The following is a 142,889-nucleotide window of genomic DNA, read 5'->3' as shown; positions in this document are numbered from 1 at the left end:
ACCACGTGTACTCAGGGTACCACTGCAGACCACATCAATACAATTCTGTCATACATGTACCTCATCAGATGCCCCCACAATGATCCAGATGAAGAGATCAAGGGAGCAGCCTTTCAAGTAAACTTAAATCCTTTAGTGTTCTGTCCTAGTACAGCCATGCAGTTGCACTGTTTGCTCTTCAATCAACAACGTATTAAAACCAACCATCCTGGATCTGAAAAATACTATTACCTGACCGAGGAAAGAAGGGTCAGTTGTCAGAGACACTCACTATTGCTACATATTCAAATTACATTCCCATTCTGTATCCTACTCCAAAGATATGGAGTAGAACACCTATACGTACTGTTTGAAAGTTTCCTGTGCTGCCTCCCCTACATACACCGTAAACATGCTGTCTCAGTCATGTGAAGAGATGATCCTAGGACCTCTGCAAGTCTGCGGTCTACCTCCCAGGAGGATCATAAAAGATCGTTAAGTAGGTAGCCTGTTGGTAGGCCTGCCTTCTACATTTTAATGGGTAGGAAAAGACAAGGGATCTGTAAGCCAAGCAAACAGAAGCCCCCGCTCCAAGAAAGCAATACAAAAAGGTGGAAATAGTTCTGCCTCAGCTGAGAGGTCTGAACTGCCAGAACACAGTGAAAGACAACACAAATAAAGAGCAAATAATATAATTTGTTTCTTCATCACGTCATAGAAGTCTCCTTGGGAAGAAATTCTTTCCTGTGAGGGTGGTGAGGCACTGGCACGGGTTGCCCAGAGAAGCTGTGGGTGCCCCATCCCTGGCGGTGCTCAAGGCCAGGCTGGATGGGGCTTTGAGCAACCTGGTCTGGTGGAAGGTGTCCCTGCCCATGGCAGATGGGGGTGGAACTAGATGGTCTTTAAGGTCTCTTCCAACCCAAACCATCCCATGATTCTATGATACGTATTCACTCATAGCAGGCCTCAGTCTTAAGATACAGAGCATCTTAACACATGACAGGAGAACACTTCACTTAATGCCACTTTTAAATACCTGTCTTGCACTTAGGTGGCTACCCAAGCCATGTCAGAGATCTCAAATGCAGAATCATGGCCTCCCCAGATACTTCCATTTGGAGACAGATGTGACAGAGGCAGAACAAAGCTATTAATAAAAAGCTAAGTGTGGTTAAACCTTGCATCACTATGAATGAATGGACTTCAGACAGTGTGAGAAGTTGTTTACATACTGTGGGGCAGCACAAGGATGGAGAAGGTGCAGCTGCTCCCAGTGCTGCACAGAAGACATGCCTTGAGAAATGTGTAACAATAAGGCACACAGACCTGGAGAAGAGCTGTCCTAGCTAGAAAGGGATTATGATCATTATGCCAGTGCATAAATCCATGACTTGTTCATAGCCTGAATACTTTGCACAGCTCTGGTCTCATAAGCTAAGAGCCCAAACGCATTAGAACTACAACAGTTTCAGAGAAAGACAGTGACAGATAAAGGAACAGCTTCAGAGTGCTCATTGACTAGGAGGACTGGGATCCTTCCATCTAGGAAAAGACTCAGGTGGGGAAGAGGGGCATGGAGCAATGGATACAGGTCTACAAAATCCCAGATAGCATGGAGACAGTGGCTAAGAATCAACAATTACAGAACTAATGACTATCACCTGCAGAACTCCCTGTCAAAGTGTACTGCACATGTAAGGAACTTACAAGAATTTGAGAGGAGACTGGACAAGTGCTTCAAAAAGAGATCCAAAGTCACACCAGGATCAAGAAATCCTCTGAACTAAGAAAGCAGCCTGGCAGAGGACTCAAAAGTATTAAACACTTCCTTCTCTTCTTTCTCATTCTTTAGGCAACCACTTACTGCCAGTGCAGTAGATTGTGTTAGACCTTTGGTCTAAAAACCATTATATTCAAGCTTTTGAAACAATTTTTTAAAAGCAAGGCAATATTAGAAAAGTGTCCTTTCCCCTTAGTATGCCTCCCTCTAAGAACAAATACCTCCCTTGCAAAATCAGAACCACCTAGAGATCAAGGGAATACTAACTTTCAGCTGTGGCAATGCTCAGTCTCTTTGGCAAAAATGTTCCAGGTCTTGAATATTCCATTAAGTTGTGATTATCTAAACCAGCTACCTGTAGTAACAAGTAGATGGCTCTGTTTTAGTTAGACACCGTATCCTAACGCAAAGGTCTATATTCCAAAACCTATTACACTGCATACTGACCGAGGGGGGCCCAGGACATCAGCTGCACCCTGACAATACAGTATTTGCAAGTAGCATCTGCATGACTTTTTATTTATTTATTTTAGATTATGAACCAGACTTCTATTACTAACCTGAGCTTTGTTTTCCTGTCTACTCCAACAATTCTTCTCACAATTTGCTGGCAAAATCCATAGCACATGAACAGAACTGAGTTCTCCGCAATGTTGGCTACAAGTGCTGGTGTGGTTCCCTTGTAGAAGCCTCGAAACCCCACTTGCTTATAGGTTTTCACAAAACAGTCAATAAGTCCTTTGTACATGTTGGGGAACGTCTGCATCTTCACCTTCGCAGTGTCAAAGGGCTGGCCAGTCACCACGCATGCTGTCCCACCTAAGTGGAAGTTAGAGAGGGTGGCTGAAGATTATCACAGCTGAAACACCTATACACAAACACCACTATTAGGAAAATCACGCAGAAAGCAAAGATGGAATTATAATTCTCCACAGGAAAAGACAACTGTGCTGATTTTAGAACAATAGCATCAATTGTCAGTGGTGAATTTAGTTACTGAAGAAAAAAAAAAATCAGGCATAACAGCAGTAACAGTTTTATTCTCATTAAACATTTATTTACCTTATTAAAAGCAAGTATAAATGAATTTGTTCATCTTACATAAACGGGTACTAAATTAGAAGTATTGTTCTGCAATCAAGTCACTTGTGTTAATGAGTTAAGCAACATTTTCCCTTGCTCATTAATGCAGTGGTTCTGAAGCTGATTTTATGTTCCAGTAATAATAAAACCTGAAATATTTGTAATCAAGCAAGACAAAGATTCCTCCAGCACAAGAGGAACACTGCTGAGAGTGCGCTAAAACTGATGATACATTGTAAGTTGATAATCAAAGACTCAAGCTCTTTACTTCAAAAATCTAGATGATTGTTACGTACATTTATTCCCACATACTGGAACAAAGTGTCCAGTATAAGCTGAAAAAGGGCAAAAGGGCAAAGTTTCTCAACATGTTATCTTTTCCAAAGAGCACTGCAAGGTCAATACGCTGAAAACTTGTGAGGTATTTCCATCGTTGTCATCAATAACCACTTTGCCCATAGTGCAGTGTTCTTCCACAAGAACTAACTCAATTAAGTAGTCTGCAGAAAGAGCCGACGTTACACTTTTTCAGTAAAAACCACCAGCGTATGTTGACAGCAATCTATTAGATGCCAATACCTAACAGGACGCATATGATAGGTGTACCTTATATAGGCTTTACGGTTTTGCTTTTTCAGCAAGAGAGAAGAACCACCCTAAAACAGAAGCTGATCTTTAACCAAAGCACAGTTAACCCAGAAATATCTTAAAGAGGGTCAGTTAACAAGATGTTTTTTCAGCTATGAAACAGAAATAATTATCTGTAAATGCAGATAATGTAGAGAAACTGAAATAGAATTAAGGTTAGTTATTTTTCTTCTAAGTGAAAGAAGAAAAGTGAGCAAGCATTTGTTTAACCCGGGTTATTTTCAATTAATTTTACTCTTTGCAAACACATTTGTGTTACATTGTTGTTGCTCCTCTGCAAAGAGCTACTTCAGGAACTGGAGATCTAGCTGCCATAAAACCTCATGCTCAACCAGATGGATTATGAAAAGCTTCAGAGTAAGACATGCAAGGAAGCATGATGAGCTTCTTGCTCTGGGAGCGATAACCAAGGAGAGAAGTAGCTGGCTCAGACCAGTAACATCCATGTAAACCTCAGATGAAAAGCAGAGCTGGAAAGGCTCAGCCAATGCTACCTGCAGGCAAGCCAGGTAGATATTAATCTACAGGACAAACGCTAGGACTTCCTTTACACAGGAGCCTAACACATCCATATATAATAAAATAATGGCTGTTGGAAGAAGCCCAAGAAAACCAGGAATGGTCTTGGAAATGTAAAGCTGAAAAATTGGGAGTGGACTGTGAATGGATGTTCCAAAAAGAGAAAGGGCTCTCCTTACACTGTCATTGAAGGTGGCACAAGAAGCCCAGTAAACTACAGCAAGGAACTTTGTAAGCCTCAAGGTAAAGACCAAGAGTCCCAGTTAATATCTAAAATATTAAAGAAAAACATAATTATTCCAGTCAGCAGTAATGGGTCTGAAAAAATACACAACAAAACCAAAACAAACCTGAAAAGCAAAAAAAAGTCAACCCTGCTTGAACATTTAGACAAATGTGGTCCTAATAATAACATGGGAATAGTGGGGGGGAAAAAAAAAAAAGTGTCCTACTTAATCAAAGATTTGAGCAGAGGTTGATCAATTCCTAGGCAAAGGACTATGACCCACAGGCAGCTAAATGACTTGTTTATTCTTTGTTCCAGAACTTACTTGCCCCGAAATGTCATTACTTATCAGCTAGCCAAGACTATATCTGGAGAGGAAGGTAAAATCAGGTTATGCACTTGCTGGAGGAACTAGTCATTTGCCTAGTTAAGCACACTTTCTAAAGGGTGTAGAAACATAATGTAACACAGAAAAAAGCACTGCCAATGAACACAGGCAATATAAAGCAAGTATGTGGAAAAAATGTGGAATATAAATACTAGAGGAACAGTAAAACTATCTACTACAACAGAAGTATCAAAGAAAAAAACCAAGAAACAGTGATTTAGGATTACTGAAGTTATATTGAAAGAAGTCTAAATTTCTTCATCTGAAGGCAGGAGAACTATACCAGAGAAGAAAACACCATAATTAATTCTAAGATCCTCTAAGCTCTACTGCTAAAACCCAGGCAAACCTCAAGTGCATACCCTGTCAGCCTGAAGGCGGGCATGGAACAGTATCACCAAGCAATGGGCTTCTAGGCTAATGCCAGTTTCCAGCCCTTGTAGTAGCCAAGATGAGACATACCAGGCTTCAACTCATAAAATTAACAGTAGCATTCCTAGGCTGAAGCACCAGGAAGGAAAGTAATCACACCTCCCATTTGAGCACTTGGGAACACCTGCAAAACCATCAAGAACCACACAGATATTAAGTTGCTACTTTGGGAAACAGAGCAGATACAATAGCTTTTCTTTACTGAGGAGCCCAAAACCAAGGTGAGTGCATAGGCTAACAGAAACTTTTTTTTTTTTTTTTAAAGCAATGAAGGAGTAATAGCAGAAACATTTCTCTTCCCTTGCAGGAAAAGAGGGTCTTACCTGGTCACTTACGTATTTTGCAAAGGCTAACAAAGCAGGTATTCACCAGGAAAAAATGTGGCAGCAGGAGAAATGCTTTATGAAGGTGCCACACCGGTCTCATGTGACTTGTCACCACTTGCCTTCTCACTGTAGTAAGGTTAACTCCGTTCTGACAAATGACCTCAAACAACTACCTTTGAATGCACTTAACACCATGAATACTGTCATACAGCATTAACATAACCATCATAAAAGGACTGACTGCAATAGCTATTGTATGGGAAAGAAAACCCATGAAACTATCTAAATTGGTTACAACAGTACATTAGAAAAATCTTTCCTTCCATCTTTTCTATATAAACATTGCCACCTTAGTTAGCAATGTCAAAAAGACCCCTTTTCCGTGGTAGAGCTAAAAACAAATTCATCCCTCAGCCACAGACACTTCCAATGTGGTAACACCAGCAAGACAATGCCACTGTTTCCACATTTGCAACTGTCACAACTGGTCCAGCAAAACTATAGCACAGACTAGACCAAAGTGGAAGTTAGTTATGTGAATTCATCATCATCAGTCGCACTGCTGAGCTTCCCAGCTTTTAAAGATTCACACTGGGATGTTGTCGGAGTCAATAACCTTTTGGCTAGCCTCTTGCCCATTTCAATAACAGAGGGTTCCTGTGAGAAAAGCAGCACCTCAATCACTTGCGCATTTTTGGAGTTCATTCCAATGCTTTAATTGTGAATGATTCTTAAACTCCTATAAGCATGAGAACCAACACTAACTTAAACCTCCTTCTGGAAAATTATTAGTCTGAAATAAGGGTTACACCTTCCCTGTACGGCAGGGGTTTCAGCAGGGAGGAGTGAGAGTGATGTAGTTACAACACTCGCTGAGGTCAGCTGCTTCAACTCCGTATCCTTAAAATACAGAAGGCGAGGCTTTTTATAGCAATGGGAAACTGCTTCTACATTTGTCAAAGGTATTAAAACTGTCCCTCAGAAGTTTTGTGCAATTAAATTCTCTCCAGCATTACCTGCAGCTCCTGCTGTGAGGTCAATAGCAGCCTGAATAGCAGAGTTGATCCTCATGCTTCACGCTTGTTTACCAGTTACTTCAGAGTGAAGTCTCCCGTTTCCTGCCAGGTATAGTGATACTGGTCTCCTGAGGGAAGAGAAAGATGAAGCATACCTGATTTACAACAGTAACTCTGACAGGCAAAAGCGTCACATGAATGCTTCTACTTCCACTCTTCCAGTTAGCTTGTTCTAAACCATTTAGAGACAGAAAATGCTTGTCCCCAGAACTGAGAATCGCATATTTGTATTTTGACTGACTAGTTTTATGCGTTACGCAAGTTCTCTGGAAGTATTGCTTCCTAGCTTCAGATCACTTGGGCTTTCTAGCTTCTAGTCTCCCTGGATCTCTCAAATGAATGCAAAGAGGACATCCAGGAACAGTGTTGAGCATTATTTTTCTATTGATTATAGAAGCATAGCCTCCATCAGGCTTCCAAGGCTAGCTGGCAGGAATATTACTCCCCATCTCAGCTCCCTGCCTATAAAGCAAAACAGAGAATTGCTCTCTCTCTCTCATGGTAAACAGCAGCTAAGAAAGCTGTATGCATGATGATACAGGCACATTAGGTATTTCTACATGGTTCTCAGAAAATATGAGTAGAAAGGGAATGAATATGAATCTAGAATGGTGTCTGGCTGTCATGTTTCCAGTGTAAATCCTCCACAGACTAGCACACTATAAATAAGAAATACAGCTCATCCCTCAGGAAGGCAGCTGGAAAGCAGAAATACAAAGGCAATACCTTCAAATAAAATATTCAAATTAATTCAGTTCTCAAGTTTGCAGCAAAATACTTCCGCTGGGCAAGCTTGCTTATCTAGAGTAAAATCACCGAGTTGATGAGCTCCCACTGGTTCAGAACCACATTGCTGAGCGAGACATTTGGCTGGGAATACTGTCAAGAAGTTGCATGAGTCTTAGAAAACACACAAACACACACATGAATCAGTCCCTCATTGACTTTTAAGCCTGGCTTCAAGCAAAGTGCATCAGTAAAAAGAACATTTTTCACTCTTCTACCTACTGTAGTGCTTCTTTTGAAGCTTTCTGACTCCCAAAATATATTTTGGAGTAATATGAATAGGAAAGATGATTTCCAGTAGGCTACATTGAAAGAATAATTAAAAAACCCCACACTGCATGAACCATGTCCTTTGTGCAGCTTTTACATTAAAAGCACAGATGCTTGCTTACAAGCAAGGCTTTAAGAAAGCCTGTCTCTAAACAGATTTATTATTCCTGAAGCTTAATAAAACCTATCCAGTAGGCCAAATACTGTCACTCAGTAACTTATGTCTGATCTGTTTAAGATGTGTTGATTGAATTTGAACATAATGGATTTTAAAAAAAAGATCACTACTCTTGGAATAAATGGCACCAACACATGCATTTTCTGAGTTGTGGTTTCAGATCTGAACAGTTTCACTACTGACAACATAGTACACTAGGTGTTGTTTCAAATCAGAGGCTCCAAGACCAAGTGACGCTTCATTAGCCTATATACCTCATTAGTGTTCACACAGCACTGCAGAGTTTTGCTTCTCACTTAGGGGAAGAAAAGAACAACAGGTCAGTGAGACAGCCTCTGAATGAAGGGAATTACTAGAGAGCAACAGTGGCCTGCATTCACTAAAACGTACACTGCTTGCATCATGCTGAGTGCTTAGCAACTTGTGCTGATCCCCAAAGGGACACGCCAAATCACCCACAGACACCAATGGAAAGCTCGGCAGCAGAAGGAAAAACAGAGATGCCTATAAAAATATGGAAGATTTAAGAGCCAAGAAAGTTTAGTTCCCTGATCAATAAGAGCACATTGCCACTTTCAGAATATTTAAGACTTAGTCCAAACTACAGCAGTATTATATATGTACATACCTTCCCCGATTTTTTTCTTACTTGTGATCACACTAGCAGATTAAAAACTGTAGATACACGAAGCAACATCTGCTCTATTACTTCCAAACCACATCCAAGCCTCAAACCTAGAAACAAAGGTGCATCAGTTAGCATAGCAGGTCCCACAGAGCCCTTCGCCCGCAGCCCCAGGTGTTATTCTCTGCCGATTCATTCCGCAAACATTCTCCAAAGCCGATGAGCCCAGCAGGCAGCCCTGCTGCTCGCAAGACCCCGCACGGGCAGGCGGCAGCAGGTCGGCATCCGCAGCTGAGGCGGCGGGCGGGCGGGCAGCGCTCACACGTGCGCACGGCCGGGCCACGGCGGGACCCCACGGCCGGGCACCCCTGGCCGGCCCGGCTGCAGGGCGGGCGAAGCCGAGGGCAGGCCGCCGCGGGAGGGGAAGGCTCGGGCCGCCGCCGCGCTGCCCCCCGCCGCCAACAGGCCCACCCGCCCCGGGCGGGAAAGCCCCGGCCGCGCTCGGCGATGGCGGAGGCCCCGCCGGGGCAGGGCCCGCCGACCCCCGCACCGCGCCCGGCCCCACCCCGCAGCTTCCCGAGGGGCCGCTGAGCCCCGCGGCGCACCCCGGGCCGGCAGGCGCGCCAGGCCCACAGGCCAGCCCGGCTCCCGCCCGGGGACCCCGCCGCTCCGCGCCCGGCCCGGCCCGCTCCGCCCGCCCGCCGAGAGGGCAAAGCCACTGCCCCGCGCCCGGCGCCGCCACTCACCACAGCCCGCCCGGGCGGTCCCGCCACGGCCGCTGCCCCTATATAGGCGGCCGAGGGGGGCGGCGCGGCCCCGCCGCGGCCCGGGGAGGTGCTGGGCGGGCGGCGGGGCTGGGCCGGGCCGGGCGGCGGCCTGCGATGACCCCGGCGGCGAAAGGCGGTTCCGGGCGGGCGGGGACACGCCCGGCGGGGCTGCGCAGCGTGGGGTCGGGGACAGGGTGCGGGGTCCCCACAAGTGCTGGCGCCCCCCGCACCCACCCCCTCGGGGGCCTGCGCGCCGCGGGCGGCCGGGGCGGTGTGGTGGGGGGCGGAGGCGCCGTGAAGGTCAGGCCGCTGCTGCCCGGGCTCGGTGGCAGTTTCTCCCTGGAAAACCCCGGATCGGCGAGCGGTGTTCAAGCTTGCTGAGCGGGATTTCACTGAACTGATGAATTAGGACCACAACATCCTTTTGTTTTGGTCGGTTGGGTGGTTTGTTTGTAAAGAAGGATTAATTTAGGAATTATGCACCCTGAAATAAACAGCGTTTGTGGGTGAGGGGAAAGCAGCCACAGGACTGCTGTAGCCCCCAGACAGGTGGCCATCCAGCCATCACGGTCTGGCTGGGGGGGCGGGGAGGGTTTGCCCCCAGCTAGCTTGCAGTATCTGACATTTTAAAAATGTCATTCCAGCAATGACAGAGAAGGAAAATTAACCTGTGGCCATTTCTTTTTTTGTACTATGTTACTGAATAACAGTAATGCAAAACAAAAATTACTATTCCTGTTTTCCCAAAATACAAAATTCCCCATTAAATTTAACATGTGTTAGAGGACTAAACTGTACAAATCTGGAGCTATCTTATACTTAAAAGATACAGCAGTCTACAATTTTCTATCTAAAATTATAAAGCTATACCTGATGTCTTGGATACTGACTAACACAAAAGGGATTTTCTTGTGCCTCTTTAGTTGGATTGAATAGTCAAATAATTGTGGCAATACAAATAAAAAAAGGTGTTCCTGTTCTGACATCTGCTAAAACCTCTAGCTTTGATGGCGCATAAATAAGTTCTCCTAAGCAGAGATGCCCCTTTTATGCTCTTTGCTTTTTGGGAATAGGAAGTGGCATATAGTGGCTTAAACCACTGTGATGAGGCCTAATACCACTTTCCTCAGCTGCAACTGCACAAAACTCTTTTGTCGCAGCACTATCAAAACTAGCCAGCTGCAACAAGGCTTTTACCACCATGTACCAGGTTAACTTCAATAAGTATTGCCCACACCTCACCCTGGCACAGCCACCAATCCCCCACAAGGTTTCAACAGTTCATCCACTGCCTGTGCTGTTTCTTCATCCTCTTCAGGCCAGCCCACCCTGCTTCTTGCCTCTGCTGCATCCTTCTCTTTCCTACACTCAGGGTATTCTCTCTTCTGCTTCTTCCAGGCCTGGCTTCACTGACTGCTCTTCTTCCATACCCCTTAGAGCTATTTAACTACTTAGCAGGAACCAGCCACAGCTGCACAGCAGGAACCAGCCACAGCTGCACCTTATCCACATCAGCCAACCCACCGCCCCTGAAGCCAGCCCACAGCTGTATATTATCAATGTTAATTAACTCAGCTTCATTCCTCTATAATTCCTCTACATTCTTTCCTTTTTTTTTTGTCCTCTTTTGATTAACAATTAACTGAAGTGCTCACAATAAGGCTCATCAGAAGCAATGCCCAGTTGAAAGCAGTAGGACACCGTACAGACTGCGGAAAGGTAGATGAGCAGTAGCTACAATATATATCAGTGATCAGTACTACCACAGATGCTCTGCCAGACCAGGCAGTCAGTGTTCCTGGGAAGTGCTGTACACCTGCAATCCCTGCTGAGTTGCACATGTGTTTGCATGGATTGAGACACACAGACCTACATATCGGAGCTTAGATCCATGGTGTTTTCCCCTAGATAAAATGGACAGCTCGTACTTTCAAAGCCCAAACCCAGGAAAAAGCATTATAAATACCAGAAAGTTAAATGTACTTTTCCCCCATCACTTTTAAGTAATTGAAGGGTTCAGATATGATTTTTCTATATGGTTATTTTCTTGAAACGTTCCTTTTAAATGGTAAAGGAAAAGGAAAAACCTTTTAAATTGGTAAAGAAAAGAAAAATCCTTTTTTAATTGGGGCTATTCTTCAAAATATGGCAGTTGCTAAGGAAAAGCAGGCTAGATTAAAAATAGTTCTAGAAACAATACATCGGACTGTAAATTACTTTATTGCTTTAACATAGAAATAATTGCTGAGTCTGCGGTAACCAGTTAGTGACTGTTAGTTGTGCATATCAAATGACCTGAGATACTTAGAGATTACTATTTAGTCGCAAAGAATTTTGACCTGAGTGCTGACTTCTTTTTTAGCAGGACTGCAGCAGTGTTGGAAGATCCAGTTGGTGAAAAACATCTAACCCCTAATTTGGTAAAAATTGTGACTAATATGCCATTAAACCACATGCTGCCTGCCTTTGGCATTTGCCAGCTGAAACATCAGACCTTGAGTGTTTCAGGATGCTTCTTCATAACCGTGTTCCTCAGGCAGACCACCAGGCCTGATCTGCTCGATTGGACCCTGTACAAAAGAGGGAACTGGTGAGTGCTTGAAACGTTGCCTGGGAGATTTTATAGCCGTGAAATGCAGCATACAATGAGCATATTGCCACCACATGGCTATTCCTGCTTCCTGCACCCACGCCTACTAAGACTGCACGCCGTGTCCCTGCATGTCCCTGCACCGTGCTGGCATAGAGGTCCTAATGGACAGTTTGGAGCTTAACTTCAAGCTTCCTCTGAGGGGTTTTAGGTAGGACAGAAATGGGACATGTGTACAGAGACCGTGGCTTGCAAGTGCTTTGCAGGAACATGGAGGTGCTTTCTTGCACTGAAGGGGTATGGGTGATTGGCTTTGGGACATGATGGCCCATTGTGTGATGGGAGGGGCACAACCCCTCTTGAGCAGAGTGTTTCAGCACTGGAGGGATGGGTAACTTTTGGGAGTTGAAAAGCTGGTAGGGGAATGACATGAAAACTTGTGTGACACAGGAGAGGAAAGGGTTGCCTTACAACATGTATTCCTTTCTATCCTGCAGGATACCAGCAGTCCAAGCCGATCTCCTGGCCCACCATCTCCAGCCACCCAGAGGCAAACCATTTGCTCCCTGTAAGCCAGTCTGCCTTTCCTAATTCTTAGGGAAAGCCTCACTGCCAGGAGGGTGAACATCAGCTCTTTGCAAGTACTGTCCCAGAATAGCAGCCATTGCTGCAGAAATGACACCATCAAAACTTGCCCAGCATCTTGCCGTGGATGTTGTTCCCACTGTTTGGAGAACTGTGTCAAGCAGTACAGTACCACATGGGGGCTGTACATGGAGGAAAAGTAAGATGGCTTCTGCACGCAAGGCCTTACACAGGTGATAGTGATTTGGGTACTGATGTACTGCTGTCAACTGCAAGTGAGAGGACAGTGTTGGCCTTCCAAAGTAGGTTGCACTCAGAGAAGTGAAGATTTTGGGGGACAGCTTTTAACCACATATTTCAGAAAGATGTTTGGCCCTAACCTAATGCAAGATCGCCTCCCTAAGTCAGAGATGAGGAGCCTCAGCACTAGACATTTCAGTCTGCTGGTCTGTTTCTGTTGTTGTAGATAGTCACATCACCTTGGGAATTCCAGAACTTCCTGGACTGTGGCATCTTCTGAGTAAGCATAGAGATTGAAGACCTTACTACAAATCTATCTGGATGCATGGGCATGAGGGATAGTTCAAGTTGGAAAAAAAACAACAAAAGGTCATTCTGAGAGATAGAAGAGACTAGCTGCCACCATCACTTGGTATTTGTTTGCTGTGACTCTAAACTAGTGGAGAATGTGCAGGTAAATGGTGCAGCTGGGCAGTGCAGGATGCACTGTTGTTTGAAAAGGCAGCTGGAGAAAATAATTTGGAGCAGATCTGATGACACCATTACTGTGACTACTGATTCCAATAGGAGTGAAAACATCAGAGGTGTTCAAATGTGTTCAATGATTGCATTGACATGGTCTGATCTACAGCAGAGCAAACCACCTGCAGAGACAGGTCTTGGGAGGAATGTTTCTTTGCAGTGTAAGATTTGCACATCCAGGTTCTGTTTTCTATACTTCGACTGCACAATAAATCATTTTTCTTAGTTTGCTTAATAGTCTTGGTAACTACCAGATGCTATGAAGTTACAGAATCATAGAAAAGGCTGGAAAAGACCTTTAAGATCATCAAGCACAACGGTTAACGCAGCACTTTCAGGTACCGGAACGCTGGTGAGCGGAACGCTTGGCGCAGCTTCCGGCCGCGCCGGCGGGACCGAGCGGGGGACGGACCGCCCTGCCGGACCGCGCCGCCTGCCGCGCCGCACCCACGATGTGGAGCCGCGTCCGTGGCTGCGATGCGGCCGGCGGCCCCTGTCGCCTCGCCATGCGGCTGCTCGCCGGGCCAGCCAGCGGCCGGGAGGCGGCGGGGGCGGCGCGGCGGGAGGGGAGGCCTCACAGGTACCGTCGCCTCGCGCAAATCCCTTCCCCGGTGGAGAGGGCGCGGCCTTTGGCGGGACGGGGCTCCCCGGGAAAGGCTGCTCCTGTGCGCCGCGGGTGGGGCCGGTCCAGGCCGGGGCGCCGCGGCCTGCGCCTTGGCAGCGGGTTGCCGCCATTTGCCTTCATGTTACACGGGGGGGGTGTGTGTTTTAGCGACAGTCTCCCGTGACCGCGAGGCCTGCCCGGTGCCCGTGGTGCTGCGCTGTGCCCTGCCGCGGCCCGCCGCCCTGCCCGCCCCCGGGGTCTCGGGGTTTAAGCCCGCTTGGCGGCAGGCCCGTCCTGCCGGGGCTGGGCCCTGGTGCCACCCGCGGGCAGAGGGCATCGGGAGGGTGAGGCCAAGCCGAGGGGTGTGGGTTGTGTTTCTTGCGTGGCTCTCCTTGCAGTCCTTCTCATCTCTGGGCGCAGGGAAGGATGTGCACCTGTGACCCGGGCATCATTTTACCGCGTGTGTATCAGGAGAGCAGTACATGCCCAAAGCACTGGCTGAAAATAGCGTTTGGAAGTTCATTATTATTTTTACTATAAGCTTTTAACTACTTCTAATGAAAAGTCTGTTGTACCTTTGCTTTTTTTATTTCAAAGCTCCTCGACATTTTTGAACAAGTTCCGATACTGTGATAGCCTGATAAATAAAGCAGCTAGGTTTCTTTTGTGGCTGTGTTTGCTTTCTAGGGATAGGCTTCTGAGCAGAAGAGAAACCCGATGGTAGATGAACTAACAGTAGTGCAAACTGCAGTGTGCCACTGGCTTTACATGTTTAGGACTTGCAGCCTTGCTGTGTTTTTCTGCAAGGAAAGATCTCTGAATGGATAAATAGTTTAAGGAGCATGCTGCTTGAATTAATGAAGAACGTGTTTGAAAAAGATCTGCTGTTTTACACTGAATGGTTCCCCACAGGATTCCTACCATCTTCTCAATAATGCAGATGAAGCTTTCCTTAAATTTTCCTGTTGCTTTTCAACATTGAAACTTAGGGTTTAATGCTGACAATCTATTAAGTATGGAGTGACTGAGGCAGTAATGTGGTGTCTGCCTAGCAGATTTTTCTTTTTTAGCCAGAGGGGTGTGTGTGAGAGGGGAAAGTATATCAAGATTCCTTCAGATTTGTTGAAGTGTTTTAAGATCTGCTGAAATGTTCTATTTTGAATCAAAACACATACTTAATTGTAAGGGTTTTTTCTTTATTTTAGTAACTTTAAGGTGATTTTTAAACAAAAAAAGTATTTGTGAATTTAAAGACTTAAACATTTCATTTTAGTATGTTAAAGAGTTTAGAATGTTTAAAATTCTTTGAATTTTACAGTAGTTTTTATAGAGTATTTGTTGTGTCTGTGTTGCAGTAATACCCTGAGCAGCTCCCTGCTGTCCCTGGCTTTGCATCCTCATTGGCACCATGGCAGTTTTAGCTTCTTTGTGTTAAACTAGTGATGTGTTAAACTAGGTAGAAGAGCTGTTCCAGAGGGAAGAATAACCAAAATAACTTTTTTGTTTGTTACTGGGTTGTCTTGCAGCAGGATCCATTTTCCCACATGGCTGCAGAAATGCTTGGGTGCTATATTGCAGGGCATAGGGTGGGGGAATGCAATCTGTAGTAGTGCTACAAGTGTAAAATGATGTGAAGCTGAATGTGTGGGTGCAGTCTTTTTTTCAGGCAGCTAGGAGTGATCTCTTTGCCTCATTTTAAGAGTTCTGTTGAGTTTTCTATAGTACTAATGAATTTAAGTATCAGCTACCAGTAGATTCAAACTCTGTCTGCTACCTAATGCAGAAATACTTGAGAAGTTTTAAGTTAGTAGATTAAACACTGTTTATTTATGGAGGAAATAAATTTATTTGATTTTTGTGATGACAAACCCATAAATGATAAGGCACCTAAATGCTGCCTTAGTCCTTCTCAAAAGTCAAAATGTGCATATTGGACACGTACTTAACATACTCAGTTAGGCCTAGACACTTGTAACTGATGGTGTTTTTGTAGACTTAAATAATAAAGCCTTGGACCCTATTTGTAGCTTCTGGTTTTTATTTATTTTTTTAAACTTCTAGCAAAATACAGAAACTCTTCAGCACAAGCAACATAGTTTCTACTGAGAAAGATAAATCTACTACTTCCAAAGACAGCAGCACTGAAGTGTCATCAAAGAGTCAGGAAGGTACAGCAGAAACACCAAAGCAGAAGTTACTAGACATTATTGGTCATATGAAAGTAGAAGTGAGCTACAGGACAAAACTCCAACAGTTAAAAACACGTGAAATCAAAAAGCAAGCCACAAACAAGCTGGAAGGCCCGGACAGTGAAGGCGCTGTGCCTCGGAGAACTACAGAAGACATCCAGCGGTAAAGTATATATTTTTCTTAACTTGTTTTCTCCTTTCTTGCATATTTTTTTTTTATGATCTGGGACAAAATAAAGCATCAAATGCTGTTTCCGAGTATGGAAAAGAATCTTGTAAGGATATATGGTGTACAGATGTAGATTACAGTAAATCACAGGGGAGAATATGGACAAAAGATGTTGTAGGCTTTCTACTATGTGCTAACTTTCTGCACTGAGACTTTTGAAAGGTAACACTACCGTCTGCATGTATAAAGTGATTTGAATGTGAGGGCGGAAATACTGTTCAGGTAAAATACAATAAAACTGAGGAAAAAGGGAAAAAATAATGATTGTCAAGTCTTGCAAGTGGCTCCCCTCCATGGTGTGTTTATAATTTTTATAAACACGCAGATCTATGCTGCCTGTGGTCTTCAAGCTTCATGTCTGAGGGGCTATGCAGTGGCATAGGGCTGCCATTTTCCCAGGTTTGAGAACACGAGCTTGTCAGTGTCAATGAGATGATTTGTGCAACATAGGGCAAACCTGGCCATCCCCTGGCCACCCCCATTTGGGATAATAGGTAACTCTAACTTCTGAGTTAAGACATAAAATGACAGTATAGAAATGACAACTGAAAAATATTAAGGCTTTTAATTTTTTCTATTTCCATATCTGTTGTGTCTCTTACAGAGGCAAGCCTTTAAATCCAGAACTGGTGGAGGCTGTTTCTGCAGTTGCATCTTCCCTCCCACTCAACAAGAAACAGACGGAATCGGAACTACTTGCACAGCTAAGAAGACATGAAGAAACCACAGATAAACAGAAAAGGGGGGGAACTATTCACTTACGGTCTGTTTATTGAGTGTTATTTTCATTAGTGTTGAAATTCTGATTTTGCAATGTCATCATGAAGGTGACTGGGTTCTGTGTTGGAAAGATGGCCCTGAGAGATACATTTGGACAGGTTATCCTTGGAATTAGTGAATATTAGGAACATTATTAGTCTGGTTATACCAAACTCCCTAAATTTTGCCATCCTCATTATAAAATGGTTTTGCAGAAATGGAATTGTTTTCCTGCCCAGGATCATTACTTTTTTGGACAGGCTAGCATAGTAACAGATACTTTTTTTTCCCCAAGCTTCCAAAATCCTCACATAATGGATGGATTTGTAGATGTTTCAGACGTTCTGTCTGGACTGGTGAATTTTCATGACAGCTCTGCAGAACTGAACAAGAGTAGCTCTATTTATAGCCCCACCCTTCCTTTCAAAACTTTCCAGTCAACCCAAGAAACTCATCTCTTGGCTTAACTCAGTTTCCAATGTGGCTTTCAAAGAGATGAGAAACATTTGTGTGGAAACTGAAACAGTTGTGCATACTGCTTTTTGGATGATGGCTAGAGACAGATTTTTTCATTCTCTTTGCTTATTTTCAGCTAGTATTTGGATAACTACTCAGAAAATTAAGGCATTAAATCCAGGTGAAATGCTGAACTAAACAGAAAATTGGATCTTCAGCAAAATAGGAATGTGAAACCTTTATTTATGGCAGTTTGTGGTGTAAACTGCAAACTGCTTATCTTAGTTTCAGTTTATTCTGTGAAACTGAATTTTTCCCAAACCAGGATTTAAGTTTGACCCATATGTTATTATTTGTAGATTGCTATGGGGATCGGTAAATGATCACCTTTATCAATGTACTGCAAACAGAACAGCCAGCAAGCTAATGATGTTTGTGGCTGATGTCTGCCTTTTAAGTAAGTGAAAACTTAAGAACGTGACAGATGCTTGCAAATAGGTTGAGTTGGGTGTTTGCAAAGATATACAGTGCTCAATGAATAACTGTTAAACAAAATGCATATTCTTCAGAGGTTGTGAAGGGAGGAGGAAGAAACTGCATTTCACTTTTGGCCTGTATTTGTGATTCTCTACTGAGAGTGCTAGTGGTGGTTGTGGAGGGCAGAATGAAATTCTCTCTAAACTTGTGAGGTTTGTGCTATTTGAGGAGGAAGTATGGTTTTAGGTAGCATATGCAAGCATCTCCAAAGGCTGTATGTGCACTCTGTTTTCATGTCCTTTCAGCCTGAATATAGGAAATCTCAAGAACTTGACAGAAGCTTATCTCTCCACAGGCTCTTGGAGCTGAAATGAGTAGCCTTAAAGCTTAGAGGTCTGGCTGCTTTATGTAAAATTGATGTATTTCTGCATTTTGTGTGTGTGTGTGTGTGCAGTATTACCAAAAACTTAGAGACGCTTCCTAATGTAAGGAGAATAGATAAGGACTGTTTCATATAAAGCATGTGTTCATTAAGCTATTAATTTCCAGTGAGGTTGTTCCATCTCTGTCACTGGGGTTTTCAGAAGAGCAGAGTACACAAACATCTTGCAACTTAAACAAAATTAGAAGCTGCTTAATAGCTGATAACATGTTGGATGACTGTACTGATACTGACTGAGCTAATATGTGCAGTGGCTAACCTCATATGCACCTGCATCTGTTCCTTAAGGTACGTCTGCTCTGAATATCGTTGGTTTGCCTACTGGCATCGAGGGCTCCCTGTCCTTGCCACCCATTGCATCTCCCCCTCCCCTGAAGCACTTACCCAGCTGTAACTGCTGTGGAAGAAAGAAGGTGTCTTAAGGAAGTTCTAGTCTAAGCAAAAAGGGTGTTTTTGTTGGGAGAGTTTAAATTCTTCAGACATTTAAAAGCACCTGCAGCTATATAGTGGCTCTGTATAGTTGATTGATGGGTTAAGATGTGCTATTACAATATTTTATAACATCTTTGTGGGTGAGTTACTATAGTTAGAAAAATGGTTAGAAACATCCATTTTCCTCAACCAAAATGAGCCTTTTTGGTTGGTTAGGAATGTCATGGCTGGCTTGCTATGCTTTGAGTTGGCGAGTTCTGTTCTCTGAGGCAGCTTTGTGAACTAGCTTGTTTCCCCTGGGAATATGCCTTCCCCCCCCCCCCCCCCCCCCCCGCCCCATCTTTCCCCCACTATATGGTGAAAAGTTCTGTTTTCTTCCTTAATAGTTAGGAAACAGTTTGAAGCTCTTATCAGTAGATGAGTTTTCAGGAATGATCAGCAGCTCCTGCTGATTTTCATGACTGAAAACTTGGTTAATAGTAACTTTTCACAGTCAGACTCTGAGATAAATGTGGTACTTTCAGCTTCTTGATAAGTGTTTAAAAATGTTGATTTTGAAGAGCCCAGCAGCCCTCAGACTTGCTTGGGCATGACTTTATATTCCAGAATTTCTCAGTCCACACAAGGCACTAAAATGCTTCTACTATATTAGAAACCAATTACTTTTATTCATACGTGATTATTTTGTATTGATTTTTTTTTGACAACAAGAGAATATGGGCAATTTAGCTTTAATTTTTTTCTATAAAGATTTTATATTCGATATACTGGCACATTTTAGAAGCCAGTATATATTCCTCCATTATTTAACACTATTTAAAAATGAGACCCCTTCACAAACAGTAGAGCCATATAATGCTCGCCTGCAGAAGATTGGGATACTGCTATTGGGATTTATGATGTACAATACAATGTATGTTGTCCAGGTCTTTTGGTTTGTACCAATTTATTTTTTTCCCCAGGATTGTGGCATGACCTCCAGAGGTCACTGTTGTATGCAGTCGTCTCACTGCCTTGTTTTGTAGACGGCGCCAGGACAGTGTGTTCACTAGGAGAGGAAAATATTAACGATAGAGGAGTTTATTTTTCTCAGTGTGGGATGAAGTTTCACTCAGTGGAAATTACAACAGCACTGTACCAAAATAAAATCTGCAGCGCTACAGGTTGAAATTTCAGCTCCTGTTTTGGGTTAAGAAGAAAAGTAATTCAGAGCTAAGGCTGAAGTACATCCAGAGCTCCTTGGGTGTCCGTTTTTAGTATTATAATTATTAGTTACTAATCAGGAAAGACAGAGAATCTGTGGTTGTTACAAAAGCTCTACTGCTTCCCACCTCTGGAAGGCAGAAGTATCTAGGAACTTAGTTTTTTAACCTCGTGCTGGGACGTGAGGTAATGTCTAACCACTGTAGGTACACTGGGGTTGGAGAATGACTTCGTAATCTTATGTTTTTCATTACAAAAGGCATTTAAATCATCTTTGTAGTTTTATTTTTAGTTAATACAGGGGCACTTTCAATCTTGGGAGTGATGAATGTTGCTGCCAGAAATGTTCATATACCAATGACAGAGTGACGTTAAGGACTTCCCAGTGAGAAATAGGATACCATTGACTCTGTGTTCTGAGAGCTTGGTAGCGTAGTCTGTCCAAATCTACTGTGTAAAACCACAAATAAATCAAGGTCAGCTGTGAGGAGAGCTTATCTGAGCAAGCCTGATCCCCCTGAAGCATGGGAACACTCCAGCCTTTTAGGTTGCAGCCAGGTCAAGCAGTTGGGCTGGGCTGTGTGTGGCTGACCTTAGGAATTATGTCCCCTTAACCCTCAGAAGTGTGTCAAGCCCAACACCAGCTCACTGATGCCAGTAGGCACTTCACAGAGTAAATTCTAGTGTAAGATACGCAACTAATCTGAGATTGTTTTTTCTTCAAGATTAAAATGAAATTATTTAAAACTTGTTCTCAGGTGCCTTTCTTTCAGAGTAGTACTTGAAGAGCTGTGCTATTCTTATTCTGCCATTTGAAACCACATCTAACACCAAATATAAATCCTACTGTGTTGCTGTGGCAATTAAATTATAATTTTCCAGAAGTATTTCTTGTCAGTAAAATCTCTTTTGACTTAAATTGCCAAAACCATTGTTTGAATTTCATGCAGATTTTCATAAAATGGATATGCAGTGTTTTCAGCCTGGCCTATTTGTATTTTTTGAGACCATATTAATGGTTAAAACTTGAGTGCTGCAATTTTGGAGGACTGCATGTTACTGGAAGCAGTTGGATGGAGAGGACAGCTGTGAGGAAGAACTACCAGCTTGGTCTTTAACAACCAACAGACTTATCAGTTAAGGGAGCTAACTGGCAGAGGCAGAAAAGCAGTGTGTTTTGCCCTTTGCATTCAGAATGAGTAGCATACAGTGCTGGAAGAGATCAGAGCATTTGCTCTTCGCATATGATTTTGACTACAGAGTTATGAAGGAAGATTTGGCCTGTTAATGCTGTAATATGATTACACGATGCAACAGATTGCAGTGGATCAGGAAAGGTGACCTACTTATTAGGGTGGCATGATTGACCCATGTCAGCTGATATGTGAGGGCAAGCTTCCTTTTGGTCTGCAGCAGTACAGCTCTGTCCCGGGGCAGTGTTGGTCCGTGTCCAAAAAACTGGTGTGGTTTTTTTTTTTTTTTACCTCCCTATTTCAGCATATTCCTTGTATCCAGAGAAATTCCTCATTTACTTAAGGGAAACATACCAGGTGCACTCAGTATTGGTATGCAGATACATGAAATTCTTTTAGTTGGGAACTAAATAATTTCAAAGACGACATCTACTGTTGATTTAGTAGGCTAGAATGGCACTTTTCATTCAATCTATATAGCATGTAACAGCTGAGGCGTTTTAAATAAGACTTGAATGGTTGATGACTTAAAAGTGAGTGTATGTTGTGGAGTAATATATAATTCTGATTCATACAAGCTTATGTAGCGTTTCTGGTTAAGACATATGACAAATATCTTGATTTGTCAATTTTTTGACAAATTTTTTGAGTTTTTACATTCATGTTTTTAATTTCAGCAACGTTATTTCAGAAATGGCAATTAAAAGGCAGTCCCCAGCTCAGAGAGGTGTGATGCTATCCCGTCGCATTTCCTTGGAGTTCGATGAGGATGGTCGAAGAATCAAGCCTGAAAGATTGTCACCTCAGTCTTCTGACTCTAGAAGGTACTTCTGTTACGTTCCCTTCCAATAGGAGTGTGCAATCAATTACTAATGGCTAGTATTTTAAATGTAGTTGTACATTTTCATGTTACCATGATACTTCAGAGCTTAAAGAAATTAGTTGTGTTTTTCAAGAAAAGTACTGCTCATGTTGAAATACGCTGTGATAACACACTAATGTTAACTAGCTATTGAAATAATGTGCACTTTTTTAATATTAAATTTTAGATTATTAAAATACTAGGTGTTGAAACACAGTTGTATTTAAGTACTTACATTTTTCTGACTTACACAATACAATTTTATATCACAACTTTTTGGGAAATGGAGGTTTTGAAGGCTTACTTTCATGTAGGGGAAAACAGATAAATGCTCTACATTTAGAAAAGATTCATACATTCTGTTGGCGTTTTAAAGAGATTTTGAAGTTGTTTTGTTTTTTACCACCTTGTTGCAACTGATAAATCATTCTGTAATTGATTTTTCTATTGTCTGTGACTTTGTAATTGTCTATGGAATGAACGTAATTTACATGATTATTTCAGGGTACCTCTTAAATTTTATCTTGCTGCTGGTGTATGTGGCCATTCTACTACTTAATGAATTCATGAGTGGTCTTAAATTTTTGGTTTACTCCTGTAAGTTATGCTTTCTTGCCTGCAGTCTTTTCATTTGCCCATGGCAACTCATCATCACATTTCTTCTCAGTATATCCTTTCTCTGGCAGTTCTGGTTTTAGTAGAATTATCTTCTCTAATCATTAATTTATTTTGCAAATAAATCCCCTTGTCTTTGTGTTTACGGCTGGAATTTGAGGGATTCATTTGTGTTTAAATAGATAATACTGAAGACAAAATTTGGATAACTAAGAAAAAAAAAAGCATAAATTTATGGGTGAGTAGATGTACTATATTCTGCCCTCTTTGGCAGACACATCTATTTTGGTGTGTCATAAACAGAACTGTGACTTCCCATAAGGAACAGGTTGGAACATATGCATTGAGCCATGTAGATAACGCAAAAACCTCAAAGCAGCAGTTTATAGCCAGTCATTAGAAGAATTTAACCTGTTTGCTGAAATGTTTCTGAGTAACTTCCTTGTTCTTGAGCTACCAAACTGTTAAGGTGTACTAGGGAAATATCTCTTGGGCATCTTCGACGTTATAAGGCCAGCAAGCAGTGTTTTCTTGATTCCTGATGCAGAGCTTGTAGAATGTGCAAGAGGGGCTTCCTGTGGTGGAAGTAGAAAGGAAGAAGTAGAACAAGGTTCTTGACCAAGCTGTCCTGACTTAGATGTTTCTGTCCTGGCGTTTTCATTCAGCTGGTTTGAGGAGTAAGGGAGCTGATGTCATTATCAGCTGCTGAATAGCTCTATAGGTAGCTTTAATCTGGGGGTAATTGTCAGACAGAGTTGGTAGTCACATGGAAGTAATTTTGTTATGCTGTGATTCTTGACTGACTGTGAGAAATACTTTATTTAAGATGTTGGATTAAAAGTTTTTCAAAGTTTGAGAGACTAGAAGTAATATGATGAAATCTGAACTGAAAACCTGAGGTATTACATGCTGGTACGGTGTATATTATTTTATATCTTTGCTGAAATTTTCATTTATTAACATACTGCAAAGTAAAGTGAATTTCACTTATGTTTGAGAACGTTTATTACATTTATGATATCTGTGAAGCTGTCTCGCCCTCTTTGTGTGATGAAAGTGCACTTGGGATATAACTTCAGGAACAGTACCTTAAAATATTTTTAAAAATCCCTTTAATGAGAAAACTGTCTCCAGTTTTAGTCCTGAGTTTCCTTCTACGTTCCTGAAAATCTAATGCATATACTTACCTATTGATAATATGAAAAGAATGGGTTAGGAAGAGTATCTAAGTTTAAATGGAGTTAGTAGATTTCAATGAAATGGGTGATGGTGCTTTATAGTAATTTGAACTAGTAATTTTAAAATAAATGTTCTTCCAAGTCATGCCTGTATCTGATGATATTGAGAGTTACACACAAATATGAAAATATAATCCTAAACCAACATTCTTTTAGGGCTCTGTGCTGAAAGAGATCCAGGGTAGTTACATCAGTAAAATGTAATATGAAGAACAGGTATGCAGAAGTAGTTGTGTTTATCAGAAATCCACAGTAAACCCAGACAGGTGAAATTTTAAGGTCAGGAAGGGCAACTATTGCCAGAGTAGCAGTGAGTATGTAATATATAAAGTAGGAAATACTAGGATTTCAGTGGAAACCCAGAAGATTGTATGATTAAAAGAATCATTTGTTCTGAACTTCAATGTGTTGGAAAAACAATGCCTTTACTGTACTTTTTTCCTGTTTATAAGAAAATTTATTTTGATTACTTGTTGAACTCTTGGATTATTAAATTTTTTTGGTATACACTTACGCTGAAGATAAATATGATTAAGAATAGATGGTCAGAGTGAAATATTTTTATATTCAGAAGAGAGAGCATCAAGGTGATGCTGTTTAAAATATATCGTGCAGATATACTTTGAGTGTTTGCCATATGGCAGAGAAGGTAGCTGTGTAATCTTCCAAAAAGGCTATTTATGTCATAAAGCAGGAATTGTTTGATTTAGCTGGTGCCTTTTCTCTTCCTGAATTGTGCCATATTTTTTATGGGGGAAAAAATCTCCAAATCACCAGATTCACTTTTAAATTGCAACTTTGTAAAACTGTTCGAGTACTGTAGTTTGGTACTGTTTAGCTTTGTTCAGATTCCTAACTATTTCAGTTAAAAAATGACTGCAAACACAGTGTTTGATTTATGCTCATTCTTTCACATGGAAATGTTTTGGGAAGCTCTGTTACAGATGAATAATAAAGTCATGAACACTTTCTCTGGTTAAATGCCTGAGGATTTAGTGAGAGTCACTATCTCGTGTTTTTTTTTCTCCAGAGATATGTTAGTTCATGAGAATATTTTGTGCTTTTGAATTTGTTATCTGGCAGTGTTGTGAAGCGTTGTGAAATGCTAAATATCATTTGTCTTTTTTGTTATAGAAGTCTCAAAGGAGGAAGAAGGCTTAATATATTCACTAAGGCTTCTACAGAACCAGAAAATGCACTGAAAACAGGTTAGTGGAAATTCAATAATGAAAAACCCAGTGAGGCCAAATTCTGAATTTTTAGAACATCAAGAGATTCATTTTTGTGGGTCAGACTTGTGACCTGTTAGCTTCCTGCCTTCAGACCTATGAAAAAGTGAATACTTTAATGTAACTCTGATTTTTACTAAGCAAAACTTCCATGTGGCATAGTAGATTTTCTGTACTAATCAGGACATTCTGTTACTGAACTTGAAGGGGTAAAACCGACTTTTTGTCACCGAGGCTTGTCTGTCTTCTGTGAGTGGAAAACTAGCCTGGAGAATGGGTATGTTGGCTGCAGTAGCTTATTTGGTCACGTTGCAAACTTGCTGCATTTATCACAAGGCTGTGATCCCAGGGAAATGAGCTTGCTCTACAGGGGGCTAAGCATAAGCAAGGTAGAAAAAACCCAAGACTATGCATTCAGTTGCTTTGTAGCCTTCTCTTGTTTAGTGTTGTCTATGTAGCTTGAAAGATCCTGTAAGTGACTGACAAATGATGCCTTGTTTTACCTACTGTAAAGCTCGTCATGTATGTTTAGAAGCATAGAATGGTTTGAGTTGGAAGGGACCTTTAAAGGACAGGTGGTCCAACCCTCCTGCAATAAGCAGGAACATCTTCAGCTAGAACAGGTTGCTCGGAGTCCTGTCCAGCCTGACCTTGAATGTTTCCAGGGATGGGACATCTACAGCCTTTCTGGGCAGCCTGTTCCAGTGTTTCACCACCCTTGATCATAAAAAATTTCTTCCTTATCTAGTCTGAATCTGCCCTCTTTTAGTTTAAAACCATTACCCCTTGTCCTGTGACGACAGTCCCTACTAAAATGTCTGTTGTCATCTTCCTTATAAGCCCCCTTTAAGTATTGAAAGGCTGCAATAAGATCTCCCTTAAGCCTTCCGTTCTCCAGGCTGAACAACTCCAAATCTCTCAGCTTTTCCCCACAGGAGAGGTGTTCCATCCCTCTGATTATTTTTGTGGCCCTCCTCTGGACCTGATTCACAGGTCCATGTCTTTCCTGTGCTGAGGAACCCAGAGCTGGACACAGTACTGCAGGTGGGGGTCTCACCAGAGAGAGTGGAGGGGCAGAATTACCTCCCTTGACCTGCTGGCCACACTTCTTTCTATGAAGCCAGTTGGCCAGGGCTGCAAATTTACATTGCTGGCCCATGTCCAGTTTTACATCCACCAACACCTGCAAGTCCCTCTCAGCAGGGCTGCTCTCAGTCCCTTCATCCCCCAGCCTGTATTGATACCTGGGGTTGCCCCAACCCATGTGCAGGATCTTGCACTTGGCCTTGTTGAACCTCATGAGGTTCACACGGGCCCGCTTCTTGAGCTTGTCCGGATCCCTTTGGATGGCATCCTGTCCCTCAGGTGTGTCAACTGCACCATTCAGCTTGGTGTCATGTGCAAATATGTGGAGGATGCACTGAGTGCCACTGTTGGTGGTGTTGGTGAAGATACTAAACAGTACTGGTCCAAGTACAAACCCCTGAAGGATGCCACTCATCACTGATCTCCATCCAGACGTCGAGCTGTTGACCACTACTCTCTGGATGTGACCGTCCAGCCAATTCCTTATCCACCATGTACATATGCCGAAACCCATATAAATTAAACCCCAAAAGCAACAGCAAAATGTGTGTGATACCTGGCTATTCACTGAATGTCACAGCTCTGCAGGAGCAGTTGTAATGCCATGTAAGGGGGATAGCTTTTGCACAGGAAGACTTGGCTGTACTGCGAACGGGATTTTGGCTAAGAGCGTGTGAATATGGGCAAGTCATGTAAAAACTCCCTACTTCACTTTTCTTCCTGAACAATGAAATTGTGCATTCTTAGCACTGACCTTTAATATGCTGATTTCCCTAAGCTATTCTGAGGCCCTTTGGAGAAAAGACTTTATTTCAGTGTAGTGACTTACAACTATGTATAAAACCAGCAGCTGCAGAAGAAATAGTATTCCTCTCTTGATATCTCAGAAGATGACATGTATTTGTTTCCTTTTCAAGAGCAAGACTGTTAGTTTTTGCCAGATTCTTGCTGAGTAGTTTTCTCCTTTTTTTACACTTGAAACTGCAGGAAGAAATTAACATGTTTACTGAATTTCTTTAGTAAGATGTCAGTGCAATTTGCGTATTTTCAAGTATACTGCTGTGAGCTTTCTGGATGCAGCCACCTCTGTGGTGGACAATGAAGGCTGCTTATTAGAATGGAATTCAATTTACCGTTTTTAAGGTTGCCAGTTTCCTTAAAATTGGTCCATTTTACATAATGAATGATGCAGCATTTATTTTTAGCTATCTTGACAAATGTGATGTTCAAGTAACTGGCATTTGAGTTGAATCAGGTTTACTCAGGTAAGAGGGTGAGAATTTAACCTTTTTGGCACAAGCACAATACAGGCACAATGGCACTTAGTAGTCACCCTAGATAGAAAGTTGAGATACACTTTTTTTTTTAATAAACACAAAACTGTAATGTACACAAATTTTGTAAGAGAACAAGTGGACTTACTGGATTTGTAATGAGATACTAAAAAGTAAGCTTCTTTCAGCTTTTTATGTGGTGTTTCCTTGTTTTATTCCAGGTAGCCTTGAGGAAATGCACAACATATTCTAAACCAGGAAGCTTCTTACTTGGCTTACTGACTAAGCCTGATGACAAAAAATTTTTTTGTGTTACTCTCAGGAAGTACCACTGTGATACTTGATTGATTTGCCTTCACTGTCTGGGCTCATATTAGTGGAGATAATGAGTTAAAGTATTGTTTATACATGACAGAAAATAAATTTCTGTGTTATGTATTGAGCATTTATTGTGAAATGTAAATGGGAAAGTAAACTGGCATCCTGAAAAAAATATTTGTAACTGTTAACATAAAAGATCAGTACCTGTTAAAAAACACCACTGTCATTTTATTTTGTTTCACAGAGGTGAAAATATAATGTTTATCACCTTTACTGTAAGCTTGAAAAATTAGTTTCTGCTCTATTCTACTAGAAGATTTATTAGTAGCACATTATTAGAAGGTATTAAGATGTGGGTAATAATTTCATTCTGTTATGATTTCTTGTGTGGTCTTTTATCTGTATTTTATTCCTGCTTCCAGCCCTCAAATCAAGGTAGGCAGCTAGGGAATATAGTTTCAGCAATTTCCCTGCTAAGTAAGACCTAATTTGGAAAAGTGTCTTCTGATTTAACACAAAATGTGAAAATGCTTTTCAGTATTTCAGTATTTCAGAAATACTGTTTGCCCTTTCATTTTGTTTTTTTTTCTTAAGGGAGGGAGGAGGTTTTTTCTTTATTTTTAATCCAGTGGAGTTGTAAGCCAGTGAGTTGAAGATGAAATTATAGTATCTTGGTTTCAAATACTTAGACTTATTAGTAAAGTCTATTATTATTATTATTAGTAAAATAATAGCTGATTGGCCACGATCCACTTCAAATGGACTGTAGCATTTGTATTCAAGATCTCTGTTCCAAGGAGCTTAGGGTGAATTGGTAACAGGGGGAGACACGAAAATAAAGGGGAGCACAACTGTCATGAGGCAGCAGCCAAAGGCACTCCCAGTGGCTCCTCCCTGTCCTGTGGCAACAGCTTGTTCCCTTCACTTCAGCAGTGTGGTTCAGTCTGGGTTCATGACCAGTTCTCCTGGGTGGAGAGGCAAGAACTCCTTAAGAGTAACGCTGCTGCCAGATAAATCTTTTATTTTATTTTATTTTTTAATCAAAGTGTACTTATATGTATCAGGAAAGATGCGTCTTTAAAGGGACTGTTTGATTTTGGAAGAAGAATAGGAAATCAGGATTTCTCAAGCCCAAGAGACAAAAACTGGGACACTTATGAGTGGCGGGGAAGAAATTGCCATCATTTGGAGACTGAGTTGTTTCCCTGAAGGAGGAAAGTATAGTTGTGAAGTACCTGAAATCTCTTCTAGTAAGCAAGATTCCTTTGGCAGAGTGTACCAGTCAAGTTCAGAGTTTGTAGTATGTACGAGTTGTGAAAGACAAAAAGGAAAAAAAGATTGTGGAAAAATTAAATTCCCGCTCTGTGTGAAAGGCTTAAAAATAAATTGTCCCCTAGGAGTTCAGAATAGGTTTTCACCAGATATTTGAGAATTTAATGGACTTTCATGTCAACAAGAGATTCTCATTTGAGAAAGGTGATGCTGGCATCTAAGGCAGAAAAATTAGCACAGCTGAAAGTATTAGTCTCTGTAAAGGTTAAAGGACTTTGGTTTAGTTAGTGAGAAGTCTTTGGCATGCTGATAGATCTTTACAAAATTTCTTTTTTAGTATCTTCACCAACAATTTGGGATCTGGAATTTGCAAAGGAGATTGCAGCAGTAACTGCACAGCCTCCTCGAAATGGTTTTGAGGAGATGATCCAGTGGACAAAAGAAGGAATACTGTGGGAGTTCCCAATTGACAATGAAATTGGTACGTGCACTATTTTATTATTTGTCTCTTTGTATCTTTTCTGAGAATTAGAGCATATTATGACCTTTGACTCTCGTAACATCATGTTTCAGCTATGAGTCATGCATTTGATAGTAATAGCGTCCAAAATCAGAGATGCTTCAGATGAACTCATTCTGGCACTCTTCAGACGAGATTCTGCCAAAAAAGGGGAGAACTCCCTCCCTCCCTCAGCCCTGATGCTTTCAGCACCAAAAGGCCATTCAGGTCTATTACATAATACCTTTTACTATGCAGCTTCTTTAAAGAAGCTTCTAGCAGAGGATAGGAAATCTTAAAACTGCCATGTGTGTTTTATAATGCTGATTCTGTTCTTTGGTGTGGCTCTCAGACCAAGCGGCTAGCAGGATCCTAATCAGCTGTCTGCCAGTTCCATATCTGTGTTGGCTGAATGTTAAACAGTTGTTTGCTCCCTTTGTTCTATCTGTTTCATAAGAATAAACAGTCAGTGCTCACTCACTCTGGGCATCTATCTTAACTAGACATCTTTGTGCATGCTATTTACTTTTATTACTGTTGAAAAAAAAAAAAAGCAAGCATTTTGTGAAGTTAAGCCAGCAGAAAAGGAACAAATGTTAAGGAAGGGAAGGACAACTACACAAAGCAGGTGTACACTTTAGGAAAGGGAACTTCATAACTTCAGGGAGAGCTTGGCTGTGGGTTGGTGTGTTTTGGGGTTTTTTTTAAGACTTTAAAGACATCAAACAGGACTACTTTTAGAATGATTCAGTCACTGAAAGCAGAACAGGTTAGTATCTGAAGCAGGGAGTCTTTGAAAATCTGTCCTATACCGAGCTGCAAATTGCATAATGTGGTTCATTGTTTCTTAATGTTTATTCTCATCCTATTTTGGCAGTTTTTTCACAGAATATAATCACTGCTCCCAGAATTGATCTGTTCTATCATGTAGAAATCCGAGTATACTCTAGTCATGTTTTTGCAAGCTGAAAACCATTGCGGCCAATGGTTTTTCTGTTGTTGTAATGTGGCTGGAATCTTGCTGTCTGGGGTTGTAAGTGGACCAGGCGTCTTTGGTGGCCAGTGGTTTTTCTGTTGAAGCAACGTAGCTGGAACAGTGCTGTCTGGGATGGGGTGGCGAATGGACAGCATTACATACATCTTTACATGTAATTAAACAAGAACCTTTATTGATTTGTCCACAAAGACTAGTCATGTGGAAAATTCCAGTGGAGTGTTCCAAAATCTATCACCTCTCAGGTTGAAATATCAAATCAGTAAATTCCATCCTGTCAAACTGCCAGCCACAGACTGTTAATCGGATCAGGTATGTCAAAGCACAGTTAAAAGCTTGAAAACCTCTCTCCAATTATACCAACATAGTGTAATTGCAGTGGCTCTTCAAAAGAAATCAAAAGATGCCCATTCCTGCTATTAATTTGCAGTTTTGTAACAGTTGTCTCAATAGGAGGACATTACCTCAGCTTGTTCTGTATTAAGAAACGTGTGATTTTTCTTCTATGCCACAAGCACATGGCTTTAAAAACATAAGTGTAATGAAATTTACTGTTGAGGAAGGATGTATACTCAACATTTAGTATTATGAAAGCCTTTAAAGTTTTAAATGAAACATGAAAAAGAAAGAAGACAGCTTGTAACTGGTTTTCTTGTCTCCAGAGCATCTGCAGTGTTGTCGTTAGAGTGCTTTAACGAGGCACTGTGCTGTGCTTTGAGGCATCAGGACAAGGTCATGATTTTTAAAACCTCTGGCCTTGGTGTGAACATCTGAAGGTGTGGCTGGACGTACTGGCTTGCTGCAGTGGCCAGTAGTGGTCTTGCCCCCCAACCCTGCTGTCCTGTTGTCTGCTCTTGCCTGCGTGTCCTTTCCCTTATCTGATGCAGTTGAAGTCACTGTTAGGCAGAAAACTACCTTTTTTTTTCTCCATCTCTCTGACCTCTGATTAATTTTTACCAGGTTAGCAAACCATCAGTATACCTTGCGTAACATCATTCTCACTCCTCCTTTCTGCTTGCCTCTTCTGCTTCTAGTAGCTTTAGTTTTGCTCCATGATTTGCCATGGCAAAAAGTTGGGAAAAACGTTGATTTTTTCCCTTCTAAAAATTATTTCTGTGCATCTCACATCCTGAGGAGCACAGTGGTTAGAAAGGACAGTGCAGATTCTTGATGATACATTGTTTTAGCACCTCATTCTGAGGAGTAAATGCTTCTGGTGGGCCAGAGACTGTTAGGGCAGAAGTGATAGGCTTAATGGAAGTCTCGGAAAAGTAATGCCTCAGTTGCCCCTTGTTGACTTTTGTAGGCAAACATTCACCAAATCCTGTTTTGGCTGTTTTGCTAAGATGCTTTTCCCAACAGAGAAGCATTGAGTCAGCTTGCTAAGAGAGGTGGCAAATGTTACACAGTCATTTTTGGGGGGGGATTGCTTTACTGTAAATTCTGGGTCTGTTCTAGGCACCTACTGTAAAAGCATTATTTATCTCATTCTAAAAATCCTAGAATCATATAATGGTTTGGGTTGGAAGGTACCTTCAAGAATCATCTAGTCCATGGGCGGGGACATCTTTCACTAGATCAGGATACTTGGTCATCTTTATAGCATGTCAGCAACACTCCCTACAAGAATGGACATCTGCGTTTGAGATGTCATCTTTAAGGCAACATTGGCCATGTCTTGGAAGGGTTAGTGTTTTAGCTAGAGACATTCCCTAGACTTTCTGTTTTGCTGTATGTAGGGTATTGGAAATAGGATATTGAGAGTGGGTGACTTGGTGCTTTGAGGTCGATTAAGAAAATCCTCCCACCATGCATATTCTTTCAAACTAGGTTTCTGAGGACAGTGCAAGAGAGGCTAAGGGACAAGCTTGTTCTTCCCATGTAGGAAGTTACGGCTTGCTGGGGGTGAGGGGAATCATACAAGCATATCTCATCTAATCAGTTCCCACCAGAAGTCTCGGCCTCTGATGCTTTGGGCAATTGTGGTCTCTTTTTGTGATGCATGCTTTACTTCTTTGAGGACTGAAATATGTGGTCTAACTGAAATGTTTGGGCTAACACTTCATCCCCAAACTATGTATGATAGTCTTTGACAAATGGGAGATCAAAATACACGGTGTAATATTTCCTTCTGACTTGTGCTTTTGTGAGGCTATAAATTTTTTCATTTCTCTTGGGTTAGAGATGAAATCGGTGAAATTATTAATTAGATGTAATGTCTCCTGATACCCTGTATCTGTCCCCAAAAGAAGAGCATCAAGAAGGCCAAATTTTACTGTCAGCATTATTCAGATTCTTTTGGTAGTGGGCTCATTTGGTATAGTTCTCCTGGATTTTTGTGACCAGCAAAAGCCTGGAAATCTGGAAAGGATGCTAACTTGTGAAAGCAACCAGTAGCATCCAGGTACAGCAAGATTCCACCTTCCCTTGGTGGAGGAAAGTCAGTGTGGGTGACATGGTAATCTGTAAATGGACATTGGTCTCCAAGCACAGCAGAAATATACCTTTTGAAGCTGACGTGATTTTTTTTTAAACTTTTAACATAAAGGAAAAAAGAGTTTCTGAAGAAGGAAACATGCTTGCTTTTTCAAGGACAAACATTTTCTCACATTTGTGGGAAAAATAAGTGTATTTCCCAGCCTGTTCAGATTTTGCAGTTCCTAAAGTTTAAAACAAGAAAGAAAGAACTTAGCGAATACAAGCTGAGAGACTTCTCCATCCCAGAGCTGTGCATTATTTCTTCTGAAACTGTAGAAGCTCTACACAGGGGGAAGCCTAGGACTGACATGGCTTAATTGCCTTGATTTTAATACTCCTGATTTAATGTTGTCAAATAATATACCCTAGCTCGTGTAGAGAAACATGTACACTTAGTCTACAGAGTAGACTTCTTGTTTTTGTTGTCTGGAAATATAATACACAGTATTGTTCTGTAATGATATATTTTTGCTTAAAGGTGCAAATGTCATTTACAAAACTATAGCAGATCGGATAAATAAAATTTTTCACATATCCCTAACTGAAGAATAATCTTTCAATTGCAAATCCCAGCTTGCCTTGTTTTTTTTATCTGAGAATTGGAAACTGCAAAAGCAGCCTCTTTTCTGCATGTAGGAATTTGTGTTCTGAGTCTCTTGCGTGCACTAGCATCATAACACGAACAGCAAAGAAAATCCACAGGGCAGAGATCAAAAACTTACCATAGGATCTGAGCTGTGCGTGATTATATGATCTATAATAATAATCCCTTGTCCCGTGTTCCTGTGGATGCTTTTAAATGCCTTTGAATCATCTTTTGTACTGGTTACAACTTAAAAGTAGCAACTGGTGAGATACACAACATTTTTATGTTGGCATACACTCCCAGATTCAGAAAGCATTGGAAAACTGCTTTTCTATGCCCATTTGATAGCAATAGGATGTTAAAACCATGACTTGGAATGAACATGCGAGTGTATGTTAGCTGTTCATATGACATACTTTATGAGGTTGCCTCATTTGTTCAGGACTAGCTTGTGTTCTTTAATCCTCTGCAGAATTTAGGCAATCAAGTGTTTTCTTAAAGAATTTATGAAGAGAGTGTCCCCAGTCTAAAAGATGGTACCCATGGTAAATCAAAATTTTCATATCCTTAACATTTTTTTTTTTTTGCAAGAAGATTTATTTATTTTTTTTTATTATTCCCCCTACTTCCACCCTGGCATCAGCTTTCAGCCAGGTTACCAGCCAGAAAGTTGATTGAAATATTAGATATTCTTATAAATGAGAGTACGAAACTGAAGTAATAGGGTAGTCAGGAGTATGATATGTGCTGACATTTTTTGTGTAGAGGGAGAAATTAATGTGTTAAAATTCTACAGTTTCTTCCACTTCTGTGTGGTTGGCTTAACTGTGCAAAAGAATTCAAGGGCACAGAACCATTAATTTCACAAATTTAAGATTATTTGCAAACCATATCCTTTTTTACTTTAAATTTGCTGTTACGATAATAACTGTCGTTTTCTTGGATCCCTTCTGTTAGGGATGGACGATGGTGCTGAATTTCATGAACATATCTTTCTGGAGAAACACCTCGAAGGTTTTCCTAAGCAAGGACCTATTCGTCACTTCATGGAGCTGGTCATTTGTGGGCTTTCAAAAAACCCATACCTCAGTGTTAAACAGAAGATTGAACATATTGAGTGGTTTCAGAAGTATTTTGAGGAAAAGAAGGAATTTCTTCAAGAGATTTGAGACTTGGGAAAGTGCTTAACCTTGAAATGAGGAATCATTGCATCAAAATTGATGATTTCTTACAATGGAAGTACTGTCAGTGCATAGTAATCACGTGACCTGAAAATTGTAGTTTAAATAATAAACTGAAAGGTCATACTTTCATGTGTGTATGTCCATGTATATGTGGATATTTTTTGACAACAAAAGAAGGAACTGAAAAGTATGGCTTCTGTAGAATGTACATTTAAAATTTAGTTTATCAAAATTGTCATCTTTTAAATTTGAAACTAATCTTTTGACCATACAAAATACTAGGAGTAATGCCACTTCCTACACCCTTTACACTTGGTGTATATCTTGACAGGTTTCATCATCTTTCCCATTCTGGAAAACTTGAAATGCTTTTGTTTTTGAAAACTCCAGAAACAGCTGTAATGTTGAAGAGCTGTTACTGAGATATGAACAGTTCACTTTGCTAATTCATTAAATACAATGAATTTGGTATTGGTATTTGGATGGTGTTAATCCTTTCTTTCCTTCTTTCAGTAGTTATCTTCATTGGTTCATTTTAAAATTTTTTGTAATGACTAAGTCACTGGAATTGAATGCTTGTTTATCTGCTCAGTGAAGAGGTATTGTATTCATGAGATGTGTGCACAGCATAACACTGCTGAGTTATATAAAATTATATGGGAAGTCTCTCCTACCATCCATACATCCATTCTGAAGCTTTTGACCAACTTCCCATCGGTATTTGTTGTTTGAAAATGGATCTCGTTGTCAAGTAATCCATGAAGTTGTGTGTTGTTAGAGCAAGCAGTTTTATGATGAGGAAATGGCCTCAAATTGTGCTAGGGGAGGTTTAGATTGGATATTAGGAAAAATTTATTCACTGGAAGGGTGGTCAAGCATTGGAACAGGCTGCCCAGGGACACGGTGGAATTGCCATCCCTGGAAAGGTTCAAAAAATGTGTACATCTGGTGCTTAGGGACATGGTTTAGTGGTGGGCTTGGCAGTCCTGGGTTAACAGTTGAACTTGATATTAAAGGTCTTTTCCAACATAAATGATTCTATGCTTACTGCAGTGTTTGGAGCTGGGGCCTTATCTCCTGCATCTGTAGGTCTAGACGGGGGTCTTGACATTGCTGGCAAGGAGAGTTGTTGGCTACAGATTGCTGTCGCATAATGCCATCGCTGTTTTGTTTTTGGTCCTCTGATGATGCTGGTGAAGTATCTATATTTTCTAGATGATCCTTTATTCTAACTAAAGGCAAATGTTCTGTCGTATCTATTAAGCAATCGCAGTATATTTTACTTCAGTTACCTTTTGCTAAATTTTCATCCAGAGTTACTCAGTCGTTCAGAATCCTGGATTAAGTCTCGCTGCCTAACTTTCCAGAGCATTTCCAGCCTCAGATATTGTGTTCTTCCTTGTTCTCTCACATTTACTCCAACCTCTTTAACAGCTGTTGGCCCTATAAATATGATCCTATCTTTTTCTCGCATTTCCTCGTAACTGAGGCAGGAAGGAGAAAGTTACAGAATGAAGGTAAAACACTGGCTTCATATGCAAACTGATTTTTTAAATGAGAATTACAAGAAAGGAAAAGAAAATTAAGAGTTGGCTTTCTTCTGTGAGTTGGAATATTGTTGCTGTGTTCTGCTCATCTGCAGGATGTGGGTTTGCCTGTCTGGCAAAGGGCAGGACTCGGGCTGTGGAAAGGAAAAGCAGCTTTTTGACTTTCTAGCTGTAAGAACAGCAAGGTTCAAATGCAGAGATTTTCAGAGGCTTCCTGGCTTTGAAATGGAGCAAGTAAGAATTGTATCAAAGTATCTCCATTTAGTACTTGGATAGTTTTAATTTTCGGTTCAATGCCCAAATACGTTGTACTTCAAAGATACCATCTTCCCAAATTTCTACCAAACTATGATGCCTGCATTCTGCTGTATCTGAATGAGCCTTTTCTAAAACAAGGTACAGTGACTTTGAATTCACCACAGACTTTTAAGAAAAGTCTCCTCTGTGTATTTGCATCTGACCTCTGTTTCTGTAAGAAAGGCAGGACAGTCACAAGCTCGGCCCTTACTGGAGGAGGTTCGGGAGCATTAGCTGTGGATGGCAGTACTGAATTTCCCAGCATTGGGAGAGAGGTGAATGTTATCATTTGAACAGATTCATTAGGAGGTCAGTACTTCGACAAACTCTTAACAGAGTTGGTGCTTAGGATCTTTGGAAAGCTGTAGTAATTCCTACTTAGGTGCTTAAATATAGATTTGAGAGTTAATACTGGGCAACAAGATTTGATTGATCAGATGTAGCTGCACATATGTAAGGATGCTTACGGGGACTGCTCAAGGCACATTGAGAGCTGAAATGGCAGGGCTTTTGTGTGTGGGTTTTTGAGTTGTACACTTCCTGGCAGTCCCAAAGGAAGAGACTTGCAGGAATGTAAAGCATTACTTACACGTTAGTCACTTAGAAGCATAAAAATTGCTCCTTTTCTTTTGCAGCCCAAAGATTAAAGCTGTCAGCCGTTGTTCAGGGAGGAGCTAGTGCTGCAGCTAGTGATTCCCATGTTGGAGTCATTCAGACTTTTCTTCTGATGGTTGGTTTGTTCCCTCTTGTAACTGGTTGGGTGGTATTACATGTAACTTAATGGACTCAGCATTAGGATCTCTCCAAGGCAAAATAGTGTTTTTTGTGCTCTGTGGTCTTGCATTTCCTTCTTCGTGCATAAAGCTGAGGTCTTGTTAAATGTGCTGCTAATGCTGTACTTCCATGACACCCGCTTTGGACAGTTGTCTGGCTTTGAGGGGGGCTGTTAATGCTGCCCTGAGAAGAGCAAAAAGATGGAGCTGACTGACCCGGGGCCATAACTGGGAGGGGTGGTTTGATGTTGTCCATGTGTGATTTTTTTTTTTTTTTTTTTTATCTGGTGTGGATACGATGGGTACGTAGCAGGAGGAGAAGGTCTTGTTGAGTGGAGATGGCTGAGCTACTGCAAAGTTGCATGCAAAGGCATACAGGCTTGCTGTTGATGATGGTGGTAGCTGTTGGTAGCACTGTGAATGGTGGTCATGGCGTCCCCAGGTTGGCTGCTACACCATGAAGAAGTCCAGGCTCCTTTTTCCCCCCATTCCATCATAGCTGGGTAGTGTCTATTTCCACCCGCCTGGTGCTACCGCAGTGGTTCCAGAGGGTCTCTGGCCATCTCAGAGGAGACAGGCACTGGCACAGGTAGAAGACCTGGCAGAGGGCAGCGACAGAGTTGACAGAGCGAGGGAAGAAAGGGGGAAACGAAAGGGGCCCATATGGTTTCTAAAGGTGTAATGGAGAAGTTTAAGGCACAACATTGATTACCTGGCTGTCCGTGTCCCTGTAAATTCTTTATTTCTGTTTCCCAAGGGCTGGTCTTGCCCTGCCAATGGCCAAACTGATTATCACAGTTAAAAGCACTTGCCTACCACCTGGTTTGAACCCAGCTCCATGTCTCCCCTCTGCTAACTGGACAGGTCAGAAACTGGGCTGGAAAAAATCCAAACTTCTTGGGGGTGGTCCCTTGCCCAAGGGGAAGGATAGGAGCGAGTAGGGTGAAAACCCCATAAAGGGCTGAATGATTTGTTGTGTTACACGCAGAGGGCCTCAGTGAGGTGTAAATGCCAGCCTCTTGGGCTGGACATCTGATGGCACCCTTGGTCTTCTCAAACCTATTTGATAGGAATGGTTTGCTAGAAATCAGGCTTGATGAAGCACTTTTTGCCCCGCTGTGGAGCAAGCGTGAGCATTTGCTCCCCGGTGTGGTATTAGGAAGAAGCTGGAGGAAGGATTGTATGGTTTGGTTGCAAGATTATCTGTGCTGGGATTTCAGCTCTTGGTTAACCCCTACCAAGCAATTACGCCGTGGCATTGATGTGGCCTGTGCCTAACAGAGGGGTTGTACTTGGAACATTTACCCGTGCACTGGAAGAAAGAGAACACTAGAAGAAAGACGGCGGCGGCTTAATTTAACCCTTCTGACCTGCAGAGGAGCTAAAACGAATGGGGTGAATAGGGAGGAAAATCTTGCACGTTTCCGAACTGCAGGCAGTTTTTGCTTAAAGCATGTATTTTTAGATGAAGAGGAGCATTAAAGGAGTTCTGAAGTGCTACGCAAGTCCATTTTCTTTCAGTGCTTACAGAGACAGTAAAATTTCAGCATGAAAATAGCTTCTCATCGGAAGCTTGTGCTTTGATTAGAAGCCTGAAGCATCACGGCATTTATGCAAGAGGGGCCATGGTATTACTTTCAGTGAGGATTTAAAAGTAAATAGTCACATTTTAGTCGGGTTTGTGAAGATCACTTAGCAAAACGATCTTTGTGGACAGAGAATGATGGCTTCTGAGATTGCAGGACCTGGTTTTCACTGTGGACACACCTGCAGGTTCTGTGGCAAGTCTGGCTGCCACTGCAATGGTGTCTGGCAGGGCACAGTGAGGGTGTAAATCCCACCCCACCAAGTGGCTGCACCATTCTGGTCTCATGATCTCCACAAGATGTCAGTGTAGATTTATTTGATTAGATACAAAATCTTTGTGCCATGTCCGTCTGGTCCGTCCCCCCTCCCCACCCCTGCCGTTCCCCCTCTGGCTGATTAAATCCACAACTGTTCTAGAGCTGCACAATAGGTTTGATTGTGCTCTTGCGGTGTGTCACCCATGGAGGAGCCATGTGGTGGCCTGGGACCACCCCGCTGCTGTCCTGGGAGGTGTGCGAGTGACACCCTGAAATGGGAGCAGAACTCCTGGTAAAAAAAAGCAATGCTTTGCTCATATCAAGGTGCCTTTACTCCCCTGGGGACAAGTTGTGTATGTGTATTATGCCATATTGCACTTGTGTAATAAAGTGCTCTATATTTTACTTGAAGAAAAGCTGGAAGCCTGAAGAAATACTGCAAGGGCCAGTCTAGGTGGCAGGAAAGATCTGAGGGCTATTGGGTCAAGTCATGTACTGGAGAAGCTTAACGCTGGCACATGGCATCCACAGCTTGCTTTGTTTCTTTACGTGCAAAGAGCAGTCTTGCAACGTGGAACAATGAGTTGTGACCCTGCAAAGAAACGAGGATGTAGCATCCAACCCAAGGGAGTTCCCCTTCACCTTTTAGCTCTTTTGCGTAGCAGTCCCTGCCTGTCAGACAAACTTTTTAGTGCCTGTTGAGGTGAATTCAGATGGATGTCAGCAAGAGAGGAGTTTTTCCATGGAAGATTGTCTGAAGGGCTGGCAGTGGTGATGGAGAGGCTGGCCCAAACCCCCAGGTCTGGCCCCGTGAAGGAGGGAGCTTCCCCAGCCAGGCTGGGCTTCTCCGTGCCACTGAACTGCCCTGCCCTGGGCATTGCCGGGCCAGCTGATGCGCCCCTGGGCTGCTAGCTCCTGTGGCTGCGGTGAGGAAAAGAGGCAGCGTGGCCAGCAGCAGTAGGGATGTTTCAGAGCCAGCTTCCCTCTCTCCTGCCTTGCATCTCCTGGTATTTATTCCTATTTTCCCGATACAAACCAAATGCAATGCAGACCCCCTGGCTCTCCGTGCAGCTGGGGCTGCACCCCCCCCCCCCCCCCCCCCCGACCCTGCGGTGCTGCTGGGCTGACGTGGGTGGCCCCACTCCCACCACCGTGCTCGAAAGCCACAGGAGCTGCAGCAGGATGATTCATTTATGGTCCCCAACGCTGCACCCTGTCACCCGCGAGGGAGGGGAGGGAGCGAAAGGTGACGGTATTTGTCAGCGGTGGCAGAAATAGCCACGTTTCACGTTTCACTAGGGAAGTGGGGAGGCAGGGAGGGAGGTCAAGACAAATGCAGTGCTCAGCCCCGTTTCCAGGCCTGCCTCAGCTGGGAGGGAAAAGCAGTGCCCAGTTTTCCTTACGGGCAAGGATTGGCCCACTGAAGTTTGTCTGAGAGGATCCTAGCCGTTCCCCAGTGTTTGTGTTGTGCCTGTCAGCTAGGGACAAGGATGGAAACTCTCTCTTCCCTTTGTGCGTTATGTACCAGCTCACCTGGGGGACAGCTGAGATGACTTCCAGTGGTCAAGGGGTTCCCGAGGAGGCATTTGTGTTTTCCTGCCCTCCATGCCACAGCAGCCACTGGGTTCCACTTGACGGGCAGCCACAGTGGAGAGTTATTCTTGGTTTTCTGCTGGCAGAGGGGTTTTGCCTGTTGAAGGGCCAGGACTCTGCCCCCATGCTTGCCACTGGCACAAGCCAGTGGCTGGGATGTGCTCCCGGGCTGCCTGGGACAGGGGATGCTCTGCAAAGCTGGGCAGTTTTCAAAGATAAGGGATAATCTTATCTTTAGAGCTGATTTTTAAATAGAACGAATCCTGATGCTCAGCACGCTGCAGCCACCTTGGATAAGAGAAAAGGTGCAAACTAAACAGCTGCCCGGATTGAAGAGCAAAGCTGTGAGCTTGTTCCTCAGGTTAGTGATTACCCCCTGAAATCAATGGGGTTGCTCAAGCAAATTACCATTTTGGATATAAGAAAACTTTATGGTGAACTCGCCCTAAGCCTCCCCGGTGAGGGGATGTTTGCTTAGTGCTTTCTGAGGGGAGAAATGGAACTGGAGGCGCATACCAACAGCTGCTCCTAAAAACCTCCCAGTCCCTTAGATCAGGGTTTATTCCATTACGTACATGTAGGAGACAATAGCTGTAACATAGCAGCAAATGTAAAATTGTTTTGTAAACCTGGATTTATAAGCCCACAAGCTATAAGACAGAAAGGGGGTAAATAAAAGGAAAAGAGGGAAAATAATACAAATAATACTTCAAGTTTAGCCACATTTTAAGCTGAAAATGAACATTTCAGCAGTGTTGCTCTCAGTGTGATCAGTGGCTGTGTTTTGCTCAAAAAGGCTCTGTGATCACCGATTGTAAAACCCTGGGAAACATTGCTCTAATGAAATTATTGGAAGTTACTTCCCCCCCCCCCCCCCCCTTTTGAAAAGTGTCGGTTTAGGACAGCCACGAGGTACACAGGCCTCAGTGTGGCAGTGCTCTATCAGGTTGTCAGTGATGCTGAGCAGTGGTATCCAGGCCCAGGTTGTGCCGGTATCCCGAGGGTGTAAATTTGAGTTTCCGATTGCCCCCAAATTGGAAGCAGCTGCCAGGCACGGGAAAGGTTGGTTGCCTGAATTCAGGGCTGCAGTCCCATTGATTCCTCTGTCATTGCAAGCCGTGTGATTTACTAACCAGAGCGGTGGAGAGGGATGAAGGCTGCCTAAAGCCACTCAAGGCACCCCTGCGGCCGGCATGGCTGCCCCGGGTCCTGTCGGGATGCAGCAGGGAGGAGAGGGGCTTCCTGGTGCTTTGCAGAGGCCAGCCATCCCACCTGCTAATCATTCTGCACTTCCCTCTCTCCCAGACCTGAAGCACCTCCTGCTCCTTTGTAGGCGCTTTCTGCAGATGTTTTAAAAGTGACTGACAAGCTTCCCTGCTGCGGGGGCCGCTTGGCTTCTGTCTTCCCCCTCCACAGAGAAAAAGACCCTCATCTGAGGGGTGTTTGCAAGCGTGAAAAATGTAGCTGAGGTTCTTTTTGCTATCTAACAATTATTAAAGATATGGTGAAGCAAGCTTGGCGGTCTTCCCAGGTGCCTGCCATGCCTCTCCTGCTTGCCCAGTGCTGCTGGTTGTCACTCACTTATGGGAGCCGTGGGGGCCTGACCCTGCGCGTTGGCTTCCACAGGAGCTTTGTCGTTACTGTTATTGCTCCCAGCATCAATCCCCCCTGCGAGACAAGACCGGTGCCCTCATCTGGGATGTCAGGCTGGGGCCCCTCGCTGTTGGGTCCTGCTGGAGGAGACTTTGTGGTTGTGCATCTGCCAAGGAGAGATGTTGGAGGGGATGTTCCTTCTTCCAGGCTGCATCGACTCCCCGGGTACGTGCGTTCCATATAGTATGTAGGTTTGGTTCGAGCCTAACTGCCACCCGAGGCAGTTTTTCTGCAGCGTGATGATAATAGGACTGACAAAAACTGTAGCTAAAACACCCAACCTAACATTTTGCTGCTGCGAACCAAGGAGCTGGGAATGGCCGCCTTTCCGAAGCTTCACCCTGTGCTGGTTGCGTGGTAGTTCATTTTCTGCATGGAAAAGTGATGGTAAAGAGGGGAGGGAAGCAGCCCTTGCACTTTTGAAGGGTCACATTTCAGTTTGGCAATAGGGAGCAAGTGAGGTGGGCTTGGGTCGGCCGATGCCTGGCCCGCAGCCCTGCTGTCCCCAAGCCACAGCATACCTGGCTACATGCCCACTGGCTCAGGGCTGTAGCCCCTGGGGTGCCTTGAGCCCCAGGTTTCTGAACATTTAAAAAAAAACACCTGGCTTTCTGTCTTGGCAGTGGCATTGTTTGGTGGTTGGAACGGGCTGTGCAAGGCTCGTTCTTCATTCTCCACAGCCACCGGCATAACTTGTCCTTTGTCTCTTCTTCTGCAGCACATCCCCCAAATGGGCGTTTAACCAGATGCCAGTGTAGGAAGCAGGCAGCTTTCACCTGCCTTATCACCACTGCTGAAGTATTTCAGCTGTACTGCAGCGTGGAGGGGATTCTGCATCCTTCCCTGAGCTGTCCCTGGGTCTCCTTCTGTTGCCAAAGTGCTGTGTTCTTAACAGGAGCAGGCTTGGGCATGGCCAAGGAGGCCAAAGCTGGAGATAGTGCCTGGTCAGGGGGCTATGGGGGATGTCCCTGCTGCTCTCCAGGATCTCCAGTGCCTTGAGATCCAGCAGCATTGCTTCTGGACATCAGCCAGAGCTGAGCGGTAAGTGCTGCAGTTTTGCCTTTCACCGAGCCCTGGGAAAAGCACTGAGACCTGTTAATCAGACCTTCTCCTTCCTCCCACCACGTGGAAATGGGGAAGGAAAAACCGGCTCCCCTCCTCTCCTGGCCGGGATGGGAGAGAGAAGCTGTTATTTTACTTTCCATTGCCTCGTAGCTGGAAGGAGGAGGAGAAAAGAGGATGTGGAAGGGGAGAAAGGAGAGGTTTGAGGCATGGGGATCCCCATCAATGACCACACTGGGGTCTGCCGAAACCTGAAATGGGCATACAAGGTGAGCAGTCCGCGGTGTGGCACCCTCACCCTCAGAGCAAATCTTTACCGAGTCGTATGGTAACAGCATGGAGCAAACTGGGAAGGCAACCCAGAGAAAAATCTGTCACATCTGCGGTTGTGTCAGGGGCGTTGCTGGATGTTATTTGTAATATTTAATCATTATTTTTAGTTGTTCCAGTTCTTCCCAGACAGAGAAGGTCATTCAAGCCATTGCTCAGCAAAGAAAATGATGTTAAGCTGGTAAAAAAAGTGAACTCCTGTGGGTTTGTTTTTTCTCCTTTTCATAATTTTGCCATTTTCACTTTGGCGGGTGCTGAGATTTCCTGCACGCCTCACCTGAATGAGGGCTGAGCGTGGCAGTTACAAAGATAAGGGCAGAGCAGCACAGAGATATGGAGGTGAGTCTGGGTTAAGGCTTGCCAAAAAAACCCAAAAAACCCCAAACCGACCGAAAAAAAAAATAAAATAATGTCTTGGCCACAAGCACAAGGGGTATGTGCCAGTGTGGTGGGCACTGGGCGAGGGGGAAGCTGGCAGAGGGCGTGCAGCCCCTGCCTGGCCCTGCCTGTTTCTGTGTGATGCCTGGAGTGGGTGGGAGCCTCTTGGAGAAGGGCAGACAGGCCTTCCACGCAGATGGGATGGGTCTATGCACCAGACAGCACATGCTGGTCCTGGAGAAGGTCACTGTGGCAGCAGGTCTGGAAGCAGCTCCGGGGTTATGGCTGTGGGTTGCCTTTGTGGTGTGTGGCAATGGTCAGGGGTGCTGAAAGAGCACCCCACGTGTCCAGCTGGTGTGTGGCTTGACGTTGCTGGCATCATGTACCTGAGTCAGAAGGAGCTGTTACTGCTGCAAGAGGAGGCAGAATCAGGTGTAAAATGTGATACAGGGGAAGAACTTACAATCCTGTGGCAAGTTTCCCTTACTTTTTCTGCTCTTTATATACTTAAAAAAGAGAAGCTGAGAGGTTTGGGGCCTTCCACAAGCATTTATCTTGGGCTGCCAGCTCCAAACCTACCCTTCCTTGAGCACAAACTTCCTACTTTGCTGTGGGCTGGTGTAACAGTGTCGTGTGGGACGAGCAGTGCCTTCTCTGCCTCAGCAGTGTGATGCTACCCAGAAGTAAATGACTGCAGCGGCTGTCAAGTAACGAAAATTAAATGTGTGTGTTAACACACCTCTCCTCACTCAGATTCTCATAATTAGGCCAGATAGAGCAGCTACTAATTTGAATAGTTTCTGTGGCTCCCCTCAGACAGTCTTTGCAGCGGCAGTCCCTGATTTAATTGGGCTATGGAAAGACATTACCCTTTTCTGAACCATTTGCTAGACCTGCTCACCCCCACAAATACTGACACATGATTTTACTGCACAGAAGCCAAACATAACAAATCAACAAATAACTCATGGTATCTGATAATCCAGGTGACATAGGTGAATAATTGCCTAGAAACTTACAGGAAGACACTTGAGTGCTGGTTTTTTTTTGATGGTGTCAAACAAACTGTGAGTATCAGCTTGCATGGTTTGGCTTTTTGCAGGAATGGAGATAAAGATTTGAGTCCAGGACATCTAGGGCTAAGTCAGTTCAAAGGTTCCTGACGAGGGTTTGTCTCTGGGAAGAATGTGCTTCACGCCCCATTAAAGTGGTCCTACGTGGAGATAGCTGTGGTGCACCAGGGTGCTTTTGCTGGTGTGTAAGGCTGTCCACGCCATCCCATGCCACCCTAGAGCTCCTGAATCCCCTGTGTGAACAAGACCCATCATTCATGGATCATGAAGTCAAAGTGAGGCAACGTAACCTTCAAATCCGATATCATGTGCAGTGCAAGCCAGGCAGCTTATTAATTTCAACTAAGGCATCTTTTTTTCAGAAAAACCAAGCAAACAAACATTTGGGACTTAATAATTTCCAGCAATAGAGAGTCCACAGCATCACTGGGTAAGTTGTTGCAGCGGTTAATTATGCAATGGAGTTACTGTAAACTCAAGTTATACCAGTGTGACTGAATACAAAATTTGGCCTAGTTACCCAAAAGGAGCAGCACTTTGAAGTTGCTGTATGTCTTTAAATAAAATTATTCTCCAGCAGAGGATGCAGAAATGCAAGACTTTTCCTCTAAAGCGTACTCAGCAGTCAGTCGGTCTCCAGTGTACTACTGGAATATTAATACCAAATCCAAATTGCGCCCATGTTTAAGACAGTTAATTGGACTTTCCTACACATAAGTCTGTCTGTCATCGTTAGGGCTATATTGCTGCTGGCTCTGATAACATTTTTATCTGTTAACTTCCAAGCTGCTACGACTAACACCAGCTACTCATGAAATGAGTCAGCTAACTTTCCTTTTAACCGTTTGTTCTGCTCCCTGAAGGTGTTACAAATGTTGTGGTATGACAAGCTGGTCGACACTCATTCCTTTAGAGCTTATGTAGCAATTTTATTGTCACAATAGGCTTTCTAAAAAATGGGGTCAGAGTTTTGCAGCAGCTGGGAAGAAACATTTCCCACTTCAGTGCAAAGACCTGAGTGAAAACAGTCGTTTTGATTTATTAAAAAAAGCATCTTATTATGAAAATTGGCATTACAATATCCAGGTTTTTGCTCCCACAGGAACAATTCTTACAGGCTGTCTGAATTATCTAGAAACTGCCAAAGCAGACTTAAACTGGATTATAAGGAAATACCCTGCAAACCACTGCAACAAATCATTACTAATCACAATCAATTGGGGTGATTAAAGCTCTGAAATCTGTCCTGAAGTTGCATTAATGAATGAGAAACTGCACACAAGTGGCACTGCGGTTCTTCTTCCCAGCCAGCCGTTGTGCCTATCATCTCCCCTCTCACCCAGCAGGTCGGAAGATTTTTCCCTTGAGCTGATGTCCCGATAAATGGCTTTTTCATGCTGGGTGAAATTTTCATGGGAGGACTGGGGACATTTATCCCAGAGAAAGAAGCAATGCTGTAGCTTGTTACACCCTAGAAAGATGTGAACTCCTATAGACTAGTCACACCCTCACTCAGGTAAAACATTTTCAGACTAGCTAACTTATCTCTTCACGTGTAAAATGTCTGTGGTATTCGTCTTAACTTCCTGTGCCTAACTGCTGGTGCTATGGTTGCTGTAATATATGGCCAAGAAGCTATGCTTTCCCACCCCAGATGTGAACAGAGAGCTCCAGCATATATTTATCTTTTTTTGCATACTTCACAGAAAGATTTTGAAGCTTAAGAAGTCTCTGGGATTATGTTTGTTCAGTGTTTCAATAACCTCCTGTGAAAATACTCACAAAGGATTATTCTTCTTTCTGGTCCGCGATGATTTACGTACTCCTCCAACTCAACGTTTGCTTCGTGCTGATTATAAGGGCCATAAAACCATTGCACTGAAATGCATCATTTCCAGAGGCCACTTGCTCTCTTTGCTGGGAGAAAATGAGGAATCACACCCCAGAGGATGCTTCCTGGACAGAGGATGGAGCTTGCACTCCTCAGGCTGCACAACAAGGTGACAAAATGCAGCTGTGCCAGAAGTCCACTGTCACCAGCGCTGGCTGGGAGCAGAGTGCAATGGGTGCCCCCGGGTATGTTTGTGGCTGACAGCATCTGAGGAAGGCCCCATAAAGTCTAGTTCTCCTTAATCCATCTCCTCAGCAGCCCAGAAAGGCTGGTGTAGTTGGTGGGATGTGCGTGAATCTGAGCCTTTGAAAGATGGAACAGGATGATCCTTCCTCCGTGCTTACTGTACTGGTGTGAACTTGGTCTGCGTTACAGAAACCTTTTATAATGTCCCTGTGTTTTATCCTCATCCAAATCACCCAGAAGAAAAAAAAAAGTCCGAGATTATCCAGCGCCCAGGTTTCCATGCCCCCTGGGAGACAGACGTGAATGTCCACCACCTGCTTCAGCTGGGAGCTAGAAGGTATGTCTACAGACATCGGTGCACCCGCCTGGGGAGAGCAGCAGTGTAATTGCTGAGTGGTGAACAACATTTATCGTGTCCTGGGATCCTTCCCCATGTACACCCACTTTATGTACTGCTTTCCTGTTTAGAGGGGAGATTATCTCAGCCTGCAAACACTCCTGTAGCGAGTTAGCTGTGTGCAGCTCTCCTCCGTGTGGCAGAAGTGGTGGCAAGGATGCCCGATGTAAGGAAAGCTGTGCACCACAGGACCTGTCCTCCGGGCTGCCCTGCTGCTGACTGCCCTTTTTGAGGCCATCTCCTCCAGCTGCTGTGCTGCAGTAACCCATGTCCACACCGCGCCTGCGGCACTGAGAGTGCCGTCGGCTCTCAGTGGGTTTCGCAGCCACTGGAAGAGGCACTGCTGGGAAGAGATGTCAACTCCTGCTTTAGGGTGCTCCCGTATCCCAGGACAGCACAGATATCCCTCAAAGGCTGGGAGAGGTGACCCAGATCCAGCGCATCGTATCTCCCCAAAGGGTGTTGCTGCAAAGCGGTGCTTGTTGATGCAAGTGCTTCTTAGTGACAGGAATGAGGTAGGCGTGTTTTAATGAAGAGTGGCTTTAGCTTCACCACAAGTCCCTGTGTGGGAGGATTGCTTTGCCGTGGGGGGGCTCACCCCGCTCCTCTGCACGGCCGCTGGCCCCAGGCGCTGGGGGATCACCCCTCTGGCTCTGGGCAAAAGTCACCTGAAATCTCTCCTTGCTGGTGGTGCTGGTTTTGGTGAAGGAGGCGATGAGCTGGGCTGATAATTGTGTCTTCACAACAACAACAGATAAGCAAACATTTGAGGAGGAAGAACCTAGTGAGGGGAGAAAAAGAACCTGTATTTCTCATGGTATCAGGACACCGGTGCTTGGCTCACAGTTGGATGTGAGCTGTGGCTGTTTCAAGCCAAAATGTTTTAACAGGGCAAAAGGGCCAACTGGTCTTGGGGGCTGATCACCTTCCCCCTTCTGTAGGAGCTAAAGGGCTGTTTCTCCAGGGTGTCTGCTCTGATTTAATACTCACCTGAAAGGAATCAGGAGTGCCTCTGCAAGCACCTAGTGCTTCTGTGAGCCTACGGTTCATCCCTACGCACATGTACGTGGTTCTGCATGAGCCAGTAACAGAGCATTTTATGCTTCATTTTTTTTTCCATAGTCTTTGTAAGAATTCCCTGTTTTTACCTTCAGCCGTTACTTACTGAGTAAACGGATGCACTTGCAGGGATATTCATCCCTGGCGTTCATCCAGGTTACCTGGACAGCTGCCAGAGATCCTTCACGTTTGTTCTTACCTTTGTGAGCCCTTCTCCCACAGCATAGCTTCTCTTGGAGAAACCTGGCATCTGACCCTGGCATTGCTCCTCCGTTTCTGTGAACAGTTTTGTGGTTTGCATGTTCGAGGCTGTGTTCTGCTTTTCTGTCTATCTAGTTCACAAATACTCACTGCTGAAATGATCCTGTAGCAGAGCTGACTGCACGGTGCTGTGTCCAGCAAAAGCAGGTTTTTTGCTCTTCAAAACCTTTCCTGCTGCCTCTTAGTGCAGCATCACTTTGTGAATCAGTGTCTCACTTCTAATGGTGAAGAGCCCTATTCATAGTCAAGATGATATTTCTGGCACTGGACATAGCCATCTTCTGAAAAGTCTCTCCTGCTGCTGTCTAATCTTTCACTTTTTAATTGTGCGGGTTGTGCATCAAAAACCTGCTTCAGTAGGTACTAGAAACCTTTGTCTGAAGACTCTTGCAAAAAGGTTTTGCTTCTTTTAAGTGAAACAAATCTTTGGAGAGCCACCACTGCTAGTGTGTGGTTCTTCCCATGCTTTAGATGGTCTTCAGTGCTGTTTTCTGTAAGTTCATTCTCAGTGCTTCTTGCCGGTGTCTCTGTGGACCCTCAGTTTGTATGCATGCATTGCTTTAAAGTAGTTCTTTCTACCTTCATGAAAGGACAAAAAACCCCTCTTGCCGTGTTCAGTGCATTCCTGGGATGCTTTGATGGCCTGGAATCCCTGGTTGCTGCAGTGAGGTTCCTGCTCCGCTGGTCGCCCTGCCTCCCCATCGCTCTTTGCCCTGCCTCCACTTCTGATACGAAATCAGCGTTCTCTGCTGGTAGATAAGGTGAGCCCCGCAGCAAAGCAGCTAACGAAGATGAGTCTTTGTTATAATAACAGGTTAACAGACGAAGGGAGCGATTTGAGAGGGAGAAATCTACTTTACCCCACAGTACCAGTACTGGCTGACTCCATCTGCAGCTCTTCCAAACAAGAATATTCTGGTCTCCTAAAGGCCATTGGTAATTCTGACTATAATCCATGCAGGGGAATCAGACTTGAAGTCCTTGTCAATCTTCTCTCCCTTTCCACTGACACCAGCCCATTTTCAGGTCAACATATTCATTTATAAGTTGCTATTAAGTCTACAACACTGACATGGCATTTCAAAGTAAATTCAATAGCAGAGGTTGAACAATGCTCACAGATTATTAATTTAGGTAACTTCTATCAAAACAAAGGACAAAGATGCTTTTAAAGAATAGTCTTTTATTAATACCATCAATACTATTATTACGCAGTACTAGCAAACATATAATTTTACATTTAGCTGTGAATTTATTTTACAGAAAAGAAGATGGTTTGCACTTCCAGCTGAAGATCTGTTGTATATAGCATGGCTGCTGCCTTTGATTTCTTGTCTGGAGTGATGTGATTCACCTTTGTATAAATAAAATGTGCGCACTCTCAGTCTTCACTGCTGTTGGACACCTGTAAGTCATCTCCAAACTTAGCAATATGTGAAGGCTTTCCATGCAGAATTGGAGCGACGGCGCTAGCCAACACATTGTCTTCAAACACAGAATTTGCCTCAAAAGTATCAGCTGATATTTGATGTAAATTGGCTCAAGCATTTGACAGGCCTTAAAAAAAAAAAACAAACCACACAACAAAAAGGCAGCTGATTGACAACTGTGAAAGCAGATGCTGCTTTTTAATACTGCTTTGAGGGAGGGCTTGCTTGGTCAATGTCCTGTCAGTGGTGTGACTGTAAAGTTTGAGCCAGAGCCAAAGCTTACCAACTCTTTTGCTTGTTGGCATGCTTTGATGTCTAATTTTGCGAGGGCTGGGATTACCCTCAGAGATTGAGCGCAGGCTGTTGAAGCAGCTCGCCTACCTCTAGCAGCCTGCAGGAAGGATGGGATTTGCACCCAGCTGTAGAGGTGCGAAGGTCTCCAGGTCAGCACCAGCTCTTCTGCACTGTTCCCATCAAGTCAGAACAGAGGATGGCTCAGCTCTCCTGGCTTTCAGGCCAGGCTTTGGATAAATGAAATTTCTCTGCCTGGTTTTCTTCCTCAACTACAAATGGAGCTGAAGACGTTCTAGATGCCCAAGTCATGGCAGGTGAATCTAACCCACACGCTGAACTGCTAAAGGAAGCCGCACAGGCTCTCAAACGCCTGTCTCCCCAGAAGCCTTGGCCAGCACAAAAACGGTTCGAAAGCCGCTCTTCCAGCTTATGACTGGGAAGATTGCAGGTACTTTCCCCTTTGCCTGGAGATATTGTTAGAAGGCAGCAGAGGCCCGTTTTACTGCCATAACAAGTTAATTAACTCCATTTTCCCCCAACTAAGCTGAGCAAAGGTTTTGTGCAAGCCACGTGTGCTATAGTGAGAAACAGGGCTTTTCTCCCTCGTTCTTGCTGTGCCCACAGTGATATGGCTAACAAATGCTGTTGTCTTCTCAAAAGGAAAATCACGCTTCTGGATTGTTTCCAACGGCCTGGGTTGCTCTTTTGGTTTCTAACTAAACTCGCTGCATTAGAAGAAATCCCTGTTGCGAATTGCCTGCTTCCCTCACCAAGCCCTTGTGAATCATCCACCAGGGAACAACACGGTGCTGCTACCGTGCTGAGCGCAGCAGCTGCCAGGCTGCTCTCCTCGTCTGCTGCAAGACGATGCCCAACATGAGCATTCAACAGCTTTCACAAGTTGTTCATGCGACTTTCAAAATTTTTGGCCTTTTTTCCCCCCTCCCTGTTGATTAAAACAAGTTATGCCACCAAGGTTTTGCAAAAGAGGTTTCCAGATACTTTTTGATAGCAGGGTTGCCGATGACAAGAAGTGTTAAAACCCTCTGCAAATCAGGAAACTTATTCTGCGGTGCAATCTGTGTAGGAAAAAGTTCACTTGCCACTTTTTGTGCTTGGCTCTGCCAGTGCAGATTCAACATCTCCCAGCTTCGATTCCCGTGAAGCACTCTCAAAATATTTGTCACAGACTGCTTTTGCTCAAAACTTACAGGAGCAGAGCAAGCTGTGCAACACAGCATGCCAGCATGCTTGTGAAAAATCCCTTCTGGATGCCTGTCACTGCTCTGCTTAGCATTTACCTTTGCACTTGCTATAGCCATTTTCTTGACCTTGCATTTGCCTCCATGGCACTTACCCACTTCCTTGCTCAGCTGCAGATCTCGTTGGCTGGCTCAGACATCGCTGCACACGCAGCAATCTGTCAGCTAGACAGTAACCCCACTGAGGAAGAGATGTGCTGATTTCATCTGACATTGGCACATGAATTTGATTAAAATATCAAAGAAAGAATCCATTGACGCAGGTGTTTTTGTAGACCCATTTGCGCGATTTCACAGACGTTGCTCAAATAGATGGTTTTTCTGACCACCGTAAGGAAACCTTGGGTTTGATCATGGAGGAAGAGTCACCACCCATGCTGTAACAGTGGTGTTTGGGATGAAGAGTTGTGGAATCCATGTGCCAGTGACCCACAGCTAAGGTTTTGCATACCCTCCATCTGGCTGCTGAGCTACCCTGGCTGCTACTTTCACAGCACCAGCAACCGTTGAGTCTCCTTTGTCACCTGCAGCTGGATCAAGCTGAAAACCAAAGAGGGGATGAAAGAGAGCTGGGTGACAGCTTCTGCAGGGACCTTCTGGGCTGTGTTGGGCCACAGGGTACTGTCATGTCCCTGGAGAAACAAGGATCGAGGGGAAGGATTATAATGCATATTTGTAATGCTGCAAAACTGCAGGAGGACAAAGAGATATTCGTGAAGACCTGTCAGAAAAACAAATAAAACTGAGAGCTGTTCTGGTGAGTCAGAAATATTTGGCACTTTGCAAACTACAACACTTGATAACCACTCAGCTGCTGAGAGATTCAGTGTACTCAAGGGTAAGGTTTACAATCTCCCCTCTTAGCTACCAGATTTTGATAGCTTTTTAGGAAATTATGACATCTTTTTGGGCTTCTTTGCCCTTGTCGTCTCTCTTTGTTTTCTTCTCCTTTTCTTATCTTTCCCACCCTTCACAAAGACCTCCACAAGATGACAGAATACTGCCCTTTTAACTCTTTCTCCCTCTCCTCAAGCTGCCAGATGTTCAGCACTGGTTAAAATTGGTGCCCTGGAGGGATCTGAATAAGACAAGAAGTGTAAAACACAGTTGTTGTCCATCAGTCAGCCTCCAGGGTGACAAACCTGCAGGCTGCTGGTGACAAACCAAGTCATCTCCCAGCCTTGGGCTCCTGCCTCTGTAGCTTCCTTCTCCACAGCCTTGGGGCTCTGGAGAGGGTAAGCCGTGCCCTTGCCTCTGTGCTTTTCAGCAGGCTGAGGCATAGAGCCTGCCTGCTTTGGGGAACTGACTTTGGATGGGTCACACGCTGCTGTGCTGCGTTTTGGGTGTTGCCCTGGAGGAGGCTGTACATCTGCTTCACTGTCGCCCTGGAGGAGGCTGTACATCTGCTTCATGCCGTAAGTGCCCCTCTGCTAACAGCGGGGAGTGTCACACAGGGTCAAACCGGTGCTGTATTTGCACTCCTGATGTAGTTCCAATATTGAAAACACCCAACTCATTAGATTCACATGATGGAGCAGCAAAGAAAGTGCCTATTTATGAAGGCTGAGGAGAAATCCACAGAGATGTGGGTTGCTGCTATTTGTCTGGATGGCACCTCCTGACATCACGAGTGGCTGGAAAGGCTTGTTCAGGAACAACGGAGAAGGCAACTCTGCCTGGATGCCTTAAAGCCCTCATGCAATGCTTTCAGCGTCTAGAATTGCATTTCTTGGGGTTTTTTTTACAGAAATCTTATTTTGCAGGAAGTTTGATGTACAGGGAGGGTAATGCTTTCTGAGTCTTGTTTGCAAAGTGATTTTTCAAGCACACCATAGAGATTTTACAAGGAGTAAAATGAGGTGTTTAAGTAGAAAATAGAAAAAAGCCATAAGAAAAGATTTCACTAAAAAAGAGTTATAGGTAGATATCAGCTGAAAGGAAACTCTGGCAGGTCTGGAAAAGGAACAAGCAGTCCTGCTTTTCTGCACTGAATTTCCCGTAATGTGAAAATGCAGTTTTGTAACAAAACTACAAAAGGCTCAAGTTTTTAACAAAGTCATATATGTTAGGGATTTCTTTAAAATTTATTTTTGGCCCTGGTCCATTTTATTTTGACTGCCAAGTCCTTCTTCAAGAGTGTATCCAAACACTCAGTGGCCATCAGTGCTGGATCCTCCTGGCCAGAACGCTAGCAAGAAATGTTGAGGATACCTTGGCATTTATTCAGGTGGGTCAAGAAGAGCGCAGGTGGCTGCTTGGGACACCATTTCATCAAGAGCTGTCAGTCCCTGGCATCCCTGAGCCAGGGACTGAGTCGATGTGTTGTGCCCGGCTATTTGGAACGGAGCACCACTGGGTGAGGGCTCCTTTGCCAACTCCAGATCTCGTGTCTTTTTGCAGCGCTGCCTGGCTTTGCTGGAAACACCTCAGGGAAGCACAGCCCAGGGGTGCTTGCTCTAGACTTGTGGTGCTGCAGGGCAACGTCAGCTGTGCACCAGGATTAAAGGGAAAAGAAATGCTGAATGGCTGATGCACACAGAAAGTGAGGCACAGGACCAGCTCTGCAGCACACGCTTGACCAGGTGAACTTTGCTGCAGTGTAGACTTTGGAAATGCAAAATTACTTCTGGCTGCAGCAGGGGCAGGAGCTCTGGATCTGTTCGCCCATTAAATCTCTGCAAGGCGCACTGTGGCGGGGATGTGAATGTGGCTGGAGTGAGCTCTCTGGGAGACACCCATGCAGACCTGCCCCGGACACCTGCGGAGGTCGCCTGTTGTCCCTTGAAGGCACAACTCTGGGATGACAGCCTTTCAGTGCCTTTTAGGTATTCGTGTGGATTCTTTGTTTTGCAAAAGCTCTGATTTAGGGTGCTTTGATACATGACCTCTTTCTTCATATAATGGACAAGTCTCATTTCTCGTTTCACACTCATTTTCCTCCTTTCTACTTTTTGCTTTCCTTTCTTGTTGTTTTTTCCCTTGTGACTTCTTTTTGTGATTTTCTTATTTTCCCGCACCTTTTCTTCCTTTTTTTTTCTCTCCACTCGCTCTTTCCCTCCTGCCCCTTCGTTGTGTTTCCCATTCCCCAGCAGTTCTGGCACCCATCAGAGAGGACAAGGCATCCCTGTGAGTCTGTGTCTCAATGAACCGATCCTCACCCCGGCAAAGTGGGGGTACCAGAGAGTCCAGCTGCTGGCTAAGATTCTGCTTTGGTTTTTGTTTGCTTGGGATTTTTTGTGTTTTGGGTTTTTTTTTTGTTGCAAGATGCTTCATCAGCCCGTGAGGTTGGTAGCCACAACTGGAGCAAAGAGTGAAAGTGGGTGGCTTTCAGGGAGCCACTGCTGATTTCTTTGCAGCAGCAGCATTTCTGTAACGTGTGGGTGGACGGATCCGACAGCCCCACCATTTACCCCTTCGTACCCAGGGCTTTTCTCTGCCTTGAGCCCCCTCCTGAATCTCGCCATTCCCCATCTCCTTCTTGGATACAAAGAGAAGCCACCAAGCTGCTGCCCGCCATGTGCCTTCCTATTACTGATCATGTGGCACAAGCTCGTCTGATCCTGGTTGGGGTTTGCTATTCGGGGCTTGGCAGATACAAATGTAAAATTGAAACTACTCGTTGCTCATTTTATCTGGTTTCAGGCCGGTACATGGTGTGCCTCTGCCTTGAGGCAGAACCTGATGCTGGGACCTGGCTGGTTTCAGTTTCATCAGTATATTCTCCTCGCAGGTCAGGTGTAAGAAGGTTTGCATTTGCAGTGCTGGATCTCAAAGCACTTAAACTGTTAACTAACAGGGTTGCAGACACTTTTTATACCTATTTTACAGAGGTAAAAAAAAAAAAAAAAAAAGCATGGAATTACTACTGTGTTTCGTGAGAAGAAGGAGAGTGTAGCTGCCTGGGGTGGTTGTCCTGCTGTGGACATTTATACCATGGAACAGTATTTGTATGCTACAGACCTTACCTGTTGAGCATCCGGCTCGAACACTGACTTCTGTAATGGATCAGTCACCAGCAGCACAGGAATATATGCATATATGTCAAAATACTGTGTTACTATTGTTGTCTAACCACGTTTGCATCTATATAAATTGAGCTTAAAATGCATATAATGATACCGTGCATACGCATTTGTGCAGCATATACATAATGCACTCATTTGTATGCAAATATAGTTGTATATGTATATAAATATGCTTTTCAAGCATGACTTTAACAATGGAAAAAAACACTTTTTCTTTAAAGTAAGCTTCTGTTATGGCACAGCCTCCATGCTGATTCTGGCTATAAATTATTTTTCTCGTTGATGACAGGTAGCTATCAGTTTTCCAGTGAAACAAAGGAAAAGAAGATGAAATAGTTTTCAAGCATTGCATTGTACCATGCCATGAATTTTCCTTCCTACAGGCTGAAGAGAAACCACTGAATTATACCGTAACTGTCAAGTGTCCTGGTTTTAGTTTGTTGCTCAAACACAATAAAATTATTTAATATACAAAAGCTATCATGCGAAGCCAGTCAGTTTTTCCTCCAGCAATATATCAAGGAAAACAAGAAATGAGAAACGCACCTGAAAATGTTGAAACATTGACAGTAGGATGTGGGAGAATATTGTAATAGATCATATTTACGACAAAACAGAAACTCAACACCCTGAAAAACATACACACCACTTGAACTGTGTTTACTTCGAGGCACGTTGGCCTTTGCATAGGGGTGGGCCGGGTGATTCAGCTGAATCTGAAACCTGATAAACTCTTGCCTTCTGTTTTTACATCACAGCCAGTGATTGCACATGACACACTAAAAACAGATATCGCTACGTGGACACTACCTTTGGTATTTATCATATCAATCCTGGTAAGGATCATTTCTTGTGCATATTGTACTTCAGTCTTTCACTTACGGATGTCTATACGTGGGTGATGGGGGATGTATGTTTAAATGGGAGATCTTGAGCCTAGATTGTAAGAGTTGAGAGATGAGTTTGTGTCAAATATTTTCTTCAGTTTGCCTTCTTTTTCTGTTTACAAAATGTGGCAGCAGACTGTTGTTCCCAGTAACACGGGATGCCTCATTTGAGCTTGTTCAGTGAATATGGTTTTGTCCAAATGCTAAGTAAGAGCCAGACTGAGCAGGAATTTGAGCTGCATTAATCGCACCAACCAGTGAAGTTGTATTATTATTTTTCTTGGACTGGAAAAAACTTATGAATGCTTCTGACGTGAGCTCTTGCACAAGGAAATTTAAAATTAAATTCTGATTCCTTCAAATAGTGCAACTTGGAAATGGTTTCCATGAAACCTTGTTCTCAAATCTTAATTGTTTACATTTTTGCAGATGCTGAGAACAAATGAGGTATGAACAACATCAAGGGAAATTGTCCAAAAATACATAGTAAAAATTTTTACTAGCTATTTTTAATAAAAAAATATGTTTTAATATTAAATTCTTTCTTCATTTACGTAACTAAATATTTGTTGTGGTACTTCTTTCAAGCCAGGGTGGTCCAGCTTCAGCAGCCGCTAAGTCTGCAGTGACGTTTTGGCAGCCCAACGCCCAGCAGCTCCATCTCCCAGTCTGGGGAGCACAGCCCCACCATCGCCCCTCTTGATGTCTCCCTTTTAACCTTTCTCCTGGCAGCAGCACCCGCTGAGCCCTCCGGCTGCTCTCTGCCACCAAAGCTGCTGTAGAGAAATTGGGGAAGGAGGAGGGGGTTGGCTGCAGGCTGTGGTTGTCCAGTTTGAAGACTTACTGCTGATTGCTGATGGTGAAGAAGAGGAGGAGGAGGAGAAGGAGGAGGATGCAGCAGCTGCTGTGAGAGCCCCGGTCGCAGCAGCCCAGCTCCCTACAGCATGCAGTGAGGAGGTGAAGGAAACGGCACTTGGCTGCATTTGGGCAGCTCTCCCACCAGCATCCAAGGTTCTCCATCTCCTCTGAGAAGAAGGGGTGGGCTGCCTGGAGGCTTTCTGGAGGCCGGAGCTGCACCACTTTGTGCGAGGATCTGGCAGTTCTCGACTCTAAAAGATGTCCAGTGAGGTGGGCAGCCAGCATGGACACATGTGGCCCTGATTTCAGCTGTCCAGGTGTAAGTCCAGAAGGGCCTTCCTGCCTCTACGGGGAATGTTCAGGATTTGGTACGGTGTGTAGCAGGAGACAGACCTGAGACAAGGTAACTTCAAATCCCTCACCAGCAAGTACCCTGACAACACTTTGGTGACGTGAATTTTGGTAAACCTAAGGACTGGGTCTTGGTAGGCTTGGCTTCTCTGCCCAGGCATCCTCTGTGAGGTCCTCTGCACATTATGTGGGTTCACGGTGGTCCAGTTCCCCCCCTGCAAAGCAGGACTGATCATTTTGCCTTTCTTTTGCCATCTCTCCACAGTGCCTGGCCAGCCTGTTAGCCTTGTGGTATGGCCTGTTTCTTACCGTTGAGCTCCGGAGGGCTGCAGCCCTGCTGGGGTGTATAGGTGCTAGCATACAGCGGGTAACAAGAAATATTATAAAAGTTTGTGCCAGGCAAGGCTGAGTGCCGTGTGTTTTGCTCAAGGAAGTGATCCCTTGAGATTATCGGCGTCCTGACTGTTGCTTCTGGCTTGCACAGAGCCAGCGGACACTTCTGGAGCCCTGAAAATCCTGGGGATGCTATGGCATGGGAATTGGAGATTACACATTTTCCATGCGCTATAAAACAAGATGGGTGGGATCTGCTGGCCAGAAGGCAGCTGGCTGAAGGTAAGTGTGAACTACTGGGAGCAAGAGCCTGGCATCCCCGTGGCTGGTCAGCTCCACCACCTGGGGTGGTAAATCACCCGTGGGAGGGATCTGTTTCCCTCCATTAACCATGGAGTGACCGTAAATGTGACACGGGCCTCTCCCCGAGCCAGCCAGACCCTGACCTGCCAGGCGGGAGGCGAAGGGCGAGATGGAAGGAGAGCAGGGGAGCGGGGGCATTAGCACCACCTAATTGTGGTGAGGGATTAGCAGATCCTTAAATTCCCTCTGTGGTTCTGTGGTTGGTGGGGAGAGATGCGCACTCCCAGGAGTGAAGTTAAGCTCCTGCTCTGAAACGTGCTGTGGAGGGACTGCCTTTCTCCAGCGGCTGTGTAGAAGTCCCCGACTGTTTGGGAGAGCTTCAGACACCCCGAACTCTCTTAGCTAGGCAGTGCCAATGCCCTGTGCACCCGGGACATGTTCAAACCCTGCTGTGTAGGGAAGCCCTCAGTTACCCTGGGCTGGGAGGGGATGTGACTGAGGTGCCATGCCACCGTTCTGAGACCCAGGCTCCTTGGAAACGTGGACTGCAGACAAAGTCAATGCCTTCTGAGAGATGTGAGAGAAAACTGGAGGTGCTGAACTCCCTCATCCTTCCTCAGAAAATAAGGTTTGCCCCAGCTCTTATGATACCAGGTGCAAATTGGTATTTTATCGTTGCTTTTTGTTCTGTTAAAACATTTTTACTCTCTCACCATGCACATATCTGTAAAAAAAAAAGAGCTGTACATATACTACAAGTGCTTTCAACTTCATGTAATCTCCTGCTTGATTTGATCAAAACCTCAGAAAGTGAATTATACAGACAGTAGTAAAAAGACAGTGCAGATCCTTTATTTTGGCTGCCTCAAACCCAGAATATGAATAGAAGCTCTGCTTTATTCCAGTGATGATAAAAGGCAATCTTCAGGTCTTTAATTTGAAAAAAAAAAAAAAAAAATACAAGTCGATGCTAAGGATGATAGGAGATACTGCATTGTAGAGGAGTGGAAAATGGGAGCAGGAGTAGGAGTAGAGAAATAAAAAGGTGGAGTGTAGGAGGAGGGCCGTGGGAGTAGAAAATGAATTGTGGTGCATCCATCAGCATTTTGGCATCGTGGGAGATGAGATAAACTTAATGCTGTCATTTGTAGATGCAGTAAAATTTCTTGTACGGAGCCATTGCTGTGCTGAGCTGTTTTAGGAGGAGGAAGCCCCCCTCCAACAGCCAAATGGATGGTTTGTTCACTGCAGTGTGTCCTAAGCGTGGTCGACGGCGTTTGGGGTGCACTGGGAGAGCGGTGCAGGTGGGTTAGAGCCTGCAGCTCGTGTGACCCTCATACTGTGTATGGCATGCGTGCCACTTCGTCGCTTTGACTCTAAAATTGGTTGACGTGAAAGGATTCCGCCCCCAAATACTTGATGGAGAGAGATCCTATGAGGAAAGCAGAGGATGATGTACACGTGGACTGGGACATTGCAGAAGGACTCACTCACCCAGGCGGTTCTGCCAAAGTCGGAGCAGACTGCCTGGATTACTCATCCCAGGAAAGTGCACGGCATCATCTCATCGGCCTTCATCCTTCCTCCAGGCCTCAGCAGACCTGGGCCCAGCCGAGAGCATGCAATAGTCAAAATCCCCATGGCAGATAAGCGCTGCCTGTTGCGTTGTGAGTCACGGGGCCCCGCTTGCCAAGCAAATGCAGCATTTTGAAGGCTCTGGTTTAATCAGTCTCTACTTCCATGTCCTCACTCCTCACTGCAAACTGCTGTCTGTACCTGCTGCTAAGTTTTAAGCTGCAAGAACATCAGTAATGTGGGGCACAAATGTGGCAGAGCCCTGCCAAGAAGGTGAGGTAAGCAACGGCAACACCACGTAGGGCCAAGAAAGGGCACTACAACCCTTATCCTGCAGAAAGAGCCGGGCTGAATGATGAACACACCGGGGCTTCCTAAAATTCCCCAGCAGTAGCTTTCTTTGAGGTCAGGGAATAACATCTCTACTTTTGACAAAATAAAAAAGCAAGGAGTGCAAGATTTTAAAAAAATCCTTAGAAGAAAGCCTGGGTAATAAATCCATTTAATTTAGCAGGATGGGTGCCAGTCTGGCTCTTAGGTTTTTTGTTGGTTTTTTCCCCCCCAGACACCAAGGAAAGAAAAAGAAAATGTTTCAGTGTTCTTGGGCACTTCTTTTGTTCTGGCTCCCATTTAAACACGTCAATTCGCTGTGCGTCCCTGGCTGCTTCTCACCATTATATAATCTCTGCTTCTTCAAGACGGGGCTTTTTCCCTTATTGCAGGGCAACTACTACACCGAGTTGTGTAATGCTGCTGGATAAAGCTGTTCCAAGCTGAAATGTGGCATGCAAGTTATTAGGCTGAACTTGGACTATTTGCCTTTTTTTTTTTTTAAACTGGAAAAAAAAGGGGTTTTTCTAAAATGCATGGGCTAAACAATATAAATTTGTGGGTTAAATCTTTTAAAGAATTTAGAAAACACAGAAATGACTTAAAGGCAAAGCGACTCCGAAATCTGACAAGCAGCCAACCTATAATAAGGTATAATCACCTTTGGCGTTTGGGAAAATAAACATGACAAAACCGGTGCTTTAAAATTTGATCAGTTACTATGCACTTATGCATATGTTGGACTAACTATATGGTTAGGTGTCATCGCATGTCTTAAAAAGTGTTTTCATAATAGACGTTATGTATATGTAGATGTATGATCTGTCACTAAATTATATGCTGTGGGCCTAAATCCAGTTTTATACTCTCTCTCCTTCATTATTGTTACTCATTTTCAGGAAATATTTTTATAGGAACAATGAACGGCATTTAAATAACATTACCGCTCTGTGCCTGGGTGCAGAGGAGGGAAAAGTAACAGGTTTGCTGGCTCAAGGGTGACAGTTACCCAGCTCCAGTGGTTCTTTGATGGGCAACATCAAATGCCGTGGCTGGCTGTGAATTCTGTGACTTACGAAGGCACGTCTAAAGAATGTTTTTTAAAAGCACTCCTCCTACTGAAAACAAAACAGATTTTCTAAGAAGTTGGGCTTGCCAGTTTGAACAAGGTGTCGACTCGTGCCTCATCCCTGGGATCGTTTCCCTAGCTTAAGCAAACGTCTCCCTTGTAATTTTAAACAGAGTAACACTCCTGTGTTGCCTCGAACATATATCTCTTTGTATGTTTATGGGCTCGGGTGGCAGAGGTGGCGTGTTCTTTAACTGCCGCCTCTTTGGAAGGGGGGAATACAAGCCTTACTAAATTGTGTGGCCTTGGGGTTTGCCTGGAAAAATATAAGGTTTGTTTAATAGTCGACTTAAAATGAAATTATCCCGAGCTCCCTTGCCTGCCCACGGAATAAAGCACCAGCTCACGGTATGAAAACACGCTCAGCCAAAGGGGAGGTTTATCACTTCGGGAGGCGCAGCCACTTTCTGGCGAGGAGCCGGCTTGGGAGGCAGGGATGGAGGCAGGGAGGCTGTCGCGGCCGCCGGTGCCGTCCCCCCGGGCGCGGGGGCTGCCCGGTCCCCCCCGCGGCGGGCAGGCGGGCGGCAGCGCACAGAGCCGGCGCTGCCGGGCTGCTGCTGGGAGCAGGGAGCCGCCCGCAGCCCCACCGTGCACGCTCTCCTGGCCGCCCCCTAACCCCAACCCAGGCGCCCGACGCCCCCCGGGTCGGCAGGCAGCGACCGGGGCGGAGATCCTCCTGGGAGCACGTTCCGTGTGCCCCGCAGCTCCCCTGCCCCGGCTGCTCCCCGCGCAGCCCGCGGCCGACGGGCGCTCACCCCCCGGCGAGGCGGGGGAGCTCCGGCCCCGCCCAGCCCCTCGGCGGCGCCGGGCCCGGGGCGGCGGGGGGCACGGCCGCCCGCCCGCCGCTGCTCGCCCTCCTCCGCCGCCGGAAAACAAAACCACCCAGAAACAGCACGGGGGCACCGGCACCCTCCTGCCAAACCGGCCCCGCGGCGGGAGGCGGGCGGGCGGCGCGGCGCTACCATTGGCGCGGCGCGGGCCGTCCCTCCCCGCCGGGAGGAGGAGGAGGAGGAGGAGGAGGAGGAGGAAGGCTGGAGGCGGGCCCGTGCGGGGCGGTCGCTCCAGTCGGTGCGCGCCGGGCGGCCGGGTCGCTGCCGTTGCTGCCGCCGCGGAGGGCAGGGAGCCGCCAGCCGGGTAGGGGCAGGGCGGCGGGGCCGGAGCCGCCAGGGGAGTTGGCGGCCGCGCCGTCGAGGCCGCGCCGGTCAGCGGCCGGAGCCTGCATGGGGCGGCGGCGCTGAGCCCAGCCGCCCCGCCGCCGCCGCCGCCGCGCTCCCGCCCCGGCCCCGCCATGGCCGAGGCACCTCAGCTGGTGGACATCGACCCCGACTTCGAGCCGCTGCCGCGGCCCCGCTCCTGCACCTGGCCCCTGCCGCGGCCGGAGTTCAACCCCCCCAGCTCGGCCACCTCCAGCCCGGCGCCGTCGTGCGGCGGGCAGCCCGAGGGGGCGGCCGGCGCCGCGGCCGGTGCCGGTGCCGCCGCCTCGGGAGCGCTCAGCGCCGACTTCATCAGCAACCTCAGCCTGCTGGAGGAGAGCGAGGACTTCGCGCCGCTGCCCCCCGCCGCCGCCCCCCCAGAGGCGGCCGCCTGCCGCTGCGGGGATTTCCCGGCGCCCGAGGCCGGCTGCCGCCTCCACCCGCCGGGACCGCCGCCGGTGCCGCCGGTGCCGCCGCCAGTGGCCGGTCTGTCGCCGGGCCCCGTGGCCGGGCAGCCCCGTAAGAGCAGCTCGTCGCGCCGCAACGCCTGGGGCAACCTGTCCTACGCGGACCTCATCACCAAGGCCATCGAGAGCTCCCCCGAGAAGCGGCTCACCCTCTCCCAGATCTACGAGTGGATGGTCAAGAGCGTCCCCTACTTCAAGGATAAGGGCGACAGCAACAGCTCGGCCGGTTGGAAGGTGAGGGGGGGGTGGCGGGGCCCCCCGTCGGCTGGGGGTCCTGGGAGGCTCGGCTGCGGGCGCCGCACACGCTGCCGTCCGGGCCGGGAGCCGCGGTGCTGCGGGCGGCCGGGCCCGCTCCGTCCCCCGGGCTGCTCGCTGCCCGCCGCGCCGTCTGCAGCGCTCCAGCTCCCTGCCTTGTTTTCTTTTTTTTTTTTTTCTTCCTGGAAATTGTACTTTTTTTCACCCTTCCTCGGGGAAAAATCCTAAGGGAAAAAAGCGTTTTCGCCCTGCCCCCGGTGGGGCGCAGGAGGGGCCAGGGCGGCTCTCCGCCTCTCCCCCCCCCCCCCCCCCCCCGCCCCGCCGAAAGGAAAAGTTCACGCCGTGTCACGGCGCCGTCCCCGGGAAAACGCGGCGAGAGCGCCGCCGCCTCCTGCGCCCCCCGGGGCGGCCGGGCGGGCTCGGGGTCCAACATCCGCGTCGTGGGGGTGGCTGTCGGGCGCTGGTCCCCGGGGGCTTCCCAGCCCCGGGGCGGGTTGGGGCGGGGGCGTGCCGGCAGCCGGCGCGGCGGGGTTTGCCGTCGGGCGGCGGAGAGGGGACAGAAGCAAACAGGGATGGGGAAAGAGCGGGGGCAGGACAAGGGTTGCAGAAACGGCGTGTGTTTAATGAGTAAGCCGCTGTACTTGGCTCGATGGCTTGGTTAAACTTGGGTTGCGGGAGCGCCTTTCTGCTGCAAAGCGGTGGGACAGCGCTCCCTCCCGCAGCCGCAGCGGGGGCAGCGGCAGCCCGCAGGCGGCGGGGGCAGCGCCCAGCCCCGCGCAGGCTGGAGCCGAGCGCCCGGTGCCGCTCACAGCCGGAGCCAGGCCGTGGGGCCAGCTGCCGCGCCCCGCCCGGGGGGGCCTCTCGCCGGCTCCCGGTGGGCCCCGTGGGCACCGGGTGGCCCTGCGCCCGGCGTCGCTTGGCGCGGGGCCGGGCGGCCGCGCTGGCTGTCGCCCAGCGTGGTGGGGACAGCGCGGGGCCCGTGGCACCGTCGCCTCCGTGGCCCCGTCGGGTGGCGAACGCTTCGCTGTGCTGGGGACAAACGCTCCTCCTCGGCCTCCGGGAAGGTGTCACCCACCTGTGCCCCTGCTTGCGGCGGAGGCAGGGCGCCTGGCGCCGTGGCACTGTTGCGTGACAGCGTCGGCGGAATGAGCTTCGGCCGCCTGCGTGAGGCAGAGCCTGGCCGCCCCGCCGGGGGTCGGCGGTGGTAGGGGACTGTCACCCTGTCTGCGCTGCGTCTGACCGCGGTTCAGCGCCGGCCGACCGGGCTCCTCGCTTGGCTTTCTAATATCGGTGTTATTTGCCTTTCCCAAACAAGAAAGCGTCGTCAAACCCTGTGTTTATGTATTTTTAATCGCATCTAGTTAGGAATGTTTGTTACCTTAAATGCTTGTAAATCTACTTCATTTATTTTTTGGAGGTAAGCGATGTCCTGGTAAGGAAATGCAGATCAATCTTGAACTCATTTTTAACCAAGGCTTTTGAGGTTTTTAAAAGTAATTTGTTAGTTTTTATCATTGTGTTGGTCTGAAAAATTTAAAGGGTATTTGCCTGAAGACATCTTTCATTAAAACCTTTAATAGTGAAATAATTGATAGCTGACAACTTTTAAATACGGTAACTTGTCACTTGAAGATGCTGGTTCTTTTGTTTTTCCTCCAGTGATATGTTAGTCTCCTTGAAAAAAGCAAGATACATCAAGTGCTTTTTTCAGAACGAGTAGAAGTGACCTAAAAAACCCAAACCAACCAAAGTAAAATCAAAGACCTCCCAAATTCAAGCGAGCAAAGAAGCTTTGCTAGCCGTGTGACTTACTAGGTGCTTCCTATTTTATTGCCGCTCTTCCTGTGGTGCTTCATCAAATACAGAAGCCTCGCACACCTCCCTCTGACAGGCTGAGCTCTTCTGTGCCCACATACCTCCGTTATGACGGGGACAGCAGTTACCGATGTTTTTTGGCTGTAGTACCCTCTGGTAGGGTGCAGTATGTACCCTGCCACTGCTGGCGGGTAAATACACATGTGCTCTCCTACCATAATTAAATAGTTGCTGTGTTCTGCATCAGGCACATGTTGCCCAAATCCCTTCCTTTGGCTGCGTCACTGCCAGGCTGCTCAGAAAGTTACACGCTTACAGGTTTTACCGATTTAGCCAGGTAAGTGCAGTGTTCCTTAAACACACTTACAAGTTTAGTTACTGGCAGCCACAGGGTGTCGATGCTATAACTGATCTGGTTGAGGCACGCAGCCCGTTTGCTCGCTCGTCAGCGTTTCTCCATGGCTCGGCTTGAGTAGGGATCGTTTTTATTTTTCGATTTGGGAGCTGTTGGTTTGCTTGTGGTCTGGGGGCCGGGAAGCTGCCGTGGGTGCAGGCGGAGGGCTGGGAGCGCAGCCTGGAGTCAGCCACGGGCCCTGGCACAGGAGAAGCATCACTCCAGCGATGAGCACAGATGAGTGGTGGACTTTCCTGCTGACAGAGAGGGAGCGTGGGTTTGCCTTAGAGCCTGGTACCGACTTAGGGCTGGGAGCACATCGTGCGTGTGTGTTCTGCAGGCTGAGGAAGGAGGGGGTGTTGTTTTTTATTCCCCCGCCCCATCCCCCCCCCCCCCCCCCCCCCCTTTAAACAGAGCTTCGAGACACTTCATCTTGGTGGAGTTTGCTTGTTTGTAAGTGCAGCAAGGCACCTTTTTGAAACGATACACAAAATCTATGAAGTACACAAGGAATTAAAAAGAATGTACACTTTCTGCATAGCGGCAAGGCTGTGTTTCTCACCCAGAAGGTGAGGGCTGACTGCTCTAATGCTTGTGGGTATGTACTGCCTGGATCTAGTGTCTGATGCTGAGCTGCTTTTTAGTTTTTCACTGAATAAAGAAGTTCAGTGGTGTCAGCGTTACCTGTTACGGGCTCAAAATAGCATCCAGGTTCTTCTGAATAAAAACATTCACATAAAAGAGGCTTTTAAAATAAGGGTAGAAGCCAAAGGTAGTAGCATGAAATTGTCAGTGGTGGCTTATTAAAGGAGGTAAAATTTTGCTCAGTTCTACATAAAAAGTTTATTCCAGACTTTCTTAGACCAAACTCTGCTTTATGAACAAAACCCCCGTTGAACTCTAGGGGAGCAAAGTCCACATGACCCCCCAGGATGCAGCGGCTATCTTGAATGAGGCACTCGAGATACGCTTTGCCAGACCAGCCATGGTGTTGGTTGTGAACGAGTGCCGAGCAGCCGGCAGAGAAACTCAGCGAAAATGGAGTGACTCAGAGAAAGCTGAAGCAAGAACAAGATCTGTTTCAGAGATAACAAAGAAATTGTTGTGGAAGCTGCATGGAAGAACAAAACCTTTCTCCTAGTAGTAGTCAAGTGAAAGCAACATTTTCCCTTACCTGTGCTAGTGCGAGACATAGGGCTTAAGACAGTCTACAGTCCTCCAAGAGCTCTGCCACAGCTGTAGGTAACTCTTCCTTTACTCAAATCTGATAGCTTTTTGGCTAATCATCATGGATAAAATATAAAACATCTCCTGCAGCGTGCGTATTTCATGATGCCTCTGCTTTATGGCAAGATTGTTGAGATTTATCGTAAAGGAGGTACCAGTTAAGCTTCCTTGAATGGTCTCATCCCATTAGCCTGCTTTTGAAAATGGGTCCAAATCAAACCCTGTGATTTTTCTTAAACAGAAAACAAAGAGTTTTGGTGGCACTCCTCTCGGGGTGGATGTGGTGTTTATTTTTCACAGTGGCAGGTGTTAAGGTCACCAGGGTATTTACACCTCCTCAGCTTCCAGTCTCAAGGAAACCTGATCACTTGAATTTATTTGTTACCGTTGCCAAAGGAATGAGAATAGGTGATACCTAACTGCAGAAGGATGAATGGGTGTAAGCCTGAAGGCCTGAGGATGAAACGGGTGTGGGCAGGGTGCTTTGGGTGGCCTTCCCATAGGAATGCTCTCTGGTCATGACTCTTACTCTGTAGGGGGTTGGTCTTCATGCAAAATAAATTCTGGGTTGTGGTGTCTTTGATTCAAAAGCTACATGTAGTATGAAGTGTTTGAAAGACTGAGAAATTAAGATTAATCTTCACATAAGTTGTCCAGTTTTTTTCATTTTATATCAGTGACCAGTTTAAATTGTGAGAATTTATACAATTTATTTGAAGTGAAGTGAGTACATCTTTTGAGGTTTTTAGTGCACATTTTTTTCCTATATGGACACAGCACAGCTGAAGATTGCATTGAAGAATTGCTGTGTATTCCCTCAGTGCTGGTAACATACCTGTAGGCATTTACCTCTGTCGTTTTAGATGCTTCCCTAGGTGATTTGTGGACCCCCTAGCATCATGCATCGTGTCATACATACATCACACACGTGCATATGCATATGTAAGTATGTATGTTTGGTTTCCTATTTATGGATTATACCAAGTTAAATGCTATTGCAGTCATACCTTTTTATGTGTGACGTTAGTAATAGACTCAACAGCTGGAAGCTCTGCTCTGCAGAGATGCCTGCTTTCAGCTGGGGCACACTTGGAGAAACAGCCAGAGCAGTTCCAGCCTCTGCCCACCCTGTGGTGAGTTTTGCTGTTTCATGGCTTGCGTACCTGCTTGCTGCCACTAGAAAGTCATTCGTAGCAGCCTTCGTTGTCTGTCTGTGATTTACCAGCTTGCGTTTTGCTTAGTTTCGGGCACGAAAGTTCAGTTGAACCTTTGCAGGTGCAAGGTGCTCTCCTCGCCTGTGCCCGAGTAACATCACAGCAAAGCTGTATCGCAATGCCAGCCCTTAATTCTTTGTTCCTTTTAAACTTATTTTTGCTTCTCCTTTTATGTTTGCCCTTTTGCCCTCAGCCCTTGCTTGAAGGAAAAAACCCATTCTGACCTCAAACCTGTGCGTTGCTGCCCTGTTTTTGGGGTGGTGTGTGGGCTTCCCTGGCCCCGTCCCACAGGCAGGCTGTGGCCGGGAGGGATGCTCAAGATGCGCCTGCTGCCAGTACCTTGTGCTGTCTGGTGCAACGTGTCCCAGCATTCATCAGTGGGTTCGAGCTTCCCACCAGGGCCTTGAAGTATGTGTTGGAAATACTCTTCATTTTCTTTGCCCGTTTCCTATTTGCTGTGACGTCTATTCAGTTACTCCTATGATTATAGGTAAGATTAAACACTGAAACTAAACACCTGAGTGGCTTTGTATGCTGATGTAATGAACTAAATTTTCCTGAAGTGGCTGACTTTAAAGAACTTCAATACAAAACTGAGGTAACTGCTGTCTTTGCCACCATATTCCTTATGACGGCCTCAGCCGCTTCCTTAATGTCTTGATTTTTGTATCGCACAGTTTCACAAGTTGCCAGTGAAATTAGTGGTTTAGGGAATTGGGGCTTTTGCTGCCTGGGATGGAAAGGGGAAGCAGTGTGGTACAAGGCAATAAAGGTGTTTAGGTAAGGTATGTGAAGGGTTTGGGTTTTTTTTTTAGTGCAATGGTCAACAGTAAAATAGGCACAGTTTTTGGTGTTTTAGGTTTTTTGTAAGACTCCAGAAATTATGTACTTCTGAGATGTCTGTTTAGACTTTTTTTCTGTTTCCAAAGCATACTACTACCTAAATATATGCTCCTCTGTTTACACAACTGGTGAATATTTTGTGAAATGAGTGCTTGCCTTTTGGAACAAAAATGCTGATACATTTTGTAGCCACAGATTTGTGAAATATGTAGGGCTGCGGCTACAGAGATTCAGCATTCAGCCCTTTCTGTTTTAGGAGAAAGTTTGCATATGAAGCAAGGATTTCAAATGGCACGGGTTTTATAACCTTGAGTAATGAATACTGAAGTAAGACATAGTGAAGGCACTTGGTAAATAGTTTATTGTTTTCCTCTTTCAGAAATACATGAAAGATGGAGATATTTACTTAATTGTCAATTACCATGAAGAAGGAACTTCAGATTCACTGACACTGTCTGCAGATAGTCGTAGTTAAGCATATGGTAGTGCATACTAATATTTTAATGAATTCTGTAGCATTTTGTTTGTAAGTCTGGTTGCCAAGAAGGGTTTTAAATATTGGGGAAACATTTCTGTTCGCGGTGATGGGCTGTATTTCAGAAATGAAGTGCACTGGGAAGAGTCACGTTTTGAAGAGCAGCATCTCTGCTGCTCCATAAAGAGCTTCAGCATGAATTAAATCAATCTCCTGAGGACAAGCGCTATTCACATTTAGGTATTATTTCTAAATATACTTAGTAAAAGTTATTCACGTGTGTTCATCAGACAAAGGTACTTCTTTCCTGTACTGTAGTTTGTGATATGCAGATGCCTTAAGTTAGTTGTGCAGCAGCTGTATCGTGGGGTTTCTTGGTAGGTCTCCACTCCTAATGGAGGAGGTGGAGGAGTAAAAAGAACAAAGCCAGCTGCTTTTGCTGGATTGATGATTATCTGTTAAGAACTTCTTTAGACCTCGTGCTGGATTTCGATAGTGGATACTGATCTTTACCAGATCACTTAAAATAATACTTCAGGAGGCAAATGTATTTAGTTTTGAAGCACTTCTTCAGGAAATGCTAAAGGTTTAGCAATGCTTTGTTTTGTAGTACATGGGACCAGAAGTGGCTAGGTTTAAAAATGTAGCCACTGAAAACCTCCTGTGACTCTGACAGCTGCTGCATCAGTCAGAGATGTGAAGTTTGCTGGAGGAGCAGAGGGCAGTGCTCCATTTGCTCAGACAACTTTCTGTTGTTAAAGGCATCTTGCATCGCTGCACGGTATCAATGACGCTATAGTTCTGTTTGAAAATACGTCTTATTCTAGAGCTAATTAAACTTAAAGGTACAAGTCTTCTCTTGTTCTAGTCTTAGAAACCTAATTTTTGGGAATGCTAGGAATCTATGCAGCTGGAAGCTCATTCAGTCCTGTTACTGCTTCAAGCCAGTGCGCCAGGGATGGCTGTGATTGCATTTCTGAGCAGCCCATGTTTCCCCATGTGCTTCGCTGCTGTGTGCAGCCCAGGCTCGTGTTGGTGTGAGTGTGCGGGGCTCCTTTTTAATTTTGTCAAGGCTGTTCTTGTTGCCTAAGTCTAAGGGGTGTAAATTCTGGGGCCTGGCACGTACGTACTGGGTATGCGTGGGGCATGGTCTCTAAATAGTACATATTCAGATTTAAGTTTGGAGTGATGGCCAAAAAAACGCTTGCAAACAGAGGTGCCCTTAACCCATAGTATTTGCTGAGTAAATTATATCTCCTAACCATGCTTTGTAATATGTAAGACCTCTTATTTAATTATCTTTTTTTTTTTTTAATATTTATTACTCAGAGGCCACTTCCTACCTGGTGTCCATGTTCTCCTGCGCCAGGATGTGAAATGATGAAATATGCTGCTTTCTTCTTCTTGCATGTGGGTGCCTCCCTCTAAAAATGTTAGAGACACCCCTCTTTTAATTTAGTGCCAGAACGAAATTTTTACCATGCGCAGAAATCAGGAAATTCTAACGAAACGAACAGTGTGTGTACATGAAGGAGCCATACGTGTGAGCAGCCTTTGTGCTGTCCTTGGAAACTGTAGTTTTGGGGAAAGCTGAAGGTCCATAAAGGCAGAAGATGTGGGGGAAAAGGGGGGCCACTTGCTGGTGAGGCTGATCTGTGGCTGGGTACCTGAGCAGCCGGGGCAATGCTGCCTTGCTCTGCTGTCCGTGTTGCAGAGCAGAAGGGTAGCAAGTGAGCAAAACCGCTGTATCTGGGAGGGCCCTACACCACTGATGGCCACCTGGAGCTGGTCTTGGCTCCCCGCGCTGGAGCTGGCGGTGCGTAGATGGGCAGCGGCTGCGATGAGCAGGCTGTGTCCCTGGCTGCCCTGCTGCCCTTCTTGCTGGCAGGTCCACCTGGGGAATCCCTGTTGTTGCTGATGGTCTCTGCTTTAATGCTGCAGTGATATGTGCCTCCTGGCATAGGCAGAACTTGTGGCTCTTATGTCTATATGCTGACCTATTTAAATCTATACAATTTATCTCAAGTTTTATTTGTTTTCCTGTTTTGTTTTGGTTTTCCTCCTCTTATTTTTCTTTTTTGGCAGTTACCGCGAGCAGGCAGCAGAGGGTCTTTGATTTTGCTTTTATTGGGAAGGGGAGCTCCAGGGCGTTGGAATACGGACATATATTTTGCAGGAGAAAAACAAAGTGCAAAGTGCATGCTTTTTTCTCTTTCCTGAGTAAGTGCTATACGCATAGTTCAGAATATGGACCCAGTTGTCAGAATACTGTTGGCAGTGTCACTTGCAATGAGAAGGTAGCAACTTCTTCAGTTTTCTTATGCTTAACTCCAGAAACTGTGACGTGGGTGGAGTTTCACTTACCCGTCACTGACTTTTCAAACTACGCAGTTAGATAAGACTGAGGCAACTTGCTGTAAATGTGGTGACTTGTTAGACCGCATTTATTGTGCAAATGAGCTTACATCCTGCAAGATCAGCAGAAATGCTTAATGTTTGCCTCGATGGAAATTAATTAAAATTTGGCGACTGAAATTAAAGGAATGGGTTTGTTGTCCGTTGTGTTATATGAAGCAGCCTTTTGGTTCCCACAGTGGGAATTAGTGCAATTGCAAATGTGTTTTGGCATATGTGAGTTTCAAGTCCGAGCCATTGCTAAGTTCTGGCATCTGTAGCCTTCTCAGATTCAGACTAAACTTGTTTCACTTCTGCTGCTGCCCTTTAATACATGTTAAATGTATTTGAAGCTGCTAACAGGAGTAAGGATACCAACAATCCAAAAATACGCTGTGGTGGTGGAGGCTGATTTGCTTGTAGCTTGCATTTTCTTAAAACTGATTCAAGTTAATATGCTAATTTGAATGTAGTTGTTAGAATAATAATAAAAAAAAAGTACCTGTGCCATACGTATCTTGGATATATATCTGGATTTAAATTTTGATTTCCAAAAGCATACTTACAGACTGAGAGATCTTTAGTGTTTGCCCACTAAATTATATCTTACAGCGATGCTTTGCGATACATAAAACCTCCTAATTAGATATTCAAAAAATGAAGATGCTGTTATTCAGAGATGCTTCATAGGAGGCCTCCGCAGTTCTCCCCTGTCAGGATGTGAAAGGATTATGGGCTCTGTGCTCCCGCTCGCTGTTAACGTGTTGATTTTTCTTTCCAAAAATACTCTCTTTTAAATGTGAAACTTCAAATTAAATGTAATTATTTGCAACCCCCACAACACCTTCTCCCAGAAAACCTGGCTCTTGAAGGCACTCTGGTGGTGCACTGAGGGAAGAGGGATTATTCCTGATGTTGTCCCCCCTCTGGAAATACGGAACTAGTAGGTATCATTTGTAATTGTTTGGTTAGTCCCCCTCTTCTTTCCTTGCCCCTTTGCACCTTCCCCAGCAGGACTGCCCTGTGCGGCTCCAGCATCGGAGCGCTGCCAGGCCAGGTCCAGGGGCGGCTCCTGGCTGCCCTTCACAGCAGTCCCCTCAGATGCAAACATGGGAAGGCACGAAGAAGAGGTGGGGAGGTGTGAGCAGAAGGCTTTTGGGGGAAGCCTGGAGCCTGGCTTCTGCCCCTGCACTGGCAAGGTGCTGCTGTGCAGAGGTCCCTGGGTGTTAGAGCCGTGACCCGGCGCTGAGCCCGCTGAAGTGCCGCGGTCTGTTGGGCTGCTCTTGGGTACCTCTCTGTTTGCTGCTCGGGTGTGAAGAGGAGGTCAGGGAAGGGAATCGCATTTCCTCTCAGCAGTTACAGGGAGAAGTTTGTAGTGATTCACCACACAGGTTCCTCACGACTTACGGTACATCCCTTGGCCTCTCCGGAGGATGCCGTGCTGTGCTGTTACTCCTCAGTAAGGTCTTCCAATGTCTCTGGAGGTTCAGGTGAGGAAAGCAATGCTTGTGCTAAAATGAAAGATTCGTGATGTAAGTGTTCTAAGAGAAATGTTTATTGATTAGGTTCATTACTACTACTACTACTACTATTCTTTTTGTTTTTTAAATGAGCTTTGTGGTGATGTTAAGGTAGGTTAAGTTGACAGAGCCAGCTCTGGCCCAGGGTTTGCAGTTGCTGTTTGCCTGTCGCCGCTGCTCCGCTTGTCCTACTTCAGCCCTGCCTCTCTGAGCTGAGTTCTGCGCAGCTGACGGATCTGCAGCTCAAACCAGAAGCTGCTTGAAATTAAGGGCGAGGATACAGCCACACGTGTGATCTGATCAAATTATGTTACATAATTCAAACGTAAAGGAAAATGCACTACATATTTTTATCTAGCTAGATATATTTGGATCTTGATTAATATTTAGAAATCCATAGTGGAGGAAGCAAAACCAAAAGATGGTGTATTATTTTTTTTTAAGATGTGAAAACCCAGAGTGTGACTGCATGTTTAACTCAGAGCAGCTTCACTTTTTCATACTCGTTACAGTATCTTGGCCCTGCCATCCTTGGGATGGCATTAAATAGGCAGAGCTGGAAGGCACTTCTGCATTTTAAATGCAGGTGGCACCATGCTTGGAAACCTCAGAGAGGGATGGAGTGGGCTGAACCAGGAGCCTTCTCTTTCAGCTCAAGTTGAGGGATTAATTTTTTTTGCCTTACTTTCCCTTTTTCCTTGACAAATATACACAGCCTCCAAGTAAAACTGCGTGTCAGATCTTTACGGCTGAGGGTTTGCCTTTGCTACAAGAGCTGAGAGTCTCTCCCAACATTGTGTGAGCATATATATTCTAGCCGGTGGGGTACTGATGCTGGTCTAGGGTCTGGTCCCTGGTGGTGTTGGTTTATTGTGCCCTTATCCACAAATGTAGTAAGTCCAGTAAATGCCTTCTTGAAATAAAAAGGAGGACGGGAGTTTAAAGCAGTGTTTTAAAATGCAGCCTGTTGCAATTGATTTTGGGAAAATAAAAAGATGCTATCTTGATGCAGAGTTTTCCATGCTCGTTAGGAAACTTGAGTCACTCTTGAATAATCCAGTTTGTTCAGTCTTTGAAAACCTGATACTGCACTCTTGCCTATTTCTTCTTTACAGTTCTGTGGCAATGACATAGTAGTAAGTATTAAAAGGAGCAACCATAATCTTCTCTGCTTGCAGTCCAAGCCAACACTAGTCATTCCCTGATGCTATGAAGTCATCCTTTGCTTTGAGGTTTCTAACTAAGACTTTGCTCCAAATGTCTGCTCTGGGTAGAGCAGTAGTGGCATTAGTGGGGGATTCCTGGTGCCCTCCCGCTGCCTCTGACCCCTCTTCAGACCATCGTCTTGTGGCTGAGGGGACCGGTTCTGCAAAGTCCACCCCATTCTTTGACAGTGATCCCTCCTTCCCCCTTCTGGAGCTCTGGAACAAAAATGAAGATGTAAATGGATTTGCAATGATTGCACAACCTGATTATGCAACGAGGCTGACGTGGTAGCGTATACATATGTAGAAAACGCCTTTTTGAAGAGGTGACATTAAGCACAGTTTCACCACCTTCTCCCCAAAGATGAGGGCAACTGCATTTCTGGCTTCACCCCCTGGATGGTTAAGCTGCATATTAAAGCGCACCAAATACTCGGCTTCTGTTGACTGAGGATTATTGTCGATAGAGCAAAAAAATAAATTGGTTCCTGTGGACTGTTTATTTAGGAAGGAGTTTTTTAGCTTGAGGCCCAGAGTCCAGGTAATTAACATTACAGTAGTCAGTCTTGGGGCAGTGTCCCACACTGTAGTGAGTTTTTGTACTGTCAGCATCATCTGAGCCTTCTAAATGTGCGTTTTGTTTCTTTTTTTCAAATGAGTGATGGAGTTCCAGTTAGAGGCAGTTCCTTGCAGCGGGGAGCCCGATTTTTTTACTTCCTACGGGTTTTAATTTCTCTAGAAGAAGATGTGCAGCACTGCGGACTCCTGTCTTTTGTGTGAAGGGGGATACTGATGGCATGGTGCTCTAACTGCATTTTTGGAGTGGGCTGGTTTGCGAGGCTGCCTTGACACCGAACGAGACGCAGGCATTTGTTCCATCGCTTCGCTGGCGAGTTACCCTGTGTGTCACACGGGCTGGTGGGCAGCTCTGCCCTGGGAGCCCGGAGCAGGACCGCAGCTGAGCAGAGGTGGGATACCCCTCACCACATTCATTCACCCCCTCAGGGGTGTCTGCTGGCTACCTGTGTCCTCCGTGGAGCTGTGAGTGAGCTGCGGGGCTGCAGCCGGGGCTGGGGTTGGCTCCCACAGTGGGCGGTAGCAAGTAGCTTCTTGCAGATGTCTTGGAGGTAACTGCTGATGCCTCGGGGCAGAGGATAGGCTTCCTGAGGTCCCTTCTGTGTCTTCAACTCAGCGGATTCACATTCAGCTACTGGCCTTGTGGGAAGTTGTTCTCCCAGCTAAGATGTGCAGTGTCTAGAAACGACTCTATCCCATCTTGCCAGAAATGGCAGGTGGCGGTGTTAACGTGATGTGCTGTGGCTCTTGGCCTGGCTTTGGCTGGTGCTTTTTTACTTCTGTGTGGGAAAATAAACCTTTTTGTCCCTCAGTTGCTTCCCTTCTTGCTTCTGTATTAATTCCTGGTAGGTAGAACAAAGAAATTATGGTACCTTCACACATAATGCTTACTGCCGATTGAAAGAAGGATTCTGCAAACTAAGCAAGTAGACTGACCTGACAACTCCTCATGACAACTGCCTCGTTTAAGTTAACGTTCAGAATATTTTTATCCTAGTCTTCTCCTTAGAGGCTAATAGAGTGCTGCTAGAGTAATTTTCAGATGAATCATGCCATCTGCCATGCGTGCTTTGCTGTTTCAGCAGTAGGGGAGGAGAAGGAATATATATACATACAGTGGTCTGAAACAGTATGTTTGCATTCACTGTAATACTAATTTAAGTTTCAGAGCTGCTGCCTCCCCCTCCCCAGCAAGCATTTTATGTTTCTTGCTTTGGTTATTAGTTTAACATGGGGCTCCAGCACTGATACTGCTCCGTTGGATGATCAGTGCCAAAGTTTGCAGAGACTCACAAGGCACAGGGCACGCTTGATCTGGCCCGCTAGTGAGTGGAAGCGGACCACTGCAAAGTCCTTTTTTGAAAACACAGTTCAAATGTTGACCTTTGGGACTGCCAAACTGAGCCAGCTGTTATTTGCACGCCTCCCCCCCCCCCCCCCCCCCCCCTAAAAATATATATAAAAAAGTAATTGAAAAGTTGTAGACAAATGAAACTGGAGCAGGCAGTCTGGCAGCATAGAGGGAAAGGTCACTTGTGGAATGGGTTCTGTAGGGCTGATGTTCAAGACTTGCTCTTCCAGGAGCTTTCCTGAGCCAGGGGAGGAGTGTCCTCAGCACACAGCTGTCTTACGTATGGGAAAGAGCAAACTGGCATTTGAAACCAAAAATGCATAATCACAGTGGAGCGTTGGATGTGTCGTTTCCCATCTCGTGCTTTGTCCAGAAGCAATTATTTGGGAGGCCAGCCAATCTGTTAGTAAGGTTCATGGGTTTGAAGAGGGCTGGAATCATAATTTCGAGGAGTTTGTACTTCAACCCTATCCCATCTTTGAGAACAGGCTATGATATTAGATAGTGCTTTAATTATTACCAGGCAGAGTGAATTCTTCTGTTCTAATATATTAAAAATCTTCCCTTGCTGCCTGTCCAAAGGATCTAATTTTCTTATAAACTGATTTGGCTGGTGAACTGTTGTACGAGAAAGTACTAATAGATTTTGTGTTTTGTTCATGTCTTTAAGCTTTTTACAAGAATTTTATCTCATGTGCTTGGTTTTAGTGCCCTGACAAATCATATTTGAAGAAATTGAGAGCAGAATATTGAAGTGCGGAGCAATGAAAGTGTTTGCCTCCCTGTGTGTGCATTTCACCCGCGCCCCTCAAGGGAATGATATATTTGGTAATCTCCAGAATTACATGAGGTCAGTTGAAGGCCTGAGCAATAGCATGCTCTCTTTTTCACACAAGACAGATGATTTTTAAATGCCAGGAATTAAAAACAAAGATTGCTTGCCTATGGAGAGGAGTTGTTGCACCAGATATCGAGCTGACATGCAGGCAGATTTCTGCTACCCTTAGACGAGGGTTAGTTTATGCCCTGAAGCAAATGGGTTATTAACTCTTGTAATTTTATTTTAGCATGTTTAACAACAGATACTGTTGTTTATAAAACCCATTTAATCCCTTTTTAATCACTGTGAGTTATTTTCCAGTAGTTATCCTGCAGCCATGGGTTCCAATGGTTAGTTATTTACTGAGTAATACATAGCATTTGTCTGTCTGTGTATTTTTTTAAAGTCATTCTTTAATGCTTTGGATTGGAGTTTAGAAGCTAAAAGAAAAGGAGGAAAAAACCCAGACTTGCGCCTCTTCCTCCGTTGCTGCCTTCTCCTCCCTTTTCATTCCCCAACTCTTCAAATACCTGTCGCAGCCCCTTCTTTTTGCTCTTTACTCTTTGGGCTCCATCTGCTGCATCTTCATTTCTCTTCACTTTTTGCTGGCTGCTGCCGTTGCTGATGTGAAGCACCAGCGGGGTAATCCTAGTGGATATTTATTAGCTTGGGCTTTGCTCTGCACCTCAAGGCATTTATTGATAAATAAGGGCCTTGTATTATGGGATGTATAACCACGAGCATGTGATTGCCCTCTGCGTTGGATTTGAGGATGTAGGAAACAGTGGTGGCATCGGTGGCGTCATGATGCTCTTAAAGGAGGCAGTGCTTTCTTAGAGCCAAGGGTACTGTGGGGGGAAGGCTGGCAAGCAGGAGGTTCTTTGTGCATGAAATCAAAGCTGTCAACTTCAAAACTATATAGCTGAGAAGAAATACTTGAACTTTTAAAGAAGATTTTTAAATTTTAAAGAATCTTGAGTGAGCTGGGGGGCTGGGGCGGGGGCTGGCTCCCTCGGCGGGTGGTATTACCAAGTAGCTTCGTGTTAGAACTCACTGCCTGTAATATAGGTCTGTGGTCACTTCTGCACTCCTTTCCCATTTAGCATTCCTATGTGAAATCTGAGGTAAAAAACCTCAAGAATCTAAATCTAGCAGCAGTGTCTTGCTAAGTCATCTAGTTGGGGATGGAAATTAAATTTTGCTCTTTCCATCTCTATAATGGCTTCCCCTTTCAATCTTTTTTGAATGCAAGAGCATCATTGGTGGGTGTAGAGAATGGGCACCAGGGGAGGTGGAGGGCTGAGTAGCTCTCCCAAGTGAGAGGGAGATGGAAGCTGTTGGAGCTGGAGAGGTCAGTGGGAGGGGAGGAAAAGAATAATCCACCATAGTTTTTGGCATCATTGCTTGATCTTTTCCCCGTGTTTCCTATCTGCTCCTGGGGCGAGAGCTGGTATTTGCTGTTTTTTTCACTGCCAGCCAACTGCTGCACCATGCAGCACAGATACCCAAGAGACAAACTGGTGCTGCAGCCTGTCCTTTGGAAACCAGGCTAAAGCAAAAATGCACCAAACGCCTTAATTTTCAAGTTACAATCCAGGTTGAGACAGAGATAAGAAATGTTTGCGCCAAAAATCACTTGCCAGGTTAGGTGTCTTTAGTGAGGCACATTGTGCAAAAGTAGGAGCAAATGATGCATGCACAAAATACTGCTCACACCAAGGTCTTCAAGCTTTTTACGTTAGCCCATCTGTGACCCAGGGGAGTGCTGTGGCTGTGGAGATTTCTTCTGAGGTAGAGGTTTCCAAGCTGCTCCAGTTGTTCTGCTGAACAACAGGGTTTAGTAACACACCAGCTGAATGTGCAGCTGTGGCTCAGGGAGCGTTTCATTTTCGCGAGCCAGTTCTCGGGGCGGCATTGCTGCGGTGGCCCAGCAGCCGATGTCCCTGCCCGACGGCAGTGTGCAAGGCTGGGGATGCGGGCATGATGGGGGACTTTGCTGTGCTGTCCTCTAAACTTTTGGGATGACTAACTGTCTCTTTTCCTCGCTGGAGGTCAAGGAAACTGGGAATCAGAATTTTGCTCTTCTGGCCTGTGTATGTTTGGATACGTGTGGATGTCCCACCTGCTCAGAAAGAGGGGTGGAGAACCTCAAGCCTTTGCAGGTTAGTTGCTCAGTTCTGACCACTGTGCTGGGACCTTTCAGCATCTTTCGAATATCTGCCCTCTCCGTGCCAGCCGCTGGGATGCAATGCTGCCTTGCATGTGGGGTTAATTTTGTGCTCTGTCAAGTGTGTGTCTGAAATGGAGGTGCATATATATGGATATAAGCTGCTTTCTAACACAGCGTGAAAGATGAGGAGCGAGAATGAGACAGCTGTAACATTTATGTCTTTCTGAATGTAGGAGCTTTGCCTCTTGGCTCTGATTAAGCCAGTGTTTAGGCCATGAACTTTTTTTTTTCTTTTAACGCTGGGAGATGTGCTATTACAAGAGATTTTGCCATCGGGGCCGGATGGCAAAAAGCAAATACCTGACTGACTTGAAATAATTTGATTAGTCTGTCTTTTGCTGGGAGAATCCCTTGCTCAGGCCTATCCCAGGGATAAATGAATCATGCGGAGGAGAAATTGAAATTGCCAACCAAGGCTTTAAGTTTGTTGCTGTTAAGTGACTGTTAAATGAGCTTTGCTGTAGGAAATGTGCCTTTTCCTAGAAACGTCTTTAACACAGTCTGAATTATACTGAAATATGAATTTCCCTTCCAAATTTAAGGGAAAAAAATAATCAGAGGGCAGAATACGCTTTTATTGTCAGAAGCTTCAGACTGGGTTTCCTGCTTGTGCTGCTGATTTGCTAAAGTACCGCTTAACACTGAGTTTTATTGCATGAGGAATAGAGATAGAGCAGCAAAACCTATCAGTACTGCCCTGCATATTCCCTCTCCCCATTAACACCTTTTTCCCTCTGCAGTGTAAATCTTGGGTTAATGTTCACATAGGTAGCACAAGTAAGAAAAGTTGACCTTGATTACCATTTAAAATCGGAGTTTTCATCTTGTGCTGGCAACCTAAAGATCATGTGTTTAACTGCTGATGGGAACCGGTTGTATGAGAGTCCAGTGAGGTTCTGAGGTTCCTCTGTAGCATCGAAGCTTCAAAGAAGGAAATAGAGGTTTCTTCTTTGTCCCTGACCAATTAGCTGGTGTGTAGACCACAGTCCTCTTCTGAACTCTGTATGACAGTTGCCTGAAGTTAGAAAGCCTAATAGTTGCCTTTAGTTAAGCCTAGTGGTTCATTCCTCTCTGTGCTTTGACTTTTGTGATTCAAAGTGCCTCTAGGTGTTGCAAGGAAAGCCCTTGGGTAACAGGAGAAGGGAAAGAAGACTGCTAGATATGAAAAGAGTTACGTAGTCCGCTTTTAGCTTGGGAGGCCGGTCTGTTTGGGATTGGTAGTCAGTAAAGGACAGTAGGTTCCTGCCCTAACTGTTCGCAAGCAGAAACTTCATCAAGCATGGTGAATGACTCCCTAGAAAGGAGGCAGCCCTTGTGAACATCCCCAGAGGTCTTTTTTTTGGCTCAAATTGGTGCACCCATCAGTTTAGGGAAAAGGCCAAGGGACTGTTTCAAATGTTGACAAAATAACCTCATCAAATTCAAGGTTGTAGTGCTGAGTGTGTGAGGCTAAGATGGTATCTCAGACCACGTTGTTTCCAGCTCAAGTGAAGACTGTGTATTTTGGCTCCTTGGGGAACTGGCCCGATTTACCCTGTTGTGCTGATCTTGAGAGTTCAGGAACTTCCAGGTTTTTCTCTGTATTGGCTGTATTTTGGCAAACTGATTTGGAAACCAGGTTCTGGGCATCTTCTTGTCCATACCACAGTGGCCACTGAAGGACTAGGAAGAAGGTTCTCTAAGAAGGCTAAAAAAAGAAAGAATCTCCTAGTCTGTAGAGAAGTCACAGGCGTCACACGCAGTAGCAACAGTCTGTTCCTCCAAGGAGGTGGAAGGGTGACAGTCCTAACATGGGGTTTAACCAGTGCCTGACTGGGAATTCTTAACTCTGGTCTCTTAAAAGACTGAGCAGAACCACACAATTCATGCATAGTATAGGTGTTTTTTTTCAGTCAAATAGTGTAACTTCCATCCATATGCAGTCGGAGAGGGTTCTCCCCCTTTTCCATTTTGTAAGCAGGAGCAGGGACACAGGGCAGTATGCTGCGTGTCCCGCTTGCGTATGATGAAATACGGTCTTGGAGCCAGAGGTGGCTGTGACGCCCGTCAGTCCTCAGGCTTGCCCACTCTCAGGACAGACCTAAGAAATATCTGAATTGCAAGTTGTTTTGTGCTTCCTAGAAAGTCTGCAAAGGCTGGATGGTTTCGATACAGGGACAAAGGCTATAACATGCCGGTAACCTCAGCGGGTTGCAGAGAAATTTCCTCATATCTGGGAGTAGTAGGGTTTTGAAAATCAAAGCAAACAAATGTGTTTTGGTTGTGGTGTTTATAAGAAAAGGTGAGAGAGGAAATGAGAAGACTTTGAAATGTGAGTTAAATTGTGAGTGCCTTGAGTTGTGTTTTTCTCTGTTTTTGCTTTGTAAATTACTGCTTTCTCTTGCTGAGGCTCAGTAAGGAAAGTTTTACTTTCTAAAAGATAAATTGTGTCATAAAAGAGAAGGAATGTCTTAAAGGTATATAATCTGCTATGTAACGGAAGGATTTGTTATGGAGAAAACCTGCAAAAGTAAGACTGTATAGGTTTTCCTATTCAAAAAAAGTCTTCACCTGGAAGCATGAACTCTTCAACAGCATTGTTAATACAGGTGAGAATTAAAGAAAAAGATACAGAATTAAATGAGTGTTGTAAACAAGCTGCAATTAATAAGGAAGGTAACTTGCTATGAATTGTATTTAAGAAAATAGCTATTCCCATGCAGAAAATTAAAATAATAAAGATATTTAAAAGAAGGCCTTGTGCAATTCAAAGCTTGTGTGCTTTTTCCAAATTTGTTGTCCAGTATGAGGTATAATGTCTGTCTGCAAGTCTTGTCTTCAGACACATGTATGATTTTCCATGATCTTTGGGTCAGAGGGAAGAGCTTTTTTTGCTCTTACTGGTGTACAACAGGAAAGAGCAGACTTTTGCTTTCTGAAGCAGTGTTGTGCAATGTCATTGAGCAGATCTGTTTGCATCACAAGCCAAAATGGAAATAAAGAATAATTAAAAAAACAATCCAGAAGCTTAAAATAACAATCCAGAAGCTTAAAATGAACTATTCTTCCTGCATTTTTAAGGGCTGAAATCCAGAGTGTGAAAGGGATTAAAAAATTCTGAATGTTTCTGTGGGATATTTATAAATCCCATTTTTTTACCATTCCAAATGCTGGGTGCTTGTGCTTCCCTGTAGTGTTGTCATCAAAATTGTTTTGATTTGTAACGCTTTTTGAAGTGTAGCCCTGATGTGAAATGTGGCCCCCAAATTGTGGAAACTTTACTCAGTTTAGAAAAAACCTTTAATGAGTCACAAGGCAGTAATGAATCCAGCTTCTGTGCTCATCACTGTAATATTCATTATTATGGCTAACTGTCGTAAAACAACACAAAAAAAAAAGAAAAAAAGAAAAAAAAAAAAAGAGAAGGTTCAGTTCAAGAGTTAAGTAGCCCTGCTTGGGATCTCCTGTTTTGCTCCTGGTGGGTAGCAACTCGCTGACAGGTCTAAGGTCTGTTGCGGACCTGGTGGTCTCCCTGAAGGACGTTGCTTAGGAGGGGCTGAAGGGTGCTGTGGAGTTTGGGGGCTGTGTACTGGGGGCTTGCAGTATTTGGGGGCTGTGAAATACAAAGGACTGAAGGTAGCAAAGTTGAAAAGGGGGTGCAGATCGTAGCGTTGGGGTTATGCCAATGGGAAGCTGTGTGGGACACAGCAGGTGTGGGGTGGGTAAATCTGCAGGAAGCCATGGCAAGGCTTGTTGTGCTTGCGTAGCTTTAGTGTGTCAACCTTCCACATGCCAGTATTTTCACTTATTTTGACATGTATTTTTATTGAGGACAGCTGACAGGAGCAACTGCAAGTAAAGGCAACCCTGACTGTATCAGGAAACTCCACGGAAGGTGGTTCCTTCTATAGCCTAGTTCCAGCCTATAGCCTAGGGCGGCCCCACAGGAGCAGGGTTTCGGTGGCCTCGCTGGCGGTGGTGGGACAGCTGAGAAGGAGCATGGGGCAAAGGAGAGGACTGGCGCTGCGTGGGGGCTGGTGGTGGAACCTGGAGCTGAATCTGGGACCATGAGTCAAAGTCCCATGACTCCATTGCAAGACCATTAGTCCTTTTAAGTAGCTGCCAAGAATTAGGGCTGATGGATAGCACCAGAACAGAACTCAAATTATTTGGGGTTTTTCAGCTAGAAAGCAGCATGGGGTGGAAACCAACACTGCAGTGTGTTTCACAGGCAAACTTTGGCACAGTCAAACATGCACGGGAAGAAAAAATCTGGCTGGCTGCAATTGTAGCTCTTGAGTCCTGGCCACTGTTACCGAAAGGATCTTGAGGCTTTAAAGGTCATGATGAATATGAGTTACCAAAGCGTGCGTAAGAAGCTGCAGAAAGGATATGCAAGAAATAGAAATTGTTCATTTGTACATTTAAACTGTGGGTTTAAAAAGCTTGCAGTCAAGAGACACCACTTTAAAACGCAACTTAGTACTTTTATCTGCGTGTTTGGTACAGTATTAGACTTTTGGTAACAAATAACTTGGTAGTTATTGATTGCCGGTTTATTAGGAGTAGAACCCTGGGAATTAGCATTTGCTTTTCATACTCCAGTCTAAAGTACTACTTTACAGTTTGTTATTCTACATACAATGCAGAAAAATGGGGGTTTTACTACAGCAAAATATTGGAGAAATTTCCTATTCTCAGTATGTGTTATTTTAATTCAAATAATTCTGCATTCTTTGTATGTCTATGTCAATTACTGTATGTGTCAAATATGCGGAGTCATGGAGCTTGCAATTCTTTGAGACAGATACTTCCCCTGGAAACACTCAGGGCTGTCTTTGTGATGTTCACCCCAGATTTTTCCTTTTGCAGTTTGGTCAAATACTGTCTATTTGTGTTTTCTGCTATTTCAGGTATTTTTATTTCTTTTTAAAAAATATATGCTACTTAGGAATTTTATATAAAATTTGCTTATGCGTTTCTCTATTCTACTTTTTTGCTTTATTATTCTGTTGTTTTAAGTGTTCTAGGTATGTAGGCCACTCAGTGTGTGCTTATAAAAATATATGCGCTCCAAATCTGAGCTTGAAATAGCCATCTTAATTGGTCTGTGCTTTTATTCTAAGTCCGTAAAATAATGGTGCTTATTTTCTTCTACTTGTTACAGTTCTTTTAGCTTGCAAATTGTGTAAGGACTGATTGCACCTTGCTTGCAATGCTCCTGCTATTACGTATTTCAGCGTTAGGTAAAGGATGAGTATTTTGGGGATGCTGGGGTTTCATCTGTCTCCTAATACTTTTCGGTGGGACATCTTGTGTGGTTTGTATGTAGCATTTGGGTAGGCCTGCCAGAAGTAGGTCACTGTTTTCTTAGTGCAATGCACAAAGCAAGAGATAGCACCTTTACTCTAGAGTTCACAGCCAGAGGTCCCGAGTGTGCAAACGCACGACTGAGCGGTTGTGAGCATGTTGTGAGCACTGGAACCTGGTTAAAGACAGCTCCTGGGGAGCAAAAGTGCAGGGGAGGTGAGAGCCTAGACCTTTACCTCAGCTCAGGCAACCCGTTGTTTACAGGAGCAGAGTGGTGGAATCACTTTGGCAAAGAGGCTATTTGTCACAAATTTCATATTCTTTGGCAGTTTCTGCAGTATTTTTTCGTCTGTATTTTTTCCTAAGGTATTGTTTTTGCAGACCATATTGAAAACATGCTTCTTTTTCTTTTCTAATTTGATTGTAATAAGGGCTTTGTTAATCAAAAATAAGTGCACTAAGGCAGAATGACTTGGTTATTTTTACATTTTCCTGTTTAAAAAAAAAAAAAAAAAAGCCTCAGTAAGTGAGCCACAATGAGCCGTGATGTATTTCCTCCATCAGGATGGAAAATAAGCCATTTATTATTTCAGCTCTGACTCACAGTGAACCTGCTGACACTGAGACATTTTTATAATCATAAGGAACAGGTTAGGGCAGTAACTTGGACGCCAGGCTGGGGATTACCTACTTATTACAGTGTTTTACAACCTGGATGCTTTAGGTTTTCTGGCAGAATGTCCTAAACCTCACACCAAACACCATGTTGTTATTGTACAATTACTGCTTGCAGGTTTTGCTGTAGGTGGTGCCAGCTAGACAGATGCCTTCATTATAATTACCGTTTTTACTATATATAAAGATTTAATCCCTTTAATCCATGTAAATTTTACTGCTCTTGAAAGTGACACTAATAGTTATACTTCTCGCCCTTCCTCTTTTGTCTTACGTTGTTCCCAAACCGATCGGGGCTGGGCTGGCTCCATCCAGAAATGGGAGATTTCAGAGGAGAACCTGGGGTTCTGCAGGAAGCGGCGCTGATGACTCAGTAGACAGCGCCGGTGGTCATTGTACAGTCCCCTGACACAGTCTGCAAGAACAGCAGCTCTAACTCCAGTGTCCTGGCCAAACTCCAGCTGAATAATTACTTTCTGCCTGCCTCGAATTCCTCAGCAGCTTCAGCTGGAGCAGTTGAGCTTCGTTTTCCTTCTTATAAACAATCCCGTAGTGTTCAAGTGGAGTGGCTGCTTCATCACACCTTGGAGGTAACTGTGCTTTGATGTCAGGTGGGTGACTTCACCCTCGCACTTGTGTGTAGCCCGAGAAATGCTCTGGTGGATTTCTGGATAAGTCCTGGCTTTCATTCTTTGCATTCGTGAAAGCATCTGTCCCATCATGTTTGGTGCTTGTATAAATAGCTTTAAAATATATGGCCTGGGAATAAAAATAACCAGAATTTGAGTGTTTGACTGGCTAAGCCAACTCCTAAAATGCTCCTTTTACTATGACATGTGTGATATCATCTTGCATTCTACTTTTTCAGTAGCAGCCTGTGGATACTATCACATTTACTGATATATGAGGGCATCTTTGAAATTCATGGCCTTTTGATAGATAATGTTGGAAGACGGCTGGGAAAGGAATACAGAGATCCTTATTAGTGAATGAGCTTAGACTCTTTCCACGTAGCTATTTAAGCATAGTAGGTGATGTCTTACTCTTTGATAAGCATCACAGTGGGCAACCTGTAACTGGATGTCTCTAGTCTACTCAAACCCACAGCTCTACATATGTAGTGAATCAGAGAAGCAGGAAGGTATGTCAGAAAGTTAAGTCTACTTTGAGAGTGTCTTCAAAAATAGTGTAGCCAGTGCTCTGCTCTGGGCCATGGTGTTCAGACAGCCCCATTCCACCACGGTGGGAGGAAGGCTGGCTTGCTCGATGGGAGGGACCAGTCCTGCATGTGGATGGGTACTGTACCTCCTTCCACGTATGGGGGCTCTGCCAGTATTTTGTTGCTTTTTCCTCTAACAGCAGAGACTTGATGTCTCTGAGAGAGGAGGTGGCCGGTGATTCAAGAGATTGGTGTTGTGATTTAACCCCAGCCAGCAAATTAAGTACCACACAGCCGCTTGCTCACCCCCACCCCTGCCCCAGTGGGTTGGGGTGGAGAATTAGGAAAAAGGGTAATACTTGTGGATTGAGATAAGAAAAAATTAATAATTGACATAAAAATGAATATTATAATAATAACAACAACAACGATGATGACGATGTAATGAGGAGGAGAGAGGAATAAAACCCAAAGAAAAAACTCAAGTGATGCACAACAGAGTTGCTCACCACCTGTTGACCGATGCCCAGCCAGTCCCCGAGCAGTGATCGGCAGCCCCCAGCCAACTCCCCCAGGTTATATACTGGGCATGCTGTTCTATGGTATGGACTGTCCCTTTGGCTAGTTCGGGTCAGCTGTCCTGGCTCTGCTCCCTCCCGGCTCCTTGTGCACCTGTTCATGGGCAGAGCATGGGAAACTGAAAAGTCCTTGATTTAGGGTAAGCGCTACTTAGCAACAACTAAAACATCAGTTTGTTATCAACATTATTTTCATACTATATCCAAAACACAGGACTGTACCAGCTACTAGGAAGAAAATTAACTCTATCCCAGCTGAAACCAGGACAGTTGTTCTTTGCTTGTCAGTTGGTTTAATCTGGTATCTGGCTGATGTGTTCCCTGAGCTGCACAGCTGAAAGACTCTCGTGTCAACTTGATTTTTGTCAGTGTGTGACAAATGGAGTGTGATTCATATGTGCCCTTACACATTTAACACATGCAAAAGTTACTTGCAAGAGACAAACTGTGCGTGGAAGAACTGGTTGACATGGCTGAAGATCTTAGTTGCTTGATTTTGTGTGTGGGCTCACACGCACAGAAACTTGAATTGCTTTCTTAAGAGGAAGATGGAGAAGTTAACCCCAGAGTTAGGCTTATGCTGAGATTTGCTGTTGAGTTCATCCGATGGAGACTGTATAATCTTTTGCTTGCCAGATACGGAGTACGTGTTTGAGTGCAAATACTAAATCAAGATTCAGTGAGGTTTTCTGTGCATTTAAGAGCTACCTTTTTGTCATTTATTCTCCCGAAGAAGTTAGGCTTTGTATAATCTTTTCTTAAACTGCCCTTTAATTGCTTCATCCTGTCTCTTCTTGATGAGGAGACTACTCATGTCTTCTCGAAGACTGATACTTAACAGTGTTCTGTAGTTAATCATCAAATCCTATATTCAATACATACTTTACTATTTTGTCTCTTCCCTCCCTGGGTGCTCAGAAAGTACACTAGTGTTGCAGCATTTCTGTCATCTCGCAATATTGGGTATAGGCACTCTTGGATTTGATGGGAGTCAAAATAATTCGTTGCTTAACCAATGCAGATTGCCCACTTCACTGTGCATCAAAATTTGAGCACCAAAAAGACTGCTTGGTAGGTTTCCATAGTGAGTTCTGCTTGGTGTTTTGTTTTTAAATCATCTTTAAGGGAGTATGTGGTAATGAATATGTTGTCAAAATCGGGATGCAAGAAGGTATATGGATTAAAACTTAAGCAGGAAGGGTCTGATAGCTTCAGGCTGTTTGGAAATGGCAAACTTGAAGGTTCATCATAGCAGCCCAGGAACTTTCACTAGCTCTGTTGAAGCTCTGGTGTGTGTTAAGAATGTGTGACAGCTGACTTTCTGAGAAAAAAAATCTAATGGTGGACATGCAGTTTTCTTAATAAGTAAATGTTAATGTCAGGTTTCATAACTGGTATGATAAGAGGCAGACAAAGTTACTGGTTGCCTTGCTTTCCTTTTTTTTTTTTTTTTTTCTTCTTTTTGGAGGCAGGGCAGCTCGGTGTATGAAGTCTGTCTTTTAAGATGCTGCTTCGTAATGCATAATTTCTGCATGTTTGCACGTAGGAGAAACTAAAGTATGTAACCAGTGTAGTTCTCCTTAAATTGTCCAAAGGTCCAAAATTTTACCTGGTTTTCTGTAGGCTTGTCAGCTCCCAGTGCTATGGATCTTCCAAGATGAAGGGGAGATACTGATTCTAGGCTAAAAAACATATCTAATCTGAAAAATCTCAGTATAGGAAGAGATTGTACAAAATATGCAAGTTGAAAGGCAGTGTGGGCCCAAGTGAGAATTTCTGTTATGAACCCTTTATTATTTATCATATGAATCTTGCTGGTAATCCGACGTTTACTTTAATGATTGAATCATTTGTTCATTTATTTATTTATTACCTGAACTTGTCTTGAAGGGAAAACTGGAAGGCACAGGTTTTGAATGGACTTTGTGGTGCTTGCAGAACCAGAGTGAGCTTCTGGTAGCAGATTTGGAGCTAGAGTTGTAGTTAGTAGGTGCTTTCTTTGGGGTCATGTGGATGTGTAAGTACAAAGAGCTGTCTGATTTAAATTTAGAGTAAGAAATTATCCTTGTGTGTGTATTAACAAAGAATGTATAAGTAGGTGTTCCTTGGGAGTTAACAAAGTGGCTTTTTAGTATGGTGGTTGTGTTGTCAAATACTTTGGATTTTATCTGCTGTTGCTACTTAGGCTGTAGGACTGCATTGCTGGCTTGTCACCACAAATCCCTTCCTAGGCAAGCCAGCTATCCAGCTAAGAGAATATTCTGCTTGATACGTTCCTTTAAACTTCAAAAGACTGATGCAAATAATTATTTATGCAATAGCAAAGATGTTACTGTACATGTTTTGGGAGAAAAAGTGTCGTGACAAAAATGAGAGTTGCAGCACTAAACTCTAAGTACTTAAATCCAGGTTAGTAAAGAAATGTGTAGGGGTTACATCTTCCCTTAGATGCACAGTGCTGGATAATGAGCCGATTAATAATCATAAAGCAGGAATGTGCTGACGATGTAACTCTACATGTGCTAAGCATCTTTCTACTACAGTTATTTCGTATTATTAGCTTTAGACTTACTACGAAAGACTGGTTTAAGGCTAGGAATGAATTAAACTCTACCAGCCTCATATTCACTCAATTTGTCAAGCTAGATCTGTATTAAGCTCAAGTATGTGGACCTTTCTCAAGCCATTTGCTTTATGATAAGAATTTTTGTTGAGAAACTGTAGCTGAGTATATGTGGTGGACTTGGCAGTGCTAGGTTAACAGCTGGACTTGATATGATCTTAAAGGTGCTTGCCAGCCTAAATGATTCTGTGATTCTGTATTTTACCATACATTTCTGGGGAAAACTTGGGAGCATTCATTAATAAAAATTTGAATTTTTTCTCTTAAGAACAAGTATATATAATTGGACCACTTCTGGATTTGTCCTACAGGGAGACTGAAAAAATTCTGTGAGCAGTATTTTGGTAGAGTCTAATTATGGTAGTCATTCCAAATATTTAATAGGAAGGGTCTTTCTAAGAAGCATATTATTACATTAAAAAGACTAGAGTGAGAGCACAGAGCTCATAGTGCAGAGGAAACCCAAACTATAATGTGTCAGAAATGATGGTGTGATCTTTATTGCCCCTGGGTCACCACTCACCTCATTCCTTTGAGCCATTGCTTGCTCTGTGAACCCACCACTAAATAATCCAGCTAAGAAGCCTCTGCCCCACAAGGTGATATCCATGGAAAAGCAGAGAAGGCAGGAAACAAGTCTTAAGCAGTTGTACTGTAGGAAGTATTTAGGTGTGGTTTTGAGTCTTCTTTCTTTCTGGGGCATGGAAAAAAATCCTTTTTTTAAAGTGTATCACCTGCACACAGTTCTTTTCTTGGGATGGAGAACATAGTTGCTTTGTGCAACTGTGCCCCATCCCTTTTTTTGATTTTAATCTTAAAAATGGTTTGTTCTTACTTGCTACAGCATTCCTGTTACCTTCCCTCTGTTATATAATACACACCCTGGAAAAGTTGCTCCCAGAAGGAGGTTCTGCATTGCAGCTGGTGGCTTTTTCTTTACATATATCGAGAAATGGACCTTCTAATGATGTTTTCTACAGAGCTGGGGTGAAAACACCTCCCTGTGGCCTTGAACACTGGCCTTTGTGCAAGTCATGTGGGGACATTGGGGCATGCTGTGGCATGGGTGAAGCTGCGATGGCTGCGAGCGTTGTTTGAACCAGAGGCTGTGAGGACTGACCTGGTGCCCAGAGGGCTTATTTTGCTTCTCCTCCATACAGCCCTCTGCCGCATTGGGAGGAGCAGCCTGCATTTTCGTGGGAGGAAAGCCCTCTTAAGCAGCATCAGTCATCACTCCAGCTTTGTAAGACTGCAGTAAAAGGAGAAAGCCCTGCTCTCCTAGTGCTTTTGCCTCATCCCACTGCCTCCTTTCCCCAAGGCAAGGAAATCCCAGCATGGTGCTTCCTTCGCTGCCACAGTAGCCTGAAAGCTGCCTGACCATGATTAAGGGTCACAGCAGGAAAAGGTGGAGGATCAATAGCTTTTGTAGAAGGAATGAGGCTTGGACAGGTGTGGTTAGTTGAGTCTGGGTTTGAGAAGATAGAGGATGGGCAAGCTGTGGTTGGAATGTGTATGAGGTAGCTGGATGGAGGATGTCATGCTGCAGGGAATGGAAAACACCTTGTCGGGGCTGTTTTCAGCTTCCCACTTACCAACCTGGTAATGCCACCAGATTCAATTTTGCCTGCGTTGTTGAGAAACCTTAAGCTGGTCCTAGGCAAGTATCAGTCACACGTACTTTGTCTTTGATGCCAGAACTGCTAATCGGATCAGGAAGTCTGGGTATGCTTTTTTCTACAGCAGTGTGTGGGCAGAATGCTGTGACTCCTGCTCCTGCGGGTGATTGAACTTGCCGGGCTTTAAGGCTTTGAGACTTTGCCCTCTATCACATGCATCAGCATGAAAGTGGTGCCAGGCTAGAGCTTCTCAAAGAGGCATTTATGTGAAGAGGCCAAGTTCAAAACCACGCTTGGAGTCACTGGCTGCAGTAACATGCTAGAGGGGCTGTAAAATATAAGGGAAGCTGTTAGCAGAAGTATGAGAACATGCATGGCCAAAGCCCAGTGTTTCTGCTGTGAATGGCCTGGGCAAGTGGGAGTTTCCACTGAAATGGGTAGAGAAACAGAAGTGAAACTTGTATTTTTATTCGATTATATATAGGTAAAACAAATCAGAAACTCTGCTATGGCCAGCATGACAGCTTTTAGAGGGTTTTAAACTCATGTTTATCTTGGAATTTCAAAATGTATAAATAAATGGCATGAAGTTAGAAATGTGGAAAACAGGATAGACACATGACCAAGTGTTTATAAACATCTATCCTGTCCCACACAGCACAGTGTGTGATGTTGTTGTTTCTCCTCCAGCAGAAGGTAAGGGGGGAGAGAGCGCGGTCACCAGAAAGGAGTGAGCATAACTTGCTTTAGCACAATCTGAAATCCTTTCACAAGGATGTTTTTAATTTAGAGCACAGAGTACTCTGAATCATCTAAAATAAAAGTATTTGTTTTTCAAAGATCCTTTTTAGTTCATTACTTATTGCACGATTTCAGTTGTAGTCGGTGTTTAATGGTTGGAGACTGCCTCAGCTCTCAAATGCACCCTGGTCCCTTGGAAGCTGCACTCTGTGTTTTGACTTGGCAGATGCTTTTCTTTAAAGGACTAACTTGTTGCCACTGTTGGAAATAATCTTGGGAGCCAGAGAAGTCCTTCCTCTGCAGGAGGAGGTGGTGCTGAAATTTTTCCTGACTCCAGCGAGAGAGACACTCTAATTCCTTGCATGGTGCTAAAACGCAGCAGAGCGGAGCCTGCTGTGAGCTCTGCAGCAGCGCAGCGCCAAGCGGAGTGGACTTCTCTGAGTGCGAATCCTTGAGATCTTTTGTAAATGCAAATGTCCTGCAGCCCGTGCTGTACAGCAGCTTTACGTCACCGTGTACTTTGATTCCTTTGAAGTGGTGAAGAGCAAAATACACTTCTTCCAACTCTTCCCCCTGCCTCCTGAAACTTGTAGCCCCGAGAGGCTGATTGCCAGCCAGGGCAGGGTTCTGGTCTCAGCATGGTTTCCTGCGTGAACCTCTGCCCTCCCATCTCGGGGCACCATAACTCTGTGGCCAGGCTGTCAGAAGCTCTCTTCCTGCAATTGTTATCCCGACATCTCCCCTCCAGTTTGTTTTACAGCACAATGATAGCGAACACAAGGAGGAAGGAGTGGGGAGGAGCTCCGGTTGTAAAAGGATTTCTCCCCCCTAGTATTGCTGTCTGTCCGGGGAAAGCTGTGCCTGGCGTTCTCAGCCCCTGGGGAAGGACTGATGTACGGGGAGGAGGCAGGCGGTACCCCATGGCAGGGCATCTGTGAGGTGAAGCTGGTGAGACCTGGAGACATTTGACCCATCAGGTCTCATGTCAGATTTAAAACCAATGCATCTAGGTGTGCACTTATCACTGCCTGCCTGCAGGCTCTGTTTGCTACCAGGCCATTGCCAAACGATGTTTTAAAAGTGAATTTCAGAATATAAACGTGACCTTTGGTGGATTAGGCCTGAGATCCTTCTGCTCGAGTCTTTTCTCTGCCTGGGACCTGTTGTATTTGGAGTTCCAGATCAAGGCATGTATCTGTCCTGTGAAACACCTTCACATTCAAGCAAAGGCTTTGAATTTATTTTGTGGAAAGCATGTAATTGTAATTTAAAGTAGATGGAAAGCTGGAACACTGAATTTTCAAGTTAAACGTATCTTTATACATACTATGTTTTGATTTTCTTAGTTTGTCCTGTTAGGTTAAGTGAATAGCAAATAATGCTGACGGTGTCATATTAGGCTCTTAAAGTATGATGTAGTATTACTGTCATTGTGCATAAAATGCTTGTTAAATTTTACAAGCTGAGAGTCTTTATCAAGAAGGCACTTGCTGCTGTTGAAGCTTTCAGTCATATTTCTTGTTAAGAAGAAGAAATGATGAAAATATTGAATAAGAAAGTTAATCACATTGGCTATCTTAAAAAAAAAAAAAAAAGGCAGTAAAGGTCTCCAGTCTTTTAAAGTAACTTTCATTAGGACCATTATATTTTTCTTAGAAATGATGGCTTGTATATACTACCCCAAGTCCTAGAAGCAAGAAGGCAGAACAAGGCTGACTTGCATGTGCAGACATGTCTGCAAATAGCAGCGAGGACAGAGTTCACTCATCAGCTGTGAACAGGGCTTGTAAAGGCAAATTAAAATCCTGTGGGTTACTTAAGTTAAAACTTCAGTTAAAGACAAAGCTGCAACAAATGTGATACACAAAAAGCAATTGAAAACAGGTGTCAGGCAAAAATATTCTAGAATTTGTGTGTTGGTGTGAACCTTAAATGAAAGTAAGTTACCTGAGCCTGCCCCTTTGAAGGGAAAGACTTAGCTGTGCTGTACAGGGGTTGTTTTCTGCTCCTAGATTTAATGCACAGCCTGGGAGAACTGCTTTGAGTAATGCCTACGTAACTAACTTGGCTTTAGCAGCTTGGATGGAACAAAGATATCCCAAGACCCGATTTCATGCTTAATCCATTTCCTCTAATCACTTTTCACTTGGTTGTTAAGGATATAAGATATTCTGGAAACAAAAAAAAAAATCATATTCATGGAATTGTAGGGAGGAAGAGGGATTTTTGCTGGATCATGGGCTGTAAATAGGGGTACACTGTAAGTTTTGGAAGTAGAACTATCTGCAGTGCCAGAGCAATGTTCACATGCAGCGTTTTAAGAAAACTGTAGGAAACAAAGCTTCAGTGTGTGGTGCTGCTAATGAAGCTGCTAGCTGTTACGTCCAGAAAATGAATGCCCACTTTGATTTTTGCCTTTGAAGTGTGGTTTTCTGATGCATAAAGAGGAAAACATCTTGAAGATAAACCAGTCCTCCATGAAAGTCACAATTCTTTCTCCACACGGTGGGCAGTTGGTGCAGAGTAGATCCAATTTCTGTCTCCAGACCAATTATGGCTTGTAGGAAAAGGCTTAATGGGTAGGTAGGTGTAAGTGTATTTGGGAGGAAGACTGGTTCCCAGTGTAGTACATGTGATACGTACCCTCAGTCTCTTTTTGTAGCCTGGTTGCCCTGGGCTGGTAGCTCTTTGGGTCACTGACTTGGTGAGCCTCTGTGCCTGGCACAATGAGGCCCTTTCTGCTCAAGGTCTCTGGGTGCTACTGCAGTACAAATATTTAATGATAAAACATGCTTATCTCCCGCCAAAAATCTGGCAACATCCTTATCGAGATATTATTAAATTGTCAGTTCAACCATATGCCGAGCATTTTAGGCGAACAAATGTTCATGCTGGCTCTTGTGCAATACACGAAGACTTGGAGAGAGACAGGTGGCCGTGTTTACACCATTGAGTACTGCCCGGTTCCTTACAAACAAAAAGTTGCATTAAGTGACTCTTGCTTTATAGCAGATTAAAAATTTATGGCCTTGATACACTTGAGACAATGTTAATTTGATTACACTTAAAATGTTAATTGTAGGTTGGTGGAACTTACATAGTTTGTGTATTAAAGATGTCTCTGCATTGCCCATGAAAAAGAAATAGGAGAAGTAGGTTTATCAGAACCTCCCCACAAAAAAAAAAAAAAACAAACCACCCTTGGCAATGTAAGTGTGGTTTGAAGTTTAATAGTATTTTTTCTTTCAGAGTAATTAACAGAAAAAAACCTTCATCTATAAATGTCATTAGTTCTAGTACTTGCCATTGATAAATGCTCAGGAAAATCCTGGTGCCTTTTTAGACACTGTTCCCTTTTTGTCTGCTCTCTCCAGATGACATCACTTATTATCACACCTTGGTTCTTGGAATACATGAGCTTTAAAATCCACCAAATAATTGTCAACTCTTTCATTCTATCTTCACTTTGTCTCTTTTTTTAGGAGTGAGAAGTGGGGATGTTGTTCTGTCACTGTACTAGCATTTTTTCCCACACTTTTGTTCTTGGAAGGTAGCCTGTCTGGCAAAAAATCAAAATAGTCTGATTTTTGTGAAAATGCTTGGAATTTTCTTTCAGAAATCTGTAGTAATACTGCGCAGTCTTAGCTATGGTTAATCAAAATGATATATTTATTCATTTAAGTGTTGATTTTTGTTTTCTCTCCTATGGTCTTGCTTTAAAAATAAATTAATAAATTAGTCCATTGTGGAAGCTATCTACTATGACAGCAATTTGCGTTTCTTTCATTAAGAAATTTATTCTATTCTGGGGGCCTGCTACAGCTTGTGGGATTTGATTCCCTTTCCCCTTTTTTTTTTCTTTCTTTTTTTTTTTTTTCTCCCCAAGGATAGACTGCACCAAACTTCCGTAATGGTAAATGAGAGAAGACGGAGATGATATTCCTTCTTTCTTGTCTTTATTTATTGGTGGCATTTAAATACACTGGGAGGTAATAAACTGAAAATGAATCACAATTTATACTGAACGTTTTCTTCAGAAACAGAAATGCTTTCAGAATGCTTACTGCAAATTAATTTGAAGGTAGTTGCTGATCTGTCTTTATTGATGGATGTTACTTTGTAATAATTCTACTTTTTCTACCTGTGTCATTTCTTTGGGAGAGAGTTCACATGCAAAACCCGCCCCCCCCCCCCCCCTTTTGTAAGTATAAACATCAAGAACGTTAATACTTGCAATCTTTCATGCTGTTTTAGGTGAACTTCCCTTACTCAAAGCGCTATTGCTTTGCCAGTGTCTACATTATCTTTTTGACCTGTGTGTTACTGTCTCTGCAGTTGTTCTTTTGCTGGGATGAGAGCCCGTGACATAAAGCTGTCCTGCAGCTCCAAAGTACCAGGAACAATGTCCCCCAGACCCCAGACGCCTGCTAACACCTTCCTTGCAAGCTGAAGCTAGAAGAGCTGGACACCCCCACCGGCAATGCACCTCTCCTCTCAGAGGAGCCTTGTGGCTGATGGGTGTCCCTTAGGACACAGAGGGAGCAAGGAGAGGCTTGCTGCTGTTTGGAGCAGAACTCCTCAGACGCATGCCCATAGCTGTCTGGGCCTGTTAAGGGTGATCTAAACTTTATCCATGCACTAGCTGAAATACAGCTTGCAGTGACTGTGTCTGAATGCTGTTTTCTGAAGCAGAGAGATGGTAACATCTCCTCAACCCATCTGCTTGTCAATTCATCCTGTGCTTTATGGAGAAGTAGTTGTTTGATAACTGTATTCTACAGGGAAAGTCCATGGTCTCCCCGAAACCTGCTCCGGAGCAGCGTAAACCAAAGCTGTGCTGGGCCAGCTCTGTTTCAAGGGGTGGATAGAGTACATTGGAGTTGCAGTGACATGGTTTTGAAAGGCTCAAACAGTGATGAGTCAGTGTCCAAGATGGTTTGGGAACATGAGGCCCCTTGTAATTTTCCATCTAAGTATCTGAAAGACTTTAGGCTTTTCATAAAATACAGAGAGTCCGATTCCTTTGGAATTGCCATGGGCCAAGCTGTCAAAAGAGCACAGAGGCAGCATGGATCAAAGTGCTGTTTAAGATGGGATATGTGGCCATCCCTCCCATGGCAGTGCTAGAGTCTGCAGGGTGTCCAAGAACACCGTCAGTGGAGACAGGCTAAGGGAGCGATCACAGAATCACAGGGCAGTTGAGGCAGGGAGGTACCTCTGGGAGATTGTCTAGTCCAGCCCCTTGCTCACAGCTGGATCTGCTAGGGCTGTGCTCGGGAGCAGGTCCAGTTGGGTTTTGAGTATCTCCAAGGGCACAGACTCCACAGCCTGCCTGGGCAACTTCTGCCGCTGTTTGACCACTGTCACAGTGTTGTGGTTTAACCCAGCAGGCAGCTAAACACCACACAGCTGGTCACTGGCTCTCCTCCCTCAGTGGGATGGGAAGAGTATTGGGAAAGAAAAAGTAAAATTCATAGGTTGAGTATAGGCAGTTTTAGTAGGACACAAACGGAAGTGAAAATGATGATGATGATAATAATGATAATAATGAAGGAATTAGAATGTACAAAACAAGCAATGTGCAATGCAGTTGCTCACCACTTGCTGACCGATGCCCAGCCAGTTCCCGAGCAGCAGCCCCCGGCCAGCTTTGCCCCTGGTTTATATGCTGAGCATGGCACCGTATGGTATGGAATAGCCCTGGGGTCAGCTGGGGTCAGCTGTCCTGGCTGTGTCCCCTCCCAGCTTCTTGTGCCCCCCAGCCCACTTGCTGGTGGGGTGGGGTGAGGTGAGAAGCTGAAAAGTCTTTGACTTGTTGCTAAGTAGCGTTTGTACTAACTAAAACATCTAGTGCATTATTAAAATTATTCTTATCCTAAATCCAAGGCACAGCACTGTACCAGCTACTAGGAAGAAAAATAACTCTGTCTCAGCTGAAACCAAGACGTCTACGGTGTTTTTTCTTAAAATAGGGAAATAGTGATCTACTAGGGAAAAGGGTAGATAGTGCCAGGGACCTGATGAGGTGTTATTATGAAAGCAAATGACTGCTTTCAATTTTGCTAAAGGATCTGAAATAAGTTTCAAACAGATTTGAGATCATTGTTGAGAAGCCAGAAGCTGCTCTGTGTTTGCACTGCAGCTCTAATCATGGGGACAACACCATGCTCATGTCCATTCACAGTGTGGTTGCAAAGATGTCACCTCATATCCCTTACTGGGCCATGCCGCATCCTGCCTAACCACCTCCTCCCCCATCCCCTCTCTATCTCATCAGATCTGAATGTCTCGTCTTCACTTTCAGGGCCTCATTTAACCTACTGTTTTTTTCCTTTCCACTTTTACTCACTCCTGTGATGTTCACACCAGCTTCTAGTTTGCCTGCATTATCTGTCTCTACGGCCTACTTAATGCATCTGTACAAAACCTGTTTTGGTGGGCTCTTGTTGGAGAGAAACCTTCCACAAAACCGCTTCATTATCCTCATTCTAAAGCCTGTTTCAAGCCTTTGTAGTGTTTTAAAGACCTTGCTAGTAGGCTGGGCTTCTGGTTTGCTCCTGCTCCTCCCTTGCAGATGTATGTTCCCTCATCGATTCAGTGTTATGCTGCTCCTGTATCACTGGTTGTCTTGCTGTATTCTCCAACCTGAGGTGGTAACCCCCTGCCTGAGAAGCCACTGTTTTTCCCCCTCTGCAGAAGGCCCTGTGGAATGGGATGCAATCCCTGTGTTGACGGGATAATACATAACACAAGAAAATGATGGTAGGTCTCTATGAGGTAGAGACCTGATGTGTTACCCAGGTGGACCTGGATGAACAGCTCCCTTGTGTAGAAAGCCCTGTGGTCCAAAGGGTACAGCCAGGTTTAAGAATTAAAGTGAAAACATGTAAAAGGGGACAATGGGAAAATGTTAAGAAGTCTTGTAAGGTGACCTCTGTTAGATGAAGAGGTCTGAACTCTTAAAAATGCTGCAGCCTGACCTTGGTTTGGGTGGGAGGGGAACAGCTGTGAGGTGATGTGATCTCTGCAAAGCTGGTCTGCATCAGTTTGGGCAGGATTATTGAGGGAGATCAGCTGGGTGAAGGCCACAGAAAATAAAATAGAGCAAGGCTGGTTGCTGGGATTTTAAAAATAACTCCACGTGTCTGTACTCCAGCGTACTCTGTCCCTGGCTTTTGGGCAGTATGCTGCCCAAATCATCCTTGTGCTTGTGGTGGCATGGAGTTGCCTGTGGTTGGGCTGGAGGCAGGGAAGAGTAATGAAGTTGCTGATGGGTTGATGCAGTCCTGTTGGCCTTGGTGTCATGACCAGCTGAATTTGGGGACCATTGGTGTACCCTGTCTTGTCTGTGGTTGTGTTTGTAATGCAAAGCACCCACCACTTGGCAAGATTAGGTGGCTGTGAGTCCAATGACTGCTGTAATAAAGTTTCTAGAAGATACTTCTCCCCCTTTCAAGAGGTGTAATATAGGTAACATCACCATATAGAGAAAGTGAGTGATCTTGTTGTATTAATAGAAAAAAAGAAAATTTTCTTTCTTTGTTCTTGTAATGTGCCATCTATCTGTGGCCTAAAGCAGAACTTTGTTCTTGCTGTGATTGAGGTACTACAAAATTAAATGACACTGAAGTCAAGAGAATCAATTTAAAAGTAAGGTCACCTTTATAGTTGGATGCAAAAAGATGTCTCATCACAGTAAATCAAACTTTGGGATATGTTAGTAGTCATACACACAGAGCAACACTTACGTGTTGGCTTTGAATATCTGAGTTCTTTTTAAGGATTGCTCTGCATTACGAAGTAACTTCGTGCTTTATCATTAAGTGTAGTGTTACACTGGTGGCTCTAAAATGCTAATTTTAATGTACTTAGTATTATTAAAAGGTTGGAATTTCTGAAAAATATATTTGTTCTTCTTATTTTTTGTTTTTATTGCAGCGCCCAGATGCAAAATTAAGAAACTTGGTAGAAGGTGATTCTTTTGCAGTTACAAGTTAGATATGCAGGAGCTCACTTGCTCGTTTTTAGCCGCTCCGTGGACAGGGGGTTTCAGGATGAGCGTGAAGCTGCTGGTGTCCTCCTGCAGGTGGTAGTTGCATGCATGTGCATGTTTCAGGGATCTGTCCTCTGTCCCTGTCCCAAATAAAGTCATCTTCAGTTTACCACTTTTTAACCTCATCCAGTTTTGCTGAACTTTGGCCCCAGTGGAGATAGGAAAGGGAGCAGTATGCAGTAAGGTCTTACCTGATCATGTTCCCATCTCTCCTGTTTAGCAGGGAACCTTATTCCCACTTCACTTGAAACCCAGAGCTTCTGAAACAGAGTTTGCATTTCTATGGGGTCCAGCAGGACTGCAGACTTGAAATTTCATATTAGTTTGTCACTGAATGGCCCTTCCCATGCTTGTCTTCTGAAGAAAAAAATATCAGGTGGAGTTGAGCTGTTTGTTCATCACTTGCCTTTGAGTCCCTGCGAGTTTTCTTGTGCTCATGTAGGTAGTTCCCTTATTCCTTATTTGAACTGTGCAAAGCTGCATGTTTTGTTTTTCTCATTTAGCCTAAGTTTTCAAGAAAGAAAAGAGACCTTCAAAGAAAAAATATTTTTTTAAATGTGATAGAAAAAATTTGCTTGAAAAAACTTTGAATTGACATGTAATACACCTTGTTGTGAGTAAGCAGGTGACGTAGTAGATCCAATGAGCACTTAAGATATAGTAAGTATTTGTGGCAAAGAGCCAGTAATTTGTACGGTCATCTGCAGATTCTGTCTGGTGATTTGACCTGCTCAAAACAAAGTTACATTGGATGAACGTTAATTCATGCCTTTGTGTGTGTGTGTGTGTGTATTTTTTTGAGAGAAATTTACTTATATGTGTTGAAGCAACAAAAAATTGCACATGACTATCCAAGGCGAATAGATGTATTTGGTCAAAATAAGATGAATATGATGGAGAACCAGTAAAATGCTGGAAAGTGGTTGAGTTACTGGAGTCATCAGCTTGATGCATTATTGTTGACTGTTTGGGGGGCAGAAACTAAGTTTTTGTCTAATTGCTATTTAAATTAATTATATGTTGAGAATAGTGTATACTCTAGATGACTACTGTGGTAACATCAACAGCTTTGTGTTTTCTTGAAAACTCAGGATCGTAAGCTGGAAGTTTACGCTATGCCAGAGAATGAATACACTTCAGTGTGGCTTTGTAATTATTATAACAAAAAATACAGGTGTGTACTGTATCTTCTGCTGTTACAAGGTGTCGAGTTTGTTGTCTGTTCCTCTTTTCACATTCCTTTGGACTCTATTATGACCAAGCTTTTAGTTTAAGCCCTGATTTTTATGTCCTCTCTTAAGCTTAAAAAAATTAAATAATTTATTAACTTCATATAGAGAGGGAAAAGTGGAGGGAAAGAAAGGAAAGGGGGGGCACTGTTTGCTTATGTGCACCAGACTGTAATGCTCTCTGACCATTAAATGTCATTATCCCATTCTTGTTTCACTTCTCCTTCCCCCATATCCATATTACATTTTTAAGTCTTTTATGCAAAATATGTCAAGCCAGTTATTTAATCATCTCAACGGAAAAGTTTGGTCTCGGTTGAGTGCTGAATTTCAAAAAATGTATATTAGCTTTTTCATCTCAGGCTAGAACTGTTAATGAGTGCCTGTCTCCTACCAAACATCACTAGCTTTGCATAGCCTTTGTGAACAGTATTTAAATATATATATATATGTGTGTGTGAAGCTGTCCATTGCCAAGGAAGGCAAGCTAACAGTGAAAGTGTTGTTGAAGGCTCTAGATTTTAGGGATTGGAAACATATTGACTAAATATGTCTTTTAAAACATTGTTTTGTTTCAAACTTGTTTCAAAATATCCTGGAATTCCCTATCAGGTCAGTAGCTGTTGACAGTAAAAACAAAGTAACACAGTAAACATGGTTGTCTGGCTGAGTAAGATTCTCAAAACCAAACAGAGCTGTGAAATTAGTGCATCCCAAACCCCAGGAATTAAGAACAAGGTCAGTACTGTCCAATGAACTTTGCTTCTGATTTCCCTTAAAAAGGGGGAGGAAGAGAAATAGCCAGTAGGTTTTAAATTTCTCCATCCCTGTTTATAAGTCTCAGACATCTGTTTCTGCCCTGGTGCAGTCATGCTCCAGTGCTCCCCCTGCTAAAGCGTGACATGTCCCTGTGCCTCAGTTGGCGTGACACCTGCCCCGGTGCTTTGGGGAGGGTGAGTGTCTTTGAGGTTGTCCCAGTTGTGCCTCGGCAGGCTGAGAGACCTGACCAGCATCCCCACATCCCCAACGACAGGCAGAGATGTCCCTGGCCCTGCTTGATAGGATGGTCCCTCTCTTGCTGCAGCTCAGAGTCCCTGTAGATAGTGGCCGTGCAGTTTTGGGGGTGCGCTGATGCTCAGGTTTGAGTCCATTGGCAGTAAAATGGCTGGTCACTCTGCAGTGTGCCATTTTCTGGGTTACACGGCCAGGACGTTGGACTTGGTGTGTTTCCCCAGTCTAAGCTTCAGCTAAATACACAAGACTTCAGAGGCTTGTGGTTAGCAAGTGTCTCATGTGTGGCGAGGCTGGGACCCTGGGGAAGGACTGCAGTGCCCTGCTAAGTGAGCATCCAGGTTTTGTTTGAATTTACCTCTTATTTTTGGAACCATGGGTGACTCATTCTTGGAACCCCGTTTTTCAGAAACCCATCTGCATGCAACGTTGCCAGGATTTCTGCTACAAATATTTTGTCATTTGCTCTTGAGACAATCTGTTGTTTCAGTCCTGGATGAAGTTCTGTAGTATGTTGCTTGAGACATCATGCAAAATATCTAAGTGGTGGTGTAATCTAGGTGAAAACACAAGGTTATACATATTTTTTTAAATAGAAAATTACTTGGTTTTATCAATGAACAAAACCTATAAAATATTTTATAGAAAACGCCCAAGATTCTAGTGCGCCTATTCCTTCCATATCTGATTGCATCAGTTGAGTTAAAAGTCAGCCACCTTTTCTTTTCCAAGGAATATTGTGGACTTCTCACATTTGGTGCTCATTTTGCTCCATCCTTTCTCACCAATTTCACATGCTCAGAGCATTCGTTGTGCCTGGAAGCCCATTTGTTTCAATTTTATTTTTTTTCCTCTGGAGACAGAGGTCATTCTTTTCACTAGTACCTCCCTTGGTGTACGTACAAAATCCTGCCTTTGCTAGACAGTGATATAGCAGAAGAGTTGCTGAGAACTTTTAGAAGTTGGAGGTTTGAAAACAAGGCTCAATCTTTACTTCTGAATGACAATTCTTACTCTTTATCAGACTTGTGTGATGCTCGACAAATCTTTGTTTCCCCTGTATATGTGTGTACAGAGACGGATGGTAGTTCAGTGTGTTGTTTTAATAACAAATGGCAGTATGCTACAAATAAATTTATTAGGGAAATACTGAATACTCAGAGTCTTACAACCAACAGTGTTGGGTTGTTAGTGTTGACCTTTCCAGTGTTGCCAACAGTGTTACCTTCTCTTGTGTGATCACTTAGGGGGCACAGGAAGATGCTGTAGGGTGGTTGCTCATGATAACACTGTGAGTAGCAAGGGGTAACTGCTGAAATTCTGTTTACTGGGATGATTATGTTTTTTTAAAAAAAAACTTCTCAGTCTTCAGGTGTTTGTATTATCCTTGTCTTTTTCTTCTAGCCCCAAAGAATAAAATGAAAAAGTCCGCTGATAAGGAAGATGTCAGGAAAACTGTTTTTTTGTCACCAAGTGGGAAAGGGGAATAAATGCACTTGCCATGGTTGATACTGGAGTGTATATGTTTACCTATTCTCGTGGCTCTCCTATTTAATTGGCAGTCTCTGAAAAGTTAATTGCCCAACCTAGCAAATGGCTTAAGATTTCAAATGAATGGAAAAAAATTCTCAGTCTTCCAAAATAGCCTCCTGGAGGTGAATCTCATGGAACCTGCAGACAGAAAGGTCCAAAACCTCAGGAAGCAGCTCCAAGATGCTATGGAAGAAAAGTTAATTAAGAGTTAGGTCAGCTTTATGTGTTTGGGAAAGCTGTTACAGATGAGGTTTCTAACCGTAAAGAGAACTCCAAAACTGGAGCATGAGTCGAGTGGTTGCCAGGTTTATTTTGGCAGAAGCAGCATTGGAGGTGGTAGCTGATGCTCAAGGTGTGCTAAGAAAAGCTCCTTTCTGCAGTGAGTGGCTTTGAGTTTGAGGAAGCTTCGCGTACTCACAAAATTCACGTAAGGTCCTTACGAATACTGCTCGTTTTGCACTTGCCCCTCTTACCGTTCCTATAGCTGGGCCTAGGAGCAGGCAAGCAGTGCTCTTTCCTTGGCCACTGCCAGGCAGTTCTTTCTCTTGGTGCTTCACTAATGCTTGTTTTGCTCTCTGGATACCATGCGCCTGGCAAGCTTTCAAGTGCTGGTAGCTCCTCTGTGCAAGAGAGGTGGGCAGGTCTGACAGCACGTAGCTTTGCTGGCGTACTTAACTTTCACTTGTCTTCTCCCTGCAAAATAAATAAATAATTGACGCGTGAAGGGGAAAAGCGTGGGAGGAAAAATGTCAGGAAATTCAAAGGTGAAGCTATTTCCTCCCTCAGTAATATTTTTCTTCTGTGTGTTGTTTCTTCTCTTCAAACAATGGGGTGAGTTTAATCCATTCTTGACCATCAGCCTTGCCATTGTTTATTCATAAATCCTTTCATGTGTGTGACGGACCTCAGGAAAAACCCACACTTCCATTATGAGCCCTCTGGGCAGGCTCTGTGTAGTACGGTGCCAGTACAGCAGGGCTCCAGTCCTTTTTTGGGGTCCCTGAGTGCCAATGAGTTAGTATTAATGGTGAAGCATATGATGTGCATGATTTAAAGGTGTAGGCTGTGAAATTTGATAACTCTGGTAAAGCTTATTTAAAAAAACCAAACAGATAAATATCCCAGATACTCAGAACAAAGATTTCTGATGTTAATTACTTTAGCGTAATGGTGTTTAACTTTTTGTGTGTGTTCATGTGTATGCACACACTTGCATTTGGGGGAAGGGGTGTTTTGCTGAAACAGGTGAAAGTTAGTTCTGTAGTATAAAACAGGAAGCAGATGGGTGCTAATTAAAGCCCTGTTGATGATAAAAGGGTGACTGAGCTTTTGAAGCAGCTGCTTTCCTAATTTTATATATAGCTGGTATGTACTTTATATAAGAGCCGGCCTCCCCACACTTCATTGTTTTCACAAAGCCGGAGGAAATGCGTGTGCATGTGCGTGCGTGCTGCCACGGCTGAGGGATGGCACTTGCAGCACTTGCTGTTTGCTTCCTTCTGTGCGCTAGAGAAAATGGTGTTTTCTGAGTGTCCGACAAAGGTGCCAGGCACCTTTTCCTCTCCCTTCTCTTCTCCCTCTGTCTTTCCATGTGCCAGTAGGGACAGGGGCTGGCGGGAGCGCCTGTTGGCAGTAGTGCTATAGATAAGGCAGGGCAGCTTACTGCCTGTTGCAGGTTTTTATGTCTTGACTCACTGGGGAGAGCAGCATCTGGGAGAGAAAGTTAACTCTTTGCAGCTATTTGTTTTTTCTCTGCTAGATTTCCGCAAAGTGCTTAACAACCACTTTGTTGACCAAACCTTTTGGTCAACAACCAAAATACCGGTGAGGGTGTCAGCCTTCTCTGTGTTTGACCTGTGATCATCATTATGGTCTTTAATCTTCACAAGTGCTCTTTATATGTCCTTTACTATCTTTTCTCTTATCTTGGGGCTCATAGGATGGATAATAAATTAATCTTCCAAAAAAACCCCAACCCCCCCCCCAAAAAAGATTCAAGCTTATTGTATCAAAATGCAGGCAAAGGAAAAATAGCACCAGGTCTTCATACAGCAGAAGTAGCAATGTTAATTGTAGTATTTTGATGCCCTCCGTAGAAAATGAGTGTTTGACAGAGAAGTGATAAGTTTCTGTTGACTTGAGTAGCCTAAGTTTTATCCATGTATTGAATTCTTGTAACCTGCTTACTGGCAGCTTTTGCTGCTGGGAATTGGTGTGGGTGAATTGGTTTCTTCATTGGGGAAAGTGACAGTGTTCAGTCCCGGTGTTGGGGATGTCATCATTCCAGAAGAAGTAAAGTAAACTTGGTGTGGGCAGGAGGAGAAAGAGGAGGAGGAAAATTTTGTCAGCAATGAGCATGAGCCCAGTTACATGCAGATTCAGGGGATGGCAGCTGTGGTGTGGAAGAGTAGCTTCTCTATGGGGAAACTCTTGCATTGGCCACATTTCTTAATGAGCAGTGCTTGGAAATCAGGATTGTATTCAGCTGAAGCTCTCGTAGGGATGCTCTCTGGGTGTCTATTTGAAGAAGCAGCCTTTCTATTTTGAAGCTGCTGCTGAGGCTGCAGGTTCCTGAATTCATTTGAAGCAGAAACTGCTTGAGTGGCAGCCTCTGCTGCTACCACCCTGTAAGCCCACGACTCCCTCCGAGGAGCCAGAAAACCCAATATGTTCAGGGAAGCATTGCCTGGTTTAGTGGCTGACATTCCTTCCTTCAGTGTCGCCGAGTGACTGGTATCTACTGTGGCTTATCAAGCAGCTATGATGAAACTGCTGTACAGTATGAGCCATGGTCTTTAAATCTTTCTCTGTTAATACTGTTAGTGGGGGTTATTCCCCCATGTCTTTTCACTCTTGTGGGAAGATGACCACAAACTGGCAGAGCTTCCTAACCTGGACTTTGCTTTTCTTTGTTCCCTTCATGTGAGGGGCTGACCAGTCTTTCTGTAAGGATGATCTCAAAAGCCTCTTGCCCCTCATAGCAGGAATGAGAGGAGGCAGCTGACAAGTCCACCTCTTTCCCTGTCCCTTGCTAACATTGCTGATGTTTTGTGGATGTCCCCTTTGAAACTGTGCGCTTTGCTACTGCATCTCTCCCTGGCTTCTGGCATCTGAAAGGAGAACCACCAGGTCCCAAAATGCATGGAAGAATGGCAATGTTGTCTTCTCCATTGGACAGTATGTCTCTTGGAGGCTTTTCTTACTCTGAAGTCATCTGGGTTGTCTGCATTTCTGGTTGTGGGCTCAAGGAGTTGTGCCGCATCACTACAACCAAAGCTATTTGCTGGAGTCTACCAGGTGCCAGAACCTGGTCTGGGAGAGCTTTTCTTCATGCACAGACTGCAGGGTTATGAATTCTCCTCTGCAGTATTGGTGTCTCAAATGTTCTTGGCTTTATGGCTCTGCAGTGTTTGTCAAGAAGCTGTTGCTGTTTGAGTGTACTTTGACATCGTACTTGAGTTAATCTCCTTTGGCCTTATCCTTTAAATCAGCCTTTTGACAAAGTCTGGGGGCTGGGTTTAATCTTAGGTGGTTCTTGCTCTTTTTCTAGAGTCAGCAACTTAAAACTGTCTATTTTCTTCTTGTAATGCAGGTGTATTTAAGCCAGGATTACAGGAAAGCCTGTGCAATCAGAGGGAGGACATTTGACTGCCACTACCTTCCCTAGCTGCCTTCTGAAGGATTTTAAAAGTATTTTTAAGGCCCCAAGAGTTTATGGGCTTTAAGCTGAGAAGAGCTACAGTAGAAAGGATCTTAACTTGCGAATAGACTTGATTAAAAAAAATAAAAATCTATGTGGTTAAGGCTATTTGAGAAGTGGGCAGCCTCTGCGGCAATGTAGAGGAGTCGTGCAAGCTGCTGCAAAAGTTGCAGCGGGCCCTTAGCTGTGCCAGGAACAATTGCCTTGTCACTGCTGCTGTCTGGCAAGTTCTTTCTTAGGGTAAAAGGCCTTTAAGCCTGCTTTAAATGTGTTTCTGTGGCTTTTATTAGCCAGCTATACTGCGTAGAAATCACTGCAGCTGTGGGATTGTACAAATCACAGACTCCTCTATGGTTCTCCAGTGTGTATCTTAATGCTTTGATTGGTCACACTCAGTCTTGAATGTTTTCACATTTGAATACTTAACAGAAACAGAGATGGAAATAGGTGAGAATTGCTAAAAAAATCTTTTTCCTGTTTAAAATACCAATTAATTTATTTTTAAGAGCTGTAGAGCACAGCGATTTGTATTTTTGTTGTCAAAATTGCTCAGCTGCTACTCTCCCTGGAAAGTCAGTCAAATGTGTTGGATGTATATGTGTGTGTGGGATGGCTGCTGTTCTTAGGCAAATGAGCAAGATAACTTTGAGCTTCCTTATCAGATGCCCTAGAGATGGCTGGTGTTGAGGGAAGTAGGCAGCAGTGGAGGAGTGAATGAGGGGTCCTTGAATAATTGACGGAAGAGGAAAAAGGAGGATTGAGCCCACGGTAGTTTTGCCAGTTTCCATTATTTGATCCTGATGTGTGCAATGTGTTAAGTGGTAGGTCCTGAACTCAGCTGATACCTTGAGAATTTCATTAAAAGGTGTGTCTAAGGGCGTACTAGACTTTGTTAAAACAGTAATTGGTGCCTAGATACCCTCAAGGTATGAGGTCCAGATCCTTCAGTCATTGCTTCAAAGCTGATTTTGGAAATACCTTTTTTACAAAGCCAGTCTTGGAAGAAATGTTCTTCTTTCCTTCAGCTCTTTCCTAGGTAAATGAGAAAGATGTAGTTAAATCAGAGCAGTTGTTAATTGTAGTCCTTTTAAGAGATACAGACTTGATCTTGCGGCAAACAGCAACTAGCTTGTAAATGTTGAGGTCAAGACTCTGCCCTCTGAGCAGATAATTATTGTGTTGTTATCTTCTCTAATTTTATTACTTATAAAAGTAATAAATATATATATATAATAATATGGGGGGAAATAGGGAGTAAGGGAAGAGGAAAGGATGGAGAAAGGGTAGGGTAGGTAAGCTTTCCTATTTTTATTTAAGGCCAAGCACTGTGAATTAGATATATTCAATAGGCTTCAGTGTAAAAGCAGATAAACTGGAATTATTTATGTTTACTCTCAACTTCTACCACTGCTTTCTTCAAGCTTCAGATACCAACTTTATCAGACAGAGGCTCCATTACAATATTGCTCTGTTGGAGAGGGCCCTTTGTTGCTTTGTCGAGCTGGCATACTTTGATTTAAAATAAAGTAGATAATGGTGATGCCTGTGTCAAGCCTGGCATACATACAACTGGTGGTGGGAGATAAAGGGAAGAAGCATTAATGCACACAGTCTTATCTTTAGGAAAACTGTTTTTCCCCCCAACTATTATTGCCCAGTTGCCAATAATTTGGCTTAGCCCAATCCCCACTTGTTATGTTTTAGGGGCTGACACAGCAACTTGGGAAGTTTACAGCTTGAAAAGTTCCATGAGCTCTTCTGATTTACAGACGATCTTCTCTTTCATGCATGTCTCCTTGTACTTCTATTTAGTTACACACTTGAAATTTGGGGATGGGGGAGGGAGTTCTGTTGTTGCTGTTTTGCCAGAAACGTTCTGCAGGTAAGTTGGTAAATGTGTTCTGCCTCCAAAAGAAGGTTATTTTTGGATGGCTGTAGCACACTGAGGTTTGCTTGGGTAGACTGTAGATGTCTGTGGGGAGAGAGAGTTACCTTGCCAAGCAAGATAACTTTATTTTTGGGTCAGAAGTCTGTATTTTCCTAGAAAATGAGATCTTTCAAAGTTCATTTTAGGGGGATCCAAAATAAGACTTCTTCAGCTGTGGTCATTCACTCTATCTTTTGCCTTTTTTGAGTTGTTTTTTGGAGCCTGTGCGCTTGGAGGACTTGAGGCATGAATATGACGTTATGTCAAAGCTCAAACTTTTAGATTTTGAAGAAGAATTTTTCACAAAGGTGGCCAAAGGAAACACGTAGTTGAACAGTCATGTTTCTTCCCTCTTATTTATTGGGATTCCTAAGACTTCTCTAACAGAGGAAAGGCGGAAATCCTGCTGCAAGAGAATTGGGTGCTTGAAAGATAATGTCCAACTTTAACCCTATAGAAAACATCCTTGAGAAATTCCTGAAATGTAGTTCTGTAATTTCTGCTTTGGCACGGAGACTGTTTTGTATGAATTGTGTGACTTTTGGAACGATGTCTCTGTTTTGTCTAATCCACAGGGCATACTCTTAGGAGTCACAATGGGTTAGTAATCATGTCCACAGCAGATCGTGATATCAGCGGCAGGGATGGCATATAGTTCAAAGGCTCTTTGTTAACTCTCTGCCTTAGTGTCAGGGTGAGCGTAGGCTAACAGTGCCTTACTGGGGCTCTGCCTCTTCCAGCTGTGTTACCTGCAGTGCCTGGGTGCATGTGAGCTGACTCCAGAAGAGCTGCTTTGGTTTTCCTATGATTTCAAAACAAACCTTCAGCAAATATGGTTACTTTATGTTCTGCTCTTTTTTTTTTTCGTGTCCTGTTTCTTGCTCCTTTGTGTTTGTGTTTTGTTCTGAGCATGCTTGTGAGCCAAACCATAGCTGTGTTTACAGGTTGCAAGGCTGTGTAAAATGATGAATTATCTTCTTGCTGTTGTAAGTCAGCAGCGGACAGGAAGAAAGTTGGAAATACTGACTAGGCAGCATATTGCTGCGTAGGCACTTAATGTTGTTACAGTGTGATATAAGTTAAAATATTGCTTATTTCCTCTTTGCTGTTCAAAACAAGCTGAAGCATGTTATGACCAGGATCTAAACAATAACTGAAAAAGTAAAAACAAATGGTTTAACAGGGAAAGGCATGGCCTGCCAAATACTCTGCGTAATTTATGACTACATGAATAATCAACAAAGAAAATACTTGAAAACACCTGACTTTCCAGGAGAATACTTCAGTTTCTTTTTACAACAAAATGAAAATGTGAAAACATTCCCTGTAATATCTTCAAAACTGAAAATAATAAAAAAAATAAACAAGAGTAGCAAGGGCTACGGTGTCTGCTGGAGTTTGTCAGCAGTTTAATGAGTCTGTGGACGTAAACCCATACATGTATCAATGACAATTATTATAAAACTTCATAAACTAACTTGGCTAGGTAAATAATATTGGAAAACATACCTCAGTAAACACACTTGCTTTTTTCTGTTTCATCCTTGTTTTTAGAGACCCTTATGTGATCCACAGAATAAATAACTTCTTGTGTCTTGACAGCTATTGCAAATGACAACCCCTACTGCTGACATTACTGCTGTTTTTAATCTGCTGTAAGTTTGTGTCCTGTAAATTATTTTTTAAAATTATTTTTTGAAATGAGCATTCTGACCTAGCAAGCCAGTTCACTCAGGAAAAGAGCTTGTGCATCTTCGGAGTTGCACAGGGAGCTGTGTTGTTTCTCTCTGAACATCTGCAAGAGGGAAAACTAAACTGCGCTACTTAAAAGAAGCAAAAGCTGTCAGAAGGAGACAAATACTGAGCAAGTCCCTGTAGAGTGTCTTAAGACTTCCTTGTTGCAGCCCTTTGAATTGATTAGGGCATTTTAGCTCCCTGTCCCAGCTGTGGTTTTGCCATAGCACTTTAGTGGACCTCTGGGGAAAGCTGGAGGAGAGCTCCTCCTCCTCCTCCTCCTTCATCTTTGGGCAAAGGCATGGGAGGGATGGGAGGCTCATGGCAGCCCTTGTGATTGCGAAGTTGGATGTTGCAGTCCTTAAATCTAAATAACTAGCCAGGCAGGCTTAGGCTGCCTGGGTACCCATTGGCTTCTCATTGCAGGGGAGTGGGAGCAATGACGGTGAAGTTTGCACCAAGTGAAGATTGTGACCTCCAGGAGAAGGGAGCCTAACTGGAAAGTTGATAAGAGCTTTTTGAGTTTGTGGGATTAGTGAAGGGGAGTGGAAGACTTTAGACTTTTCAGAAACAGTGTTTTCTTCTCTGAACTGATGAGGGTGATGGCAGTGTCCCTCCTGGGACACCTCCTGTTGCACCTGGCAGTCCCCAGTGTGCCCAGAGCCTCCTTGTGTGAGGCTCTGTCCAGGGGAATGGGAGAATGAGCGAGGTCTTCTCTGAGCAGCTACAGTGAGGCCAGCCTCCTTGCGTATAGCAAATGGAGAGAAATAGGAATGGGGAAAGATTAATTAGGACTAGTTAGCAGGAGAAAAATAATATCAAAAATGCCTAGCAAAGCTCATTTTTACATAACAGCATCCCAGTCTGGGAGCTGTCTTCGTTTTTGTCCAGTGTGGTCCTGTACCTGTTTAGCAGCAGGTGTGTATGTAAAAGGTCCTAAGCCACAAAGGTGTGGTTTATCTTCCTTTTTATTGTCCTCATTGTAATATTTTACTGTTTTTTTAAAAAAACGGATGTTTGGGTATTGTGATGAATGCTGATGCACTGGAGCTCTGACATTTTACTCCGTTAATTCCATTCTTGTCATTAAAATCATGGCTTTTTCTTGTCCTTTTTACTTTTCTTGTTTGGGGAGGAAGAAAGCAAGTAAATAAAAGGCTGACGGTTTAAGTCACTGTTGCCAGATGATATTCTATGGGAATGTGGACTTGCCAGTATGTAGATTGTAAATAGTCCTTTGATTTAATAAGGGTCTGTTAAGTGCAGAGTACAGCCTACGGTGGTGAGGGAATAGGAATGCTTCCAAAATGGGTGTGAGGGAAGAAATTACCCTTTAGTTTCCCTCCTCTGTGTGCCCAGCTTGCTCTGAGAAGTAGGACTCGGCCTCTCGTAGCCTACTGAGAGTTGTAAGCCATGTCTGGGGGTAACTTGGTTCAGAGCTGGTGCTAAACGTTTTGCAAGATTGGGTGACTGTGGCTTTATAATGCTGAACAGATGTTATAAAAACCAGCGATGAGCACCAGCATTTCTTGAAACTGCAGCCTGGAGAATGTCACGGAAAGCAGTGTTCAAGAGGGAGATGCTGGCATCAATAGTGCAACCACCCGTTAGGAGTCTTCCAGGTCCTGAGACCCTCTTGTGAGAAAATCAACTAAAACCCCTTTAAGTACAAATGCCACCTTATAAGAAAGAGGCTGGTTGCAACTGGCTGGACAGTTGAGAGGGGCATTGCATACTGGAATATAGCTCAAGGCTACAATGAAGTTTGGAGGATTTTTTTTTTTTGTGGGCATTGTAGTAGTAAATCGTGTTATATAAAATCTACTAGGCTGTGGGAGCAAGCTTGAGTTGGAAAGAGCTCTCCCAAAGAGAGTATGCTGGTGGTCTGCCATGCTTCTGTGGTGGGGGAAAAAAGTACCAAGGCAAACTGTGTTCAGAGAAGCTGAGTAGAAACACAATACCTAGTGTACTGCCTCTTTAGGATGTACGAAGAGGAGTAATTGGAAATCACTGCTTGCTTCTGCAAAATTTGAGGTAAAGAACAAGAATGAAAAACAGGACACAAAAAAAATGAACAAATACTGAACTGCATAAGGCAATATCCTTCATCTACATATTTGCAGATGATGCAGTAGTTTGAAGAGAACTTAAATCTGATCCCATTCAAAGTATTTTAATAAAAACTGAAGAAGTCTATTTTTTCTGCTAATATTTTGTTAATAAGAAAATTGTATTTTATTTTCTTTTAATATATGAGACAGCTAAAGGGAGAATTGGCTAGAGGAAAAAGAAATAGTAAAACCAGTGGCTTTATACACTGGAGAATACTCGCATACAAAAAAAAACTAACGGAAAGAGAGATGTCCCTGTCTTCTTTCCTCAGTTTCTCTTGGTTACTACAGCAGCACCAGGTGTTTACAACATTAGGTGAAATCCAGAGGGTGGTTGTTACTTTTTAAGCTGACACTGCTCCCTTAAAAACGTGAAACCTTCAGCATCTTTATCACTAGATGCAGTAAAGAGTCTCCAAAGATGCACTAAACAACAAAATTTGGCTCAACTCTGCTTTATTTTCCTTTGTGTAGCTTTGGGTACTATACTAAAATTTTGCTAGCCTATCCTTGCACTTGCTGTAGTCAAAATAAGGATCAAATGCCTAGTGAGATGTAGCATAAGATATCATTCAGCCTGTAAATGGAAGTCTTTGCCCTTCTTTTTACAAGACTTGCTGTTTCCTTCAGCCAGGGATTTCCTGTGGGGCACAGCTAACCCTGCTGCAAAGGAAGCTTGCTGCTTTCATTGACTCTTTGTTTCTGAAAAACTAGTATTCAGTGACACCCATGTCCGGAGAATTTGAGTCCTTTGCTTGCTAAAGGAAAAGACTCCCTTTGCTATGCTAGTACAAGTGTAATAAGGAGATGTATTTTTTTATTATTATTATTCCCCCCCCCCAATCTAGACAAAGACTCAGCCAACCCAACTTTTTTTATTATTGCATCTGTATACCCCACTTGGTATGTTGGTTCCCAAAGTAAGAAATACAGGCAGGCTTGGTGCCTTTCCTGCAAACAAGCGAATATCTCTCTGCTGTCCTCGTCACATCAGTTTGTGCATCGTAGGTGCAGTGCTGCAGGTATGCTTGGCTCCATCTGTAGATCCACGGGTACAAACTGGCAGCTGCTCCTTCTCCGTGTCCCCAAGGATAGGTCTGTGGTCAGCCAATGGACACTGTTGCAGGTTAAATGAGTCCTCAAGCCTCTCCAGCCACAGCTAGCCCATGGGCAGCACAGCAAATGGGGCAAGTGTCCAGTGCATCCTGTTTTGCTTCACCAGCCTCAGTTTTAACTTAGTTTCCACCATTGTTTATTTTCCACTGTTGTGGGTAGCCCATTGGGTCCTGACAATCTTTCCAACCCTTTGGGTTATCAGTGATTTTGTGAAAGCCAAGAGTCTTGATCCATGAGGATGAAGAGGTGTGGCTCCTTAGTAAAGGATCCATCTGAAACCAAACATTTAGGGTTAGTTCTGCTTGTGCCTTCTGCTTCGGTCATTGTGCAGGGCTTTTAGCATTTAACACTTATGTTGACTTCTCAGGCAGGGATCTTTCCAGTTGTTTCACTTATCCTGTTAAAGCTTTTGGAGTAATCATATCTGTTTGTGCCCCACCCCCCACCCCACCCCACCCCACTTTTTTTTTTTTTTTTAATACATTCTTGGAAGTTCTGTGCATGTCCATAAAGGCCAATGGAAAAAAAAATGAGACCTATTTTTGGACTGTGATGTTTCTCACCCCTGTGGTTTACGCAGAGGCTTTGGCCTATTTCTCACCTTACTGCTTCTTATTGGTGAGAAAGTGTTTCTAGTGCTCCTTTTAAGATGATCTGCTGGTCTAATTAGTATTGATATATTTAGCATGTATACACATTTGTACCTCTTCATTAGATCTCACAAATGTCAATAAAGGGCAGCTTAGTTTTGGAAAGAAAAAAAGGGGGAAGCTTTCTATAAACAGTGCTGTACTCTTTGTGATGAATTGGGTGTAACCGTGGAGAGTGGCAGAGGTGAAATAGGCTGTCTGTTAAACAGGAAACGAGTGATTAACATTTTTTGTCTTACTGATCATAATTATTCCCACTGGCTGAAAAAAAATAAACACCCCTGAGTCTCTCTTTGGTTGCAGAATAAAACTTTAAACTATTAGTCATTCTGGCATTGTATGGATGAACTGCTACTTGATTACTCCAAAACTGTATTTATTTATTTTAAGAAACTTTGCTTATAATTGTAAATCATGTTTCCTTTGCAATAACCTGCTTGTCCTCTGCATTCAGCTGTTACCTCTGCTGCGGTGCCTGCGTCCCCTATTCAGTTGCATTCCTGGTTGCTGTGTTAGAGCCTGCAGTGAATGTTCTAAGAGGACTGCCTGCCTGTCACAAATCACAGCAACCTTCCCCACAGCTTATTGCCCTGCAGATGACTTTAGTGGTTTTGATCCGTGTGATGAGCGCATATTAGCAGTGGTGCTGATCTTGGCTGTGCTGTCATTCAGTGTGGCATGGGAGTATCTGCAAGTGTTCTCTCGCTTACCTTTCTTGAACAAAAGATATGTACGTGTGATGGCCTATATTCTGCGGGACTGTTTTGAAAGACATTAATTGCATCACTGACATCTGTTTGTTTATTAATTGAATCTTTTACCAGCTTTTGTATGCTAGCACCTGGGACTGATGTCAGGGCACCCAGGTTATGCATGCGTCCTCCTGCTTTGCTGTTTCTGGTTACTGATGTAATTGCAGCACAGGCTGTGTGTGAAGGCCAGAGGTCTGAGAGCGCTTAAAGGGTGAGAAGGGGCCCCAGTTATAACTGGATCTTGTTGAAATGTTCCTCTTCAGTGAGGCCTTAGTATTGGCCTCCTGTGTCGGTAGTGGTCTTGGGAAATGCTTCTTCATCATAAGCGATATATGTACATATGCACACATATATATACACACACATATATATATGTTCGATAGTGTGGAAAAAAAAAGGTTATTTACAAATAAGGAGCCATTATACTTGTCAAACACTTGTTTTCCATATGCTGGAATAGAAAGCTTACAGCATCAGTTCTGTAAAAGCAGTATTAGGATTGTCTGGATCACCAAATGGGTAGTAATCCCTGCTAGCTTTGATTTTTTTTTTTTCCACCTGATGTTTATTTAGTCCCTTATTTTCTACACTCCACAACTTCTGTTCTATCCTGATGGCTATTTGCTGCTTTTTTAATTTTTTCTTTAGTTCTTGTTGTTTCCTTTCTTTCACTTCTGAAAACTAATAGATTTTAGACAAACCTGTTGGCTGTCTTGGCTTTCCAGATGATTTTACCAGGGAGGGATGAAGTTCCATTTTACAAATCCCTTTTAAAAATCTCACAGTTTTCATATGCATCTTCGTCTGTTGTTTTTCCTAATCAGTGTCACTTAGTTTCCTTGGCTTTGAAACGCTAGCAAATGTTTATATATTTGGTGTATGCTGTGTTGATATTCTATCGTGCCTGTATTGTGGTTATAGGAATAAGTGTGGTTGTAAAACAGAATATTGGCACTGATGCAGGTGATTGTTAACCTGGTTGTGGCTCTGCCTCTCTTTTGGAGGTACAGAAAGTGATAAGGGTGGTCATAAGAAGCTTTGGTTGGAGTTACCATGTGTGGAACAATATCCAGGTGTGTGCTTGCCCTGTGTGTATACTTCTCATACTATGCTTTACCTTGTTGATGGTTTTTACACTCATTCTTTCTAAATGCCTGTGTAGGGATAGTAGGCCGGTGTTACCATCTCATTAGAAATGTCCAAACTACCATTAAGGAAAAGTACTAAAAAGGACTCCACCTAGAATAAAGAGGAGGGTATCTGGGGATAGTGATTGGGAATTACTCAGATACGTGCCAGTAGAGTTGCCAGTTCTGACATGTAAGTATGCGTAGCCAAGTCCCTTAAATATCAATGTTTGGAGCTGTACGTGTGTTTTCGGTTACTACATACCATGTTCCAGAGGAGAAAGCTCCAGTGGTTGTGAAATTCCATCCAGTCCCTAGTGCCATGTGTGGCAGCAGGATGCAACCTGGAGGATGGCCAAGCCCCTTTGGTGTCCAAAGTTTTTTTAGTCTTCTACAGCTATGAGAAGGAAGCGTAGGAAAGTATAAATCTGCGGACTTAACTGCAGAATGTGCAGGACTTAAATTAATACCACTGACATGTCGTCACAGTAGACCCCCCTCTGTGCAGGAGAGACGTGTATAGTGTTGTATTGTGATAATATACGGTCTGTCCCGTTCTTGTACATTTGCTCAAATTTTATCAAATGGAACAGCCTATGAAAGAATCTCCATGTTTAGAGATGGTGTTTCATGGGTGGTGGTCCAGGATAGACTCTTGTTATGCCACCATCTGTAATGAAAAGCACAGCGAAACAGTGCAGGGTCCCTCTAGTAAGACTGAATTGTTTCTACACTTCTCCCAGCCAAACTTCTTAACTGTATAACAGTGCAGGACAAAAACGAAGTCAAAAAAGAGCACACACACACACCCCAAGAACAAAGAACCCAAAAAAGCATGAGGGAGGAAATCCTGCCCTTCCACCTTCATGCAGCTGCTGGTGGCAAATTGCCAGCATCTTCTAAATACAACTCTTCGACCTGAGGCTAAATGACATACTTTCTGTCCATGCTCTTATCTGACAATGGAGAAGGTTTCTGAGCTGTAACCAAAGAATGCTACAACTGGGTCACAAAAATAGCTATTTCATTAGCATTTGGACCTTCTGACACTGCAGCTAGATGTGTGGTTGTATTGGTGAACATTTGTGGTATCAGGAACCACATGCTTCTGAATGCAGCTAAGGCTGTTTTATGAACAAGCATGCTATCTGCTAATCAAATACTTTTGAGTGTCCAACAGTAGTTCTGAGGCAAACCCAAGCTCCATGTGCAGCATCTGCATCTGAACTTCCTGTATCTCATAGTCATTAGATGAGACAAACAGGACTGCCTTACACCAGACTGTTGTACCAATGGCAATTTTGGTACACCTGGAGTTAACAATGTTCTCTTTCCTCCTTAGCCTCCTCACCCTGCCTCTGCCAACTTGGCAGGATGGTTGGAAACCACAGCAAAGCTGGTGCAGGCAGTGTGAGTATTCCAAGGAGACCTGCCTGTTTCACAAAGTATGGTCTGCTTGGTCTTGGATAGGTGCTATGTGGTGTCCCTTGCCATGGTTAGCCCATGGCGCTGCTGTCTGGCTGTTAATGCTGAAGGAGCCCTGAGCAACTGTGCGGGTGAACTTCCTGGCCTTTGCATACTTCCCTAGGAGTGTTTTTAATGACTTCTTTTTAAAGTGGTGCTTGCCACGGAGGCTCCAAGAGAAGGGTGATTTGAACATCTGAACCTGCTGTAGAGTCCCCCTACACAGACCCTGAGAGACAGGTCTGATGTCCTCTGTAACAACATATGGAAATCCTGGGGTCTTCCTTTCTCTGCTGCAAAGCTTTTTCTTTGGTGATGTCTCCACAGAGGGACTGTGCTGGTTCTGAATCCTGCTGTAATCTGTCAGTAACAGGACACGCTAACACAGCTGGTTTGTGTGCCAGCCACCAATGATCACAGCAGACACCTCTCAACAGCGATGATGTTAGCAGATGAACTTCTCTCCTATGAGCCCTCAACCCTGACTTTTTTGCCAAGCATGTTCCTATTGCAATATTCTCCAACTATGAGTCCAAATAAATAAATAAGCAATCAGCCCCCTTTCTCTCTCTCTTTTTTTTTTTTTTTTTTTTTTTTTTTTAATTATTTTCTTTGTTTGAGTTGTGATTATCTTAGAGGGTTACGGCAGAAGAAGTCTTGAGTGTTGTATTCCCTGAAGGTTTCTCTCCAGCTTCCAAATCAGTTTCAGATACTGTTTGGAGAGACCTGAGAACTACAGTCAGATACCGTGCCGCAATCTGTGTTTGCAGCCATTTCAGCTGATGGTAGTGCAAGCTGAATAGCCACGTGCAGCCCATGCCGTTGAATTAGGTGTAGGAAGCAGTGGACTGCTGAGATGTCTTCTGAATGAAAAATTGATGGGCAGTCATTAAGCTGTTAAGAGAAATGCTTGATCTGTGTATTATGGAGGCAGTCTTGCTCTTAGAGCCTCCCACATTGTTACAGCTGCATCTGCCTCTAGAGGCCAACTCCTTCTGCCTTTGTTACTAGTTACTGGTGAATTTCTTTCCCAAGATGCCATGGTGTCTTGTATTGCAGTACACTCAGTGTGTGCACCTTGATAGCAAATCCACACATTTTTATAAAATGTATCAGCTGTTGCATCCATTCCTTGCTCTCCCTTTCAGTGGCTAACGCAGCACTGTGGCTGAATGGGTGCTGCCTGTGCCTGCCTGTGAGGGTATGAGGGTGGGAGATACCGTGGGCACTCACAGGTGCTTTTACAAAGTTTTGGTCTTGCAGCTCCCCAGGTACTCACAGATTCACAGTTAAATCCTGCTTGAGGAGGTTTGCTGTGGAGTTAAACAGGAGCTCTGCAATAGGAGCTCTGCTCTGCTCCCTCTCCCTTGCATACACCAAGGCACTGGGGGGGAGGAAGGGTGGCCAGCTGCATGGTCTTGCTTCAGTAAGTACAGGCCTACAACGTTCTCAAGTTTGACGAATCAACTGTGGGTTTGGGTGCTTTTCTTCAGTAAAACACCAAAACAATGTACTGAAAAAATAATTATATACCTCAACTTTAATTGTAATAGGGGCATGAGTTTTTTCAGCTATGAGGTTAAAATTAAGTTGCATGTTTTAGTATGAATGTCTGGGCTTTAAGTGCAGTATTAGATATTAGCAGAGCTACTCACACCCAGGGATTAAATGGCTGAGCCATTTATTTCTGTAATTGTTTTAAAACATAAAGCAGTTTGAGGTTTTTTTTTTTGTTGCTTAGAAGAGCAGCAAGCAGGGTGCTGTCGCAGCAGTGTGATTCGGCTGTAGGAAATGTTGGAAATGCAGCTGAATGATATAAACGTGTAGATTGACAGGAATAATTTTCTTGGCTTCATGGGTTTTATTAGCTGGTATGTGTTCATCATGTTGTGCTTAGGAGACACTGAGTTTGCGTATTTTGGCTCTTAAATCAGCAAGCAGCGATAAGCGTATCCACAGGTCCTGGTCCACACACCGAAGTATGACATGAAGTCGGCTTGCAGACCAACAGGAGCGGAGGCTCCCAGCACTTTATCTCAAAGGCGGAAACTCAATCCCAGGAAACACCCCACAGGTGGCAGCAGCCCTGCTGCTGTCCTCGCCAGGTTTTGATAAAATTCCAGAGCGATCTGGCATGCATCGCTGCTGCATGGAAACTTGCCTCAAAAGTCAGACGCTCGCTTTTCACATCATTCGGGCCAGGTTTTGGGAAGCTTTGCTTCGAAGTCTTGCTGAAAGCTGTGGCCAACGGTGTCTTGCAGCGTGCCGGTGCCGGCGGTGCCGCTGAGCACTCCGGCCGCTGACAGCCGCGCTGCTCCTCCGGCTGCCAAGATCCACTGCTGAAACTATACTTTTTTATCAGGTCATGTTTGCGTCTGGCAAAGATTTGTAGACACAACATCATTAACAGCAGTGCATATTTTCACAAGATTTACCTCTTCAACACTTTTTCCAAGTTAGTAAATCATAGCTTCTTTAATGTCCTGCTGGCTGCGTGAAAAACAGGAATTTATGTAACAAGCTCTGGGCCGCAAACCTTTTCCTGTTAGGAAAATTTTTTTTTCATTACTGGCAGAGCTAGGAGACAGCTCTGTTACTCAAAGAGCGACCTCAGATGTCCTCAGTACAAAAATACCAGATTATAACATTTTTGATGACTAAGGAATAGCAGCATTTTCTTAAATATTTAACACTTCTGTTGCAGAGAAGAGGGAACTGAGCCTTAGCACGATATTTTCCTTGCCTGATGTTTTTGTGTGTCTGATATGCCTATTTTGATAGTAAGCAGTAAGCCTGAGCCAGCTGGGTATGTTTACAAAATACAGTAAAGAAATGGACTGGCGCAGGAGGTTTTCTAATCAACAGAGGCGCAGAATGATTTTCTTGCGACATTTCTGGAGCTGGACTTGTGTCAGCCGGGGGGTCCAGTGGTGGCCCCGGGGTGACAACAGGGGGCTGGGCCCAGCCAGCCTGGTGGGACTTCTCAGCCAGCCCCAGTGGCCGTGGGCCACTCCGGAGGTGGATCCCAGGCTTGCCCGTCTGTCATGCTGCCTGCACCCAGTGAAAATAAAATGTCAGGGCCTTCCCCAGCACCCTATAGATAGAGGCTGAGATTTTGTTTGCAGGGTTACCTGCAGTGAAGAGATACAGTCCTGCGTTACTGAGTTAGTACGAGAATGGCTTCCTTTCAAAATTGAGTAAGGAAACAGTCAAGTTGTTGCTGGTGTTTTGTTTAACTGGGATAATTTGTTAGATGGTTCTTTGGAGGGGAAGGAGAGGTTGGAAAGGCTTCTGAGGTGAGGCACACGGTTTGGCTCCTCGCTGTGCTGCCTGAGCAGCGAGCTGCTGTGAGGCCATGTCCCGCCATCTTCTGCTGCTGAAGCTGGACCCCCGTGGGGGTAGTCTCAGGACGCTGCTGCCTGTGAGTGGTTACAGTCCTGTCACACCTCCTTGCTGCCCTCATCTGCTGGAGGTCTCTGCAGCCCCAGAATAGCTATCCCTGTTGAGCTCTGCCGGTGGCTGGGCCTGCTTTGGCTGGTTGGCTTGCTGTGGTCCACAACGTGTCATGGCCCTTGCACGGAATTTGAGACCCTTGTCTCAGGTTTGAGTCAGGCCCTGTGAGATGACTGTTTTCACCTGACAGGCCCTCCTTAAGGTCTTGGCTCCTTTTCTTCCGTCAGCTGAATGTATAGGCAGTGGGGAAAGATGTGCATCTTTGAGAAAGCCGGTCTGCGCAGGAGGATGGGTAGGGTAGAGGAGTGAAGGAGGACATTTCTGGAGATGTTGCTGTCACAGGCAGCACCCTAGGTTAGGAAATACAGCAAAAGCAGCCAGAGACCAGAGCAGTGGCTGTGTCCCTCATCCTGTGGTTTGCCTCGCAAGGCGAGCGAAGCTCCACAACCTGTATCATCCTCATGGTTTGGTGCTGTAGTGGGTCTTGAGTGTCAGATTAAAAAATCAAGGTAGATTAGGGGAAAAGGTAGGAAGACAGGAAAGAGAGACAGGGTTTTTGTAGGTCTGGCAGCCATTTAGTGTTTTGAGATAATTGGCGTACTGACCTGCTGGTCAAGATCAGCCTTACCTACTGCTTTCTGGAAACAGTCTTTCCGTTTTTGCTCCCCCGATTTTTTGTTTTTTAGAAAAACAACTTGCTAAAAACAACTAGGAATGGAAGGCAGCTACTGGTTTGCTGGTTTCTCTGTCACTGAGGTCTAATTTCTGGTTTACCCATTTCATGTGTTGCTTTGGGGTTCCCTCCCACTCGTTCTGCATGAATTGCTGTCCTAGCACAGACCGTGGGTCCCCATGTAGACTGTGCTGCTGTCCCACTCTCCTACTACCACCTATGGCTGCCAATTTCAGCGTTCTTTGAACTTGTGGCCTTTTGTTAGCAATTACGTCAAAATATAGGACAGCTCTTCTGTTGATACAAAGTTCTTTACATGTGCTCAGCAGAAAAGTACATGAGGAAAAAAATGTTTATCTACAGCTTCGTAATGCAAAGGGTAGTCTCTTGTGAACAGGTCAGCCTGTGGGCTTGGATTTTGGATTTTTGGATTTTTTTTTCTTCTTCTTTTTTATTTTTTGTAGTTAAGAACTGAGTGGCTGAGGAGATAATGAAAAGCTTCAGTACCTCTGGTCAGTCTTGGCACAAGTTATCTTGTGCCCTCCGGTATTAGAAGACTCATTTTTGCATATTAAAATGTTGATTTTGAAAGAGAAAGATGGTTTTATGACTGAGGTTTTAGATGCAATTTTGTCTGTGCTGTTTGCATTACTTTCTCCCTTATGATTTCTTAGGCAATTTGTGATGTTTATTTATAAAAATTAGAACTTAATCCTCAACTGGTTTTCCATATGTGTTTTCTCAGATAACAAGTAATACAAACCTCACTGATGCTCAGTGGCAATACTCACAGGTTGGCATGTTTGCGGGGTTTAGGGATGTGCAGGATGAGAAACCATTACAAGGACCATCGAACAGGATCTAGTATTCCTGAAGTTTGCATAAAATAATAAGAATAAAAAATCCCTGCATGTAATCAGGTTCAACTCATTAGAGTGAAGCTGATAATGAGATCTTCAGTCATCTTCTTGGTCTTCTAGTATATTTTGTCTCCTTTATGAGGGATTTGTATTTTGGAACAGCTCCTTCAGTATTCTATTTAACTTTTTAAGTCAGATGTGATCGGGCCACATGACAGACAAATTGACATGGCAGCTCCTTGTAAGCTCATTTCAGCCAATTTTGAGCGGTGAGCTGATAAAAGATGTTTCCATGCTGGCATGTTTTCCCATATCATGATTACCTTTATGTTTTGTAACAAAAGGAGAGTGTGTTTGGAAACACAAATATTAGTATGCCATAAAAGATGGCGTGTTTTCTCCATTTCTTACACCTTATTTTGTTTTTCAGAATTCAATCCGTCACAACTTGTCTCTGCACAGCAAGTTCATCAGAGTGCAGAATGAGGGAACAGGGAAGAGTTCCTGGTGGATGCTCAATCCTGAAGGAGGAAAGAGTGGCAAATCTCCTAGGAGGCGAGCAGCATCCATGGATAACAACAGCAAGTTTGCTAAAAGCAGAGGCAGAGCTGCCAAGAAAAAAGCATCCCTTCAGTCTGGTCAAGAGGGAAATGGTGACAGCCCCGGTTCGCAGTTCTCGAAGTGGCCTGCAAGCCCCAGCTCTCACAGTAATGATGACTTTGATAACTGGAGTACATTTCGACCTAGAACTAGCTCTAATGCTAGTACAATTAGCGGAAGACTTTCTCCTATTTTGCCAGAGCAAGATGATCTTGGAGATGGGGACGTGCACTCCATGGTATACCCATCATCAGCCACCAAAATGACGTCTACTCTACCTAGCCTTTCAGAGATGAGTAATTCTGAGAACATGGAAAATCTTTTGGATAACCTTAATCTCTTGTCACCTAATACGTCAATGACTGTGTCAACCCAGTCTTCATCTGCTACCCTGATGCAGCAAACACCAGGTTACTCGTTCGCATCCTCGACCACAAGTATAGGTTCACCAAGTCCAGACTACAGGAAATTTACGTATGCTCAGGCTAGCATGAACTCTTTGCCACAGATTCCTATGCAGACTCTTCAAGACAATAAATCAAGCTATGGATCGATGAGCCAATATAACTGTCCTGCAGGACTTCTGAAGGAATTACTGACTTCTGATTCTCCGCCGCACAATGACATCTTGGCATCAGTAGACGGTGGTGTTTCCCAAGCTGGTGGCAGGGCACTGGGCCAAAGTGTGCTGATGGTTGCTAACTCGGTGATGCCAACTTATGGCAGTCAACCGTCCCACAACAAAATGATGAACCCTAACACCCGCTCTCACCAAGGACATAACCAGCCAACACCTGCAGTTAATGGTCGTGCCTTGTCACACACAGTGAACACCATGTCACATACATCAGGTCTAAATCGCTTGTCAACAGTGAAGACTTCTTTACAAGTGCCTATGAGTCACCCGATGCAGATGAATGCTATGAATCCGTACGGCCCTGTTAACAGTTGCAATGGCTACGGAAGGGTGGGAATTGTTTCCCTCCACCAGGAGAAGCTTCCAAGTGACTTAGATGACATGTTAATTGAACGGTTGGACTGTGACATGGAGTCGATTATCCGTAATGACCTTATGGATGGAGAAACATTAGATTTTAACTTTGACAGTGTATTACCTAACCAAAGTTTTCAGCACAGCGTAAAGACAACCACACACAGTTGGGTGTCAGGCTAGGATGTAGTAGGAGGTAAGCTGTGCTTTTTATGATAAATCTGAGAAACAGCTAAATGGAAAAGAGATGCCGAGATGCTTAAAATCTGGGTGGTCTTCTGTGTTGGCATGTGAAGTGCCTCTATTACACTCAGTCACTTTCCAGTCCTTAGTTAGTCTGAAAATCAGGTTTGCACCAGTGCATTAGGATTGCCACGTACCAACTTCTGTTACTTCATGTGGAGCACTGATGTTTTGCCATTGTTATTTTAAACAAAAAACTTGCTGGTAACTAGCAATTAACAAATACATTTTTTTTCCTCATTTAAGGTATCTTAAAGCTAGTTTGAGCATATTTTAATAGATTTAATCTTTTGGTGTGAATGTTAATTTGTTCTTTTTGTTGTTTTTTCTTCCCTTCCTAGGCTACGGTTATATTCTCCAGACTTGTCTGACAGCAGGAACTGAGAAAAGCAGTACAAAGATGTCCTTCACCTTCCTTTTTAATTTTCTTGACAAAGCTATGCGCATGCACTAGCTTTTTTTTGGGTCTTTTTTTTTTTTTTCTTTTTTCTTCCTTTCGTCAGAGTTGGCAGCAGACAGAGTATTTTCCTGTACAGGATGTTTGCCCAAGGTTTGCAGGTTATGTGCTGCTGTAGATAAGAACTGTGCCATTGGAAATTTCATTACTCTGAAGTGCCAAATTCACTACACCATATAATCACAGCAAAGACTCTTACTTACATCATATTGTGCTTTTGGTTTTGTACAGTATGATCTGTAGAAGAAGAATTGTTTTTTAAGACTATCTGTTTTGGTCCAAGAAAAGTTTATAAACTTTTGTAAGAATACTGTGATGATCTCATGCCCTAAGTAAGTTTAACCTTTGTTGATGTTACCTGTGTTTTGATGAATTGAGATAACTGTGGACTTGCCTTGCAGCAGTACGAACTGCATTATTTTACTCAAAATTGCCACACATTTCATATGGGAACAGAATAGCCTGTTAAATACGATCCTACTAAACTCACTGACTATTCAAAGCAAACAGTAGATTAAATGTCATTTGATAAGTTACCTGTATTCCTGTAAATTTTTGCAAGAATATATCTGGATTTCATTGTCAGACTAATGACTTTATTGTTGGACTTAAGAAAATTTTTGGAATACTTTCCAAGCTATTTTTCTTATAATTAAAGTCTACTTTTGTTACATAGTCAACTTAAAAAAAAAAAAAAAAAAAAAATCTGAGATCTGGCAGCATTCATAAACTCTTCATTTTGTACAGTATTTTAACTGGATTAAGTACATGTTTTTATAAATTTCCCTAGCACTTGGGAGTGCTAATAAAGAAAAAGCTTAATAAGGATCTTGAATACAAAACATTTCTGTCCCTTTTTTTGTTGTGTGATGTATAAATATAGACAACTTTATGTTTAGGAAATATTTAATCAGTTTTATATATGCATTTTTAGAAATGTCATCTGCTTCTACTATCATTTTAACTCTGACTACCACAAAGTGTTAAGTATTCATTGTTAGATGCTTGTACAATGCTTCACATTTATATTTATTTCATGGAGGTCTCATAATGTTTGTGCACTCAAGAGCAAGACCTTTGGAGGATGTTGATAATCTTACTAAAATTAATGAAAAAATTGCCATTTGTCCTAAGTGGCACTAGTTCTGGGGTTTGTCAGTGTTTCTATTGTAACGCAGTACGTTTGAAGAGGCAGAAGTGCTTCTTCTAGGGTGGGTGGCTAAAACTTCTGTGACACCTTATTGCAGGACAAAACATTACTTTTTTTTTTTTAATTAAGAAAGATAAAGTAAGTGACAAAGTTATGCAAATACATCAGCTTTACAGTAGGGGAGAACATTATCAACAGAGGGCTTGTTCCTGTGGAAAAACTTGCTGTTGTTGGAGTAAGTACACTGACAACTAATGTCATGACTGAGCATTTTCAGGATTGGGTCTTGGATAAATGATTTCTGATTTTTCATAATCGCACGATGCAGTTTTCATGGATGTATGGATAACAGGTCCCACCTGTCTTTTCACTTTCACACATCATTTGTGCTATAGAAATCCTTGGAGCTCTTTTATGCACTGACAGGATGAACAACTTTTGTGCTAGGGCTGGCGTTGTGAAGAAGGGGAGAAATAAGTATTTTTCCACTGAATTTTCTTTTGTCTACATAGCCCACAACTGGAAAATGTTCTAATTGAAATTTATCTTCCCTGTAGTGATGGCATGTGGTGGAGAAAGAAATGGGATGTGCCAAGAAAACGAAGTTTAGTAACAAGCCATATATTTAATGATCCTGTTGTGACTTTCTTAAGGCTCTGCAACATATTTATTGGTGTGCTAGCATGTAGCTCCCTGTTGGGCTTAAATCACTACTAATTGCAGCTGGTCCTACTTTTGTCCTGTTATGGTTGTCAGCAGTTCCAGAGGCTGATGTTAAGCTATCCTGTGATATGGAATCTCCTCCAGCGTGAAATCAGTCTTTGAAATTCTGTTGAGTAAAATGAAATGTTCTTAGTGCTGAAATCTCAGTGAAGCCACCTGCTTTTACAGGCAAATCTCTCTAGTAGCATCTTTACCATCAAATTCATAGTCTCTGAAACGTGATGGCAAATCCTGGCAGTGGAGCAAGTGGAGGGCTCACATACAGTTTTTTTTCTTTCTGTTGCATGTGCAAAAATGTTTGCTCCTAAACAAGCACTTACATGCATAGACCAAAGCAGCTGTAAAATTCACCTCTGCATGCAAAGAAAACAGTACTTAATGCTATACTCCACGGGGTTGCAGCTGAACATGCTACATTTAATAATATACCTCCTGTTTATTATTTACTGCTACTGTATAACTTCCGGTATACAGATATTTTCTTCATTTCCTTTTATAACTATGAATGACATAAATGTAGCTGTTCCTTAATTACAACAGTCTGTAGGAAGCCCCTTATAATTATTATGAGAAGGCAGTTGTAGATAATCAGAGGTTTGGGCTGTGTGGTCACATTCATTTTCTTCTTTTTTTGTTTTTGTTTTTGTGGTGCCATTCTAATATTTTGCAATTGTAATTCTGGAATACTGTGAAGTCCCGTGAAGGGGAATGCTGTCTGCCTTGAAAGCAAACATTATGTGACCTCTAGTAATAAATCCTTTTTCAGTAAAAGTACCAAGTTTCTGGAGTAACTTAGTTTGTCAGAATTGTTGTAAATGATTGGTTTGTGAATTGTGCAGATGATCTTACCTATGCAGCCTTGTTTTTGACCTTTCTCTGGTTTGTACTGTTATTAAAAGTTTATTGTATTATAGAGCTGTTCAGATATTTTAAATATAAAGATGTATTGTTTCCATAATATAGCTATACGATATATGTTTAGGTAGTAGATGCATTAATTGGAAAGCTCTGCTTTGATAAACTGACAATTTGCCTACATCTATAAGCAAAAGTCATATTGCTTATTATTGGCTTAAGTCAACAGAGCATCCCTAAGAAGAGAAGTTAAAATTGGACCAATTATAAAACAGTCTAAAATTTGCACTTGTTAAACCACTGGATATATGTTAGTACTTTTTTATTTTTTTACTGATTTGAAATTCCTATTTTCATTATGAAATTGCTAGGATCCTTAATTTATGACTGATTTTAAATAAGGTATTCTCATTATTATTTTGGTAATCATAATGTAAAATGCATCATGGTTTATGCAAGCAAAAAGCAAATTACTCTGCATTAAAACTGGCCTCCTTTTTGAGAGTGTTCCACAAACCAGCAATATCGTGAGAGATTGGCATGTACATACTGCTAGTTCTATTTGCGAGTGGTGTGACAGCTCTTCAACGCTTCACTGCTCTGACTTAGTCACATTGCAGAATTAAAATTCATACGTGGATATTTTCAGAAAAAGTGCCTGATGTACTTCTACAGACACACGAGAACAATCCCTGACAGTTTGTTGTATAAAGCCATAAATGTATATAAATAATGTTTAAAAGGTTTTGTGTCCTTTCTTGTATACAGAAAATGAGATTTGTACCAGGATTCTACTTGTGATTAGTAATCCTTCTACTCAGACGTTGTCGTAATCACTTTCCTTACCGCGTAATCTTTTTAATGATGATGATCCCATTTGGACAATCCTGATGGCATTAGCAATTTTATACAGAAAAATACCTCATGGTACCAAGTCTTGCCTGACAAGATGATACCATATGAATGAGCAAACACTAACTGCAGAATACTCAACAAATTTTCCATTACTGGGTATAAAGGGATTTCTCTCTCTTGGCATTGCTTCTGGAATTGGAACTGTGGCAGGTACAGGAACCTAATAGGGCTGTGTTACCAGTGTTTTGTCACAACAGTGTGTGCTAAAAGTAACTTGTTTACAAGTCTTTGGGACTAAACGCAAGAAGAATCCATGCCTGACTCTTAGGGCTCATGAGAGATCTTTGTGTAGAGACGCTTTGTTACTGGAAGCTGCATTAGGCAGCATCGGACCGTGTTGCCAGTGCTTCAAACAAGCCTAGTTCAGAGAAAATTACAAAAAAAAAAGTCCTGAAATCCATTCAGAATGGGGATTTGTAAGTATAAGCTCTTAATAAAATTGCTATGACATGAGATGGTAATTAGTGTATCAGAATGTTATGTAATGCATTGTTAAAGAAGGAAAAAAAAAAAAAGGACATTAACATCCATCAAACCGCAGGAAAGAATTAGTCTTTTAGTCCAAATTACATGTTAGCTCCTAATGCTATTAAATGTGGGAGAGAGCCGGCTCTGGAAGGACATTTTTCTCTTCCTTCCGCTCCCCCTGTCGAAATGACAAAGTCCTCTTGGCCCTTTTTACCTTCATTTTTGCCTCTTGCCTGCCTCTGCCCCTCCTGCCTTCCTGAAGTACATACTTTTTCCTCAGGGTAAGAGTTTTTTCGTTGCCGAATGTTTGGGTGCTATAGGCCAGCCTGCATGGTGCTGCTCCTCTCGCAGCCGTGCTTTGCACCGTGGCGGCAGGAGTGCTGATGGGGAGTAGAGAGCGCCGGAATGTCTTAAGGGTTGTTTCTTTTTAAATTTAGATTGTGTTTCAAAACAGAGCTGGAAGAAAGAAGGAGAGGCTGCCAAAGCAGACAGCCAATAACACCCACGCCACAGTAGTTTGTGAGGCCCGGATCCCTGCTTGCCTGCAGGTGGGGAGGGAGGGGGGTGGCAGAGCGCAGGCTTTAAATGAATTGCTGGCAAAATTGCCAGTTTGATTTTAAAGTGATCAGAGGTAGAACTAAAGAGCATGGAAGAATGTGTTGCACATAAACCCAGAATCATTTACAGATATTTAAAAATTAATTTCCCCTGTCCTTTGCAGTTGCATCTTTATTTTAGCTTTACCCTTTTCTCTACAGTGTACATTTTGGAAGGGGTTTTGCACATTAGGGGAAGCTGAGGATATCTTCACTGGCATTTTGAAAAGCCTGACTTCTGGAATGGGAGGGTTGTAAGATCAAAAGATACTCCTTTTGGGTGTTCGTGAAGCCATTGTTGGAAAGGATGTACATCTAACTGGTACATGGCTAGTTACTGCTGTCAGGAGAGGTAGTCAAAGCTTGCCTCTTGGGAAGGGGCCGGCTAGCAATTTATGCCAATCAGGCAACAAGGGATTTGAATCTGCTGATCAAGTACAGAAACCTCAAAGCATCCTTGTGCTCTGACTCAGTTCTGCATCAATGTAATAAACATGTTTTTGTGCAGAAATAGCATCAGGTATTATGTCATGTCAGTTGATAATCCAATTAAAAATACAAATAGTGTTAGATGTTGCGACCATTTATTGTGGAGCTGGTGTGCAAAGATGGGTTTTGTGAAGATCCTGAGAAGGAATAACTTGCACTGATCAGTGCCTGTGGTCATGCCCGCTGCTGGAACTGTATGCAAATCCCTGTTCATTACCTGGTGATGTTTTCCTTGGGGTAATGTTCTGGCATGTGCCAAAATGATAGCCAAAATGAGGAGGCAGGGACAGCGCCCCATCTTATTTTATTTTATGTTTTCCTGCTTGCCGTCGGACCCTCGGGCAATCAGACATTTTGCATGTATTTTTTGCAAGTAAACTTCTTGCGTGGGTGTTTATCACTGAGTTGGTGGGAAAAGGGATGAGGTCTTCATGCACTACAACTGGAGGAGCACTGCAGGAAACTTCTGGTGGGTATAATAGGGCTTTGGAGTGGAGAACTGGGCAAAGAACTCATTCATAACTTAGAGCCTCAACATTTTATATCCTTGATAGGTGCTCATCTATAGTTGCTCATGCCATCTTTAAATGAAGAGGCCTTTCTAAGTGGTTACATTTCCTCTTCAGTGCCCTATGATGATACCACCTGAGCAGACAACTTGCACAAGAGCTTTGCTGGGTCTCCAGGGACGTGGGGAACTGTGGCAAGAATGTCTAAATAGTTTCTGAAATATTCAGTCGACCTGAATTTTGCTGAAGTCAGGTGTTAATGGAAAAGGCCGTTATAGAAGTGCATGTATATGCATTAGAAAGGGAGGGGGGGATGAGAAATTCTGCAGGTACAACAAGCTGATTTCTGCGATGATGAAGCAGGGCAAGTCGTTGTTTTGAGGGGTAAAGGAGGCTGGATTTCTCTGGGGTAAGGGCTCAATGTAGCAAAAAAAGATTTACTGCTGGATTTTGAAGTTGTGTCCAGTAGCAGCTAAGACAGCACAGTATCCTGGCCTGATCTGTTGCTTGGGACTTTCTGACCAGGTGAAAACAAGTGATGAGCTGTGAAACCTTGTGGCAACTGGAGTTTCATCTCAGGAGCCCAAATAAGTTACCACTTCCTGCTCCTCCCTTTCTTTCCCCTTCACCCCATCGATATACAGCACTTGACAGGAGCGTTACTGTTGGGGTTGTTTTTTTAAATCTGTCCACCCTGCTCAGAGGAGTCGGGCTAGGCAAGGCCCTGTGTCCTTTCAGCCCCAACATTGGTGGCTGAGCTGTGCTAAGTTAGCTCTTTGCCTCCTCTGAGCTGTGCCAAGTTAAGTTTTTTGCCTCCTCCTCCCTTAGCCCATACAACGGGCCTCTCAAATTAACACCCAAATGAGCCTGAAAGCCAAAGGTGATTCACTCCAGGAGATGACTCCAGGAGCCCTTTGAGGTGGGAAGTTTCATCAGCCTGTGGCTCTCCTGCTAGGGGGATTCTAAACTGAAAATAGCCTGGGGGTGGCAGGTGAAGTCCTGGGAAAGAGGTTTGTCTAGGAGCCATGCAGCTGCTCTGCCACTCGCCCTCTCCCACCCTGCCCTGGTGTCCTTTAACCCTCGCCTTGGTGGTCTGCAAGGCAAGGCTTTCACAGGGCTTTCTGAGCAGGGTTTCCACAGGCCAGATTTCTCATTCTGCTGCAGGAAAACTCTGCTGGTGTAAGCTCATGTGTCAGGAAGTTTATTTTGAGCATAAAGTAAGAAGTGCGGCCCTCCTGCCTACAGACTTCTTGCACAGCTGGCTGTCTTCATCCCAGTGGTCCTGGTGAGGTAGGTGCAGAAAGCCAAGAGCCTGCTGGTGACTGAGCAGCGTGCCAGGCAGATGGGGCTATACTGACTCCAAAAAGAATATTGAATAATAATGTTTGATGTAATTATATTGAATATGCTGGACTCCAATGTGACTGCTGGGAAACCCGTTGCTTAAGTAGGACTTGGTGCCAGATAAATTAAGTTAAAAAAAGGGCGATGCTGATCTTTGCAAGAGGTGCTAGTACAATCATAGGAACATCATAGGAACCAGGCTTGACTTCCATGTGGGGTAACTTCACAGAACGTGTAACACAGGCTCAGTGACATGAGGGAGACAGCAGCCATGTTCCTGCTGGAGGGAGGGACCTGTGCTTCATGGGTATGGTGAAGTCAGTGAGCATGGGGACACAAGTGATCAGTGGTTTGAGAAATTTCCTCATCTAAGTTCCTGAGCCAACTGGGATGTAATGGAAGTCCTCTCAGTGCCTACATTGCTCTAAAGGGTTCGCCATCCGAGTGCCAGTAGTACTTGGCTTTTCCAGACTAGGGAAGCTGCCATTGCCTTCCCTCAAGGACCTGTGCTGTTCAACGAGTTTGAACAACAACCAGCAGAAGCAGCCAATGACTGAATTGCTGAGTGCACCGTTATACGTGGTAGTAAAATGTCAGGCTGTGCCAAGAGCTGCAGACGGGGTTCAGCTTATTTTGTGACTAGCTGATAAACCAGCAGATACGATAAAGTGTTGATGAATGTGAAACTGAACAGTGGAGAAGGGAAAAGTGAATCTAGTGCACATGGTTGCATAATGAACCCTGGATGAGGTCCTACCACCATGAGAAAGATCTTAGAGTCATTGGAAGGATTTCTTACAAGTCTCGACTCACAATTAGCTGAGGACAGAAAGACACAGCAGGAATAAGAGTAGGAGAAGAGAAAGAGAAACATCTGTTGTGCCACTGTTTACATGCAAAATACACCTATATTGTAAATATTGCATGCTGCTTGGTTTTCAAAGGCTGTATTGCAGGGCTACAAAGAGCCAGGAGCAGAGGCTAAAAAGAAGGGATGAGTGAGGATGGCTGTAGCTGAGTGAGGTGATAGAGGTTTGTAAAATTGTGAATACTGTGGAGAAGACAAATAGGAAATGATTAATCAGTATTTCTCGTGACACAGCTGGGGGCACCCAATGAAATGATCAGGCAACAGGTTTAAAACAAGAGGAAGTACTTCTTCACACAGTACGTAATTAAAATTTGGAACTTAATGCCACAGGATGTTGTGGAGGCCAAAAGTATAAATGGATTCAAAAAAGGTTTATACAAATTAATAGAAAATAGGTCCATCAGTGGCTATTAAGTACAATGGCCCGGATGTGGCGTCTAGTTCAGGAAGTCTCTAAATGGCCAGTTGCTGGAAGCTTGGAGCATGTACCAGGGAAAGGATTACTCAGTCTATGACCCACTCCTTATGGTCTTTCCTCCTGCACATCCGCTGCTGACCGCTATCGGGCACTGGACATTGGCATAAGTGGACCTTTGATCTGACCTTACAAGGGTTATCTTCAGATTCTTAGTTGTGCTGGGAATAGGTACAGCCAGAAAGAGCTGCCCAACACCCTTCTGTGAGGAGGTTCCAAACATCTGTGTGTCCCTTTCCAGTTGTCTCTCTGTGGTCATGGACTGGTTGGCTCTGTGTTGGGACTCTTGATATCTTTTACTGGGAGGTGTCAGCTGCGTTCTCACCATAATAAACTATGATGTAACAAGTGCAAAGTACCTGGATTACCTAGATTTGTAAGCTTTTAGGGCAGAAAAAAATGCACAAGGAAAACACAGCAGGGAGAAAAAAACCCCCTCGCTTCTTCCCAAGTAGCTTTTCCCTAGCAGCTCTGTGGAGGCTGTGCTTAGAGCAGGGATTAGATAATGTGCTACCAATCCCAGCCTCCCTTCTACACCACCCATGACTAAAGCACTATTTTTTTTCCTCTTTTTTTGGCAGATAAAGGGTTAAAGTAATTCATGTAGGCATGTGCAAGCCTTTCAAAGACAGTCAACATTGGTACTGGACAGTGAGCCTAGCAGAACTGGTCTAGTAGTAGTAATGTGTCAGTGGTACCAACTTCTCCAGTGCTGACAGATAAGGTCAGCCAGAAGAGAAATGTGTGTGAAATATGCAGTTTTATCTCTTTCTAAATATTTTAATGATGTAGAATGGAGCTCTAGTGGTGGACAGAACAGCATTTTCTTGCTGGATCTAGTTTGAGCTCTTTCCTTTGTATGTTAACAGAATGACACCAGGCTTGTTAACTCATCATAACTGATCAAGAAATGCTGACCTAAACATGAAGGAAAGGTAAGGCTTGTTATCCTGCCTATAGCTGTGACAGCCCATTATAGGGCTTCATGTGAAGAGGCACTGAGTAGACATCACAACCGAGTCTTGAATGCCAGCAGCTATAAATACTGGGTGAGAGTGAATTTATGCTGTAGCTCTCCAGTCAACATGCAGGAAATCACAGACTTCACTCAAGTGTTGAAAATATAATGCTAATGGACTACCATATGCATTGCAAACGTAGCTGCCTTTCCTTAGATCTGTGTCCAAAGCTGCTTCCTTTGCAAAGCTTTGAAATGTGAAGTCTGATCTATGCTGACTCTTCTCAAAACATTCAAAAAGAATTTTTAAGAAAACTGTCACCTCTGTATGTTCCCCTTCAAAAGCGAGTGGTTATTTTCTCTAAATTGCCACTATTAAAAGAAAGTGGAGATATCTAAACCTCCATAAATGCAACCTATAAGTTTTTTAAATTAACATAATGTTTGGTGCTTCAACTGACTGAAACCTGGGCTTTTTAATGTATTTCAAATTGAATAATAGAGAACCATGTGTTTTATAAAGCACTGGTTAGGCATTATTATTAAGCAGATCGATTCCCTCTTTGTCTTTTCTCACCCACCTTCTCCTTGCCAATAGGTTTGGCAACGGCTTAGTGATCCCCAAATCATGGGTGCAATGTTAAAGACTGGGCACCCAGAGCTCTTTCCTGTTTATATCATCATCTGTGATTATTTAGCAGCTTCTCTTTTGCTCACTTTCATTAGTAGTGTTCACAAGGTGTGAAAGCATTTCCCAAACATGATGAAAAGATTCCTGTTTCTGAAAAAGCTTGCAGCTGATGATTTGTAGTAAGCAATGGTTTTGTATAACTGGTTTTGAAGGCTGCTATGTCTCTCCTCAAAGTTTCCTAGTTTGTCCTGAACCAGACTTTGATTGCATTAGCCATTAGCAACATTAAGGTATGTTGAGGTCATTGTGAGAGCTTCAGGAAGCTCTCTGCCACCCAGGAAGCTTTCTGCCACCCATTCCCAAAGCTGTGCAGACACTCTGAGCCTATAGCAAATGCAAAGCAAAACATGTGAGCCTACTCCCTCTGAATCAACTTTATTTGGAGGTGATTTTTATCAACTTTTTTTCTTTTTTTTTTTCCTCTTGTGAAATGGTTTGCTGGTATTTACACAGTCAGTTACTGCGGCTCTGTGGAGAAGTGGTAACTTCTATCAAGCAGAAGTTATGACTTCTTGAACCTTTGGCCATGTAAAGGGAACCCACAACCTAGTTGACCGTGACAGCTCCCTTATTCACTGCATTTCTGTGCATCCTCATAATTTGACTGAGGAAGGCCTCGTAATTCCCTAATTTAAGACGCAATTGCATACCACCATTACAGTTGCCTTTTGCGCATTAGTTAACTGAGTGATGATACAAAGCTGTTTCTGGCAGCCAAGGGGATGAAATCCAGCTGGCAGAGCTGCTGGCGTGGGGTCTCAGGCAGGCAGCCCTGCTCTCTCTGTGTTTCTGGTGCTGCTGTGCTAATTGCTGGAATGTGACTCCTACCCACGGCACAAGGGGAGAGCATGAGCCCTGGCAAAAGAAGGCTCGCCTAGCCCACTGCCAAATCCCTGGCTGCCCCCAGCTGTTCAGGCTGCTCAGCTTGGGTAAGTCGCTTCTGCAATGCAAGTGCTTGGGAGCTGCCCACCAGCAGCCCCGAGCCCTCCATGCTGATGGCTGCGTGAAGGGAGTGGTCCTTGCAGGGCACACGATGGCGTTGATTTTCTGGTTTCGTTTTAAGGATTTAGTTTATCCAGTTGGGAAAACACTCATCAAAGGCAGTAGGTAGGATGGTCTCCGATTCTGTGTGGTCAGGTTCTTAGAGGCTTTAGTAGTGCAGGCATAATAAATTGTCCTCAGCAGTTGCGAAAGCAGCCTCTAACTTCAGCAGCGCTGGAAACCATGGGAAGACAGCATTTGTGTTTACTTTGGGTGAGCGCTATCTGTTGAAAAGGGGACTCTAGGGGACTTTTATTTTTTTTTTAGGGGAGTACTGTTTTAAACATTCAAAAGTGTGATTTTTAAGGTCCTGATGCATTCATGATGTTTGAAAATTACTTGCTTATTGCTCAGATAAGCATGGATTCTGATATATTGATAAGAACAGGTTTAATGAGAAGGGAGGGGATTTTGGACTTATTTTTCTCAAGACAAAAGAAAAACGCAGCTCTGATCAGTAAATTTAAATTAAAAAAAAATAATCTTTATTCCTTCATGCTCTTTTGGGTTATAGACAATTCTGAAACATGTTTAACTATACATGTGAACAAGGCACATCTTAGTTATTAGGTTATTAGGCTTGTGTGGAGATATAGTTGACTTTTAGTATGACACAGTCAAAAATCCAATAATGTGGAGCACAGATATAAACATAGTCCTTGACAGATGATGGAAATCAAGGGGTGCTAGGCTTCTGGGTCCCCTATTTTTAATCCTGTTCCTATGGTCCTCCCTTCTTTGGAGAGATTTGTACTGCTACTTATCAGCATAGTATATGGACGAATGGGGCCCCACTGGGCTGGGTGTTGGAAAAACCTGCTCCAGGAAATCATCTCTGATTTGCAGCCTTTATGGTCTTTGTTGAGAAAAGGGAAGCAGGGTGGGAAAAGGGAAAACAAAGAAATGGATTGAGTGGCATGCTGGCAAACAGTGTTATGATCCAAATCTTTCATTTTTGATTTTGTTGTGGTTAGCAAGAGAGAAGCTGAGTGGAAGGAAAAGCAGAAGGGCATGAGTTGAAAAAAGATATGGAGGTAAACGAAATGGGATTGGAGAGGAGAGGTAAGGGCCAGGTGGAGAAAGTAATGGGAAAGAGCAGACTCAGTTACTGGTCAGTGCAGGACAGGGCAAGCTGGGGAGAGTTACTAGGCATTCAAACCAGTGGCTTGGCAAGATAGACCTTGTCTGAGAGTTACTGTGTTGAAAAGAGCCAGCAAAAATTGCTTGGGGAGCAACCTCACGTGTCCAGGCAAAACAGCTTCTCAGCCAGTATGTCCTGTGTGGCATTGTACGCTCTTTTTGCCAAAGCTGATAAAGTAACCCAAAACAATGAGCTTAATGGAGGTATTCATAGCTGAATGAGTAACTGTATAATATTATGGAGTTTATTGACAGTCCTTTATAACATGAATAGTCTAGACTACATATGGAGAGTGTTTGGCCACCAGGCTGCTGGGAACCATGGGCTCCCAGCTCCTGGAGGAGTCATTAATGGTATCTGTATGGCTGATCAGCTGTGAACCATGAAAATAAGCACATTGGCAGTCGCTGTGAGAGCCTGACACCAGGTAGAGCCATTCTTAGTGCAAGTGTGGTACCAGCTGAACTGAAACGAGGCAGATGGCAATGGAAACTGAGATTATTCAGAAATGAAACTGTCTTTGAAAGACAAAATGTTACCTGAATCCCTAGGGCTACAAGTGGAGATGTATCTTGGGTTTTGTTTCCAAGACATCAAATCTGTTTTCAGATTTTCCTAAATACATCTTTGCTTGCTATATCAGCTTCTAAGCTATCATCTATTTGCTCACAGGATCAAGGTGAATCAGATGAATTTGCGGTGTCTAGGCAGACAGTCTCAAGAAAATGGTGGACACATGCACTCCTCAAAGACCTGTTGTCAAGGCTGTGGAGCGGGCTGGTTTTCTGCCCATCTTTAGGGAAACTGGAAATGGGATTCATGTAGCTAAGTGCTGAGTTTTGGGATGGGACTATTAGTGTTCTGTGCAAACTGGCACTCACCTGCAAAAAGAAACAGCTGACACACCTTTCAGCTCCAGCCAAATCCAACACTGTCTGTGGCTCCACGTTAGTGACTGTAGAGCGTTAGAGACTCCAGCTACTTGTCCTGGCCCTTTTGCTGACCATGCAAGGCAGCTGCTCAGGGAACCGGCTCAGGGAGCTGATTCAGCCAAAAAATAAATTGCCATAAAAGAGGCCTTAGGAATTACAAAGTTGGAGAAGAGCAGCTGTAGCTAAGAGATGGAGCTATACTAGGTCAGCATTTGCTCCAAAGCAAGGCACACACAAACCCAGGCATTATTATCTGGCCTAAAAGCTAAAGAACTGCTTAAACCTTAAAACTGGAAGACAGTTGTGGATTTAACAGCTTAAATTTTCCAGTGAATGCAGTAAGCCCTGCCTGACTTGGGGTCTAAGCTTACCTCTGGCATGGAAACTCCCCAGTGCTTCTTCTTCCAATGCTGGTCTGAGGAGTCTAGCCCCATTTATGGTGCTAGCCACCCCATTCCCCTTTGTTTGAGAGAATTTATGACAATTGACATGCTCTCTCCACCCCTTCTCCCACGCTCTGGCAGCTCTGGTCCACAGTTTAACCCCCTAGAGAAACTAGTAGAAACCAACATATGCGTACTCCACAGTACAGAAGGATTTATAGGTGGCCCTTTACTTGTAAATGTGGATGAATCTGTGCAAGATAAGACAATCCATACATAGTCCAATGCTTGAAATTACTCCCAGCTCCTCATAATTCTTTTGGAGAAAAAACGTCTGTTTGGAGGAGAAGACAGGGGGTTTGTTCCTGCTACTCCTTCTCCATCCCATCTTTAGACTGTGCAGTGAAAAAAATTGTTATTTTTTTGGAGCCTGTGTTGGATGTGCAGTGCATTTCACTTTCAGAGCATTCAGCTTCTCGTTGCAATGGGCAAGTGCTCCATAACCAGGTGTAGCAAGCTGCCGTTTCCAATCTAACAACCTGTTCAAACGTGACTTTGTGATAAGGCATGAACATGTCCACAACACATGATACTTGGAATAGGTCACTGTTGAGATATTTTGCTGTGCTTTTATTAAACTGGCTGATGTCCTCAGTTTGAACTGTCTGGTTCTAGCAATAAAACTCAGCAGCTGTGAAGTCTATCAGGTGCTGAGGGACCTTTAAGCATAGGTTAAGCCCAATGTCTTTAGGTCTGAGATGTTCAGCTTCGGAAACTTCATGCTATAAAACTGCATTTGTTGGAAAATTTAAGCTGCTAAATCCACAAGTGTGTTCCAGTTTTAAGGTCTCAGCTTCAGCATTCGTTCAGCTTCTAGCCATCACACTCAACTAATATGGGCTGGTAAAAGTTAAAAAAAAAAAAAAAAAAGAACAAATGACTCCAGAGCTTCTATACCATATCCCCAAAGCCATGTGGCTACCTACCTATTCCACAGGAGACTTCAGGAGCTTAGTTAATGACAGTCTCTAAATATTTTGAGTTCTTCAGATGAAAATACTTACGTATGCCTGTATGTTGTTCCTACTGAGGCTGCTTCCTTGGTTAGGCTAGGGCTTCCCTCTCACCTTCATGCGCACAGTAGGGAAGAGGGTTATGTGTACAAAAGCCATGCACAGGAGAATGGAAGGAGCCCTTTGGCCACTCCCAGGCATTTCCGAGGACCTGAGCTGATAAACACAGTAGGTGTTTGAGTTTTGGGCTCAGAGCAAACATAGGGGGGAAAAAAGTGCCTGAAAAACTCCTCAGCTTACATTAAACTACTTTTTTTTCCCAGTCACCTGGTACTACAGAAAATGACCAGATGTCCTCTGTTCTGAGCAACCTTTCTTAGTAACACTATCCTTTCTCCCTGTGGCAGCTCAAGCATTTGTCAGTGGATTGGATTCTTGCTAGGCAGCTGTTCTTGTTTGGTGTAACGGCGACCCAACAAATCTGACCTATGTGCTGCACTGAAGAACATATTTCACTGGATAGTCTGAAAATAACTTTCTATTTCTTTTCCCATTGCTTTATTATCGTTGTTCCTAGGGCTGCCAGGACAGTGAGAGTCCCAGACCCAAGCTAGCATGGACAGGTTAAGCTGATTGTTTGCTTCTCGGTCACACATGGAACTGTAATAGCCCTTGGCTGGGTTTCAGAAAGCAAAGGTGTGCAATTCTGTGGCGGCTCCACCCCAGCCAGAGATGAGGGAATTATTCTCCCTGATTTACAATAGCGAGAACAAATGTTCCCTCCTGCAAAGTTGCAACATAAGACATGAACTGGCTGAGCTAACTCCTGCTTTTCATTTGGCCTCTGCCTTGCACCAAAGTGGGACCTGAAGAGCAGAAAAACAAGCAACTGGTGTGAACGTTGTTATTGGAGATGGTAGGCTGGCCTTTGTAGGTATCTTCTTTAAAAATACCAGTTTTTATCAGAGCATGGACAAACAAAGAAGGAATGCTGGCAAGACCTTAAGTCTAATTACTGAACCTAAACTGACAGTGCTTGCAAAACAATTTAAATGGTCGTCTTTGATATGCTTCTGCTGATGCTCCTGCCTCTCTGGGTTGAGGGAAATGATTGCTGCTTCACAGGGGATCAACAAACAGTATCAACAAACCTTTCCTTTTTTTCTCATACTGTATGTGGGCAAACTGGTGACTCTTTACCACCGCAAGTGTCTGGGTGGAAACTGCTACTGTTCTAAAGCAAGGGGCTGCTTGGTGAAGAAGGGCACCAACAGCCTCAATTCAAGTGCACTGGAGTGAACAGGTATCTCTGGCTTGCTCATTGCTGATTGAGATCCAGGCATACATGTAAAAACTGTGTGTGTGTATACATACACTCGTGTTATACACATTTTTTTCTGTGTGTGTACACAAGCACACATACAACTTTTATTTAAGCCTGCATAGCACAGCCATTGTTGCATGACAATAGGCGTTGAACAAAGATTGATGGTGTAAATAAATGGAATTCGTTGCTCAGGTGAAGAATTCAAGCTGCCTTGCAAGAAATTTAGCCAAGTGTAGATTGATGGAAGGCCAGAAGGAAGCACTGCAACAGTGCTGCCTGACCATCTGCATAATGCAGGTCACAGGACTTGTCACAACAGCAGTGCACCTTTTGACCCTGATTAAGATGCCATTGCTGAAGGAAAACCTACTCTGCCTCTTGGTATGTCATAACAGTGCTGTCAAAAGTAAATCTGACTCCCAGTTAGGCTAGGTAGGTTATCTCACTCCCAACTTCAGTTTTCTACAAAAGAGATACCTACATTCAAGCTTGTTTCCCTCCACGCTGGATTCTCCCTCTGGTCCTTGGAGAGATATAGGTGCTTTTGGGGTCTGATGTATCTGATCCAAAGTTAGACATCTAAAATGAGTTAAGGTGAACTGCATCCTCTAACACCCTATTTTTGTCTGTTGGCTGTAAAGGGAGTGCAAAGTAACCAACCTTGCTGAAGATGCTGCACCAGTTGCCTAACCTCTGCCTTCAGCCTTTGGATCTCATCCTTGTATTTGCTGATAGAGCGGGTGAATTTCTGTTCCCTGGTAACGTGCTGTGGTTTTATCTCTTAATCTTAGTCGAGGAATGGATTGGAATGATTGGCTGGAACGTTCATAAGGCACATTTTAAAACACTTTGGTCATTCTTTGAGTTCCTCTCTGATTTCCAGTGTTCCCCTTCACATCAG

At 43.9% G+C, this 142,889-nt stretch overlaps 3 protein-coding genes across 8 annotated transcripts in view; 2 read left to right on the top strand and 1 right to left on the bottom strand.

Moving 5' to 3' along the window:
* Window positions 1–10,448, bottom strand: part of SLC25A15 (solute carrier family 25 member 15) — a 17,929-nt gene extending 7,481 nt beyond the window's left edge. The window contains exons 1-5 of one of the 2 annotated variants that reach the window (XM_080375805.1): window positions 9,063–10,448; window positions 8,320–8,426; window positions 6,398–6,525; window positions 4,986–5,179; window positions 2,320–2,578 (exon numbers count right to left, since the gene is read on the bottom strand). In XM_080375805.1, coding sequence (XP_080231931.1) covers window positions 2,320–2,525 — 206 coding nt within the window. In that variant the 5' untranslated portion in view covers window positions 2,526–2,578; window positions 4,986–5,179; window positions 6,398–6,525; window positions 8,320–8,426; window positions 9,063–10,448. The remainder of the gene's footprint in view (window positions 1–2,319; window positions 2,579–4,985; window positions 5,180–6,397; window positions 6,526–8,319; window positions 8,427–9,062) is intronic. The other variant, XM_080375804.1, reaches the window with a different exon arrangement.
* A 2,964-nt stretch (window positions 10,449–13,412) lies between these two features.
* MRPS31 (mitochondrial ribosomal protein S31) lies at window positions 13,413–35,119 on the top strand. The gene is made up of 7 exons (XM_080376060.1): window positions 13,413–13,600; window positions 15,686–15,976; window positions 16,647–16,805; window positions 21,682–21,828; window positions 24,854–24,927; window positions 29,239–29,382; window positions 34,416–35,119. Exons 1-7 carry the CDS (start codon window positions 13,473–13,475, stop codon window positions 34,625–34,627), a joined length of 1,155 nt encoding a protein of 384 aa, XP_080232186.1. The 5' UTR covers window positions 13,413–13,472; the 3' UTR covers window positions 34,628–35,119.
* A 6,580-nt stretch (window positions 35,120–41,699) lies between these two features.
* FOXO1 (forkhead box O1) lies at window positions 41,700–129,580 on the top strand. Of its 5 annotated transcripts, none has more exons than XM_080376058.1 (4): window positions 41,700–45,622; window positions 46,903–63,657; window positions 124,247–125,603; window positions 125,992–129,580. In XM_080376058.1, exons 2-3 carry the CDS (start codon window positions 63,052–63,054, stop codon window positions 125,588–125,590), a joined length of 1,950 nt encoding a protein of 649 aa, XP_080232184.1. In that variant the 5' UTR covers window positions 41,700–45,622; window positions 46,903–63,051; the 3' UTR covers window positions 125,591–125,603; window positions 125,992–129,580. The 5 variants fall into 5 exon arrangements, with proteins under 5 accessions (XP_080232184.1, XP_080232183.1, XP_080232182.1 ...); XM_080376057.1 differs by having other exon boundaries at window positions 41,700–52,729; window positions 54,373–63,657; XM_080376056.1 differs by having other exon boundaries at window positions 41,700–56,833; window positions 57,473–63,657.
* The last annotated feature ends 13,309 nt before the right edge of the window (window positions 129,581–142,889 follow it).

The sequence above is a fragment of the Falco punctatus genome (genome assembly GCF_963210335.1).
Source record: "Falco punctatus genome assembly, chromosome: 2".
Classification (NCBI taxonomy): domain Eukaryota; kingdom Metazoa; phylum Chordata; class Aves; order Falconiformes; family Falconidae; genus Falco; species Falco punctatus.
The sequence above is the reverse complement of the archived record's forward strand: the minus strand, read 5'-3'. Positions and strand labels throughout refer to the sequence as shown.

What these genes read in the sequence shown, in the direction of transcription:
- MRPS31 (XM_080376060.1), top strand. Translation starts at nt 13,473, where the DNA reads ATGTGGAGCCGCGTCCGTGGCTGCGATGCGGCCGGCGGCCCCTGTCGC. An exon ending in ACTACAGAAGACATCCAGCG is followed by an intron (nt 15,977 to 16,646) that starts GTAAAGTATATA and finishes TGTCTCTTACAG; the next exon opens with AGGCAAGCCTTTAAATCCAG. An exon ending in CAGTCTTCTGACTCTAGAAG is followed by an intron (nt 21,829 to 24,853) that starts GTACTTCTGTTA and finishes TTTTTGTTATAG; the next exon opens with AAGTCTCAAAGGAGGAAGAA.
- FOXO1 (XM_080376058.1), top strand. Translation starts at nt 63,052, where the DNA reads ATGGCCGAGGCACCTCAGCTGGTGGACATCGACCCCGACTTCGAGCCG. An exon ending in ACAGCTCGGCCGGTTGGAAG is followed by an intron (nt 63,658 to 124,246) that starts GTGAGGGGGGGG and finishes TTTGTTTTTCAG; the next exon opens with AATTCAATCCGTCACAACTT.